This window comes from Nelumbo nucifera, chromosome 7 (genome assembly GCF_055504915.1).
Source record: "Nelumbo nucifera cultivar China Antique chromosome 7, China Antique-T2T, whole genome shotgun sequence".
Taxonomy (NCBI): domain Eukaryota; kingdom Viridiplantae; phylum Streptophyta; class Magnoliopsida; order Proteales; family Nelumbonaceae; genus Nelumbo; species Nelumbo nucifera.
Genome location: NC_142655.1, coordinates 34,329,467 through 34,458,574, shown reverse-complemented (window position 1 = coordinate 34,458,574; position 129,108 = coordinate 34,329,467). Strand labels below are relative to the sequence as shown.

The following is a 129,108-nucleotide window of genomic DNA, read 5'->3' as shown; positions in this document are numbered from 1 at the left end:
ATTTAATCATGATGGCACGTTCCAAGGACTAAAGCTGAACACGCCATATCAGGCTTGATTGCTCAATCTGAAATGAATGAATAAATAATGCCTATTTATATTACAATTTTGAATATTCCTTATATAAACAATATTAGCATGCTTCTGTTGATACCTTAAATAAATTTAATTAACCATCAATAACCCATTTTGTTATCATTACTCCTTTAATCTAAAACACCAATCCCGTGATATACAACCATTTGAAAGTGCTTTTGTGTTTTCTTCTACACTGACAACCCGATATACAACCATGTTGTTAATATGTGTTGATTCAATTGGAGCCTACTAGGTTTACTACCAACTCAGCTTCCAACATGATTGAATACATATAAATGGTTCAGTATATATCAAACTAAAAGCTTAAATACATATAAATGGTTGAATGCCATCTGAGTCCAATGCTCATCCCTAACATAAATACGCATAGTTCCTAATCATAAATACTAGAGTCTTGGTCAAAATACATTTCTACTGCAACCATAGTTCCCAACTGCTATTTGTTGAACATATACACCACAAGAAACCCAATTATAAAAATAATGAGCAAAACTCGTGTCCTCTTCAATTCTTTAGAAAGTAGCTGCTGATGATCCTTCGATGACTCCATTGATTGCACACACCTATTCAATTCAAATAATAACCTATCGATCTCTTCAGCGTGAGTTACTGCATGTCCTACATTCATTGATGATGTAGCTTCATCGGAAGTGGTTGTAGGAAATGCCCATTCAAAATAATTGCAAAATGCCACATTGACTTTCTTTTCCTAAATACATGTAAAGTCAAGTCAATGCATCTAACAATCTCAAAATGTTATTACAAACACATAAAATACACAATTATAATAGTACTTACCATGATTCCGGGACAACTATAAAAAAACCTTTGTGGGTTCAAATTTGTCTCCGACACGCGGATTACACATTTCTTTCCACAATAACAAATTCTTGATGGATACTTCAATTTCTTATAATATGTGCTCTAAGATGTCGATTGAGAACTCATCTCTGCACTAGTGTCGAAACCCATATTAGGTTTAAGGATCATGAATTGTGGATCAAGACTGGACCATAGCAAAACCAAGTCCACATCACAGGTTGTTATATACAGTTACTCAAAACATGAAAAAATCAAGTTGAATATGTTAATACTTTTAATTTCTCATTTCCAAGTGTCTTTTTCATCTAAATGACCATAACATGCAACTGGTACTTGGAATGTCCAAGCATCCATGGTCTCATCTTTGAATTAGGGTTTACTAGAAATTGTTTACTTTACTAATCTACATCCATTGTAGATGTAAAAACTGGTCTCCTAGATCTATCTATCAATTTTTTCCTTCATTTTATTTGTTGATCAACATATAAAACTAATAAATAGATTATAGGTAAAGAAATAACAAAAAACTAAAATGGAATCACTTTGATGTTTAACAAGATAAGCAACCAGAACTCTTAGCAAGAAATTTGTAGTTCTGTGGAGAAATTGAAACCAAGAGGATTTTCTTTGGTTTCTTATTTTTCTGGTTTCAGGAATTCAGCAGTCTGAAGTCTAGTCTAATAACATGAACTTCTTTTCAAATTGGGAGTGTTAATGATGGGTGATTAGCACTTACTGCACTCAAATCTTATGTTATGTATGGTTGAATGAGATTGACCACAGAAGTTACAACCACTTGGGGTTGGGTCAAGAGCCCCTTTGAGCAGAATAACTACTAAAAGCTTCTATTTAATACAAAGCATTCAAGCTAGTTTTGACAGAAGCGTCTTAAGTATACCAATTGCAATTTTATGATATGCTGAATTCCATGTACAGGTTTCAGAAGGGTGATCTTTACTTGTCATTTTCTATCATACACGCCATGCACAACTCTGTCTTGTGAGTAGTGGGATAAAAATCAGATGTGGCTAGAAAATGATAATCCCTCTTAGATGGACTGGGTTCTAAATATGATAATCAGAAGATGTTGCTTTTGTTGTTCCAAACCAGCATGCATGAATCAGAAATCTCGCATACAACAACTATGAGATCTAACTTCCCTCACACACACAATAAATCGAACACATGGTAGGGCTAAGAGAGCCTTTTTCCTCAATGGCAATACAGCACACAATAGAGTCACGTGCACAATAACAATGAGGTAGCTAGATTTATTGTTAGGGAAGCAAAAGGAAGGAGGTATTACCCAAGATTTATCGTCGGTCGCCCAAGGATCAGTCGCAGATGAAGCCATTCATCACCGGTGGAATATTGCTGCCATCAACACTAAGGGTTAAGCAGCTTTTCATGGGAGAAGACTATGTTTTGAGAAGTAAAGAAGAAGGAAGGTTTACCTACGTTCTGCCGCCGGTCGCCAGTGGAGGAAGGACCGCCGATGATGTCTTTTGTCTTCACTAGTTGGAGAGGAGAGCAGAACATGGGTTCAGTAAACTCGATTTGGGTAGAGAGATGTAGGAAAGAAGGGAAGGTAAAAGGGAACATCATTTTGAATGGAGGGATAGCTAACAGAGTTTGTGCTAAATGTCCATTTACCATCCTCGCACGAGTATAGCATGCACATGCGCTTAGGGATGCGTTGTTCTCTCGTAATGTTCGAACGGTGTTCGAACACAAAAAGCAGTGACTGAAGCCAAACTACACTTACTCAGCCCCTCTTCGATTTCCAATGCACTCTCTATAGAGCGCGCCCCACACTCCATCCCCTGTGCATTGGAACATCACCGTTGGGGCATGGGCTATGGGGCGTGAAATCTGATTTGGTACTGACAAAATTGTCCACACACCATTTGCATGTTTCTAATTTTTATTCATTTTGAGATATTTTTAGGGATAATTTTACCGCACTCCATCTCAGAATTCTGAATTCAACTATAGACCTACAACAATTCAAAATTATAAATATCACCCATGAATTGGCATCAATTCCGAGCTGGCACCTACCCCAACTATACCGTGGAGCTAAGATTTCTGGGAGGAGTCCAGATCTACTCGCAGCCTAGCGCCTCAAAACATCCTCACAAAATGTGAGGATGCCACATGACCCCAAGCCCATGTGAACTCTATACACGAGCGGAGGAGCCTAACAGTCGTTAGGCCTCCATTTCTGTTAGCCCCCTTCCCCCCCCCCCCCCCCCCCCCACCACCCCCAAGCCTTATTCGGCACTTTCTAATTTTCTATTCTATTCCCGCTCAAAGCCCCTGCCTCTCCTCTTTTCTCTTCGGCAACGAAAGAATGAAAACCCTAGCACCCTCCACCGGTTGCAGTGCTCTCCTCGGTAGCCAATGATCTCATTGACCAGAATAGATTTCGACGATAGTACGAGGACTTCCTCCATTGGGTTTTTTTTTTCACATGCAAGCTACGACACCGATGACCATTCCTTCCTCCACTCCCAATCTTTCCAAGCTTCTAGTAGAGATTCCCATTAGTTTTTAAGAATAAGTCAAGATCATAAGTTCTTTTTACGAGTGCTAGATGTCCCCTTAGCACTTACAACCTTCTATGATTTTTCTAATTTAGAGGACTCTTATTTCATATTTGAAGATGAGTTTTTGGTTGATGGATCATGTGATCGTATATCAGAAACTTGATCTGAAGACTTTAGCTATTTTATCATCCATATGGGAAGGTTCTTTTGCATGGTCAACATCCCAAATTCTGAAGGGATGAGAGATCCATCATATGGATGGCCGAACCCTGCAGGAAGGTTGGGAAAATTTTCAAAAATTTCTCTCTTTTCCATGTGGGAATCGCATTCCCTATTTTAGAAAACTGCATTTTCAAGGATCAATCTTGAAACCAAACCGGACCAGATCTGAAACCAAAAGGGAGGAGAGGGATATACCTGATACGGAGTAATGGTAAACCCCCAATGAAGGTGTTCACGCCCAAGGATAAATTCAAAGACTAATTCCACTGAATATGACACGGTGCAGGATGAAGCAGAATCAGTAGGACGGTTCTTCAGCAAGAATGTAATGGAGGGCTGGTGAGTACGACTTCAGATTACCTTTTCTGCCAAAAGGTAATATCAATAACCTTTCTTGATCACTCCCATAGGTGGAGATCGAACTGGGTGGGGTGGAAAGAGCAGAAGATAGGAGCAGTTAAACTACAGACTCTTCTCTCTATCAAATATGCAAGCTGATAATTTTGTAATTGGAGGTTCACCCTGCTCTTCTATTTATAGCCTTTAAAGAGAGCATCTCCTAATCCCATTAGGAGTTTCCTAATCCAAATCTTGTATTTGGAGATGAACTCTCTTTAAGAGATAAGGATAATCTCTTATCTTATCTACAGATAAAGATTAGCCTTCCTAATCAAATTAGGAGTTTCCTGATCCAAATCTTTATTTGGATCTGGACTCTCTGAGTGGATAAGGATAATCCCTTATCCTATCTACTGATCTAAATCCCAGAACCACCCCTATTTAATTAATCTTATTAAGCCAGTTCGAATTGGGCTTTAGGCCCATTAAGTCTATGTGCTCACTTAACCTCCAAACTACTGCCCAGTTGGCTATCCTTCTATGGCGTGGGACCCAAACATTGATCTACACATCAGCCACAGTGTTGATCTAAATTCCAGAACCACCCCTATTTAATTAATCTTATTAAGCCAGTTCGAATTGGGCTTTAGGCCCATTAAGTTTATGTGCTCACTTAACCTCCAAATTGTTGCCCAGTTGGCTATCCTTGTATGGCGTGGGACCCAAATTCAGCCTAGCCTCTATTACAAGGCCTGGCCGAATTCACTGTTAGAAACAGTGAACCCCTGAGTCCATCACCATGGGCTCTTAATGGGCCCAACATTTACACTAAATGGTCCTTGGGTCAAGCCACCTTATAAAAACCCAAGGACTGTGGGCAGATGCAAGATTATCCCATCAGGTATTTCCTTCAATGGTTTTACACTTAACCTCTTAGCCCATAATGATCAAACACTGCCTGATAAGAGAGGACCTCTCCATTGGCTGCAAGGAACAGTGTTGCACTCTCTACTCACAAAGATCCTAGGAATTAAAACCTTTTGCAAACATTTTGAAACCTACAAACAAATTTCAACGGTTGAAATCAACTACCGACCGTTTAGGTTTCCATCAGAGAGAGTGCATCCGCGATCATTCACTTTGTCTGACAAAAGGGGTTGATCCTGTCACTATGATCACCCACTCAGATGAATTCTCAGACTGTCCCAACATACCCAGGTTTTGACCCCCTCTAAGGATCTCACTGATTGGCATATCATAGACAACCCAATCCGACACTAGGTGTATTATCATAATCGAGTCTAGGGTTTAGGTGTAATATTCCAGTTTTGCCCATCTATCTCCAAGGTTCAGAGCAATATTGGAATTTTTGTCCAGTTCAGGGTTTCAAGAAAGCCCACAATGCATGTACCTCAGGTCTCACCCTGACAGTTAAGACAAGCCACCCCAACCAACTTGGCGGCACATCAGTGTTAGCCTTGGTAGGATAAATCTCCCCAGATCTATCCAACAGTGTGAAGATTCTAAACTAACACTAGTCTTATATGTGTCAAGTTTAATGATATTACATAGAAACACACCATAATAACATGAATCAAATATGTACTTTATTCTTTTATAATAAATGTCATAATGTACATGATTCTGATTGGAGCTAAGGGCATACACTGTCTAACAGCTCCCACTTGCATTAGGTCCAATCGGGTATAAGCTGGAGTCCCATACTTTCCACGTGTTTCTCAAACACTTTTTGTGTCAGTGGCTTAGTCAATGGGCCTGCTACATTTTCCGCTGATGTTACCTTCTGAATCAGGATGTCCCCTCCGCTGATGCTACTTTCCACATGGTACTTCCTCTCGATGTGCTTCGACTTCGAGTGGGCTCAGGGCTCCTTAGCCTGAGCAATGGCTCCAGTGTTGTCACACAACAGTGGAATGGGTGATGTGCTAGATGAAACTACTCCCAATTCCCGAATGAACTTCTTCATCCATATGACTTCTTTGGTAGCTTCACTTGCGGCAGTGTATTTGGGTTCGGTTATGGAATCCGCCGTGGACCCCTGTTTGGTGCTTTTCCAACAAACGCACATGATCCTATTGTGAAAACATAACCGGATGTAGACTTTCTATCATCAGGATCTGACTGGAAATCGGAATCAGTATACCCCTGGATCTGTAGTGAACTACCATTGAATACCAGACAAAACTCTTTTGTCCTTCGAAGGTATTTTGGTATGTTTTTCACAGCAGTCTAATGTTCCTGCCCTGTGTTTGATTGGAATCTGCTTACACACTCACTGCCTGAGAGATGTCAGGACAAGTGCACAGCATGGCATACATGATGCTCCCTATGGCTAAGGCATAGGGAATGACTTTCATGCCCTCAATCTCTTCGGGAGTCTTGGGAGACATACCCTTGGAGAGAGTGACTCCATGCCTGAAAGGAACATTTCCTTTCTTAGAGTTCTCCATGTTGTATCTTTTGACTATTTTGTCAATGTAATCAGATTGGGATAATCCTATTATCCTCTTTGATCTATCTCTATAGAGTCGAAGACCCAATATATAGGAGGCTTCTCCAAGATCTTTAATGGAGAATTGTTGTGAAAGTCACACTTTCACCATAGTTAACATTCTTACATAATTCCCAATGAGTAGAATGCCATCTACATACAGAACCAAGAACGTAACCTTATCACCATTGGTTTTCTTGTAAACATAGGGCTCATTCGGATTTTGCTCAAAGTCAAACCTTTTGACGGTAGAGTCAAACCAAATGTTCCAACTTGTAGAAGCTTGCTTAAGTTCATATATGGATCGATTAAGTTTACATACCATGTGTTCCTGATCAACAGTTATGAAACCTTGTGGTTGTTACATATAGATATTTTCAGTAAGATCTCATTAAGGAATGCAGTTTTGACATCCATTTGCCAAATCTTGTGGTCATAGTATGCTGCTACAACTAGCAGGATCCTAATGGATTTAAGCATGGCCACAAGCGAAAAGGTTTCCTCATAATCGATTCCTTCTTTCTGAGTGTACCCTTTCGCCACAAGACGAGCCTTGTAGGTCTCAACCTTACCATCGGGGCCCTTTTTCCTCTTGTAGATCCATTTGCAACCAATTGCCTTTACCCCAGAGGGCGGATCTACCAGAGTCTAGACTCCATTGGTCTCCATTGAGTCCATCTTAGCTCTCATGGCATCTACCCACTTCAAGGAATCTATGTCCAACCTAGCTTCCGTATAAGTTACGGAATCCTCCTCACTAATCAGGCCTTCCACCAAGTAACTTTCTTGGTCATAGCCGAAACGAACTGGAGGCCTGGAAACCCAGGTAGATCTCCTAGGTTGGTTATTTTCTGGAGCTGGTGGGGCATCTCCCACTACCTCTGGGCTCTCTTCATCAATAACAACTTCCTGATGATGATTATCCAGGATGTAATCTTCTTCTAAGAAGTGGGCATTTCGGATGCAAAACACCTTTTGTTCTTTTGGATCATAGAATAAGTAACCCACAGAGCCTTTGGGGTAGCCTATAAATAAGCAACGACTAGTCTTTGATTCCAATTTGTTAGCACTCATTCTTTTAACATGTGTCGGACAACCCCAAATTTCAAGTGTCTTACACTTGGTTTCTTGCCGGTCCAAAGCTCATAGGGAGTCTTCGTAACGGATTTGGTTAGAACCCAGTTCAACACGTATATCGCAGTATCTAATGCGTAACCCCAAAAGGATGTGGGTAATTTTGAATGTACGAGAAGTGATCGGACCATATCCAACAAAGTCCAGTTCCTCCTTTCTAAAACACCGTTTAACTGTGGTGTATCAGGAGGAGCTAATTGTGATACTATCCCATTGTCCGTTAAGTAGTCCCTGAATTCGTTAAAGATACTCGCCACCTCGATCTGATCGAAGGGTCTTAATTTCTCTCCCTAATTGTTTCTCGACCTCTTGTCTGAACTCTTTGAACTTTTCAAAGGATTCAAACTTGTGCCTCATTAGGTACACGTAACATACCGTGAGTAATCATCGGTAAATGTTATGAAAAAAAGGTGCTGGTTACGTATCCTAACATTCATGGGACTATATACATCAGTATGTATAAGATCAAGCATGCCTATCGATCTTTCAGGTTTACCCTTAAATGGCCGTTTCGTCATCTTACCCTGAAGGCAAGGTTCACAGGTTGGAAGATCTTCTACAATTAGAAAATCCAAAGGACCATCCTTTACCAACCTTGTGATGCGATCTATGTTAATGTGGCTAAATCAGTAATGCCACAGGCACGTGGGATTAACTATATCACGGGTTCTTTTCTTGGGGATTATTTCTGATGTAGTTTTGGTTATATTTGTTTCCAAAGAAGGATGGAGAACATAGAGACCGTTCTCAAGTTCTCCGTATGCGAGGAATTTGTTATTCCGTTTAATAGTAATCATATTACTAAATAAGATAGAATAACCATCCATGCACAATTTTGAGATAGAAATCAAATTTCTTCTTAAATTTGGAACGAAAAGACAATCTTTCAGTACAATTGTTCCTTCTCTGAAAACTAATTCTACAGTTCCTATGATTGTAGTTGCAACTGTTGCAGAAGTCCCCAAGTAGAGCGTCACTTCTCTGTCACTCAGTCTTCTGTTTATCTTGAACGCCTTTCTTCTTAGTCTCTATAAATTGAGGACAATTCCTCTTCTAGTGGCCGACCTGTTTGCAGAAGTGACAGGCATTTGATGCCTTATCCTTCTTCTGCTTCTTAGCTTTGCTACTTTTCTTCTGAGCCTTCCCCTTAGCCTTCTGCTTTCTTTTGCCTGATTTTCCACATTCAACAAGCATGGCTATCGACTTTTCCTTCTTGATCAGTTCTTCAGCCCTTTGCAACATATTGTTGGGTTCCTAAAGGCTAACATTTATCTTATTCATGTTATAGTTCATGGTAAACTGATTGAAGGAGGGAGGCAGGGAATTGAGGACAACATCAATTTTGGTGTCATGGTCTAGCCCTGACTCGAGAGCCTCCAGTTCATTAATATAACCCATCATCTTTTGACAATGGTCATGAACCTGTTGGTTCTCGGTCATCTGTGCGGTCATAAACAATTTTATAACCTTCTGACGAGTAGAACGGTTCTGCTCCTCATACATAGTCTTCAGACTATCCAATATGTCCTTGGACACTTCGATCTTATCGAATTGCCTCTGTATCAGATTATCAAAAGAGACTATAATATAACACCGGGCAAGAGAGTTTTTCTCCTCCCATTCTTGATACTCTCTTTGTCTGGCCTTAGAAGCCCTGTCACTCGGACGATCCAGAGCAGGGTTTTTAGCAATTTTGTCCAATTTCTCGGATGTTAGGACCAGCATAAGGTTTTAGAACCAGTCGGCATAGTTTGGGCCCTTAACCTTGTTGTCGTCCAATAGTTTAGCGAATTGACCATTTGCCATTTCTGATAAAGGGCAAAGCAAATATTAGTCCACAACCATATTTGATTCATGTTATCTAAATAGATATGGCTTTTAATCTATGTTCCATTTCCATTTATTCATCTCTGAGATTTCACTCCTATCTCAGTGACGGAGACTGCAAATTATATGTTTCTCAAAATGTGAGAAATCACATAGGGTGCATGGAATCAACTGTTTCAGCTGCATAACCCCACCACCTTTTGTGAAGGATCACATCCACTCATCTTATGAGCTTTCCCTTTGGCCTCTGTCAGACAAGATTCATTGCCATTTTAGGTTAAACATTTCTGTCCAGTGAGTGCTCATCCATCATGTTCGTGAGCGCCAAGGTACCGTGAGAGAGTCTTCCATTTTAGGATAGGCCTCTCCCACATCGGTCTATGACGCCCCTATCATCTCATGAAACATTCCAACAGATCCAACAACAAATGGATAGCCCAATTTTATGGTGTGTTTCCTCATTATTGAAGGACCCATTTTCATGTTAATGATGGAAGGCATTTAGAGAGTTCATCACATGAATCTCCCTATCACATGCACTCATATTTTAGGAGGGAATGAATGATTACGCCCTAGTTTAATTTAGGTCAAAACCAAATTGGCTCCCACTGGCTTTCATAAAGCCAGATTTAGATGGGCCCTAAATGGCTAGGGATCTGCACGGTTTCTCTTGGGGAGGAAACTGGTGTGGGGGCCACCACGAAGGGAGATCATCCAATGATCTTAAGAACACCATGGCAATGATGTGCATTCAGCCATGGTGTGCGTAAGAGCCACTATCGAATCTACACAAGCCAAGTTCTTATGGCCCATGAACGCAGCACATCACACATCCGTACATCACATGCATGAAAACCATAATTGATCCAATCAATTAAATAACTGTAAAACCCATAATTTAAGCCCAGAAATTATCATAATATTACCATTAATATTATTTAGGTATATGGGTTGAACTGCAAAGAGCAGTTTGGCCCTTATAGCTTTAACCATCAAAGCCTCGACCCATATGAAAAGATAGGGCTGAGAACAGCCCCAATCGAACCACAGAATTGGTCCAACTAGTTTGGTCCAATCTGGTTCGAATGGGTCTAGGGTTCGATGTTTAATTTCAAGATTTAATTCAAGAACATGATCTGAAATTAAATTAATAATACAAGACAATCAAGAATCAGTAGGAGGGCTTTCGTAAGTCTGCTACCCTGCAAAACAGAGGTTAGTTCGCAGTATGCAGTTTCCAAAACTATAAATCGCAGATGGTCAGACCCTAATCTGCGAAATTCTCTTCCTTGCGCTTTGTGCTTCGTCTTTGAATGAAATAAAATAGAAAACCAAATTTCAATCAATGTTACATCAAAATTGAATTCCTATACATTCTGTCTAAAATTAAAAAAAAATAATTAATTACAGACCAAGAAGGAATAGAATAGCAAGTGCACAGATTTCTTGCGCCATTAAAGAATTCGATCTCCACCATACGAACAACCCAAAAAACAAGAAAAATATATAGAACCATTCTAAAAATTAATCAGATTAATAAAGATTTAATTTCATATCAATTGCCCAAAAACTAGGAACCAATTCCCAGAAAAAAAACGTTATCTGCGCAAATCGGGTAGAATGCCTTCTGCCCATTTGCGCAGATCCGATTTGGTTTATTTTGGTTCAAGATTTGAACCTGACTCTGATACCATTGAAGGGATGAGAGATCCGTCATATGGATGGCCAAACCCTACAGGAAGGTTGGGCGAAATTTCAAAAATTTCTCTCTCCCATGTGGGAATCACATTCCCTATTTTAGAAAACTACATTTTCAAGGATTAATCTTGAAATCAAACCGGACCAGATCTGAAACCAACAAGGAGAAAAGGGATATACCTGATACGGAGTAATGGTAAACCCCCAATGAAGGTGTTCACGCCCAAGGATAAATCCAAAGACTGCTTCCACCGAATATGACACGGTGTAGGATGAAGCAAAATCAGCAAGACGGTTCTTCAGCAAGAACCAAATCCTTCAACAAGAATGTAATAGAGGGCTGGTGAGCAAGACTTCAGATTACCTTTTCTGCCAAAAGGTAATATCAAGAACCTTTCTTGATCACTCCCACAGGTGGAGATCGAACTGGGTGGGGCGGCAAGAACAGGAAAGGGCAGAATATTGGATCAGTTAAACTACAAACTCTTCTCTCTATCAAATCTGCGAATCGATAATTGTGTAATTGGAGGTTCGCCCTACTCCTCTATTTATAGCCTTTAAAGAGAGCATCTCCTAATCCCATTAGGAGTTTCCTAATCCAAATCTTGTATTTGGATCTGAACTCTCTTTAAGATATAAGGATAATCCCTTATCTTACCTGTAGATAAAGATTAGTCTTCCTAATCAAATTAAGAGTTTCCTGATCCAAATCTTTATTTGTATCTGGACTCTCTTAGTGGATAAGGATAATCCCTTATCCTATCTGTTGATCTAAATTCCAGAACCGCCCCTATTTAATTAATCTTATTAAGCCAGTTCGAATTGGGCTTTAGGCTCATTAAGTTTATGTGCTCACTTAACCTCCAAACTGTTGCCCAGTTGGCTATCCTTGTATGGCATGGGACCCAAATTCAGCCCAGCCTCTATTACAAGGCCTGGCCGAATTCACTATTAGAAACAGTGAACCCCTAAGTCCATCACCATGGGCTCTTATTGGGCCCAACATTTACATTGTGGGCAGATGCAAGATTAGCCCATCAGGTATTGCCCTCGATGGTCTTACACTTAACCTCTCAGCCCATAATGATCAAACACTATCCGACAAGAGAGGACTTCTCCCTCGACTGCAAGGAACAGTGTTGCACTCTCTACTCACATGAATCCCATGAATTAAAACCTTTTGCAAACATTTTGAAAACATAATATATATATATATATATATATATGTATATCTCTATATAAATATATTTTACAAAACAAATTTCAACGGTTGAAATCAACTACCGACAGTTTAGCTTTCCATCAGAGAGAGTGCATCCCCGATCATTCACTTTGTCCGACAAAGGGGCTGATCCTGTCATTATGATCACCCACTCAGATGAATTCTCAGACTATCCCAACATACCCAGGTTTTGACCCTCTCTATGGATCTCACTGATTGACATATCAAAGACAACCCAATCCGACACCTAGTGAAGTATGATAATCGAGTCTAGGGGTCAGGTGTAACATTCCAGTTTTGCCCATCTATCTCCAAGGTCCAGGGCAATACTGGAATTCTGGTCAGGTTCTGGGTTTTAAGAAAACCCACACTGCATGTACCTCAGGTCTCACCCTGGCAGCTGAGACAAGCCACCCCAACCAACTTGGTGGCACATCAGTGTCAGCCTTGGCTGGATAAATCTCCCCAGATCTATCCAACGGCTATGAAGATTCTAAACTAACACGAGTCTCATATGTGTCAAGTTTAAGGGTATTACACAGAAACACATCATAATTACATGAATCAAATATGTACTTTATTCAAATTCAGAGGTAGTCGCTTTGGTTGAAACAACTATTTAGTCTGCTAACATATTACTATTGCACTTAAGCATAGAAGATGGTGGCTACATGGAATCTCCTTGAGTAACAAGTTGAGGATTCACATTTAATTCTTCTAGCTGTTCTATTTACATATGAGAAATACTATCTCAACAAGAATGAAAGTTGTAGTTTGTTGAATTCAGCATAGGCACAGATGCTGAATGGACTAATGTTGTAGTTGTACAGGGATAACAGTTTGGACAAGAAAAGAGAAATAAGCAGAATTTCTGGAATCTCGTTTCATTGATGACTGTAGGGTATTGTCACCGGAATCTATTCTCACCAGTGAGATCGCCAGCCGTTGATGAAAACACTACAATCGGTGGAGGGCATTAGAGTTTCATTCTTTCATTGTCGGAGAGAAAAGAGGAGAGGCAAGGGTTTTAAGTGGGAATTAAACAGAAAATGAGAAAAATGTCAAATAAGACTTGGGTAGGGGGGGAGGGGAACTAACGGAATGGAGGCCTAAAGACTGTTAGGCTCCTCCACTCGTTTATAGAGTTCACATGTGTTTGAGAACGCATGGCATTCTCACATTTTGTGTGGACACTTTGAGGCGCTAAGCTATGAGGAGCAGCACATTCAGACTCTTCTGGGAGTGCACAAAATTTGCCAAGCCACCAACATTTTAGTTGAGTGGCTAAAACTCGTCCACCACAATATTTAGTTGCAGGATGATCGAACTCTATACCAAATTGGTGTTTGTGGGGGTACGCATTTGGATATCGAAGTAAATTTAATTTGAAGAAAACAGAGTTTTAATTAATTTATTTTACAATCCACAATAATATATAATTTGAAACAATCAAAGTTCATTGGAACAGGAGTATTGGATAGGAGGATCTTGCCCACGTACCCGCACCCTGACCCGACCCGGCTCGGTGCACACGTGTGAAAAGAACCCCCAACCCCCCTCACATGCATGCAATATTTATAATGCTCTTCTCCAATGGGTCATTACCCATAAAGAGAGAAAAACTATAGATATACACTACTTCCACTCCTTTACCAAGCAATATGGGACAATGAGTCTTCCCATGCACTCAAGAGTGGGAAGAGGAAAAGACAAAAACAAGAAAGGGAGGAGAGAGATTTTTGAAATTTTGAATCTCCCTCCAACAATCCCCCACAAGATTCAAAATTACAAGAATATCGAATGATCTAAGCATCGCGGTGATTAAAGTATTCATGGTGATGTCTTTTGGACTTCAATCAACACTTACGTATGACAAGCTATGTCACAGAGTATGGGTGGAGTCAGACTCCTTCAACCTTTCCTCTTTATTATAACTAGCTAACCGGCCAACCAACTCAACTCACCAGTTCTTTAGTGGTTCTTTTGTTTTGGAACATTTTGGCCTTGTTCCCCTCTTGGAATCATGAGTTTTTTAGAGAATCATCCCTAGATCTCTCTTAGAAGCGGCCACACTTCACACTCACTTAAGTCAGTTATTAGCGTGCACTGCACACACTATTCTTAACTGACTAAGAGCCTCATGCTCTACCTCCTCAAACTGCAATGAGTACTATCTTACTTACCTCAGCATTTGAAATGGGACACAAACGATATTGCTTTCCCAAGTCATCTAGCGACTCGTTTTTACCCATTCAACCTAATTCCAGGGATCTCCTTTCACATAGGTTGGGTGTCCATCACTAATGACTTTGTAACAGGCTTCATCCCCATTTCTACCAATGCCTCATAAACCACTTTAGAAGTTTGTTGTTTGGTTAATGAACCTAAAAGGTTTTTTTCAAACCTTACAAAGTCCAGAGCGATTGTACCTTCATTGAGGTATTGTCTTACCAGGTTATGCCTTAAGTGGATGTGCCTTCTTTTACCATTGTACGTCTAGTTCTTAGCTCTAGCTATTGTTGCTTGGCTATCACAATGGATAGATGTTGACGGAACCGGCCATGGCCAAAGTGGTATATCTGTTAGTAAGTTCTTTGGCCACTCTGCCTCGGACCCTACCAATTCTAGTGCAATAAACTCGGCCTCCATTGTTGAACTTGTATTGCATGACTGCTTTACCAATTTCCACGATACTACTCCTCCATCTAGAGTAAACACATATCCACTTGTGGAAGTTCTATCCTTTGAATCTAAAATCCAATTCGCATCAGTAAAGCCCTCTAAAACAAGAGAAAAACCTGAGTAGTGTAAACCAAAATTTGTGGTTCCTTTTAAATATTTTAATAATCTCACTAGAGCTTCCCAATGTTCATTTCCGGGATTATGAGTATGCTGACTTAATTTTCCCACAACTATAGCTATGTCTGGTCTTGTACAGTTCATTAAATAAGACACAAATCCAACTATACTTACATACTCTTTTTGTGAAACAGGTTCTTCTACATGTTTTCTTAAGTGAACACTACAATCAAGAGGTGTTTTAACCGGTTTATAGTCATAGTGTTCAAATTTCCTAAGAATACTCTCGAGATAATGTGATTGGGAGAGAATAAAGTTTCCTTGTTGTTTATGGATTTTAATCCCCATGATTACATTAGCCTCACCCATGTCCTTGGTATCAAATTTGGACATTAGAAATTGTTTTGTTTCTTTTACTATCTCTAGACTTATTCCCATTATTAGCATATCATCAACATATAAAAAGATCATGACTCCTTTATCATTTTCAAATTTGCTATATACGCATCTATCAAAACCATTTCTATTATATCCATTAGTTACTAATACATTATCAAATTTTTCATGCCATTGTTTGGGAGCTTGTTTTAAGCCATACAGAGACTTAATTAGTTTACATACTTTATTTTCTTGTCTTGGCATTATGAAGCCTTCAGGTTGCTTAATATATATTTTTCTTTTAATTCCCCATTTAAGAAAGTTGTTTTCACATCCATTTGATGAACTATCAGTTTGCAAATGGATGCTATAACAAACAAAACTCTAATTATTGTTAACCTTGCAATCGGGGAGTAGGTGTCAAAAAGTCTACATCTTTCTTTTTTCTGAATCCTTTAGCAACCAATTTGGCCTTGAATTTATCTATTGTACCATCTGGCTTTAATTTTTTCTTAAAAATCCATTTACAATCTAGTACCTTAGTTCCAGGTGGGAGATCTATTAGTTCCCAAGTGTGATTAGTGACTAAAGAGTCTATCTCACTTTTTATGGCTTCTTTCCAAAATACTGCATCAGGTGAAGTTACGGCTTCCTAATAGGCTACTAGGTCCTTGTCCATAAGAAATGTGAACATTCCGTCACCCAAGTTTGTTTCTTTCCTTTGTTTTTTACTTCTCCTTAGGTCTGATTCTTGGTTCCTAGAATCAGGGTTGTCTTGACTAAGAGAAGTATTGATTCCTGGAGTACTTAATTGTTCTTGGTTTCTATTTTGGATTTGGGAAGGTTTCCTGTTTACTGTTTCTTTTTCTCCAAGGAAAGATGTGTTCAAAGAACTCTGCATCTTGGGACTCTATTATTGTGTTGTTTTCTACAGCATTATCAATTGTTTTAATCACAAGGAACCGATAAGCTACACTATTTTATGCATATCCAATGAACACACAGTCACAAGTTTCCGGTCCTAATTTCTTTCTTTTAGGTTCAGGTATTCCAACTTTTTCTAGGCATCCCTAAACTTTTAGATAGTTCAAACTAGGATTTCTGTTATGCCAAAGTTCAAAAGGTATTTATCCTTTCTTATTGGGTGGTATTCTATTATATAAGTGATAAGCCGTTAGGATTGCTTCCCCCCACAAATTCAAATGTGCACATGAACTAATTAGCATTGCATTCATCATTTCCTTTAATGTTTTGTTAAGTCTTTCTACAGCTCCAATAGATTCGGGTTGATAGGGAGCTGTGGTTTCATGTATGATTCCATTTTCTTCAAAGAATTTCTAATAGTTTGTCCATCATATTTAGTCCATCTATCTGTTCTAAGTCTTTTTATTTTCTTTCCTAACTGATTTTATACGTCAGTTTTGTAGTTTATAAAAGCTTGATCAGCCTCATCTTTTGATCTAAGTATAACTACTTTTGCATATCTAGAGAAGTCATTTGTAAATGTTATATAGTATCTTTTTCCTCCTCCAACTTCATGACATTTAAGGTCTCCTAGATCATTGTGTATAAATTGTAATAATTCAGTTTTTTTTTTTGTACACTTTTATGAGGTTTCTTAGTGAATTTTGCTTCTACACATACTTTGCATTTTTCATTTATAAAATTAATAGGAACATTCAAGACCCCTAATTTACATAATCGTTTTAAATAAGGAGCACTATGATGTCCTAGTCTAGCATGCCAAATATCAAAAGATTCAACAATATAAGCAAAAGAAAAAGCAGTTTTATTCATAACAATATCATAAATATTTAGTACAAACATTCCTCCAACATTGTATACTTTTCCAATGAAAACATTATTTTTAGTTAACATGGCATTGTATGCTTCAAATGTGAGCTTTAGTCCTACTTTGTTGAGGAATGCTCCCAATACCAAGTTTCGTCAGGTCTCTAGCACATGCAACACATCATTTAGCATTAGAATTTTTCTTGAAGTCTGTTTCAGGAGCACCTTTCCTTTGTCGATGACCTTCAAAGTTTGTGAGTTTCCCATGAAGACTTGCTCTCCTTTAGACTGAGTTGTATACTCATAGAAGGAATTGCGGTCCCCACATATGTGCTTGGTAGCACCAGTGTCCAGTACCCATTCCTTCGACTTATCAACTAAGTTTACTTCAGTTATCATGGCTACGATAACATACTCAGTCAAATTGACTTTTAGTTTCCTAGAGTCATTCTTTCGATATCGGCAGTCCTTCTTGTAATATCTAAGTTTGCCACATACATAGCAATTTTCTTTCTTTTGTTACTTCTTGAATTTCTGATCATTTTTCACATTCAAGTTCTTTTTGAATTTTTCAGTTTTTTCCTCAACCAGATTGGTTTTGGAAAACTGGTCCTTATCTTTCTTTTTGTTCTTTTCTTCTATCTTAATTTGGACCACTACTTGGTCCGAAATAGTGTCCTTCCTCTTATGCACCATACTAGTCTTGAAATCATTCCACATATGTGGCAATTTCCCTATGAGAGAACCGACAATGAATTCATCTAGCAGTATCATGTCTTCTTTTTCTAGTTCCCCCACAAGAACCTAGAACTCATCTATTTGGGCAAACACGTCCATGTCTTCTTTCATGGTGAAGTACAGGAAGTTGGCAATTACATATTTCTTATTTTCAGCATTTTCTAGAGCCTACTTATTGTCCAAATCATTCCAAATTTCATAGGCATAATTGTAGGAAGAGTAGACATTGTAAAGCTCATTGGACAGACAGTTAAGGATATGGTTGGTGTAGAGGTGGTCGGCTATAGCCCAGTGTTCTACAACAACAGAACAGGCTGGTTCCTCCATGTTTAGTGGGTTCGGTTCGGTTAGAGCAAATGCTACCCCTAACTGCTCTAAGGCAAATAGCAGGCGTTGTCTCCAACGCTTGTAGTTGGTTCCATTGAAAGGTTCAATTTTAGAGAAATCGGGAACTATTGACAGTATCTGGTTCCTCATGAAGGGGTTAGCGGAGATAGGTTCCATAAATGCAGTTTTAAGAATGTTGTAAAATAATAAAGAAGTCAGAATGGAACTTATCAATAATCGATATCCAAATCGGAACTTGCAAGAGTTTGTTGCAGAATCTCAAAACTGGGAATTGCAGAGAGAAGGAGGGCTGAGTCGTGCCACTTGGTCACTCTCCTTAAAACCGCATTTTCCCCCTACGGTGCAGCCGGGTGATCACAAATCGGTCGCCAAGATAAAACAGTCCATAGGCTATTGGTAGGTGTGCACTCACTTACCAGACCTCCACGAACCACAAAAGGATGATGCTCAGATTTTATAGAGAAGACAGAGAAGAAGAATGTCGAAAATTGATGTGTGTAAACTCGGTCGATCAACATCCTTTTTATAGATTGGTCTCAGACCCGAAGTGTCCATTCGAACGGAGCCTCTTCAGAACAGTGCACCTGTTTGAAGAGGCACAGAGAGAATGAGACACAAAATAAAGAAAGAGAACATTTTAAAAACTAAATTCGAAATTCGAACAGACACCTGCTTGAGTAGACACAAAACATTTAATTAGAAATTCAAATTTGGTTAAAAAGTATAAGCGATTCAGTGTATCGCGCTTATGTACACGTACATGTAGCTGCACCCGTGCCCACGCCACGCCCCGGCTTGGTGCACGCGTGTGAAAGGCACCCCCACCCCCCTTTACATGCATGAAATATCTATAATGCTCTCCTCCTATGGGTCCCTACCCATAGAGAGAGCAAAACTATAGATATACTCTACTTCCACTCCTTTCCCAAGCAATGTGGCACAAGGAGTCTTCCCATGCACTCAAGAGTGGGAAGAGGAAAAGACAAAAACAAGAGTGGAAGGAGAGAGATTCTTGAAATTTTGAATCTCCCTCCAACAGAAAAAAAAAATCAAAATTGAGGGAGAGAGAGAGAAAAAGAGATGGGTGGAACTAGAAAGCGAAAAGCAATTGCCCTAGACTACCATTCCCACTCGAGCAATGGAGAACAAAATGTATCCACCTCGAACTATTGGAAGAAGGGGAATTAGCCAACCGCCTTTCTAGTTTCCATTCAATGATTCTCTTATCTTCAATGATCTAGATTTAGAAATTAAAATCAGATGGAGATGGAATATGGTTCAACTTCATTCATTTTCAGATGGAAGATGCATCGGAGAACACATGGATTTCGAGCTCAGATTGGATGGAGGAGAGTGAATAATAAACAAGGGTCAGGGGGCATGTGTGTGGAAGGACATGCCATGGATTTCTATTGTGTGGGATGCTTTTGGGGTGCCAAGCAGTGGAGTGCAGATCCAAATTCAATTGGGATCTACTTCTCACAAAGCGCTCCTTAGACCAGCCTCACAGCTACATCCCACTATGTATTGGGAACATCTCCTATGAATAATAAGATACAAGTATGGGAGATGTTTCCAATATGCAACATGTTGTGAGGAGCAGATCCGGACTCATAAGGGACTGTGAAGACAACATGAGGACAGTCTTTTGAGGACCAAAGCCGATTTCATGGGGCACGCTCTGATGGAAACCTAAAACCGTTGATAGTGGATTTCAATGTACTTTGAAATTAATTTGCAAAATGTATTTATATTTATAAAAAAATTATTTTATGAAAAGAAGATCCATACGAGTAGAGGGTGTGAAACTACATTTTGCAGTCAAGGAAGAAGTCCTTCTTGTAAGTAGTATTTAGATATTATGGGTTGAGAGGTTAAGAACAAAAGTCCATAGCTGAAGCATAACAGGCTTACTTCTCATATTAATTAATTGGATTTGGGCTTCATAGGGTGATTAAAACCAAAGTCCACTTATGTTTAAGTGATGGGCTTATTCTAAGCCAATTAAATTGGGTCTGAGGTTCAGTAGGTTATCTAGTGAATTCAGCCCATGTGATTCTCTACATGGATCAAATCCATATGGATTACAAGATTAGTGTAAGAACTCAGTAATGTTATGGGTTGAAAGGTTAAGAACAAAAGTCCATGACTGAAACATAATGGGCTTATTTCTCATATTAATTCATTAGATTTGGGCTTCATAGGGTGATTGAAACCAAAGTCCACTTATGTTTAAGTGCTAGGCTTATTCTAAGCCCAATTAAATTGGGTCTGAGGTTCACTAAGTTATCTAGTGAACTCAACCCATGTGGTTCTCTACATGGGTCGAACCCTTATGAATTAGTGTGAGAACTTAGTAGTGTTATGGGCTGAGAGGTCAAGAACAAAAGTCCATGGTTGAAACTTAATGGGCTTATTTCTCATATTAATTCATTGGCTTTGGGCTTCATAGGGTGACTGAAACCGAAGTCCACTTATATTTAAGTGTTGGGCTTATTCTAAGCCCAATTAAATTGGGTGGGAGGTTCACTAGGTTTATCTAGTGAATTTGGCCCATGTGGTTCTGTACATGGGCTAAATCCATATGGATTTGTGTGAGAACTTAATAGTATAATGGGCTAAGAGATTAAGAACAAAAGTCTATGGGTTGAAACCTGATGGGCTTATTTCTCATATTAATTCATTGGCTGAAGCCAAAGTCTACATGGGTTTAAGTATTGGGCTTGTTCTAATGCCAATTAGATTAGGTGAGAGGTTCACTAGGTTTATCTAGTGAATTCGACTCATGTGGTTCTCTACATGGGATGAATCCATATGGATTAATGTGACAACTTAGTGGGTTCCGCGCCATACAATATTCAGGTCAAATGTGCTAGTTAATTATGTGAATTAAAATGACATGAGTAATTGGCCTAATTCACATTAAAGACTAGTGTATGACTATTTTCACTAGATGACAGGATAGTTGGGCTATATGGGTGAAATTGAATATAGGCTTGGATATTTCTTACTTCTAATATGATTTGGAGATTCAAATTAGAGAACTTCTAATTAAGATAGAGTGGGAGAAGATTTTGAGAGAGATTGCAATACATTCTCATACCTCCAAACCCTAGTTCGACACTTCGACCAAGGCTTAAAGGGAAGACTTTTCTCTCTTTTCACTTTCGAATTTTCCAATAAAAACCAAGAATATATAAGTCATCAACAACTACATATAAAGGAGAATCTTAGAGTGCACATTGATTCATAGAGTTGCTAGGTCAAGTTCTTGAATGGGGTTGTCCCACCATCAGCTTTGGACTTGATTTGGACCTAAGTTTTGGGTGTGAACTACTATTTGTGAGCTACGATTTGTGGTATCTATATCAAGTATGAATCCCAATTTAATTTGGACATCAAATTCGATCATCTAACCCTAGATCAATCATATGAAAAAAATGTTTTTCCATGTGAATTTCAAATTCTCTATTCTTGGGCTGATAAAAGATTTAACTTTTGTACCTGCAAACCTAGTAAGTTTCAACCTTTTGGGCTTAAATCAGTCCTTTCAACATTAAAAATATCAACTTTTTAATAGAAATAGCCATCAATGCAAAGATAAAAATAATAATATGTTCAAAAAGAAACATCTATTACGACTGATTGTTGTGGAATGGAGGTTAGGTCAAAGGATACGGAAGTAGAGTGACGAGATTGAGCTATTAAGGGATATGAAATGAGATAAAAAAAACAAAAGTGAAAAAAGAAAAATAGAAAATGTAAAAGTTAAAATCCTAAGTCCCAAACCTCATAAATTGGTCTACATTAGATAAGGATATAGGTGTCATTCTTGTAAAATTTTCTTTATTTATTACCTATTCACCTCTATGTAAAAAGAACCTCATTTAAAAAGCCAAATTTTATTTGTCCAATTAACTCCCTACCATTTTATTTATGTAGGGGCAATTGTGAAAATTTTAAATTTCTTCATAAGTTTCATAACTATGCAAAACGTCTTTCAAATATCAATGATGGCAATTACCTACACCAACTTCTACATAGATCCATCATTTGATGACAATTTACAACCTAACTATCAGCACTTGATTTTTGCTTGGTCACCTCTCCAACCCACTTTTCACACTCTGAATGTCCGATTAAACCTCACCAATCTTTTTATAATGTGCCAAAACCCTAGGAAATCAAATCTCAACTCAAACCCACCATTAAATTTATAAGATTCCCTTCTAATGGTTATAATTATGCCATGTTACCATACCTGTCCCCCAATCAGACTCCATTACATGAAACAAAAACCTTTGAACATCCAATCACACCAAATTTCATCCCTAAATTCCGTGATTCCACTGTTCATTCAACAAAGATTCTATTTCGACGTGTCTAACACTACGACACTTCTCAAGGCTAAAACCAATGATCCACATGACCCTGACACGATCAAACCTTCCCAATAGAAAATTGCCTTGTAATTCACCTCCTTGCCACTCTACAAAGTTTCAACCTAAAATCCCCTCATTTACCTATCCATTAAGCCAAGATTCCATTATAAGCCCCCCATTAGTCGAAATCCTTGTAACCCAGATTCCCATTACCCAGCACCACTAAAGCCAACAGACATTTTCATTAGACTCCAAAGATCCTAAGATACCCATTCATTGAATTTCAGACCCAAAAATACCGATTTTTCCCTTTGTATAAAAATATTTTAAATCGACTACTCTTGTTGTTCACTACTCTCAAAACCTTATATCTCGATCACGACACCTCTCCTAAGACACCCAAACCTTTCCTAAACATTCATCAACCTCATGATTTACTAACCATCAAATTTTAGACCCCAAAACACCTATTTTTCCCTTCATACAAAAAGATTTCAAATCGACCACTCTCGTTGTCTTGTTGTTCATGACTCTCAAAATCATAGATCTCCATCATCACACTTCTCCTAAGGCCACTCAATCCTACCAAAACCTTCTCAACCTCCCAATCAACCATCCAGTCAATTTCAAACACTAAAATTTCCATTTTACCCTTTACTTGAAAAGATTCCAAATGGACCATCATCATCGCCTAATACTCTCCAATTCAAGATATCTGTCATCACACATCTTATGACACCTCCAAACCCCACCAAAACCTCTTGATTAACAATCCATCAAATTTTAGACCCTAAAATCCCCATTTTACCCTTAACTTAAAAAGATTCTAAATGGACAATAACCATCACCCAATACTCTTCAAATTCAACATATTCATTGACATGCATCATCCAACACCTCCAAACCCCATCGAAATCTCTTCATTGACAATCCATAAAATTTCAAACCCTCAAATGACTATTTTACCCTTCACTTAAAAGATTCTAAATGAACCACCCTCGTCACTTAATACTTTCCAAATTCAAGATATCCATTGCCACATATTATCTAACACCTCCAAACATCACCAAAACCTACCAATTGATAATTTGTCAAATTTTTAAACCCTAACTAGGCCATCTGAAGTTCAGTTCTAACCCAACCAAAGGCCCCTAACCAAACCTAAACCAATCCAAATCGAACATGTCCTAATCCCTCCATTCGGTTCAAAGAGAAACCAACAAAATAAAAAGGAAAGAAAAAGTAAAAAGAAAAACCCAAAACCGAACCAACCCTAGGATAATAGTCATTCTCATAAAACATCCAACAACACTCATTCACATCTCTATCATCACCGAACCTTAACCCCATCTCCTTCCTCCTCTCCTCTCACAACCCTAAGATTGAACCAAACCTTAGCCTCTCAAGTCATAATCCTCTTCCTCCTCTCTCATCCTCTCCATCTTCCTTTTCCATTAACAAACCAGCATCTTCCTCTAACTTCCTCTTTCATCTTCAGCACCGAATCATCATCTCCATCCACCTTTTTCCTCCAAGCAACACACGCAAAAAAGAAAGAAGAAGACTCTTAGAGGAACCAACTAAGAAAGTAAGAAAAAGAGAAAAAGAGCAAGGAAGAAGAAGTAGAGAGAAGAGGGAAAAGGGAAGAAAGAAGAGAAATATTGATCTCTCCACCACTATTTTCTAGGTAAACTAAACCCAAGGCTCTCCCTCTCATATTTCCATCCTTACTCCATCTCTCATCTTCCCCTCACATAACCACGAAACCACCAAACATCTTATCTTCTTCCTCCTTTTTCAACCGAACTTCCATCTCCACTAACATCCCTCCCTCCTCCTTCCCCTCACCCTACATGCATCTTAGAACTTCAACATCAAAACCAAAATCATCCTCTACCTTCTCCTATCAACACAACCATTGAACCACCACTCTCCATCTCCACTAAGGAAATAAAAAAAGGGAAGAAAAAGCCTATAACAGCTTTGGTAGTTCATCCAAGTGAAGAAGTAGGATAAGGGTGGAGGGAATTCGAGACACCCTCTCCATTTAGTCAGTTCAAGCAAGACATCAACTGAATTTGACTATCAACGATGTCAGCACCATCCTCTATAACACATTCAATCAAAGGTCACAAGAGGGTGAGACTACTCACCTCACTTTTTTTATCTTTTACTTTTTAGTTTTATTATTTTCAACATTTTCATCTCTTGAATTTTAGTGATATCCTAGGTGGTTCTCTATTTTTTAGCATTGTTTATCTTCTTGATAGATGACTATTATGCCTTTGTTTTAGTTAGTTCCATAATGATTAAATGCAGGAATCATTAAAGAAGCTTATTAGTCAATTTGAATGATTATCCCATGTTCTTTTTGTTGAATGGGTTAGAAATTAGATTAAACATGGTCGAATCAAGTTTAGTGGCTGGCTGAATTTTTAAAATTTTTCTAACTCTACTTAGGATCTGATTTCTTGGTAATTTTGAAATCTAAAAATTTGGGATTGATCTTACACTAAATCAGACCAGATCTAAAACCAAATTAAAAACTGATTATACTTGATACAGAGTCTACAATATACAAATCCTAGAATGGTAGTTCATGCCTAATATGAGTCCCAAAATCAACCTCCAATTGAAGATGGTGTAGTTTGTATGTGAAGCCAATTCAACAACACTATTTCAGCAAAACCAATCTTCAATTTGCTTGAATCAAAATGGGTATGTGAACCTGATAGGCTGATACCCTTTGATGTTTTTCTTACAAAAACACAATGGAGAACTGATGGAAATTAGTTCCTATTATAGTTGGGTTGAATTAGGATTTCTAGGAGACAAAGGGAGAAGAGAAGAGAGCAAGAGAGTGGAGAGAATTTGCTAATTTGCCCCTCCCCTCTTAGTCCCTTATATAGAGCACTTTCCTAACCTAATTAGGAGTTGATCCAAATCAAATTTGGATTAAGACTTTATCTTTAATAGATAAGAAATCTCTTCTTAATAGAATGGGTGCTCCATACTCAGATCCATGCCCATTTTCTTTCTAGATCAGTAATGGGCCTTAAGCCCATTTTCTCTAATGGTTCATGTCCCAAGGTGTTGCATGCCCAATTTGGGCTGAATATTGTATGGCATGGGACTCACAAAGATCTCACACAAGTCCTGAAGGGTTCAACCCCACCTCTAGTAGATGTTTGGTTGAATTCACTGGTTAGGGGTAGTGAACCCCTGACCCAATCAGCTTAGGCTCAATTTGGGCCCAACATTTACACATAAATAGTCCTTAGATTCAACCACCCTATGAAGACTCAAGGACAACAAACTTATATAAGATGAAGCATATCAAAACACTACCCATAAGGAAAGATCTCTTCCTTGACTGGGAAATGTAGTGTCACAATCTTTGCATTTATCTTTATGGCTTTTCAATTCAGTTTTGGGTAGAATAAGTGAAACATTGTATGCTAAAATTATTTATTCAAATTCTATAATATATGTTAATGGTATTATTACTTCTGTTTTAATCATGATTCAAATCAGATTTCTTCTTTGTTTGTTAGCTTTTTTTTTTTATTTTTGCTTCTATGTTGTTTTTCTTATATCTTAGGTTGGAATCACCTTAAGAGAGGTAACTCATGGGGATTGAGTCCCTTGTATTTTAACCTCACTCATTTGCATAGTAGGAGTGAGAAGAACCTTGGATAAAGAGGGAGGATACATATAGTTGCCTACTCCTTTGCTCCTCTGATGGTTCCTCACACCCAAATGGGGAATGAAAGGATTGAATCATTTGGGAGACAAGTCCACCAAGATTAGCATTTTCTTTGATAGCTAAGGTTAATAGCATTCTTATAGGTTTATTTCTATCTAGCTTTTTCTTTTCTTTCTTTTTACTTAATTTGGGGAATGGTACTACATGCCAAATATGGAAGAGGGGTGCCTAATACCTTCCCTTTTTCCTCTAAAAAATACCTAAGATAGCTTATCTTAGGGCACATGAGTCATGTCTTGTTTTCTTGAACATGGGAGGCCTATCATTCTCATGCTTCCTTCTTAAATGGGTGGCGGCTCCATACCATTTCAGCCATGGAGTGAACCCCCAAACCATTTGGAATGTTCACAAAATGGCGACTCCAATGGGGAAGAAATGATATGTATGCATCATTCCCCGACCATTGAGTGGAAAAATGATTTCAACCCACCTCTATTTGCTTGCAAAGTTGTCTAATCTTTTTTTCCTTCTTTTTGTAATTTCTTTTGGTTGTCTTTAGTTTTTTTTCTTCTCTTTAATCTATGTTTTCAGATTTGAAGTGATGTATATAATTGCTTGTTTAGGTCCCAAACCAAGTGGTTTAGGTTGTTATATTAATAGTTTCTTGAAACTTGCTTGTTTTGGATGTTGAAAATGCTTCATATGTGATATTTCTTGTTATTTCTTAGTGCTGTCATCAAGGGGATGAATCGAATTTCCCCCTCTTTCCTCGTTCTTTTTTTTTTCTTGTGTTGACTAAAGACCTAAGCATTAGGCATGTGTTGGTGTTCTCCCACCTTTGAACATGTTAAATTGACTTGTACATGGCTGAATTGTATTATCATTTAGTGAATTTCAGCATGTTATTATTATTTTATTTTTTTTTGTTTCTCCATTGCCACACCTTTTGTTTCTTTGGTGATGCTTTTAGATTGATGATTAGCACAAGGAGGAGAGGCAAGTTCTCTTGTTCTCTTTATCTTTTTGATTCCCATAGCTTGTCAAATAGTGGAGAACTCTTACATGTTTATGTAATGAAAATTCAACATGAATTTGGTTTTAATTTGCGGTTCTTGAAAGAATACAATGATAGGTTAGCATTAGAATATGGTCTTATGTTGCTTTAGGATCAATTACCAAGTTAGAAGTATGTTGTTTCAAGTAGATTGTGGGCCTAATAAATGATGGAAATGCTAGTTTAAGGTTTAATGTCAATGCTGAAATTCATTCTTTCATCTTACTATGTGATCGATGCCATGTTGTAGAACCAATCACCATGCTAAAATCTTACTTTCCTTGTGCATTCTTAGGTACAAGAGGAAAGGAATGTCATGATTTAGGATTGATTCTAAGGCTGAAATGTGGAATATGTCTGTAAAACATAGGATGATTTGCATCAGTGCCCATACTCTTAAATTGTGCATATTTTGTGTTTCCAAGATGGAATGTGCAAGTAGAAAATTGTTTAGAGATGAGTTTTTTTTTTTTTTTTTTTGTGCTGAAATATAATTTACATGCTTATGTTTGAAACTTGGCATGCTTTATGATTAACCTCCATTACTGAAATGTGTTAGGTTTGAGTGTCTTTTATGACATTGATAATCAAATTCACCTAACCCAAATATGAAAATTGTCACTTTAGGATTCACATAATCAAGAAAGTAAATTTTGAAAAAAAAAATCAATAAATCTTTCTTAGGCTGGCAAGTAGGTCTTGTAAATAGGTTATCATGGTGGGATTTTAATTAGGTTCAAGAACTAGGGGTAGCATAGTTCTAGGTGTAGCTATGTTAATTTTAGGGTCTCTTGAAGATGAATAATTTTCTTAGGACAAGAAACTAGAGTTTCCCTTTATTCCTTAAAAACGTTAAAAAATGAAAATACAAAAATATAAAAAGAATTCAGTTTAGGTAGGCTTAGACCCTCTTGAGTTTGATCTAATCCTTTGGAACTAGAATGTTAGAGAAGATTGGGGAGATTTTTTTCAGATATATCATTTTGAAAGATTAATAAGATATTGTTTCTTAAGTAGGAGAAATGTCAAGCTTCCTAAAAGATGGATTTAATGGGCTAAACTTGAAGGGACTCAAGGGTAAATGTTGATCAAAATGTAGGCCCATTTGGAGTATAGGATGAGATCTCCTTAGCTGAAATTAACTCTAGTTCTAACAAGGATTCAAAGGGGGGGGTGGGGGGGGGGGGGGGTGGGGGGAGGAAAAGAAAAAAAAATAAAAAATGGAAAATAATGAAATAATAATAATAATAATAATAATAATAATAATAATAATAATAATAATAATAATAATAATAATAGCAATAATAATGCAATAATAATAATAAAGTGATTAGCATAGTTTGCCTAGGATAGGACTTATTATGATTTGAAATAATTACCAACCTTATGAAGTTAAAACAAAAACAACAAAAAAAAAAAGAAAAAGTGAAGAGAAGTAAATAAGAAGGATGAGTTCAAGCCCAAGCCCAAGCCCATTTCCCATCCAAGCCCAATTTGGCCAAGGGCAAGAAGGCTTTGGCCCAAAGTCCATTTCAGCTTATAGCTCTACTAAGGCCAATGCCAAATAGGCCTAGGCCAAGACCACTTCAATTTAGGGCCCATTTCCATCCCAAGCCCATAGCCACCTAGAAGCCTAGCTTAGGTTAAAGCTAAATAGGCGTAAGCCCAAGCCCATTCTCTCCCAGTATCCAACAAAGCCTAGGATCAAATCCATTGCAACCTAGAAGGTTACCTTAGGCCCAAACCAATTCCAACTTAAAATCAAGCCGCAACTTAGTTCAGTCCATGGCCTAGCCTGGGTCATAGCCCAGGCTGCCCAAGCCATAGTCCAGCCGTAGCCCAGGCCTCCTAGGCCACAGCCTAGCCAGCTCAGGCCGCCCAGGCCATAGTCCAGCCATAGCCTAGGCCTCTTGGGCCATAGTCCAGTAAATAAACTAAGCCATGCTTCCATAGCCACACCCCAAGCCATAGTCTAGCATCACCCAGTCCTTGACTTTGACCCGGACCATGACCTTGACCTGAACCATGACCCTAACCCAGTCCATAACTTTGACGAATGATCCATGACCTATGACCCATATCACTGACCCATGATCCATGACCTATGAACCATGACTCATGACCCATACCCTTGATCTATGATCCATAACCCATATCCATTACCCACGACCTATATACATGACCTATGACCTTGATCCAAATTTGAACAATGCCCAAACCAGCCTACCTAGGCCCACCTCAACCCAACCCTTCTACCTCTAATAATAAACATTAAGGTGTTTGATATTTATAGGACATGTTGATTGTTTTTTCTATGATTTGACATGATTATGTTTGTATTTTTTCCCTTTATTGCTTTGTTGCACATCTACATTCATTGCACATCATCTTAGAATTCTAGGAACCTATTGTCCTATAAGCGAGGGCCGGTACACAAAGGATATTAGGACCTTACACCCAATGATTCTTGTGAAGAGCTTCCAAACAGTCACCAAACTAAGAGGCCCATTGGTCCAATGGGTAGAGGTTTGAAGACTGCCAACCTTGTTGCAACCTTCAGTTTATGTGTCAAACCTAACCTTCATGCATTGTATATTGTGTATCGGTTTAAGTCTAGAGAGTCATCCATCTTTGTTTTGTTGATTGTTCCTTTGCATTTTTTATTTTTATTTTTTTATTTTTTAGAAAGGCCCAAATTAAAATAAAAGTTCAAAATTAAACAAAAAGAAAGGAAGAAAAGAAAGTAAAATAAATTCCCATCTTCCAAGTCTTGCATTCACTCAACCCTAGTTGGCCTTAGGAACCACAATCAATCCATGATGAAGAGCCAAACCTAGATCTAATTCAAACCTAGACCCAAACCCAGATATAAACCCAAATCTAGATCTAAACCCATATTCAGATCCTACATCCACATCCACATCCACATCCAGATCCAGATCCTAAATTCATGACCCAAGCTTAGTTCTATATCCAGTTCCATACCTAGACCCAGATTAAAATCCAAATCTAGATCCAAACCTAAACCTTAATCCTAAATCCAAACCGAGATTTAGATCTTGGCCCATGGACTAGATTTAGATCCATATTCAACTCCAAGTCCAAACCAAGATATTGGTCTTAGATCCAAGCCTAGATTTGAATTCTAACTTATCATCTAGATCCTATGCCCATATCCTAAATCCAAGACTCAGATGTAAACCTAGATCCAAATGCCAACCCGGGTTAAATCTTAGATCCAAACCTAGATCCATATCCCAGATGCCTATACTCCAAATCCAAACCTAGATCCAGATCCAAACCCAGACCCAAATCCAAGCCTAAATCCATATCTCAGATGCCTATATAGATCCAAACCCAAACTTGGATCCAAATCCATACCCATAACTAGACCTAGATCCAAGATCCATGACCTAAAATCTTAAATCCAGAACCTAAGCCAAATCTATGACCCTCATATAGACTCAGTACCAAACCATGATCCAAACCTAAACCACCAAGTCCAAACCTAGACCCAGATCCAACCTATGATACAAACCTAGACCCAAACCTAGTCTATAACCCATCATGACCAAGCTATCCCCTTTTTCGAAGTCCAAATAGCTCAACCCTTAACCTAATCCTCTCCAATAGCTCACCTAGCCCATATCCCTCCAAGTCCTGAATTAACCTTTGCAAAGCCCACAAGGACCAACCTCAATCAAGCATCCCACATCATAGGGAACCAAATCCTATCCATATAACCCATCAGTAACATCAATAAACTTAACCTCGATTAGCACATCATAATCCTCTAGAACCTACCCAACACACTTAGTACCAGTGGAGCCTGAACCAATTTAACAATTTGCACATCATTGAAACCTAACCTACTCAACCCTATTAAGTCCATTAGAATTCAATTGAGTCAACCCAATAAAACCAACTATAGCCCGAAACCAAGGCCATCCAATCTACCTGAACCCTTTAAGATAAATCAAATTGACCCAAGCCGAGCCTATTTAACCCACTTGAACCTGACTTAACGTACTTTCTCAACAACCACCAATTCAGGTTCATCATTCTAAATGAAACCTAGTATTCGTAAGTTAGTTAGAACTCACTCCACCTAAGTTCAGCCCACTTAAATGGGTTCACTTCATCTAGACTTCATACAACATAGAGCCAACCTCAAACAACCCTATTCACCCTTAACCTAAAACCTACCTTTTAGACACTTCCTTACACCTAGACCCGGGGTGCATGCAAGACCCTTTAAAAAAAATATATGAATAAAAACAAAAAAAAGAGAAATAATAAAAATAATATAAAATAAATAAAAATGGGCAAGAGAAAGGGATCAAATAACAAAAAGCAGTAAGTAAAAGAGAGAAAAAAGAAATGAGCCTTTATTTACATTCTTAATCCTCAACATCTTCAAAGGTGGAAAAGTCTCTAAAAGAATCAATCAAAAGTAGTTGCCAATTATTCGCAATTATAGAAATGCTTAGAATTACTACTGTCTGATCCCCCTCAAAGGGGTACATAGGCAACCTAAGTAGTGGAACTTATGTCTAACTTGGATTAGAAAAAAAGAAAAGAAAAAAGAGTTCATCATTTCTATGATTGTTCCTTCATTTGGCGTCTCTTCTCTCTTGGCTTCGATACTTACTCATAACAAGGTGGTAGGTTTAATTAGGCTATGTTGACCCTAGAGAAACAAGAGTGTCTATCTCCTTTCATGATGGTTGTACAATTAAAGCCCTAACTAGACCATGGACTTGTGATAAGTCCTAGGGGTATGTCTTTAAAAAAGGTTTGTCGTATCATGGATTTACATGCAAAAATTTTTCAATATGAAGGGGGTAACCTTGTTATGTTGAAATTGTCATTGAAAGCATCAAACCTCTACCAAGATCACCCCAAATAACACAAACTAAGGTATCCACAAATCTAAGTCTATTGAAAGAAAATCCATTCTAAGCTAGCTTAGAGTGAGGCATTGTTAAACTTGGTACCATGTCAATCGATCAAAGAAAGGACTAGAGGCCACCCTTGGCTATTAAATCTCTCAATTATCCCTATTATCTTCATTCTTATCCTTAATTAGTCCATTGAGATAATCAATTAGACATTTCCTTTGGTAAACTAGCCTAAATTCCTTAAGATGCACTCTCCAATGGCCAAAAAAATAATTCAAAAATAAAAAAGGGAGAGAGAGAGAGAAGCTCTTAAAGTCAATCTACCACCAAGCAAGTACGTGGCAAGGCATGCTCAACATGAATTTCTTTTATATGGATCGTTCAATCGGTAATGAAATGAAGAGGTGCCATCCTTGGCCGTTTTCCTCGCCTAATAACTCCACTCCAAAACTTGCAAAGTATTTCCACTAGCTCCCTTTTTGAGCCTTCCATGTTACCCTTCTTTTACCAAGCAACTTTAAGCAAGTGGGTGTCGAAAACTGGGGTACCCATCCAGTTGAAATAGAAAAATAGAAAAAAAAGAAGAAAATTTTGGAAAATATCCTTTTGGAAAGTTGGGATTAATCAAAGGAACTAGAGTATAGCCCACAGAAGCAAAGGGATTAATCAAAGAGGATTTAAAAGAAAAAGCAGTTAAAAAAAATAGAAAAAACAACTGGGGTAGCTATGATGGTCTCACAAGCCCTCATTAGTAGCATCAATTCATTGGCTTCAACTTCCTTACCCTCATATACATTTTGTCTTAATTCAATGTCCTCCCTGATCAATAAGAAAGTGTGACACATATCGATGAAAGACACGGAGAACATATTCCACGACTAAGGCTACATAAAGGAGATAAAAAAGAAAAGAGAAAGAAATAGTGCGTCTTCCCACAATATCCTAGCTATCAATTCAATCATAGGATACTTATGTAGATTATTTACCCTCCATTTCTGAACCTCATCCTAAGACACGTTTCGTTCCATTCAATAAGTCCTTGATTATTAAGAAATCGACATTTAGTACAGGACAAACCTTTTTGGTGAACAATGAATGAACCCAATTGGAAAAGTGTATCAAAAACTTTGATTCCCCTACTTAGGTTTAACATGCGACCATTTTCCATTAACCATGTTAGTTTACCAACCCAAATTGGGGTATCCCTTCATCAAAGTATCACTTCCATTAGCTACGCCCATTTCCCTTCCGATGGTCATGATTGTGCTACGCCACCATACTTGTCTCCCAATTAGACTTCATCACATGAAACAAAACCTTTGAACATCCAATCACACCAAATTTTGGACCTAAATTCCTTGATTATGCCGTTCATCCATCAAAGATTCTATATCGATGCATCTAATAGTATGACATTTCTCGAACCTAAAACCTAGGATCCACATGTCCCTGACATAATCAAACCTTCCCAATAGGCAATAGCTTTGTAATTCAACTCCCTACTTCTTTACCAAAATCCCCCTATTTACCTATCTATCAAGCCAAGACTTTATTCTAAGCCTTCTCATTGGCCAAAATACCGGTAACCTAGATTCCTATTATTGTAGCACTTCTAGAGCCATTAGATACTTCCATTAGACTTGGGATTGAGATCATCTTAATAGAAAATGATATAGAGTGTGAGGAGGTTCCTGAAGCCTTTGGTATTTCAAAATTGGATGATTGGTTGCATGGCTTATATAGTTGACTGACTAGCTACGTATATATATAATTGATTATTATTGTTCTAGGTAGTCGAGTAACTGATTTTAGTAGTCAACCACATGAGATAGTTTACTGACCGTCTTTTATAGTAGACAAAGGGATTTGATTTGTTTTGGGCTTAAATAGTGCAATGACTTCCATTCTAATTATTGATTTGAAGATTAACATCTAGTCACTAATGGATGGGCTTCATAGTCCACAACATAATCTAATGGGTTTATGATAGGTTAGGGATTACATTGGCATTAGTCTTCCTAACATTTTCTTAAAATTAAACCAACCCAATTGACTATAAACATGTTTAAGCTTCTTTGAATTTATCTAATAGGTTCCTTTGTGGACTTCTTATCTTAATGGGCTCTACTATATATCATGGTTTTCAAAACCAGACCGGACTGGACCAGACGGTCGAATCAGAAAAACCAGGAGACCGGTTCCGTTTCCCCCCAAAACCGGATTTTCTAAAAGAAAAACGTTGATTTTGGTCAGAAAATCGATGAATCAAGAGGTTAACCGTTCAAACCGTTTGAACGGTTTTGACCTTTTTTTAATTTTTTATTTTTTTTATCAGAACAGGCTCAAACGGTCGGACCATTCGACCCGATAACCGGACCCCTGACTGGTTTGGTCTCCGGATCAGTTTTAAAAACCATGCTATATATTGTTATTCTTAACATTTTCCTATGCTTTATTTTCTAAAAGCAAACTTAATCAAAGAGGCAGGTTTTAGGGTAACCTTATTGTGAGCACTTTCCCTTGCTAGTGGGGGCCATTGCTTGTTGAATCGTTGGTTGATGCAGTCTCGTACTCTTCTTTCAGCATGCCCTTACTTATAGCTCTGTCGATCATTTACAATGAATTCTTTTACATATACTTTCTCTTTTCGTTGAGTTTCAGGGTAGAAAGGATTAGTTTCCTTCGGTCAAATTTTTGAAATTGGGCCATCACAATGATCATCATATAATTTTGTAATGGAGGCCTCTTCCTTATTTTCCTTATGCTAGTTGTGTGTGGAACATCAATGAGTGAATCCTGATTGGTTTGATCCTCTTTCATACATACAAACTCAGCAACCATTTCATATGAAATCCCTTCATGCAAGAACTTTAATCTTTGCTAAATTTCATAGGTTGAAGTTTGTGAAGTGATGTTACCAATCTCTTCTTAGCACAAACCTCTCTTTAGGAGGCTTATGTCTTTACTATTTGCCTTTTCTCCAATAGATAGCCCTTTTTCTATAGCTTTTCCTAGAGATTGTGGTCTAGGGAAATGAGGCAGATTCTAATCCTACCTTTCCAGTGGATAAAATTAGTACCATTAAACACAGGAGGTAGGAAAGTAAAGTATCCCTAGACAAATGGAGCACTAACTTGGGTAGGCATTATTCACCAAGCTACTAAGCTTATGTATAGGTGAACCTAATCTGATACCACTTGCTAAATTTGGACCGGTGGCCTTACCCAATAGGTGAGTTAATTGGGTAAAGCTTTAAAATTTTCAATTCAAATATGAATTCTTTAACTCTTACCAAGTCAAGCTCAAAACCCTTCCCCTAAAATTGAATCTAAGCCTTCATAACAATATGAATCAAGACGCAATGGATATAGGGCTTAATGATTTTAGTTTAACAGTTAAATAAGATGTTACTCATTGATTAACACAATTGTTGAATAAGAGTTGTAATTACAAAACAAATGATCAATATGATAGCAGGAGCTGTAGGGGTTAGAAATCAACAAATATAAACAATAATAACAAGGACTACTAACAAGATAATATCAACAAAAAAATAAATAGAACATTTGAAGTCTGTAAACTGCTATCAAGTTAATCATTCTATAGTTATCAAATATATATAACATTAAAAGTAAATAATTATAGAAAGTAAATGGGCAATGTAAATAAACAACAAAAGTAAATGGCAGCTGCACCTAGTGGTGTGTGCCTGAAAAATAGCTGGAGAGAGAGGACTAGCCACAAATAGTAGTGGAGAGAAGGACTTGCTACAATATGATAGTTGAGACAAAGACTAGTTATCCCAATATAATCAACTTGAGATTCAAGCACTTGGTAGCTGCTATCCAAATCTCAAGGATAGATATAATTGAATAATGAATAAACAATAAACAATAAATAAAATCAATTGTAAAATGGTTAGCAGTTGGTAGATGTTAGAAAATGAAGCCCAGATTGTTGAACTAGAGAGCTAGTGTAGTCAATAAAGTTAGTAGCCCAATAACTGAACCAAAAATTTCGGTTTCAGTGTTTTTTCGGTTCAGTTATTTCAGTTTTTGGCTAATTCATTTTGGTTATTTTGGTTTTGGAATATTTCAGTTTTGGTTTTGGTTTTGGCTTTTAGAATTAAAATTTCAGTTAACTGAAAAAACCAAATTATTTGAACCTTTCTATATGACATGTAAGGATCAAAATTTTGTTACGTATTGGCCGATATGTATCATATCGGAGCCTTCCCAATACGCCCCTATAGGGGGTGTTTCAGGTTGGCGAGTGGTTTAGAGGGTAGACCGGCCTTAAACTGGCCCCTCTAAACCAATTTCAAAAATAAAAAATAAAAAATATTATTGATACACCAATAGGGCATATCGGCCTGTATCAATATTTTGAACCTCGATGATATGTAATATATAATATATAACATATAGTATTTAGTATATAATATAATGAAAATTGATTTCATAATATATATTCTTGAAATCCAGTTTTAACCAAAAACCAAACCAAAAATTTTGGTTTTGATTATTTTGGTTATTCTATAAGTCAGTATCGGTTTGGTTTTCATTTTTTTAATTTAGTTTTTAAAATTTTGGTTTATTTGGTATAGTTTTTAACAAGATAAACCGAATGCTCAACCCTACATAGTAGTATGGTTCATCCCTTGTTGACAACCTCAGACTTGGTATTGCGGTATGTAAAAGACCTATAAGACAAATGCGTCGACTATTCTTCACCTTTCCTACACCAAGAAAAACATTGCTTTGTTCAAGGATTTTAGTCAAGGGGGATGTCCTCTCCTAGCCTCTGTTGGAGTTTCTAACCCCAAGCAGTCTCTCAGAAATGTTCTTATAACTGTAGAAAAAGATAAATGAGGGCACAACCAAAATTGTGATGGCAGGAATGATGGTTACTCTCTTCCAATTTCTAGTGACCTTGTGCAACTATTGTAGGATCTAAGTAGTAGTCATGCATCCATCATGACACAAGCTTCCATAGAAAGGGAACGGTGTCACTATCTTCATTAGTGGCTTGCCGTAGAAGCATGAACTTGAGTGCGAGGACAACCTTTTTGAAACAACCAAGCGAACTACACTGCATTATATGGAATTTAGCCAATTTGCACCGAGAGTGGTCACTTGGGTTGAAGATGTAATGAAAGGATGATTTTTCAAGGGAAGTCGAGGCAAAGGAGGGCTCCACCCACTGAAATGGAAGGGGAAAAGAACACAGATCTATAAAAATAGAAGGTGAGTAGAGGTGGATTTCAAGTGATAAGGTGAGATGGGTCAAATTTGAAATAATAAAAGCAGAACAAGATTTTTTAGAATGGTTCGAATGGTGCCTTTGCCAGAACCATGATCAATATTTATAGTTGAGTCAGAAGACTCCAAGTACAACACTAACTAGTATGGATTACAACAGGAGAGATTGGAGGATAATGATTATCTAACTAGTTTATCTAGAGAAGAGAGTAATCCTAGATAAACTATAACTGAGATTAACCAGTTTGAGTGGAGTCTTGATATCTATCTGATGATGTGGTAACTTCTGGTGACATGTCACCATTATCCTTAATACGCCCCCTCAAGCTAATGGGCATAGGAAGCACATGCAGCTTGTCTACTATCGATGTGAACTGTGGAGATGATAGAGGCTTGGTGACAATGTTAGTGAGGTGGTCAAGAGAAGGAATATGTTATATTTGAAGTGAATGCATAAGAAGAAGATCTCAAAGAAAGTGGAAGTTGACTTCAATATGGCGGGTGTGAGCATGAAAAATTAGATGAACAGCAAGATATGAAGCACCCACATTAACACAATGAAGGGTTGGAGCTAAAGACAATCGAACTCCTAGATCTGTCAAGAGAGGCTACAACCAAAGTAATTCGGTGGTGGTATTGGCAAGAGAACGGAATTCAGCCTCCATACTAGAACATGCAATTGTTTGTTGTTTCTTAGCACTCCAACTGACAAGATGAGAGCCAAGAAAGATACAATAACCCCCAGTGGATCGTCGATCATCTAGACAACTGGCCCACTCAGCATCAGAGAATGCAATAAGGTGAACATATGACTTTGAGGAGAAGAATAACGCATGATCCAGGGTATGTTTGAGGTACTAAAGAATGCGTTTAACTGTCATCCAGTGTTCATCAGTGGATTTATGCAAAAACTGACAAGCCTTGTTAATTGCAAAACTAATATCAGGCCAAGTGAGAGTGAGATACTACAGGCCTCTAACAACACTAATACTGAGAAGGGTTAGAGAGAGGGGAGCCATGGAGCATCGAAAGCTTAGTAGAGGATGCCATCAGAGTGGAAAGTGGCTTAATACCATCTAGATCAGCACTGTGAAAAAGATCAATAATATACCAGCGCTGGCTGAGATAAAGGCCATGTATATTCCTGTGAGCTACAATCCCCAGAAAATAATGTAAAGAACCAAGATCCTTGAGTTTGAAGGTATGGGCCAAGCTATGAACAAGATACTGAATGAGAGATGGGGAAGTCCCAATGAGCAGCATGTCATCCACATATAATAACAAATAAACATGATGATCTCGTCTAGAGTAAATAAACAATGATGGATCGCAACAAGAAGCATGCAAACCCAACTCAGTAAGTTTAGTGCTAAGCTGAGAGAACCATGCTCGTGGAGCCTGTCGAAGCCCATAAAGAGCTTTGGATAATTTGCAAACATGAGAGAGACGATCAGCATCCTCAAAACCCTTCAACTGTTGCATGCAAATATTCTCAATGACAAGCCCATTGATAAAGGCATTGTCAAAATCCAGTTGGCGAATATCCCACTATTGAGAGATCGCAAGGGACAAGATAGTGCATATGGTGGCCGGTTTAACAACAGGGTTGAAAGTGTCAAAAAAATCAACCCCTGGTATCTAGGTGAAACCTTGAGCTACCAAGCGGGCTTTACTGTGATCCATAGATCCATTTGATTTTTGTTTAATTTTATATTCCCACTTAGAACCAACAACATTCATGGAGGGTTGATGCGGTATAAGCTTCCATGTCCCATTTTCTACTAGAGTACCAAACTCTGTTGCCATGGCATCACGCCAATGTTTATATTTGGAGGCTTGTAGTAAGAAGTGGGTTCAAATTCAGTAGTCGCCACTATAGAGTTAAAACAAAGAGGTACATGATACCGAGTAGCAACAGAAGCAAATGGAGAAGAAGTTGAGCTCATGGAACGAGTCACTATAGAATGGGTGTGAGCTAGAGGAACAGGAACCGGCTGAGTGGTATCCAAGATCTCTTGAACCAGTCGAGTGCGCTGGCGAACTCAAGGTGAAGAGCCCGAGCTAACCGGGCTGGGATCAAAAGCCATAGAAGCAAACCCAAAAGCAGATAAAGTAGGTGACGTCAAATGTGAGGGAGAGTGCGAGATTGCAACTGGTGGAGTTGTTGGACTCTGTACCAAAACTGTATAAATTGGAAGAAGTGAAACTCCGTCGGTGCTAGATATTGGATATGATGTCGGCGATGGTACACCTGGAAAGTATTGCTTGTCGAAGACAACATGGCGACTGATATACATGCAACTAGTTTTCACATCATAGCAGTGATAACCTTTGTGTGAGGAACTATAACCCAAGAAGATGCAAAGAGAGGATCTGAATTCCATATTGTAACGATTTTATGGTCATAGAAAAGGATAGCAAGTGCAGCCAAAAGTGCAAAGTAGAGAGTAATCTGGTGGCTGGTCAAAGAGAGTTTCATATGGAGACTTGCCGTTGAGTGTTGGTGTGGGGAGGTTATTGATCAGAAATACTGTAGTTTCAGTAGCACTGGACCAAAAAATCTGAGGGAGAGAGGAGGATGCCAATAGGGTGAGGGTGGACTCTATCACGTGTTGATGCTTGCGTCAACAATACCATTCTATTCATGAGTGTATGGGCAGGCGAGCCGATGTCTAATGCCTTGTGAGTCGAGATATTGTGCGAGCTGTCGGTATTCTCTTCCCTAGTCAGATTGAAAAAGTTTAATTTTTACATCAAATAAATTTTCAACATGCCTTTTAAACTTAAGAAAAATGTCAAATACATCAGATTTTTTATGCATGGGAAAAATCCAAGAAAATTTTGAAAAGGCATCTACAAATAAAACATAATATCTAAAGCCACTACTAGAACTAGAAGCAATTGGGGCAAGTCATACATCAAAATAAACTAACTCTAATGGATGACTATAAGAAGTAGAAGATACTAAAAGTGAAAAATGATGACTTTTGCCTAACTAACATGCACTGCACTTGTGAACTAAAAAAACCACTGTACGGAAGACCAAACCGTGAAAGAACATTTTGAACAATTCTGGTAGAAACATGCCCAAGTCGATGATGCCAAACTTGAACTGAGGCTTTTTCTCCAACAAACGCAATAGCACTACTAGGTGAAGAAGATGGATCAATTGTTGCTGAAGTAGGAAACTGAAAGAGTCCACATTTATTGGGTCCTTAAAGTAGTACTATCCCCGTATGGTCCTTCAAGAGAAAATAAGATGGATGAAATTCAAAAATAACATTGTTATCATTAGCAAATTTGTTGACTGATAGAAGATTTTTTTTGTATTTGATGGAACATCATAAATATCTTGCAAATGAAATTGGTGGTCACCATGAAAAATAATAGAAGAACCAATATTTTTAATTTGTAAACATGTGCCATTACCAATTTTCACCTAATCAAACCCACCATAGTTTGATCGAATCTAAAGGTTATCGAGTTTGTGGGTAGGAGATCTAAACTCTAAGATTTTACCAAGTGTTAGCATGGAAATGAAGCAAAAATGTATCATTTCAAAATTTCTCCATCATTGACATCAATATTTGATTATGGGGTTGCAAGAAAGTGGTTGCACCAGATGCAAACTAATATTCATAGCTACAATTTATTTTTGCAGATGAAATTGGTGGTGAGAAATAACAGAACCAATATTTTTAATTTGCAAGCCTACGCCATTACCAATTTTCACATGATCAGACCCACCATAGTTTGATCGAATCTGAAGGTTATCGAGTTTGTGGGTAGGAGATCCAAACTTTGAAATTTTACCAAGTGTTAGCATGGAAATGAAGCAAAAATGTATCATTTCAAAATTTCTCCATCATTGGCATCAATATTTTATTACGGGGTTGCAAGAAAGTGGTCACACTAGATGCAAACTAATATTCATAGCTACAATTTATTTTTGCTAGCTAAGAAAGATAATTTCTTTAGAGAGGCAATGGCATTTCATGCTAGAAACCCAATATAGGCATTTTGACATGAAACTTGTTTGAAACATACTTAGCTAACTACACTAAAACAAGTATTTTGAGCAGTATTATATTTGGTATTAGCATTGCCCCATCATTAAGACTTTGAGAGCCAAAAAAATTGGTGCAAAAATGTGGGCCTCATCATTAAATGCCTTGAATTTTCAATCAAATAGACAAAAGAGTACAAATTTGTATCCAAAAAATTGGTATATTCTTCTCACGATACAAATATGTCAGAAAAAAAAACATTTTTGACATCTTAATTATTATGTTTTTTGTATGATAACCAAATGATCGCAAAGAGCGAACCGAGATACAAGTTAGCTTTTGTATCGCAAACAAACTCAGCCTAAAGTGAAAAACCAAGAGGCCCTTAGGCTATGTTTGGTTTGAAGGAAAAGGTAGGGAAAGGTAGGGAAACCTATAAAAGGTTTGTAAAGGTTTCCCTATCTTTCTCTTCCTTTCCCTACTTTTTCCTTCAAACCAAACATAGAGATTAAAACACAAAATCTGCCCTTATTTTTCTCAAAAGTCTCCTCCCTTCTTGCCACAACATGAGAGAATCAGGTTGAAAGCATGATAGTTATATTTTTTGAAAATCCCTAATATACCCTTGTATGGTTGAAAGTGTCCTTTTCGGTTTGGGTAGATCAGACATAGACTGGTCCCCGTACTTTTGTTGGTAATCTACGGCGGAGGGAGGTTACTACCATGGTTCGCACTTGCATCGAGTGGAGAAGATGAAGTGATTTTGGCAAGGGGGTTTCTGTTTATATCTTATATCTATCTGAGGTATCTCTTAGATCTCAGAGGGTTTTTGCATCTCTTAGATAAGGAACTCAGATCTGAGGGTTTGGTCTCTAGTGCAGAGGCAAACCCTCTATTCCTCCTCCATCGTCGCCCAAGGCCCTTTATTCCTCTTCTTCTCTTTCTTCTTCTTCCTTTTCTCTTTTTTTTTTGTCGAGAATTCATTGTTTACCATCATCTTGCTCAAAACAGAGGAGGAGGTGGCGATGATCTCCTCACCCCCCCTCTGATCTCTCTCTCCCTCTCTCTCTTTCTTCTTCTTCTTCTTCCCCCATTTTTCTCTCTCCCTTTGTTTCATCACCACCGATGCAAGTTGCAGCAGCGGTAGATCTGAACCCAGACCTCTCTCACTCTCTTTCTCCCTCTCATTCTTTTTTTTTTCTTCTTCCTCTTTTGCTTCTTCTCATTCCAATCTGGTTTTGGGAATTGTTCATCTCGTCCTTGAAACCGAAACCAGGCGACAACGATGACAAACCTCCCAGATCACGATCTCTCTCTCCCTACCCTTCTTTGTTCCATTTTTCTTTATACTGTTCACTATCTTCTCGGTTGAGCAGCGGTGGTCCTTAGTTGATCTGTCTCTTCTCCTCTCTTCGACAACAGTGGCGGCAGTAGCGACAGTGACAACTCTTTCACCTCCAGCATCTCTTCTCCTCTCTATCTCTCTCTGTCTCTTTTCTTCTTCGATCTTCTTCTCCCCTGCATTCTACCCGCCACTGCAAATCGAACCAACAGCGACGGGTTCAGCGAATTGCACGAGTTTAAGGGTAGTTTAGGCATTTTGTATGGGTTTTAACAGACTCTAACAATAAAACTAGAGCTAGTCAATTGTTAGAAGCAGCAAGGATAGTGTCAGTCAATTTTCAAACAGTAAGGAGGGTACACTTACTTAGGGGTGGCAACGAGCTTGAGTTTCGAGCTCGAGGCCAATTCATTGGCTCGATTAATAAACGAGCCGAGCTCGAGCTTACTAGAACTCGGCTCGTAAGGTTTGCGAGTCGGCTTGAATATATATAATAATAATATATATATAATAAAATTATAGAAAATAACATATAATAAAAATAGTATAATTATTAATTATTATAATTCTTAATTTTTAAATATAAAATAAATTTTTTATATATATTTTTATTTTTATAATAAAATATATAATAGATATTTTTATAAAATATAAAACGAGCCGAGCCGAACCGAGCTCGAGCTTATGAACTTTTGACTCGAGCTGAGCTCGAGCTCAAGGTTCTGGGGTCGAACCAAGCTCGAGCTCGAGTCTGGTACTATTCGGCTCATCTCGGCTCGAATCCACCCCTACACTTAGTCAATTAGCTAAACGGTAGTTTAAGAAATTTATCCAAAAAAAATTACAATTAACTTATCATCAACCAAAAGAATGAATGACAGATAATTAAATAATCCAGTATCCACCAATGCTAAGAACGAATCCCTTCTCAGTTCTCGCAGATTTCATTGTCACTGCAGGGAAACGAGGTTAGCTTGGGGCACTCAAACTTGTACAGGTATTTGAGTTCCGCAAACACTTGCAGCAATTCGACCTTCTCCATCTGGAACTTCTCTAGAAACTTTAGATGCAAAACTTGGACCTTCCATGTGAGACGCTGGGTATTGCCATGAGTCACCAGCCGTTCAAGCTTTCCTCCTCTGATGTACAGCTTCTTCAGGTTACTCAGTTCGCTGGGACCGAGCCAATCTGGTGGATTTTCCTCTGGTAGGCATCGAACGTCGAGTTTTTCAAGGTTCGAGGGAAATGAAAAAGACGGAATTGTTTTCGAAGCTCCCCATGTTATTGTTAGCGAACGAAGAGCTTCCAACCCGTTCAACTTAAATTCTCCTGTTTCAGTAGTTGCTCTGTTTTCTATGTTGATGTTCAGGCTCAGCTTCTTTAGTTTTTTCAATGTAACTAAATCGCTCAGTCTGCATACATCTTTGGTCTTGGAGTTACAGATTATAAATCCCTTCAGCACCTGCAACTCAGAGAGCGAGCCAAGACTCCTGGGGATGTACTCTAGCAAGAAACAATCAGACAGGTCCAAGTGAGTTAGGTTCTTCAGAGATGCTATCCCGGCCGGCAGTTCCTCCAGATTTTGACATGCTCGGAGATCCAGAATTTTGATATTGATGAGCCTGCCAATTGAAACTGGAAGCTTCGTTATTCCGTATATGCCCTGAAGACTCAGATAACTCAAATGCTTCATAGATCCCAAATCTTTCAGAAAAATTTCGTCCTCCACCTCAATGTGATGCTTCGGCCATCTCTGCCATTTACCCAGTTGAAGAACAACCAACTTCCTCATCATCGATAACCCATCACTCTTGCCATCCTTTTTGAAATCAAGATACTGCGCATTCACATTAAACAGTGTCTGCAGGTCCTCGTGATAGAAATTTCGTAGATCTGGAGATTCTCTATTGGTTGTCACCAAGCATGCTCGGCGAGAGAATTCATCTGCGCCATTTTCAGATCGGGAAAATTCAGCGGGAGATATGGGATTGCCGCTCGAATCGAAGTTAAAGAATCTCAATTCTTTAGCGACAGAAATCACCATACGTCGAATCCAAGGATGCATTCTGCAGCACTTTGCGGCTTTAGATCCTCTTTCGTAGACGGGCTCGATCAAGCCAACACTCATCAGCTTACGAAAGCATTGATTGCCCATCTCCTCGGCGGTATGGTTTGCGGTGGGAGTTACGAATCCCTCACCGATCCACCAGTATATCAAGGGCCTCTTCTTTATTACATAATTTTCTGGGAAGATGGAGAAGCAAAGCAAACAGAGCTTCTCTGCGAGTTCGAGATTGTCGTAACTCAGCTTAAGCTCGGTCATGCCTTGGCTCTTTAGAATCTCCTCTTCCATACGGAGATCTTTCCATTTTTGTGACGTTTCTCGAACAACAACGTCGGGATCTTCCTCCGGCTGCGACGGAGAAGAGGACGGGGAATTGTTGGAATCTATGTTATCTACGAGAGATGATACTCGCGCTTTCATCCTGGCGATGCAATTGATGATATGTTGCAGGTTGGAAGGGATGCCATTAATTTGGTTAGCATCTTGATGGAAGAATCTTGATAAAGCATTCAAGTCTTCTAGGATGAGTTGCTCCCAGTTTTTGATTCCGAGTCTGGCGTAGTCTTGCATGGATTGCAGTTCTTTCTTCGCGAGGTTGAACAACCATTCCTGCATCTGAGATGAATTATTTGTTCTGCGACGCTTTAATTCCTCCAGTTGCCTCAGCAAATCCGGCAGAATATCTTCGGAGATTCTTCCGGTCACCGCGACTGAAGAAGAATCGGGAAGATTAGACATGTCAAAAACTTCCTATTGGAGAGGTGAAAAGTTGCGGTCTGTGCTCTTGATTTTCTTCTTGGAAGGACTCATGAGAAAAAAACTCCGCAAATTACAGTTGATGGTAGTGGACAGTTCGGACAAGAAAAATGGAGACTTCAAATAAGACTTTGGATTGGACAATCCAATTCATTCAAACTTTTAATACTTTACATTCGGTATGACCAAGAAGGAAAAGTTAATTTGACTACAAAAGATCTACCCAAAAAAAAATCTTGACTACAAAGAGCCCTTGAACTTTCATTTGCCACAAACACTCCCTCAACTTTTACTTTGTAACAGAATTATGCATATAATTGTGGTGGTAAGGTGATATAAGATGGTCTTCTTACAGGACTTAGCGCAAGTTTTTTTGGAGAAGAGTCCAGAAAAGGGGAAGAGGATTTTCGGATAGTGGATTCCTAAAGTTCTCTCTCTGTCCTTTGTAGTGGCAGTCGCGAGGTTATATGGAGAAGAGCCCAAAAGAGGACTTTTCTTATTGAGGAAAGAAATCTTTGTCCATGCGTCAACCATATTGAGGTTTTGCCACATGTCTAGTGAGATATGGATTCTCACATAGCACGTCCTATTTACATCCATCTATGGGTTCTCTCCCGGCCTCATCATAACTTGCTGTGACTGGAAGGAGCATAAGTCGCTTGTGAACAAGTATCACCGGTTTTAGGCTTTATCTATCGTTCATCACAGCATACTGCTATTTTATGCTCATCGTAGGGTACTGGTAGTGTATTAAGTCAAGTCCAGACTTGCAATATTGTTTTATGTCTATCACAGGTCTCAGGTGTACTCTTTGCTCATCACAGGTCCCCGAAGAAATGCCCATTGCAAGTTTTAGATGGTCTTCTATGCTCATCACAAGTGCGTGAGCTTTACATTACTTTGACAAAGCACCATTGTGCGATTACTTTGACAGAGGTTAATCAGTTGCTTTGGAAATTTATGTAGTCTTTGTTTAAGGCTTCCATTGTAATTCTAGTAATAACAAGCTACGTCTACTTACAATGCGAGTTAATTTGGAAAAATAATCACATTCAATTGTTTAAATGTTTTAAATCCCCAAATTATCCTTTTCTTATTTATTTAAGCGATTTATATTTCAATTAGTTTTCTAAATGTAACATTGAAGTCCTTTCGATTGCTCCAATAGATCCTTGCAAATTTCTGGGTAGACTCAATGTTCAAATGAAATGGTTAAGGTTTCTTTTGGAGAAAGGAGTGAATTTTTCGGGTGAATTACAAAGACCCCCCTTGTATTATGGGGTTAGGGACAAAGTCCCCCTATACTTTTTTGTGACAAACACCCCCCTAAACTTTAGCCACAAAGACCCCCTTCCATTAGTGTTCCATCAGTTAATTTTAAAAAATATATTCTCATCCAACTATGTATAGTTTTCTAAATGTTGAAACTACCCTTTTTGTATTATTCATTGTCTTCTCCATTGAAGTTAATTGAAATGACTACCATAAAGATAGTGGTTTTGAGACATTAAAGAAAAATACACCTGGTCTATACTTGCCTTTTAAGAAGTTGGTAGATGATCTGCTTGCGTTTTATGATGAAGAAGATGGAAAAAAAAAAAAAGATGAATCAGAAGACTTAACTAAAGACAACATCAAGGCCATTATCATGGTATGTGAAGTGAAACTCAAAAAGAAGGAAAACGATTATTGATCCACCAGTAGGTCATAATTTTATAAAAAATTATTAATTTTCTTTACATAATAGGATGTGATGTTTGGTGGCGCCAAGATTGTTGCATTGGAAATCGAGTGGGGGGCATGGCTGAGATGATGAGAAGTCTAGAGGACCTAGAGAGAGTTTAACAAGAACTGTTGGATGCCGTGGGTTTGGAATGAAGAGTTCAGGATTCGATCTTGACATGCTAACTTTCCTTGGGTGTGTAATAAAAGAGAAACTCCGACTCCACCTGCCCATCCCACTCCTCCTCCATGAGACGACAAAGGATGCTGAAGTCGCTGGCTACCTCATCTTGAAGCAAGCTTGGGTAGTGATTAACTCTTTGGCGATCGACCATATTAGGAGTAAGGTTGCTGCACCATAAAAGGTTGCCACATCATCAGATAATAACCAAGACTCCACTGGAGCCAGATAATCTCACTTCTAGTCGATCTAGGATAACCTCTCTCTAGATCGATTATTTTTATCCTCTCTATCTCTTTATTTCTTCTTGTTGTAATCTATACAAGATAGTCTTGTACTTGGACTCTGCTTCTTAATGTTATATATTGAACAAGGTTCTGGTGATCAACACCACCGAACCATTCTTCAATTCATTCTTCTTTATTACTTTATTTCAAACTTGGGATCAAAGCCAATACCACCATGTCCTTGATCAATAGGTTAGCCAAAAGAGGAGCCAACAGTCATGGATTGTTAATCTTTGTTGCGACTCCACGAGCTGCACTGTCGATGCCAAACATTAAACACTACTTACCTATCAAGTTAAACCACAACAATTATTTCTTGTGGCTTGCGTAGTTTCTTCCTATTCTTAGAATCCACAAATTGATGGGAATGGTTGAAGGAAAAACTCTAACTCCTCCCGAAGAGATCAATGACCCAAAAGATCCATCAAGGAAGATCTTCAACCTAGCATATAATCACTAGTATCAGTTGGATCAATTAGTACTAAACTAGAAAGTTTCATCACTCGTTGAAGGTGTTCTCAGCTAGGTCATAGGCATGTCTTCCTTAGTTGCAGTTTGGAGTGCATTAGAAGATCTAGAGTTCTCCAACTATGAAAACAATTTCAAAGTCTCAAGAAAGGTGCACTTTCTATTTTTGAGTATGTTTAAAATGCCAAAAGTATTGTCGATAATCTCTCGATTGTTGGTGAACCTATTTCAAAACAAGATCTTGTTTTGTATATTTTAATTGGACTTGGACTTAAAGTATGAATCAATTATTACTGCTATTACTAATTGATTTGATCTTGATAAGCTAAGAATTTTTTATACCATTGGTCAACTACTCAATCATGAGTCTTGGCTTTGAGAAAACAATCAACACTCTAAAACTAATGACCATGCCTCTGCTAATATTGCTTCCTTTGGCAACAAGAACAACTCACAACAGCCACACAACATTTCATAGCATGGAATAGGCTGAGGTGGTCGTGGTGGTTATACTAATGGTCTGGGTTGTAGTAGAAGACATAACACCATTGTCTGTCAACTGTGCAACATCCCTGGCCATGGCATATGGAAGAGTAATCGTCGATTTGATCTCTCATTCCCTAGTGGTGATTGCCAAAATGCTACGAATCCTACCACTCCTAAACCAACTACATTCCACATCGAAAACTCTTCACAGTTTGATCCAGCATGGTGTCCTGACTCAAGAGCGACATATCACATCACATTCGAGCTTGACAATCTCCATTGTCAGTTAGTAAATTTTCCAAAGATAACAATTATTTTTGAGTTTCATTCCTCATTTTCCCTCTTGAAGGACCATACAAGGAGAGTTTTGCTCTGAGAACCCAGTAAAGTTAGACTTTATCAGTTTCCATCTTTAATAGGGATTGATCTGTCTTCATAGTCGTCTACTAGTAATGCAGTTACATTCACTGGAGAGAAAGCCACAGTTCAAATCTGACATTCTACCAAAATTGTTTAACATGCTATTTCACATTTTGGTCTTCAATACAATGATTCATTTGATTCAATAGTGTGTGGATCATGTCAACTTGGCAAAAGTCGTCGTTTACATCTTCTACTTATTATAATCATCCATTAGAGTTAGTTTGTTCTAATGTATGGGGAGCTGCCCCAGTATCTTCTAATGGTGGATTTAAGTATTATGTTTTATTTATAGATACTTTTTTCAAGTTGGCTTGGATTTTTTCTTGAGCCAAAAATATGATGTATTTAATATTTTTCTCAAATTTAAACATGTTAAAAATTTATTTGATGTAAAAATTAAGCTATTTCAGTCAAATTGGGGAAGAGAATTCAAATTGGATCATATCTATTGGATTTATACTAAATTCGAATCGAATTTAAATTGCAGTCAGATATTGAATAGTGTTAATGAGTTAAACAAAAAATTATCAAAATATCATATATTACTAGGAACGGCAATGGGGCAGGGATTATATTCCCCATCCCCGACCTTGACCCCCAAATCACCCCCCATCCCCATCCCCGATCCCTGTCGGGGAAAGGAATCCTCCTCCATCTCCGACCCCGATGGGGATGAATTCTCCATCGGAGACCCAAATCCCCAAGGGTCACTGCACTTTATTTATTTGTATTTGTCAAGGATCAAAATTTCATCATATATTGGCCCATATCAGGGCCTTCCCGATATACCCCTACAAGAAATGTGTCAAGTCAGGCCATGGTTCAGAGGGCAACTAAGACTTAAACCGACCCCTCTGAACCAGTTTAAAAAATAAATAAAACACAAAAAAGAGCATCAATACAGGTCAATACATAACGATATTTAGAACCTTGGTATTTATAATCTTTCCACGCATATCCAATATCCAGTGTATCATGATGCGTATTCATTTCCAAGCTTAATGACAGACTTTACAATAACGATATTTTGAACCTTGCTATTTGCTAGTATATTAATCAAATTCAAACGGGTTTTGATTGTCGAAACTCTACCAGTCATACCTTTTGGGTACCATAGATATTGCCTTTATTCTTTCAATGCATTGAAAGTGAAAAAAGTCCAAAGAGTGAAACTTGATAATAAATTTTCAGAATTTGTTTTCGAAACAGAAAAACGAAAATTCTTTATTTTCATTATAAGAAAAGATCAAAGAAAACAGCAAGAAGGAAAACAAGCTTCCTATAAATGTGAGCAATACATTACTTTATGTACATTGGTTGGAAATGCAAACCAACCTTGGAAAAAATGCAGGTCAACACTAACCCTATATATAAATGTAATCTGGATCTCATGGATTAAAGAGCTTTCGGAAAGGCCCGTCCTTCCGATCTTTTGCAGCTTCTGTTAGGGCAAGGAATCTTTTAAATCCAGTAGTGGCAGCCCCCCTTCCAAGTGCAGCTGCACGAGTGAGTACATCTTCTCGGGAGGCAATTACTCCAGCTGAAGCCGAATTTGCAGCAACAGGAGCAGTCGGTGCAACTGGGACAGCTGGAACAACAGACTGGACAGCTGGGGGTTGTGTGATCCCTGATCCATGCTTGTTGAAATCATCGAGTATACTTTGCTGGTCGGCTTTCTTCAGGCCCTGCATATCTCTCACATTAGTGAATCTAGTGTGTAAACAAATCTAAACAAGATACATGGAACATGATTTTCTGAAACTTGGTTCCTGATTAGTGGCCAAGTTTTTACCAGGCCAACCAGCCATAAGATGAAAAGTTATTGCACATCAACAGCCTCACTGAAGCCAATTCCATCTGTTCACAATTAACCTTAACCTTATTTCAAGCAGTGCATGGTAGCAGCTAGCAAGTTAGCAACAGTCATGTACTACTGCTGATATGTACAGGATGTCATCTCTGAAAAAAACTGTGGCATCCACCATTCAGAATCATCTAAGACTAAAGCTGATGGCTCACAACTATTTCAGCATTCTTTATCCCCAACAGTTACATAAAAGAGTAAATATTTGAAAATTCATTGTGAGGCTCAGCACCTCAATCCTTTGGTATAAGTTTCTTGATCTTTCTGTTTCGTCATTCAAATAAAAGGTGCATTACTCTTTAAAATGCTGATTTGTATTTTCACTCTGGCACCAGGTTTCTAAGACAAAATGTTCAATGGAGTAAAACCATTTCTTTTCATTGTGTATCCTACAAATCATTTACTTCCATAATTTAATTCTACAAACCTGCAACAACAAATCCTATGCCAACATAGACATGGTTAAATATCAGACAAAATTTGCCTTTCTTACTTGAGGGTGAGGATCAGGGCCTTTGCCGAAGAGGTTTACAATGTTTAATGGGAGTAGTAACAGAGGTACACTATTTACACTGATATAACAGTGAAGAAAATCTGTTATGCCAGTGGATTTTTTTTTTTTTTTTTTGATGAATATGCCAGTGGATTCATTTATAGATAATATACATATAATGTTATTGAAAATACTATATTTTATATACTAAATTAGATAAGGCAATAAAAGCACATTATAATGATCATAATGGAGACTTGCTTAATAATAGTAGTTATATTAGGGCATTATCTACATACATAACGTGCAATAGAGTATCAGTCAAGAGATGAAAACCTGAGTGAGTAGACTGTTTCCTAAGACAAGTCACCATAGATCATCTTCTCTCAATTCTCAAACAAATATCATCTTGGTATTAACTTTAAAGTGACTTTGGCTGGGACCAACCCAGCTCAATGTCAATTTATTGCTTAACAGTTGCCAAATTGTTCTTTGCCAGATAAGGTGCAAATGTGGCCAGAAGCTTTTTATATTCAATAGAAGCTATAAATGATACTGCAATACAAGGTGTAGAAGTGATGCAGCAAACCTTGAGCTCAAGAATCCTCTGAAACTCCAAAGGTGTTCCCTCAGGAAGAAGTGCTCGGTATGTATCCCCCACAGAATCTATTGGAGATAAAATGACCTGAAGAGTGAAAATAAGTATTACATATATTAGCTCATAATTACACCTGAAAGGGAATGCCCAACCCTTGTGTCTCAAGCATTTGGGAGTTTTTATTTTTTCTAGGATGCAGGTGGTCTCTGGCCTGATCGTCATCTACTAGAAGCAAAGCTACATATCATTGTCTCCCCCATCTTTGGATGACCATATAAATCAAAATTTGATGACTTTAGGTAACACAGGGGATTCAGGTATTGGAGTACTTAGGGATCATCATGGTACACTATCATTGATATTTAATCAGAACCTATTGGTCAACAGATTCGACTAGAACTGAGTTACTGGAATTTTTCCAAGGGCATTGGGTATATCCCTAAAATACAGAGATATTATAGTGGAAGGTATTCAAGAGTAATAGTTGATTGGCCCCAAAACAAGTAGAAACATATTGAGAGAAATAAATCCAGCTTTGGAACTGAGGGCGTTAGCTAGGAAGGGAGTGAACAGAAATCAGTTGTACTGATGGGTTGTTAACTCGGGGAGTTGAATCACATGAATATAAAAATTGGAACCATTGGGTAAGGCAGAAGAACTGACATATATCTTGAAGGTGCTAGGTACACTTCCCTTTGTAATCAAAGTCATTCTTTTTCTTAATAAACATGAATATTAGCAACCAAAAACAGGTATCCCTGCTTAAATCCCCACCTTCAAGAGTGCTTCAGCTTTGCTCATTTCACGGCTGACAAATTTTGAGTAGCTGGCTGCACCTGATGTCTGAGAGAGAGAGAGTTATCAACTGAAGATGATAAATGAAGATTTCAACTAAAATTTGAAGGCAATGAAGTACAATTGCATATTCTGAGTTCCAAGAAGTCAAAACACGCAAATGCATGGACAAATATATCAAAGATATCTCATCTAACCACAGCTAACACATCGATTCATGTTCACAATCCAACCAACTCAAGTACATTTCTCCTGATCCTCATAGTATAATTTTTATTTGCAACAGCCATTGAGAAAATCACAACAATGGGATGGAGAGGGCATCTGGTAAATGGATCTATTTGGACTTGTCTCAAAAATATACGGTAATAAACTTTTTCCATGATTTTCATACAGAAGTGAAAGATTTTTATTTTTCAGAATCAAAATTCCCTGAATGAAGTTAAAATACCTTCTAGGTTTCTACGTTGCTGAAGCATACCAATAAAGTTCAATCAAAATATCATTAAGACCATTAAAAGATATATTAATGGGCTAGGCAAAGGATTTTCTGTATCAAGGATGAGGAGTCAAGTAATTCCTCTATACCCTTATGCTCATCTTTTGTATCTTTACTCTGATTTTTGCTATTATTGGTTAATGATAAAATAAAGGAGGGTGATAATGATAAAAATATAATGATGATTCAGACAGGTCACATGGATAGATTGTATTTATATATAACAAAATTGGAAGCCAAAGCCATTCATTTCTAACATTTTATTTGACAAGGACTCTGTCTGTATTAATTCACCAACTCATTATGGATTTATCTCTATAGTTTCCATAATTATATGAAAACTGTGTGTGTGTGTCCGTATATTGTGTATATATATGTATATGCATGTATACACATTGTTTCATATTGGACAAAAACCTTTATAACATAGAATAATGGTCGTGCAGATTTTCAGGTATAGTTTATTCAAGTATTGCTGCTTACTATATGAAACTGAGGATTGAACAATATGTGCCAATGGTACATAATAGCAAGAATATTTGCTGCTTGCACAGCATCTGTACGAAATGCATGTTCTTTTTTCTATATCCAGCCACAGAAAATGTTTGCTTTAAAATATATATCAGTCAAAAAAGCAGCAAACAAAGCTTGTATCAGAGGAAGATAGAGCCTATTAAATTTAATATACAACTATGTTTCAACAATTTACCTGCTTTCCAAGGGCAGGAATGTCTAGAAGAATTGTTTTTACAGCCTGAGTATCCAACAACATCTGCAATTGCATCGAAACAACAAATCAAACTCATTACAAAAATACAGGGCAACCCAGTCTTCTAGACTGTTGGGGATTAATAAAAAGTGTTTTCATATTACCTATAAATAAACAAACAAATTAATAAAAGGTATTTTTATGGCTAGAACTTTAGAGGATGTTTGGCACATCTTTTCTGCACATTTTTTTGCCTGCAGGAAGCTCGAAAAACCAAAAAAAATGGTCTTTCTCCGTTAGGAAGTTTGAAAGACCAAAAAATGGTCTTTCTCCGTTTGGTATCCGGTAGATTGGAAGACCAGAAGACAAGTACACAAAGACCCAAAAAGCTGAAAATTAGGAAGCTTCAAATGAAGCATTTGGTCTTTCGACACTTGAAAATAGCCTTCCGATCTGTTTTTAACATCCCAGTCGACCAAGATGCTTACCAGACAGTCTTGGTCTTTAAAGACAAGACCCCAAAAGTTGAGTACATCTTCTGGTTTGCTGGGTTGTCGGAAGATCTACATAGAAAAGACTCACGAAACAGCACCTAATTCTATATCGATGATGAATGACCCTAATCTTCTAGACTTCTAAAATGGGCATAAGGTTATACATGGCTGACATATGTTCAGGAGTAGTTCTTAGCAAGGTACGAGGTTTGGGTCAAACAGGTTCTCAATCCCAGATTAAACAATAAAAGCAGCACACATCAAAAAATGCTTCCCTTAATCTGCCTAGTTTATAGATATGGTCATTGGGATGCAAGTTGGGACCTGATTTGAAGAATTGACACTGGGCAGAGGGCCCAATCAAATTTTAACAAATCCCCAACCTTAGTCCACCCAAGTTGCACCCTCATATGGTGAGCCCTCCAATTTATTGAATACAAATGCTGTCTCGGGATTTTATGGATTTCCTACACCTTTAAAACCCCTGCCCATTTTTTTCTTTTCAATATGAAATGACAAACCTCTAAAGAGCACAACTGTGATATAATGGTAAGTCTCTAAATATAATTTATGGCTCTATAAAATGCCAAGGATATCTTGTTCTTCCATTGCTCTCTTGCCAAGTATCTTCAGCTTAACAGACTAATTATGAGTGAACCAGATCACCTATTTATGCCAAATGGGTAAAAGCTGTGGTCAATCCTGACCATCCTTTATATGTACAAGAAACATTTAATGTTACAGTTAGTGTCATGGGACAGTCCAATAGAAATACATGGAGCAACAGGATCTTTAAAATATATACTTTATTTTTTTTCTTTTTCTAGCCTCTATTCTCGATGTTAAGACTGAAAATACGATCAGAAATGGTAATGCTCATCTAGTAATTAATTTTCTATCAGCTAGTCCTGCACCCCTGCATGTATCACACAACAGTTCATTGGTGCAATTTTGATATTGATGGACATTTCACCCTGTAGAGATCAGAAAATTTCCAGGATATTTAACTAATTTCATTAAGATATTTGAAAAATCTAAAAAACAGGAAAATTTTCCAGTAACATGGAATTAGTTGATAAACTTTCAAGAAACCATTAGAAGCATAATTGCACATTTAAGGCTCAAAGAACAAATGTATAAATCAATTAAGACAATATTAGTAGACTTATATGTATCTTTCTCTTTGTCTCCCCTTTAGTCTTTTGGCCATCTCTTCATTACATATCACTTTCCATTTTGAGTGTGTGAGAACGTGGGTTCTAGTCTGAGAGTGGACACTTTGTGCAAAAAAAAAAAGAAAAAATAAAAGAAAAATTAGAAAAAAAAAGAAAAAAAACAACATTGAGAATCCTCTTCGTAGTTGATTTTTCTGTTTCTTTTAAATTATAGTGACTTAGTAAATGAATCATATCTAGTAAGCAAATCATCCAATCACTGATTTTCCATTGGTTCCTTTTAGGAAAAGATATTTTAAAAAATCATGATGTTTTCAAATAAATATCATGAAAAGTTTTAATAATATTCTAAAATTTTAAGGCATATATGTATAGTCTATCAATGATATCCGAAAATTGCTAACATATCAACAATCTATCAAAAATATTAGGAAAAATATATTATCCGAAAATTTCATATTGTCACCTAGAAAAATAAGGATATTTCAGAGAAATTTTGCCAAATCCCACCAATATTACTAACCATGATTCTGATCAGATAAAGATATCTATTTTATAGTAAATTAGACAGAAAAATTTTGCCAATGTGAATGATTTTGTTTTCAACAACAAAAACAACTTCCATGTCAAAAAAAGAAACACATTTTTGCTGATGTGACAGTTATTTTTGTTTTAGAAAACAAAACCATATACATTGGTCAACACCACCTTAGAATATGTAAAATTCTAGCCAAAGATTAAAATGTTTAGTATTTTAATTCTCCCCCTTTGGCACCATCTATTCTCTGGATTGCAGGACAACGAAGAAACACATTGACAGTGATCCCTACCTGTTGGGCTCCAGTTTCTGATATGTGCTTGCATTTGTAAATGTTGAGGTAGAAGCGAGGACCAAGCGATGCAGCAAGCTGCAATCCAGAAATGATAAAGTAAGGTAATAAATTATTTAAAATGAAAAAACAAGAAAACATCTGAAAGAAGGAAATTTCCAAATTCAACTTCTTTATCATAGAAAATTGCTCCTTATTGATGCAACCCATATTGGAATTCTTATAATGATATTCAAGTGTTAGACATACTTTTCAAGGTGCTAAGACTACAAGGTGACAGGACATGCCTTGTCACCTAGTCACCTAGGTGTAGGGGTGTCAACAGTATTCAAAAATCCGATTTTGAATTCGAGATTCAACATAATTGGATCGAATTTGGATAATTCGAATATCTAATTGGTTGAATTTGGATATCCTATTCATAACAAATAGCTAATCGGATTCAGATTCTGATATGACCTGATTTGATTTGATAAATATCTGAATTCGGCCGATTATTTAATTCTTATATATAATATATAAAATATTTAAATGTTTTATATCATTTATATATATTAATTAAATTATATAAATAATTTATATGTTTATATACCTTGTGTAAATAAAATATTTATTTTATATATTTATTAATTACCTAAAATAATTAATTGATCCAATACAAACCAAATTGAATTCGAATTCGAATATTAATTTTCAACATCCGTTGGATATCGAACTGAACTCGGATATTGTCTGATTCGATTCAAATTAGTAGAGATGATGGGCCGAATGGCCCATAGCCCACAACTTATGCTTTAATTTTATGCTTATGTTTTGTTCTGTTAATGGGCCTTTCTCTTTATGGGCCTATTACCATTAGTTTATGTTTATGTTTAATTAGCTTGCCGCCCAACTAAGGGCTTGCTTGTAAATTCTAATAGAGTGATTATCTCTAATGAAAAGGATTAGGGAAAAGAAGAGCTGAACAAACAATTCTTCTCTTTAACCCTTTCTTCTCAATCTTTCTCTTCTCTTATTCTCTTCTTGTTGTCTCCTTCTGTTCTTCCTTCTTTTAATCAGTTTTCTTAATTCTTTTGGGACTGTTTTTCATCTTGGTATCAGTGCGGGCCCCTTCTCCTTTTCCCTTTTTTTCCTTTTTTTCCCCATACACAATGTATATGGAGAGCTAAATCAATGAATGTTTAAAGAAGACATTCAGCCCAGTTGGTAGTGGTTTCTTGGAGAAAAGAAGATATCATGTTCATCATTTAAACAGTTTTTGGATTTTTTGCCCAAAACCCTAATTAACTAGAGAGTTCTGATTGCGGGTCTCATAGGAAGCTTCACCTTGGCGCTCAGTGATTGAAGGAGTTCCTTTTGATTATCTTGAAGATCGAACCGAGCATAGCTTAGTTCTATGAAGCCTATAGGGAGCGGCTACTATTTCTCTATTTCTACTGGTTACCAAGTAAGACGTAGCTTTTCTATTTCTGTCTTCACCATTTGTCATCTGGAAATTTGTTTTGGAGTTTTTGAGGAAGATGGATATTTCTAGAGTTGAAAATAAGTTTGGCTCAAAGTCCGAACAGGTTCCGAGAATACCTGTAGGCTCTTTATTGGTTGTGACTACAGTCAAGCTTGATAGGACTAACTATCTAGCATGGTTGCAATCAATAAAGATACATGTTTGTAGTAGAGGCAAGTGGGGATATATTATCAGCAGCAAGAAAGCACCAAAGGAAGATGACCCGTCTTATGAGAAATGGTAGCAAGAGAATTACACTGTTATAGGGTGGTTAGTGAATTCAATGCAACTGCAATTTCATCAGCACTATTTGTGGGTGAATTCTACTAAGGAAATATGAGACAGTGTTGCGGAAACCTATTCACAAAACTGAACGTGGCCAGGGCATATAAGTTAAAAAGTGATGTGAACAATCTAAGGTAGGGGGAGAGACCTTTAGCAATCTACTTCTCAATGCTGAAATCCTTGTGGCAAGAGATAGATCTCATGAAAATTGTTGTCTAGGAAGGTACAAATGATGCAGAAACATATAGAAAATTAATTGAGAGGAATAGAGTCTTTTGAATTCCTGACAGGTTTGAATCCAGAATTTGACATTACCAGGCAGAATATCCTAGCTAAAGACAATGTATCTTTGTCTTAGGCTTATGCCATGGTAAGCAGTTAGGAGAGTAGGAGGCTAGTTCAGGTTCAAGGGACTATTCCAATTGACCATTTTGCCGATATGGGGGGGAAACCTAAGGTGGTTATAGGGAAGAAGGAGGTTGTATGTGAATATTGCAAGAAACCAAAGGATAAATGTAAGAAGCTACATCTAGACCTCATTCCACCCCGTTTTCACAAGAAGGCCGAAGTTGGGAAGATTGGCAATGCCAATGCAGCCACAATTTCAAATAATGACAAGAGTGCCACTGATGAGAAAGCTACTAGTGAGCAGTTAGCTGTTATGAAGGCAGAGTATGAGAAATATGGGAGGACAATCAGCCATCTTGAGAGTACAGCCACCTCCTCCAACTCTTCAGGCAATCCAACTATGTCTGCATTTGCCCATTCAGGTATACATGCTACTGCCAATCATGCAGCTATTTCAGGTAATCGTAAGATCCCTTGGATTATAGATTCTGGTTCTTTTGATCATATGACCAACATTTCTACTCTATTTAGCTCTTATAACTTACTTTCTGGTTGTGACAAGATTACCCTAGTTGATGGCTCTCTTGCTCCTATCTCTGACAAGGGAGTCATCATGGCCACTAACTCCCTTTCCCTTACTTTTGTCCTTCATGTCCCTAAGCCTCATACTAATTTGATATTAGTGAATAGCCTAACTAAATCCTTAAACTCCAACGTAACATTTTTCCTTCTTACTATGTTTTTCAAGACCTTAAGTCTCAGAAAGTGATTGGGAGTGGCCATGAGGCGAATGGAATATATCTACTAGATACTCTTGGACAAAGCCAAGGACAACCTAAGAGAGTTGTTTTTGGGTCTACTTCTTCAGAGTCTTTTAGTTAGCTCATGTTATGTCATTTTCGTTTGGGTCATTTATCCTTTTCCACTTTGAGTCATTTATTCCTAGAGTTGTTTAAGGGAATTAACTTGTCTAGTCTTCATTGTGAGTCATGTGAGCTATCAAAACATTGTAGAAGCACTTATCATTTGAGTAATAAAAGATCCACTTTTCCTTTCCATATTGTGCACTTTGATGTATGGGGGCCATATCACTTGCCTTTTGTAGGTGGCTATTGATATTTTATCCTGTCCATTGATGATTTTTCTCGGTATACTTGGTTATTTTTTATGAGATCTTGTGACAAAGTTCCCAAACTTGTGAGATAATTCCATGAATTTGTTCTTACCCAATTTGATACAAGAATAAAGATATTTCGGTCTGATAATGCAAAAGAATACTTTGAGAAAAATCTAACCTCTTATCTCACTGACTTTGGGGTCATCCTCCAAAGCTCTTGTGTTCGTACTCCGGTACAAAATGGAATAGTTGAGAGGAAGAATCGTTACATAGTTGAAGTTGCAAGGAGCATTTTGTTTGTTTCACATGTTCCTACAAAGTTCTAGGGGGATGTTGTTCTCACTGCAACATACCTAATTAATCGTATGCCATCCGGAGTTTTGGGTTTTAAGTCTCCTTTTAATCTTCTTTGTCCAAATAAGGAACTTTTTTCTCTTCCCCTTTGTGTCTAAGGAGACAACAAGTACTGAGGTCACACCCTTGTAGCCTCCCTCCCCAGACTTTGATGTCCCTATTTCCATAAGAAAATGTAAACAGAAGTGTACTGCACATTGCATTTCTAAACATCTTTCTTATGGCTTTATTTCTCCTTCATACTATTCCTTCCTTTCCTCTATTTCTTTTAACCCTATACACAAGCCTGTATCAAAAGCACTTTCTACCCCATAATGGAGGGATGCTATAAGAACTGAGATAGAGGCTCTGCACAAGAATGACACATGGGAAGTGGTTGATTTGCCTGAAGGGAAGGAGCTAGTGGGTTGTAAGTGGGTGTATGCCATCAAATATCATGTTGATGGCTCTATTGAGAGGTACAAAGCCCGATTGGTTGCAAAAGGCTATACACAGACGTATGGATTGACTACTTTGAGACTTTTGCTCCTGTTGCAAAGATGACCTCTACGAGGGTCCTACTATCTTTGGCAACTCATTCAAACAGGCCCCTCTATCAGCTAGATGTGGAAAATGCCTTCTTGAAAGGAGATTTACATGAGGAGGTGTATATGTCTCTTCCACCAGGGATGTATGGTTCAGACATGGAGGGTAAGGTGTGCAAGCTGAAGAAGTCTCTCTATGAGCTCAAACAATCACCTAGAGCCTGGTTTGAGAGCTTTAGGGCTGCTCTTGTTAAGTTTGGTTACACACAGACTCAATCTGATCATACCCTCTTTGTGAAGAGGAGAGGATCATTGGTGGCATATCTTATAATCTATGTAGATGACATTGTAGTGACTGGCACTGATGTGATAGGGATTAATGACCTTAAAGCCTTTCTCCAAGCAGAGTTTGAGATCAAGGACCTAAGGGAACTGAGGTATTTCTTAGGGATTGAAGTGGCTCGGTCTAAAGATGGAATCTTCATATCTCAACACAAGTATGTGCTAGACTTGCTCACAAAAACAGGTAAAATGGGTGCAAGACCGGTGGCTACCCCTATTGATACGAGTCACAAGCTTTTTGCCTCAGATGGGGGAGTGTTTCAAAGGTTGCTAAGGAAATTGCTATATCTATGTATGACTCGCCTGACATTGCATATGTTGTTAGTTGCATTAGCCAGTTCATGAATGCTCCCAGAGATACACATATGGCAGCGGCAGAGAGAAATTTATGTTACTTGAAGAGTACTCTAGGGAAAGATATTCTTTTTGCTAAGCATGGGCATATGAAACTGGAGGCCTGTACAAATGTTGACTAGGCAGGTAACACTGATGATAGGAGGTCAACTTCGGTTCGGGATACTGTAGTATAGTTGCAGGTAATATTGTTGTGGTTGCTAGATCTTCCACTAAGGAAAAATACAGACTATGGCTCATGGAGCTTTTGAGTTGCTTTGGATTCAAAATGGAGGAATTGGGTGTTGAGTATGATAGACCATTGATGTTGTACTGTGGCAATCAGACCGCCATTAACATTGCTCACAATCTCGTACAACACGATAGAACGAAACACATTGAAGTTGACATGCATTTCATTAGAGAAAGAGTGGCTTCTAGAGAAGTTTGTCTACCTTTCATTGCATCTGAAGAACAGTTGGCTGACATTCTTACCAAAAGAGTCTCCAAGGCCAAGCTACAACATGATACAGGCAATCTGCGCATGATTGACATCTATGCTCAGCTTGAAGAGTGTAGAGAAGATGGGCCAAATGGCCCATAGCCCACAACTTATGTTTTAATTTTATGTTTATGTTTTGTTCTGTTAATGGGCCTTTTTCTTTATGGACCTGTTAACATTAGTTTATGTTTATGTTTAATTAGCTTGCCACCCAGCTAAGGGCTTACTTGTAAATTCTAATAGTTAGTGCTTAATCTCTAATGAAAAGGATTAGGAAAAATAGGAGCTAAACGAACAACTCTTCTCTTTAACCTTTTCTTCTCAATCTTTCTCTTCCCTTCTTCTCTTCTTGTTGTCTCCTTCTGCTCTTCCTTCTTTTAATCAGTTTTGCTAATTCTTTTGGGATTGTTTTTCATCTGAATTCAATCCGTTTACACCCCTACCTAGGTGTTGGATGTCTTTTTTTCATTTTTATAAAATAAAAACCATGAATTCTAGGATAATTCCCTAGGTTCCATGGCAAGCAAAAACCATCTTCCACTAGTAGTTATATTTAATCTTCATAAAAAAGTACAATTCATATTAAAAGATAGAAAATCAACGTATTCATGAGAAGAAAGAAGAAGAAGAAATTTTAAGTTCTTAATTCGCACTTACTTATCAGTTCAGGTTTTGAAGTCTTCATGGATTCAAGAAAGCACCAACCAAAATGTATGTTGATTGGATCAAAACAAATAAGAAATAATAAAACATGGTAGATAAATCCAGTAAAAGAATGTTTTAGTTTAATAAAATAGACATTTTTCTTGTGTGGCTGGCTGGAAGAGGAAGGATTCAGATCATGGAGGCTTAGCAAGAAGGGGAATGAAGTTGAATAACATCTGCTGTCTATGTGGTTGGAGCCAGAATCTGCTAATCACCTACTGCTCCATTGCTCTTTTACCTATCAGATTTGATGCCACTTTTTTAGGCTGTTTTGGGTCCAGTGGATTCTTCCTCTCTCAGTGGCTAATATATTATCTTCTTGGAGTTTGGGAATCTTTTCATCCAAAGGGAAGTTTCTGTAGAACTGCTTGCCTTCACCAATCCGTTGGGCAGTGTGGAAGTAGCAAAATTGCAGAATCTTTGAAGCCAAATCTGCTCCTTTAGCGATCATCTCTAAGGTGGAATGAACAATGAAAAGATGCACCATTGTTTCAAGTATTTTTTAGGGAACTCCAGCTATTCAATTCACCAATAATTATCTCTCTCTCATATTTTGATCTTTCCGTATAGGATCTGAATGTATATTTTCTGTGCAAACATACAGATGCTTTTTGTATATGCTTGAGGGTTTCTTTTTTCTATTCTGGTAATAAATAAAAAGTAATTTTATTAAGAAAAAGAAAAAGGTACATTAGAGGTGATAAGATATCACCCACTACAAGAGACAAAGCAACCAAGAAAAGTACAAGCTCCGGTGCCCAAAAAAAGAAATAACAACTTTTAACTTTTAACCCACAACTTGCTTCCGAATCAGGTCATCCTCATCAAACAAAACAAAAATACCCAACCAGCAGAACATCTCCCTAAACAAATATGCTTGAGGGTTTCTCACCATCCTATAGTTATTTCTGATACAATCATCTTTACCACTTATCAAAAAAAAAAGTCTATTATAATCTCAAAAAATAAGGAATATAAAAATATTTCATAGCACCATGTAAAAATTTGCTAAGTATTCAAGTGAAGCAAACCTCCATGGGTGCCTTGTCACATTGACACCTATGGTGTTCGTTTTAACAAATAAGAGTTATTGGAACATGGGGTATTACCACATAAAACATATAAAAACACAAATTAATATTACACTCCATAAACTTTTCCTGATACCAGATATGGAGTTACAGACACTAAATCCTAATTCAAGGAACTAAATATATCCCACACTGATGCCATCTATGCTTTAGCTGTTGTGCAAATGAATATTTGACTACTTCAACCAGAGAAAAGAGAATGTAACAATTCAAGGTTAACAGCCTTTTCTTTATGAATACCTTGTCTAAGAAAAATTGGAAATAGATGAGAGATAGAAGGCTTCCAAACACAGGAATACTGCTTGTAAGGATTGAATTTATGCCATTGACGTACCTGGGCATGGAATTAGTTCTCACAATCACTTTCAGGTAATTGAAGCCTGTAACAATAGGACAATACTATTGAATATAAAACAAACTCAATTATCGGAATCATACTCTGATTGATCACCAACACTCTCAAGTGTACCCCATGGAACACGTGTCATTGCAGCCATTTCAGTATCAAATTTTGTCTCCAAACCATGCACTAATGTCATTAATGCTTTTGTTATTACTGCAGAGAATTCATCCTGCACACGCAAACCTCACACATGTGAACTGAGAAACTGTTACAAACCTTTTCCTCTCCTCCCCCCATGGAAAAAAAAAACAAAAGGAAAAAAAAAAAAAAAGAAAACTATTCAGATATGAAACATCCAAATTACCTGGACATCTGACATATCAACCTTGTCTGAGAATTGAGAATCAATCATTTTTGATACATTTTCAGCCAGTTCACCTGACTGTCATTAGAATAAAGTACAACAGTTATTCAATATTACATGTTAATCTTCCTTAATTACCTCTGAAATGAATGTTTTCCAAGAAAAATGAAAACCTTTCAAACTCAATTTAATCAAATGTTAATTTGCTTGGTGGAATGAAATTATTCAGCAACTTCATATTTGGGACTGCCAAACAAACCCAATTTAATCTGGCGAATCACAAGTATTACCATTAATATATTAAAGCCTGAATTTAAATTATTCTCATTTGTATATCATATTATGGCTACAGAAATAAAGATAAGCATTAACAAGGGAACTGAAGGAACATCTACACTAGGAGTATGTCATCCACTTAGTCAGAAGTCAACCAAATAGAAAATGCAGGCTCATAGTAATGGTTGTTCACCATTAACTTTGACTTTTTCGTCATCACATATTGGAGTCTACTTCTGTAGTCGTATGAGACTACTGACAGCCCAAGCTGTGGTGTATAATCAATGGGAAATTAAGAGGATGAGAGGAAAGAATGGGAGAAGAAAGAGAAAAGAAGAGAAGAAGATTTCGAATGAAGGATTTCAGAAAAGAAGAGGATGCTTAATCTGCCGCTCCCCTCTTTCTATTTATATTAATTCTGAAGTAAGGATAAGACTGCTTACATGGAAAAATTAAAATCCTAATAAAAGACAATTAAAGTCCTAATAAAAGACTAACAACTAATTGTGGACTGACACTTAAATAACTAGTAGTTGTATATGAGTACAATAAAAAGAGGTGGGGACCACATAGTAGTTGTATATGAGTACAATAGAAAGAGGTGGGGACCACATCAGTGGTTTCTACACTCCCCCTCAAGTTGAGAATAGATGTTTGTCATTCCCAACTTGCATAGATCTGCTTCTAACTTCTTTGAAACTGCCATGGTGAGAAGATCAGCAAGCTGCATGTTGGAGCTGATATATGGAAGGTACACTTCTTGAAATGCAACCCTTTCCCTAATAAAATGTCAATCGACTTCAATGTGCTTGGTTCTGTCATGTTGTACCGGGTTATGAGCTATATTAATAGCAGCCTGATTATCACAGTACAACATTAGAGGTTTCTCATAGGTAATACCCAATTCATCAAACAGTGATTTCAACCATAGTATTTCAGCCACACCATTTGCCATTGACCAATATTCAGCTTTAGCACTGGAACGAGAAACAACATTTTGTTTCTTACTCCTCCAAGAAACAAGGTTACCTCCTACAAAGGCGCAACCTCCAGAGGTAAACCTTCTATCATCAACACAACCAACCCAATCTGCATCTGTGTACATTTCTATCTTCATGTGATTATTATCCTTAAATAGTACACCTATGCCTGGACACCTCTTTAAATATGCCAGTATCCTCTCAACAGCAAGTAAGTGGATAGTTTTGGGAGAGTGCATATACTGACTAACAACACTGACTGTATAGCTAATGTCTGCTCGTGTAAGACAAAGTACTTTACCAACTAATCTTTGGAACATAGCTTTATCATCAAAAGGCTCTCCACCTTCTGTACTAATCTTGTGATTCTGTTCAATAGGTGTATCAGCTGGCTTAACACCTAATTTTCCTGTTTCTTCTAACAAATCAAGGGCATACTTCCTTTGAGAAACAAAGATTCCATGCTTGGACCGAGCTACTTCAATACCCAAGAAATATCGTAGCTCTCCCAGGTCCTTTACCACAAATTCTTTATGGAGAAGTTTCTTAAGAGACTCAATTTCATTGTTATCACTCCCTGTTACTACAATGTCATCCACATATACAACAAGTAGAGTCAAGTTGGTATCAACTTTCATAATAAACAAAGTGTGATCTGATTGAGCCTGCACATAGCCAAACTTTTCAAGGGATTGTCTGAATCTATCAAACCAAGCTCTAGGGGACTGTTTTAGTCCATACAAAGCTTTATTCAACCGACAAACCTTCTTACCTGTCTCTGTACTTTAAAAACATGAGGTAATTGCATGTACACTTCTTCTTGCAAGTCTCCATTGAGGAAGGCATTTTTAACATCCATTTGGAACAAGGGCCAAGAGTAACTGGCTGCAAGAGATAATAACACTCTGATAGTGGTCATTTTTTCTACTGGTGCAAAAGTCTCCAAGTAATCTATACCATAAGTCTGAGTAAATCCCTTTGCAACTTACCGGGCCTTATATCTTTCAATGGAACCATCAGCATTATGTTTCACAGTAAACATCCATCTACATCCAACTGTATTCCATGGCTTAACAAACCAGAAACTGATTTTTTTTCTACTTTTCTACGAGAAAATCTCAAAATAAAATGTTAATCTTAACCATTCAAGTATGGAACTTATATGAAAAAACTCCAAAATTTGAGAGTAATCTAATGGTATAAACCTTCTGAAGTTTACTTATATGGTACAACTGCTAACACACCCATATGGACCGATGATGTCATCATGTCACCAGCAGTGATGAACTTCTCCATTTGCATAAGTGCTCTGATACCAGCCTAATTTATTCTATGATCTTATTTTCACATTTCCATGTTTTGAATAATTAAGAGACAGTAGAAGAGAAGACAATAAAGAAAGATGAAATCATATGCAGGTCATATGTCTCATATCACTGCAAACTCCTTATTTATTAGATCTGAGACAATGAGGGGAAAAGTCATAAATATCCCAATATGCCCCAATACAAGTAGAACAAGTAGCTCAATAAACAGAAATCATATAAAAGAACACATATCCCAGTCCTATATCATACTTGTCCTACATTGAATGACAATGAACCGTCCTACATCAATTTAGTAAATAAGCTGCCATACATCACTTCAGTATTAGAACCCGCAGTTAATCAATATGCTTTCAAAAATTGACTGATCCCATAGCCCAAGGGTCTCCAGTTAATTTGTATTGGAAATTTGTGGAAGAATCCAAATCTTGATCATGTTGACAAAATGGTGGCTACCCGATATAACTAGATCAATTGGCTGAATAAGCAAACTCGACATATTAGAAGTAGAAAGTTCAACATGGATGTATATCTCGGTAGCCACAAATTTATTATTATCTATTTCTTCACTATCTTTGAATCTATCCAATATTATGCAACTCTCCTAACAATCTTTACCATAAAATGTCAATACTTACTTTGGCTTCAAGTGCAGACCACCATGCAAAAATTTTGGTACATTTATTTTCTTCTTCCCTACTCATACACCCTCCTTGTTCATTTTCCTCTCCCCCACTCTACGCATCTCTTCACTCAACCAGTTAAAAATAGAGAATCTTCTAATAACTAAGGAATGTAAAAGTTAAAACTATTTCTTTTTTATTTAAGAAAATGTAATGAGGATCATCTTTAACAAATTCAAAAATCAAAAATATGTGGCCATTCTGGAAAAATCAGCCCAAATTTTATATAAGAATCAATATATTACCACATGCACTTTAATCAAATTAAGCAATATTCTAATAAGTGGAATATTAAAGAATACAGAATACAACTAACCGTTTTATGGCAATATTCAGCTGTATTAACGATGTAGCAAATCACCTTCTCATCCCTATCAGATGTCTGCAAGGTGTTGTCACAGAACAGGTAAAAAAGAATAGATTGTTTTCCTCAGTGAGACATGTAAGACATGCATATGCTTACCTTGATCTGTCCATCTGTACCCGTGGCAGCTGCAACAATCCCTGTACCAGCCTTAGGTAATTTTCCAAAAAGCTTTGTGGCATATGTTCTTAGAATTTTTTGAAATACCTAAAAATGGACATAAAGGTAGTAATATTCTTCGTGAGATAAATAAAACCATCTTAAGAAACACTAAAAATATGGACAAAGAAAGATCGCTAACACAAAGTCTTGATAACATGAATAATAGCATGCTGAAGATACTAAGAACCTTGCCTTTTTTTTTTTTTTGACTGATAATACAAGAACCTCACTTAAGTCATCTAATTTCACAGTGGGATGATAAAAATCATAACCTAAAGTAAGGACAAAAAAAGGAAATTCATTGAGCAAGAAGAATGCTGACACAGATGACAAATTCAGGACACATACAATATATACATATACAATATATAGTTGTCTAGGCAACGCCTAGGTGACAAGGTGCCCTTGGAGGCTCGCCTTGCCTAATCGCCAAGCAGTTTTCTATAGTGTGTTAGACAAAACTTCTATATTCTTAATTTTTTGAGGTTATAATTTTAAAATAGACATTTTTAAACTAAAATATTCATTTTGTGTGTTTATATACTAACTTCTTTTTTATTATTTTCTTATTTGTTAGGGTTTAATCAACACAAAACATTGCTAAATGCTGTATTGAACCCTGAAAGACTTCAAAACCTGAACCAACAAGTAAGGAAGAACTTAAAATGTTGTCTAACCAACACATTTACTTCTTTTTCTTCACTAATTTAGTGTGTCTATACTATATACCAATTTTTCTTCTTCCACCTTTTCTTTTCTTCTTTTCCTACAACAGAAATCGCGGTTCAGCCCTTATATTTTTTGAAATTTCTTTTCTTTGTTCTTTTTTTCTCATGAATATGTTGGAATATGTTGATTTTCTATACTTTAACATGAAGTTTGTACTTTTCTCATGAAAATTATGGATAATTATTAAGGAAATATGATTATGGAACCTAGGGAACTACCCTAGGATACATATTTTTACTTGAAAAAATCCACCGCCTAGGCTTGCCTTGGCGCCTTGAAAACTATGATACAATATAAAGAATGAGAAATGAAAAAGAAGTATGATCATGAAAAGAAAAAGAATCTAGTATATCATGCAATTCGAAAGATATGGCACTGAACAGAACGGAATGGCAAATCAGGATTCATGTAGCTGAAGCCATATAGATGGGTCTTGAGCCATGGTGATGAGTGATGACGACAGCTAGTGTCTAAGAAAGAAAAACCCATTTGGACAAAATATGTAGCAGATGAATTCATCAAGCAAGGCCACAATGAAAAGCACATAATTGAGAAATATAAGGCATGTGATTTAGATGATCTGGATTTTGCAAACAAGGTTTCCACCATTGGATAGCTTAGTGATCAATCCAACACTTAAAGCTGTACCATGCGACTTATTCTTGGTATTTACTAGATGTATACCTCATATGTGTGAATGGAGTCATGCTTTAATAAAAAATGCCTTCCATATTTTAGAGTGAAAGCTGTAACATAAAACCACTCTCAATACCTTCAAAAACGATGCAAATCAAGAATTTACCTTGAACATATTAAATAAGGTTTGGCTCTTTGTCAAAGCACTGCATCTCTTCAAGGATCTCCTGATTACCAAAAATAGCTGCATAAGACAAGGACAAGTTAAAGAAGCATACATAAACTTTATTTCGTGATGCTAAACCAGAAAAAAAAATGCATAATATTTGGATCAATGCAAATTGCCCCTAAACTTGTACTTGCCTTCTGCTTTCCTCACTACTCACCATGGAATTAGCCTAAGAGAGGGTTACATCATTTTTTGCCAATATGTTCTGTCTAGTAATGTCATATTCCAGATTCAACCCTGTAAGGAATTCTTTTTTTTTAGAAAAATTTAACTAGGATTCATTAAAGGAAGAAGAGGTACATGAGAAGATGTACAAAGCAGGGGAAGAACCCCTACAAATTACAAAGGAGGAAGCTTGTCGCTATACAAATGCTCCAAATGCACACCACATTTGGCTAAGCCATCTACTGTATGATTGTGTTCCCTAGGAATTCAAACTAATTTTACATTTAAACAGTCCAAATAGTCCCTAGCCTCTGCCAAATAGTGACTCAATCCCCAATGTTCCCCCTCTGTCTATTAATCATTTTATAGTATTTGCTGAATCACCTGCAATGATTAAATTCTGGATTCCCAAATTTTATATTATTATGATTCCTGTGAGAACAGCCATCACTTCAGTCTTTGAGGAATCAGCCAAACCAATTGGACCGCTGAAAGTCCAATAAACGTTGCCCCTTTCATCCCTTACTGTGCCTCCAATACCAGATAAGCCAGGATTACCTAAGGCACTTCCATCGAAGTTTAGGGTCATCTCACTCCTTCACTGATGGGGTCGGGATGTCTCAAGGATGTTTGATGGAGGTGAGGAGAAACAAAAAGGGGTAAGCGTCTCTATTGAGATCATTGACTGAGAGTCCTTGGAAGTGATCTGAGTTCACCGTCCAGAGGTTGCGAAGGTAAGTAATGTCTGAAATTAACTCCTCCAGGGGCCTGAATTTGTTGCCAAAGAGGCGTTTGTTTCTTTCATCCCAAACTCCCCACAAGACTGCATGTAGCACTGATTGCCAATAAACTTTACCCCTTTTACTTAAACTTGTTACGTGCCATTGATGCAGAAAGTTCATAATGTGCTCTGATACAACCCAGCTGTAACCTGCCATTTTCAAGAAATGGAAACAAATCTTTTGGGTCAACTTGCAGTGAAGAAAAATGTGATCTGCTGATTCACTTTCACTGAAGCATAAAATGCAAACATGAGGAGAGATGGAAAGTCTTCCCAAAAACTTTTTCTGCAAGAGATCACAAGTATTTAATTTATGGAGACAAGCTTCCCAGACAAAGAAACAAACTCTTGAAGGGATGTGGCTACACAAGATCTTCTTAAAAGGAAAGGAGGAATGTTGTTCATCAGGAATCAAAACCTTGAACATAGACTTAGAAGAGAACTCGCCAGCAAGGTGAAGGGTCCAGATTCGGGTGTCAGAATAGGAGGGGGGATGTAGGCTCCTTTAAGGGTCTGAATTAAGTCTATTAATTCAGGAATCTCTGAATCCCTTAGAGGTCTTCTGTGTCGAAGGTTTAGGGTGTTCTCTAACAGTTTGGTCTGTAAGGCAGGAAGAAATAGTGGCTTTTGTTCAAACACCCTATTTCTTTCCACAAGTCTTCTATATGTTTCAACATCCTTTTTACTGTCCCAAACATTTACCTCCATCAAACATCATTTTTCAGCTTATATGCTCTAGCCCCATTCAATTTCTAGGAGTATGTCTTTGCAACACTATCCCAAATCCCCTTCTCAGAATTTACCCACAAGTAATGTTGGCTAATATGAGGCTGCATTAAGTTCACCAACCAACCAATACCAGTATAATTTTCTTGTATCCACTTCCTGTAGGAGGAATCATCTTCCTTAGGTTTCTTCTTACTAGCGGAGATATATCCCTCTTTCCTCTACTACAAACATATATTCTCACTGACCATGACCAAGACAAATAATTGGTTCCATCAAGCTTCATTGTAGTCACAACCAGTAGAGGATCAACGGAAGCTCCTAAAACATGTTTGAACTTTGAGCTCTGCTTGATCTCTACTTCAAAGTGCTCCATTACTTCTAAAACTTCAAGGAACAATCTTCAAATAGTAAATAAGAATGACTGAAAAAGATAACTGCTACTGACCTCAACAGGATCCCCGAACTGTGAGTTCACCATACCAGGCAACCCGGGAGAAAACAGAAAAACCAAGCTGCCCCTTATAGGACTTCCAGAATTCAATTCTAATTGGATTGATCTGTATAGGGATCAGAAAGAAACCCTTCAAGCCTTGAGCAGTGGGTTGGAACCCCCTCTGGGATCCTTAATTCTAAAATCTCCAGTTAGCTAGGGTTTTAGACAAGAACTCCAAGAACTGTCTTCGGCACTAGTCTGAACACTTCTTTTCTCTTAAAATCCTCTACCAACTAGGTTGATTATCTTCTCTAATCAATCAACCATTCAATTCTCCATACACATTGTGGATGTGTATGGGATTAAAAAGAAAAGAAAAATGGTAGTTGTATTGCTTTGATACCAAGAAGAAAACTAACCAACAATTAATTCTTTTGTTTAATCAGAAAATACAGCAAAGAAAAAGTATGAGAGCAAGAGAGCAAGAGAATAGAAGAGAGGAGAAGGAGAAGGAGAAGAGTCAACATACTCTCTCTCCAACCTGCTTCTAAAGAAAACAGGTTAACAGGCCCATTAACTCAAAAAACAATAAACATAGAGCTGATCTAAATTATGGTCCATCCAGCCCAACATTTCTACAATGTTAAATGGTTTATACTTTTCACATACAAATAGACTTCCATTCACTAGATAGAAGTTTGCAATCTATTTTTATTTTATTTTCTTGTTTCTTTTTCTGATATTTATGTAAAGTATAGTCAATAATCTTATATATATATTAAAGGGAAAGGGGTGGTCTCCCCTTTCGCCAAATGGCAGTATTTCCCTTTATATATATAAGATTCTTCATTGAAACATAAGGTTCGACCGTCCGGTTCAAACGGACGGCCCATTCTGACAACCGATGGTTTGACCATCCAATTCGAACGGACGGTCCATTCTGACAACAAAAATTACAAGCAAAAAATTATGTAACCATTCTAGCCACCGGTTTTCGGTTTGACGGTTCAATCGTCCAGTTTGAACGGATGGACCGTTCTGACAACAAAAATTACAGGCAAAAAATTCAGTGAGGTCCATTGAGTAGTATCATACGTGTTATGTCATTCGAGCGTGTGACTCATACGACCGAAAGTGGAACCGATTTAGCCACTGGTTTTTGGGTCGACGATTCAACTATCCGGTTGGAACGCACAACCTGTTCTAACAACAAAAATTAAAAAAAATTAAAAACATCCAAAAACCATTGAATGGGTCAACGAGTTGACGGTTCAACCACTCGGGTCAATGGGTCATTGACCAATTCAACGGTTTTTGGCCATGGACCGAGATTGGGGAAAACCATAATCATTTGCCTAGATGGTTTCCAATTAAAATAAATAAATAAAAAACGGACGGGCCCGTTCTGACAACAAAAATTATAGGCAAAAAATTGAGTGTGTGAGGTCCATTAAGCAGTATCATACGTGTTATGTCATTCGAGCGTGTGACTCATATGACCAAAAACGGAATCGTTCTGGCCACCGGTTTTCGGGTTAACATTTCGACCATCCGGTTCGAATGGACAGCCCGTTCTAACAACAAAAATTAAAAAAAAAAAACAAAAAGCGACCAAAAACCATTGAACGGATCAACGGGTCGATAGTTCGATCGCTCGGGTCAATGGGTCGTTGACTGATTCAACGGTTTTTGGCCAGGAACCGGGATTGGAATAAAACGGAACCGGTTGCCTAGATGGTTCCCAATTAAAAATATAAAAAAAAACGGCCAAAAACCATTGAACGGGTCAACGGTTAGACCGCCTGGGTCAATGATTTGTTAACCGATTCAATGGTTATTGGCCAGGGACCAGGATTGGAGTAAAACGGAACCGGTTGCCTAGATGGTTCCCAAGCCAAAATGTCCATCCATCCGGGTCAACGGTGGTTCAAAAACCATGGTTTTTATGCTTTTGGATTTTCACTATTCAAAGGTTTCTTCTACTGTGGGCTTTATTCAAGCATGTGTGGTATGTTCCTTTTTCTTCATTTTCTACTTTTGTTTTGTTTTGCTTTTTTGTGTTTGGTCTTCTTCAAAATCCTCCAAAACAGTCTAGGGTTCACCACCATTTTATTTTTTCCCTTTTGTTTTTTCTTTGGGTTTTCTTGTGCAGTGTTTTTTTTAATTTTCTTACAAGGCAGTCTACTTTGTCTCTTTCTTTGATTGCATGTATCTTTAGCTCCGTCTCAAAGCAGAACTTTGGACTCCATTTTCTGAAAGGAGTTCTCAATGTGAAACAAAGGACAGCTATGAAGTAGAACTCAGAACTATCATTGAATGATCGTGTTATTTTACATGAGATGCTTTGCTGAAGCAATATTTAAAAAACAAGCACATGATGATCTCTTTTAAGTCTTTATATGAGTTTCAAGACTTGAGTACTTATAATTGCAAGTTTCTTATTAAGAAACCATTATCTTTTTTAATGAAGCAAATAGCAATGTTACAATTCCATGCAGGGGCCCTCCGCTAGTATCATAATTGTTTGCAAAATGTGTTATTGTTTGTCAAAATACTATGCAAATAATCTGTTTATATGTATATGTGCATATAAAATTCTTTCTGTATGTATAAATTAACTGATAATATATGTATAAAAATTTGATTATGTATCTACTTACATAATTATATTGTGCTTATATATTCATTTTATATATTTTACAAATTTCTGTTCATATTCTATTTATTTTTTGAATTTAAAAATATTTGTCTTTTTATAAGTAAAGAAAAGTTCTATTAAATAATCATAACAGTAACTTATACAATGAGGCTTCCCACAGAGAGATGCGAGATGCAGCCTCATGCACCCCTTGCTAAGCTAAGTCATGTTAATATTATAGAATATTTGTTATCATTTATTGTTTTCAACTTATTCATTATGTTATTGAAATTATATATCTATAAGCAATAGTTATGATGTTCAGTGGCATTAAGTTAATAACATCATGAAATACAGAACAGATTCAATCAAGGGGAAAATTGTAAACAGACATTTCTCTGAAGCAAGGTTTAAAATGTCGGTATCAGTCATCTAAATATAAGAAACATGTTGGAAATATCATATGGGAATATTGTAAAAATTATAGACATGGTGAAAATATTGTTAAATATGTAAAAATATAGAATGATATGTTATGAAACGATAAAAGAAGCATAGACACACCATTTTAAATTATTATCTTGTAAATCACTAAACAAAGCTAAGAAACTAAAGTCATAGACAAAAGAATACATTTTGAAGTTGCCCTTCTAACCTTTAAGATGCAGAACTTCACGATAGAATGAGTTAAAAAAAATAACTCATAGAAAATGTAAATGGTTGTAATAGATCAACTAAATAATCTATTACACAAACAAAACTAATATTTAACTCAAAGTTAGGTGAGCAATAACATTGTTTTTTTTTTTTTGACCAGCAAAAAACTGAGAATTTTATTAAAAAGAACTAAAATTTGATACTACAATAAGTCCAAACAATCCCCACAAGGAACAAATGTTACAAATGGTGGGCAATAACATTGTTACTCCACATACCTACAATATTGTCACAAACCTATGTTATAGTACTACCTCTTGTACTCCACATTGTGCGGGTAGTGTTCACTGGGGAATATGTCAATTTCATTAAAACTTCATGTTGCTACCCACGAAAGTGGAAATGGAAATATGTCGTGGAAACTATCTCTTGTACTCCACATAGTGCTTGTAGTGTTCATTGAGGAATATGTTGATTCCAGTAAAATTTCACATTGCTACCCATGGAAATGGAAATATTAGGGATATTAGGGACATTTTAAACCATTCTCAGAAATCACGGCATTCAGATTACCTAACAACTTCATTACATTCAGCGAGCGGCAAAAGCAAAAAGCAAATTATACATGGTTTGAGCTCAATCTTTTCTAGAGTTCTCCAAATTTTCCATGGTTTGAGCTCAAAGCTTTTTGTTTTTTTTTTTTTATTTCCAAAAGGTCAGAACACAGATTTACTGAACACCACCTAAGTTCTCCAAGTCATAAATAGTTCTTGAATGTATCACCAACCATTTTGTATTAATATAGAATTATAGGTAAAAAAATCAAACAAAGAGGTTGGTGTTGCAAATGGGTAGAGGTGGACATTCTGAGCAATCAGTATCAGGTGCCATGTCCCAAGAAACCTTTATGCCCACTACTTTTTCAGCATTGTCCATACAAAAAATCTTTCATCAAGAAAGAAAAGTGGGAGGGGATGGAGGGGGAAGACTGCAGAAAGTAAAAAACCACAATTAAGAGCAATTTTACATTACCTGCATGCTACTTGATAAAATATTAGTCTGACTTCCCTCCTCAATGTCCCAGCTTTCCTCCTGTTAAAACTAGGCTAGTAAGTTTCAGTCTGTGGAAACCATGAAACCAAGCAATGCATTTATTGCTGCAGTTATCCACAAATACCAATATACCTGAACAAGTTTCTCCATATGCTCCATAAGACTTTTCTCCTCTAATTCTACATACACTGTCATGTGAGGTTCAAAGCATGATGAAATAATGCCCCGGAAGTTGAACTGTCAAATAAATGAAAACAGATACTTCTGAGGAGATATAACTTCAAAAATAGGACTAAAATTAAAGAAGAAAATCACAGATGCCTCCAAAAGAAGCATAAAAGAAACCAAGAAAAAACAAAAACATATAATAAAAATGACAATCTCTAGATGTGGGGGGCATGTGCCACCCTCTGGTGGATCTCATCTTGGAGGCCCATGTGACAGATGATAATATGAGCATAGAATCCCATCAACCAACACACATGGATGACAGCCTCCATCCCCCTTCTTCTCTTTTGGATGTCCAAACAGAGCATGAAAGATCAAACATGTATGACAACCTAATAGGATCAATTTGGCTCATACGTGCTGGATATATCAAACAGAATGATTGTTCCCAATACACATGTAAAATATGTAATTTTGCATTGGCTAATCATCCATGTGATCTATCTGGAAGTGCAATAGATGCTTGTAAAAGGTATAAAAAAATAGACAAAACAAACTCAGAATTGGAAAAAATACCCCAGCACCAGGCACTGACAGATCTCTATGTCCATCTTTTCCCTGCCATTACAGTATGTAAAATAAGCATTTAAATCCAAGGAAAACTTGATTCCCACAAATGAACCAAAGAAAAATATAATACATACTTCAGTTTCGGTTCCTTGGTGTGCTGCAAGCTTTTTTTCATATTTTCTACGAATATCCAATACAGTTGGATTCTCATTCTCGCCCTTATCCATTTCCTCAGTGTTGCTCCCTGTTTCTTTATTCCGGGTTCCTCCACTGAACTTCTCTGCCAACTCCTCCTCAAATTCAAGAGTCCTTTGTAATGCCTAGAATGGTCAACAAACAAAGATCACCAATATGAAACAAATTTGATCCATAATGGCATAATTGTAAGATGGATGTACATAATGATCTGTTAAGGAAACTGCTTTTATACAAATTTTACCAGACTCAAAAACTATTTACAAATAAATAAAAAGAGAAAACTCAACCAATTATATTTGAAATATGATGTTTAAAATAGCATGCTTCCAGGACAGAAAGGACCTTGCATGTAACATAGGTGCCACATCCTTTACATAGTAATTCTTTTCTACAGTAATGGTCTTTATGGCAATTTTAGTTTATCTACCAACCAAGCAGAAGATATCCCCTCATTATTGAAAAGGTGTCACTAAGAGAATTAAGTATCCTACAGAGGCTTGGGCATTGCACACTTTGGCATTTCAAGAAGTTTAAAGTATGTGCCTCTGCCATATCCTATATTATAAATTATATACATACAAATAGTAAGGAAAATCTAAAATAGGCTTAAAAAGATAAATGTTCTAATAAGTTTAAGTCTTTATGAAATGGTTTTCAAACAATTTCACAACATTTTCAAACCTAAAGGTGAGGGGACCCATTGTAAGTTCCTCTAGTTGCAAAAATTAAGAGCCAAATCATTCGAAGTTGTTCTAGCCAGTGCTTTGAATAACAACAAACAAAATTAATCCTTCCACTCTACTTTCACCAAAAATCTATCCAATTTTGAGCACACAGGATTTGCTTGCAAGCTAAACCACGTAAATTTTGCATTGTATAGATCATTATAATTAGTGAAATATTCATTAAAAAAGAAGAAATAATAAAGAAAATATTTTTTTCCTATTTAGAACAAAGCTACTTTAGATATAACCATTTTCAGCCTTTCTGTTTCTCAAGAACATGTGGAACTACAAATACAGAAAATATTGCTAATAGGCTTTTACATGACAGTTGTTTCAAATGCCCAAACATACCATCAATAATGTCCCGACATCTGGCTTTTCTTTAAGATTATCAAGGATCTCCTCAAGTTGGGCCCTGAAAATTCAGAAGCAATAAATTTGTTCATTTTAATCACTTGGAAAAATAATTAAATCTTAGGAATGAATACATTGTATAGTAAACCTTTACAACAAAAATCCTATAGACCTGCATGATAACATCACCAAAAGCTCCTCCTACTCAACCCATTCAATCATATTATTTCATAAAAGGAGAAGCACTTCCTTAGAACCTTTATTTATCAATAAAGAAAAACTTTTTATTAATAACGAGGGTAATATACTAGAAGCAAGACCTGATACTAGCAATAGGAGGCCAGAGGCAACCCAACCCATAAAACATCCCTACACAAGTTTACATACAAAATTACAATCTCCCAAGGTAAAGCTAGCCCCAAAATAACTTAGCTCTTCACTATACAAATGTGAAGAATACATTTCACTATACAAATGTGTAGAATACATTTTCATTTGTATAACAAAAATGGTTTCGACAAATACAAGTGAAAATGATGTTACACATCAAACAGAGACATACAAGAAAAAAAAACAATGAGCAGACACTCCAGAGCTGTAGTTGCAGACCAAACAACCTATCTTAAGTTCTTTTTAATGACAAACTTAACTAGAACTTTGTAAAAATAAATGAGCAATTGACAATCTGGAACAAGTTGAGACCCAATGCAACTACCTCCTCCTCATAGGTCAATGACACCTGGCCTTCCAACTTAAAAGAGAGGGAATACCAATAGAACGCTTCATTTAATTAAATGGGCTTTAGTTAGCCCACTATTCTTGTTGCTTCTTTAATGGAAATTTTGGTATTTGAGATACTATTCGCAAACACCATTCGCAATATCAACAATATTTGGCAATATATCCCCATTTTCTATGTGGTGACACAAAATCTTCAAGAATTTTTTTTCCAATATCCCCGATATTTTGCCCACATGCCAGCAATATTTTAGATTTCATTGATAAACTATACATTTTAAATTTTAAATTGTAAAACAATTAAAATCTTTTCAGTATTTCATTATGTAGAGAAGATGGGCCAAATGGCCCATAGGCTGTTTATCCTTTTTTATCTTTTATGTTCTTTGTTGTAATGGGCTTTAATCTGGGCTTTATTCTTTCTTATGTTATGTCTTTTTAATTTTCTGCCCAACTAGGGGCTTCTCTGTAAATTACTAAAGTTTAACTTAATGAAATAGAATTAAGGGACTAAGAGAAGAGATTATATTCGAAAATCTCTCTCTCTGAACCCAAGTTGCCGTCACCTTCTTCTTCTTCTCTCAACTCTGATTTCTGCTACTTTCTTTTGAACTTTTGCAACTTTCTAAACAGTCATTTCTTCTCAAAAGGCTGTTTTTCTTCATGGTATCAAAGCAAGCTCGTTTTTCCCTTTTTTTCACCATTTTTCCCATACACAGTGTGTATGGAGAACTGAATCGTATGAATAGTTAAAGAAACCTATTTCAGCCCAATTGTTAGTGGTTTCTAGAGAGAAGGGGACTGGTTTTGTCGTCCTCTTGACAGATTCAAGTGTGTTGCCCGAAACCCTAATTTTTTGGAGAAATCTGATTGCAGGCCCCACAGGGAGTTTGACCTGGGCGCTCAGTGACTGAAGGCCTTCTCATTCTTCTTCTTGAAGATCGAATCAAGTGGATTGGTGTTCTGTGAAGTCTACAAGGAGCGACTAAGTTTTCTCTGTTTCTCCTAGCTTCTGGGTGTGACGTAGGTTACTGGTACGGCTATATAGAGGTTGGCTCACAACACAGTTTTTGTCTTGTCTTCATTTGTTGTTATTCGAAGTTGTTTGAAGTCATTTTTTAAGTATTTAAGAAGATGAACTCCTCAGACTTTGAAAACAAGCATATTGCTGAATCCGGACAAGTTCTGGGAGCCTCTATAGACTTTCTACTGGCTGTGACCACAGTCAAGCTAGATGGAACTAATTATCTGGCTTGGTCACAATTAGTAAAAATTCATATTTGTAGTAAAGGCAAATGGGGTTTTATCTCCGGGAGCAAAAAGGCTCCTCCGAAAGATGATCCATCATATGAAAAGTGGATGCAAGAAAATTATACTGTTATTGGATGGCTTGTGAAATCAATGCAACCACAGATTAGTCATCACTATTTGTGGATGAATTCAGCAAAGGAAATTTGGGATAGTGTTGCTGAAACCTATTCCCAAAAATTAAATGTGGCCAGGGTTTACAAGTTGAGAAGTGATGTGAAGAATTTGATACAGGGGGAGAAACCATTAGCTATATACTTCTCAACACTGAAGTCTTTATGGCAAGAAATAGATTTGATAGAAACTATAGCTTGGGACACCACTAATGGTGTTGAGACCTATAGAAAACTGGTTGAGAGAAACAGGGTGTTTGAGTTCTTGACAGGGCTAAAACCGGAGTATGACATTACAAAGCAAAATATTTTATCCAAGGATAGTGTCTCACTATCTCAAGCATATGCCTTGGTAAGTAGTGAAGAAAGTAGAAGACTTGTCCAGGTCCAAGGGGGCTGGTCTAAATGATCACTTTGCTAATATGGGAGTGAAACCCAAGGGGGTTGCAGGGACTCCAAGTAGCTCAGGGAAGAAAGAGATTATCTGTGAGTACTGTAAAAAGCCAAAACACACTAAAGACAAGTGTTGGAAATTGCATCCTGAGCTCCTACCACTTCGGTTTCAAAAGAAGTCTGATAACATAAAGGCAGGGAGTGTTAATGTTGCTACTGGTCCAATTAGTGACAGATACCAAACTAAAGAAATGACGGCTAGTGAGCAGTTCGTAGCTATGAAGGCAGAATATGAGAAGTTTGGGAGGATGATCAGTCACCTAGAGGGTGTGACCTTTTCTTCCAACCCTCCAGGAAATTCAACCTATTATGCATTTGCTCATTTAGGTATACGGGCTTCTGCCAATCATGCAACCATTTTCAGGTAATCCGTAGGATCCCTTAGATTATTGATTCCGGTGCTTCTGATCATATGACCAGCCTTTCTACTTTGTTTGTTTCATATGATTTACTTCCTGGACGTGAAAAAATCACCCTAGCCGATGACTCTCTTGCCCTTATCTCTGGTAAGGGAACCATCAAGGCTACAGACTCCTTGGTTCTCCCTTCTACTCTTCATGTACCCAGACTAAATACAAACTTATTATCTGTAAGTAGCCTAGCTAAGTCATTAAATTGTTGTGTAACCTTCTTCCCTTCCTACTGTGTTTTTCAGGATCTGGAGTCTCTGAAGGTGATTGGGAGTGGCCGTGAAGCAAATGGAATATATCTGCTGGATACTCCTGGATAGTGCCATGAACAACCTGGAAAAACTGCTTTTGGGTCTACATCTACAGAGTCTATCAGTCGAGTCATGTTATGTCATTTTCGTTTGGGTCATCTTTCTTTTTCTGCATTAAGTCATTTATTCTCAGAACTGTTTAAGGGAATTAGTTTGTCCAGTCTTCATTGTGAGTCTTGTGAACTGTCAAAACATTGTAGAAACAGTTATCCTCTAAGTAATAAAAGATCTTCTCCTTTTAATATTGTACACTTTGATGTGTGGGGGCCTAACCACTTACCTTCTATGGGTGGCTACAAATATTTTATCTTGTTCATTGATGACTTTTCTCGGTTCACTTGGATATTTTTTATGAAGTCCCATGATGAGGTTCCTAGACTTGTGAGGCAATTCCATGAATTTGTCCTAACCTAATTTGATACCAGAATTAAAATTTTCACATCCGACAATGCAAAAGAATATTTTGAGAAAAACCTGACCTGCTATCTCACTGATTTAGGGGTTATTCACCAAAGATCCTGTGTTAGGACCCCAAAACAGAATGGAATTGCTGAAAGAAAAAATAGACATATTGTTGAAGTTGCAAGAAGTATTCTATTTGCCTCACATGTCCCTACAAAATTTTGGGGTGATGTTGTTCTCACTTCTACCTACCTTATAAACCGTATGCCACCCAGGGTTTTAGGGTTTAAGTCTTCCTTCAGTCTTCTTCATCCGGACAAGGATCTTTTTCCTATTCCTCTTTGTGTCTTTGGCTGCACTTGTTATGTACATATCCCAAGTGTCCAGAGACATAAATTTGAACCAAAAGCCCACAAGTGTATCTTCCTTGGTTATTCCCCCACACAGAAGGGTTACTGTTGTTTTGATCCGAAGACTGGCACTTGGTATGTCTCAATGGATGTCACCTTTGATGAGCTTTCTTCCTTTTATGGTTCTTCTCTGGAGAGACATTGTCCAAAGGGGGAGGATTTGTCATAGGTGTTTGCTCTTCCTCTTCCTCTCCCAGTTGAGTCTCTTCCTCCTTCAAATGAGTCAAGGGAGGATCAGTCACTTCACTCTCATTCCAGTGTTCCTATTCCTCCTCCTTTACCTCATCGCCCTCTTTTTAATCCCTGGTTGTACCAACGGCAGAGAACCAGAAATGAGCAGATTGTTTCCCCTACAACACATGAGCCTCATGCACTTCCAGTTACAAATGAGACAACAAGTACTGTTACAGCCCCTTTGGAGCCATCATTCCCAGACCTTGATATCCCCATTGCTATTAGGAAAGGAAAAAGGAAGTGTACTGCACATTGCATTTCCAAACACCTTTCTTATAGTTTGTTCTCTCCTTCATATTTTGCCTTTCTTCAGTTGCTTCTAACCCAATTCCCAGGTCTGTGTCAGAAGTTCTTAATATTCCAGAATGGAGGGATGCTATGAGAACAAAAATTGATGCCCTACACAAGAATGACACCTGGGAAGTGGTTGATTTGCCTTAAGGGAAGGATCCAGTAGGTTGTAAGTGGGTTTTTACTATCAAATATCATGCTGATGGCACCATTGAAAGGTACAAGGCTAGGCTGGATGCAAAAGGCTATACACAGACATATGGGATTGATTATCTAGAGACCTTTGCCCCTATTGCCAAGATTACTTCTGTGAGAGTTCTGCTATCTTTGGATGCACACTCAGACTGGCCACTTTACCCATTGGATGTAAAGAATGCATTTCTGAATGGAGAGTTACATGAGGAGGTCTATATGTCTCTTCCTCTAGGGATGTATGAAACAGATATGAAAGGAAAGGTCTGCAGGCTGAAGAAATCTCTTTATGGACTCAAACAGTCCCCTAGAGCATGGTTTGAAAGGTTTAGGGCTGCCCTTGTTAGCTTTGGCTATGTACAGACACAGTCTGATCATACCCTCTTTGTGAAGAGGAGAGGATCCTTGACCGCTTACCTGATTGTGTATGTTGATGATATTGTTGTGACTGGTAATGATGTCTCAGGGATTAATGATCTCAAATCTTTCTTTCATACAGAGTTTGAGATCAAAGATCTAGAGCAATTGAGATACTTTCTTGGCATAGAAGTTGCTAGATCCAAGGATGGGTTTCTTATCTCTCAGAGAAAGTATGTTCTTGATTTGCTCTCTGAAACAGGGAAGATGGGTGCTAGACTAGTTGCTACTCCTATCGATATGAGCCATAAACTCTCTGCTTTAGATGGAATATTGTTAGAAGATAAGGGAGTCTTCCAAAAACTACTTGGAAAACTTCTTTATCTATGCATGACTCGGCCAGACATTGCATATGTTGTCAATTGCATCAGTCAGTTCATGCATGCTCCCAGGGATACTCACATGGCAGCAGCAGAGCAGATTCTGTGTTATTTGAAGGGCTCCCCTGGAAAGGGAATTCTATTTGCTAAACATGGCCATATGAAACTTGAAGCCTACACAGATATTGACTGGGCTAGAAACATTGATGACAGAAGATCTACCTCTAGGTACTGTAGCTTGGTGGCAAGTAATATTGTCTCTTGGAGAAGCAAGAAACAATCAGTTGTTGCTCGATCTTCAGCCGAAGCAGAATACAAAGCCATGGCTCATGGAGTTTCTGAACTATTGTGGCTTAGATCCTTAATGGAGGAACTGGGTGTTGAGCATGATAAGCCAATGATGTTATACTGTGATAATCAGGCCGCCATCAACATTGCTCACAACCCAGTGTAACATGATAGAACTAAGCATATTGAAGTTGATAGACACTTCATTCGAGAAAGAGTGACTTCTGGAGAAGTGTGTCTACCTTTCATCACTTCTGAATGACAGTTAGCTGATTTCCTCACCAAGGGCATTCCCAAGGATAAACTTCAGCGTGATACTAGCAAGCTTGGCATGATTAACATCTATGCTCAGCTTGAGAGGGAGTGTAGAGAAAATGGGCCGAATGGCCCATAGGCTATTTATCCTTTTTTATCTTTTATGTTCTTTGTTGTAATGGGCCTTAATCTGGGCTTTATTCTTTCTTATATTATGTCTTTTTAATTTTCTACCCAACTAGAGGCTTCTCTGTAAATTACTAAAGTTTAACTTAATGAAATAGAATTAAAAGAGTAAGAGAAGAGACTATGTTCGAAAATCTCTTTCTCTGAACCCAAGTTGTCGCCACCTTCTTCTTCTTCGCTCCTCTTAAACTCTGATTTCTGCTACTTTCTTTTGAAATTTTGCAACTTTCTAAACAGTCCTTTCTTCTCAAAAGGCTGTTTTTCTTCTCATTAAAATCATCATAATTTTTTTAAAATATTTTCCTACAAGAACCAGTAGGGAATTGGTGATTGGATAATTGGCTTACTACTTTGATATGATTTACTTACTGCGTCACTAATTCAAAAGAAAAAGAAAAATGTATATAACTACAAAAGAGTATTCTCAATCTAATCAAAACATATAGAAACAATAAAGCCAAAAGTTAAAATGGCAAATAATTGGCATATATAAAGAAGAGAAGATGGCTAAAGACCAAAAGGGAGAAAGAGAAACAAATCTATTAGTCTCTTAATTTTTCCTATTTGATTTAAATAGTTCTTTGTTACGGTTTTGAGCCTTAAATGTGCAATTATATTTCTTTTAATGATCTCTTGAAGGTTTATTAACTAATTCCATGTCTCTAGAAAAATTTCCTAATTTTTTAGATTTCCCAAATATCTTAGCAAAATATCTCCAAAACTTCTTGAAACTATACATGGTAAAATGTTAATCAATATTGATACAAACCATGTTTGCAAGAATTAACACTTCAGATATTTGTAAAAATTTTGTTTCAATTTATTTTAAAAGTTGATAGACCACTACTAGTGTATGAACAGCAATAAAAGATAATTTAGAGGTTGATAAACCATTACAGTGATGTGAATCCACAAAAAATATAGCGAAAAATGATGCATTTAAAAAATGTGTGCACTCTGAGCTGACACACAAGGTGCAACAGGCACACACCTTTCCAAAGAAGCACATGCCTTGAAATGCACCTAGCCTGTGCACCAAGGTGTGCCTCACCTGGAAGTTCCAATTGCTTATGGTAACAACAAAAGGAAATACCCCTATGGGCTATACCATATGGTGAAGGATGGGCCTTCAGACCACGGCATCATGGCTGAAATGTTTAATATAAAGAAGAAAAGCAATTATTCATCAGATATAAAACTTGAATTTCTGTCATAGATTTGAAACTCTTCACAATTCAAATATAGCTAAGCAGCTCTCTTCAGTTTTCATAGGTAATAAAAGTTTCCTTGTATAACATTCTTCCTCATCAAATATAAGAAGCTTACCCAAACTGATAAATACTTCTTGAACACATTTTGAGGACAAGAATGGCCAGAAAAGATCTTTATTACAGTTTAATAATTTTAGGATTGGTCGTTTAGAAAGAGAAAGAACAGTTAAATAGAAGAAAGAGAAGATTTGAAAAATAAGAGCCACACCCTTCTTGAGTTGTTTTATTAATTAAGTGAATGGAAGAATAAGATTACAATAAATGTCATTGATTAGATACAATGTAATCTGACTGATGCTATTAGTGTAATATATATATATATATATGACAACACTTCCCCTCAAGCTGGTGCATACACATGCCCAGCTTATCAAGAACTTCCGTTAACTAAGTTTCATCAAAAGCTTTGGTATAACACATCAGCTAATTCATCACCAGTCCTCAAAACAGGGTAGACAAATTTCCTCAAAAAGCAACCTTCTCATGAATAAAATTCCCATCCACCTTGATATTCTTTGTTCAAACATATTGAACTAGATTATGCGCTATTCTGAGAGTAGTTTGGCTGTCACAATATTGATTCATGGGACCCAGTAACAGGGCATCCAAACTCTTGTATAAGAGTCTTGAGAACAGTTGTAATCACCTTATACTTAGCATTATCAGAAAAGAATCCTAAAGAGTTTTATTCAAAAGAAAGTTTGCATTATATGACCTGGGGAGAAAGTAGATGCCTTGAACCATATTCTAATTAATTTAGTGAATGTAAAACACCAAAACCATGCTTGTTTATTGTGTATGCTGTCAAACTATATAAATAGGACAATTGCAAAGATGGGTAGATAACATTATAAAGAATATAAAAACATCTTCTTAAATGCATCTAGAAACAGATGAAAATATTTGTGTTTCTCCAACCATGTATGGGCATGCCAAAACAGGACATTTATAACTGGAAAGAGCATTTATGCAGTCAATGACATCCAGGACAGAAAAAATCATTTTAAGAAGTGGTCATGTGTACTTTTTATAACTGGACACCTTTCCTACTAGCAATTCAAATTATTCAACGTCTAGAAGCTTCCATACCATAAATGGTAAATGTTATGACATAGAAAGGTGAGCAAATAACCTTAGAATGATTTTTTTAACAAGAAAAAATGTAAAGCTAAAGAAGACAAACCTTGTTAACTTACAAAACTGGATGCAAAGCAAATATGCAACATGCCATGAAGGAGGGAAGATTTTCCATATCTCCTCATTTGTGCGCAGACGACGCTTAATCCATGCATATCTCCGTTCAGTCTTATCCAATTTTGCCAGTTCTAATAGAAAATAGCACATATCAAGAAACTCCAGAACTAATGATAAAAATGAGTTGCACTGCTAACCCTAGCTCATCCATGAAAAAATGCATGACGAAACCCAAAAAAATAAACCTGCTCCTTCGAAGATCTGCCGATATGATGTAAGCTCCCTGCTGCAAAAATTCCTGACCAACTCTTCCCTAACAGATGGCTCCAAGGCATCAACTACTAAGCATGCATCTGAGAGCTGCTGCAGTAAGTTTGCTTCTTCTGTCTCTTTCCCTGTACCCAGGCTGCCAAAATCATAATATGATGTTATGAAGAGCATGAAAGCTAATACCATTTTAACATTTCAATTAAAAACGAAACAAAGAAACTAGGACAAATGGATGTGGATGCAACAGGAAAATCATTTTAAACAAATGTAAAAGATCTATCAATTTTAATGGACCATTCATCATGTCATTCGAATAATACAAAGTATAGAATCACAGTCAGTTGACCTATACTTCAGTTTTCTTTAGTTGGAAACCTTTCCTATTGAGAATATTTTGAGGAGCTGGAACCACATAGCTTACTCTACTGAAGCAAGAATAGTGACTAATTACTCTTAGCAGCTGCCCCTAATTTAGACAATCTCAAACTAAATTTTGACGCAAGTAGCCTGGAAAGTTCAAGGAATGCAGGCATTGGTGGAGTTATAAGGGCATTCTCAGGCGCAATAGGAAAGGAAAAGGCTTTAAAAGAAGAAATGATGACGTTACTTTATGGATTAAGGTTGGCACCCAATCTCAGCAATTTCTCAGCAGAAAGTGATTCTAGCAGTACAGTAAACAGCCTGCTGAATGCAAAATCAAGGATCATGGAGGTATAGAAGTTCAATAAGAGAGACAAAGACCTTGATAAGGTAATTGAGGGTTCAGACCCAATATATCCCAAGGGAAGGACAGCTTGGCAGACAGGCCAGAAAGTTTGTGGTAAACAAAATAGATATGTATTGGGGGGAAGGGGGTGAGGTGTGCTTGCGGCTACCAGGGATGGGGTGGTTGTTCGTATTTGGCACTTGTTGTACAGCTTATACATTCTTTTACAATGAATAAAGTTTATTGTTACTGATCCAAAAATAGAAAAAGAAAAGAACAAAAAGGGAAATGATAAATTTGACAGTTAAGTTCATATAGTTTCAGTGTTCCAATGGATAAAATTAATGCTAGAATGATGTATAAATTACAATAAAACCTTGGCATGTTTTTAAAATAATGAGGTACCTAAATGGTGGTTGGAGAAAGGGTTATAGATATAGAAGTTTTAAACTAACATACCTTGAGAAATCAGAGAATACATGAGATTTGAGTATTTGCTTGATGTTCTTGAATTTTTCCCTAAGCTCAGTAATCTTTGGAATATCTCTATAAGCTTCAAAATGACCACATAATTGGTTTACAGCCTGGAAATAATTATTATCCTATGTCAGTGAACATAAAATACAAGAGTGATGTCCCTTTCTACAAAAATTATTAAATTAGATCAAAACCTCAAACAAGTAATAGATAAAACATAATAGAAGGAAACAAGATTTTAGTTTGGGACATTATAATCATAACAATATCAAGGAACATAATAGATATGTTACAACACTTACTATCACAGATCCTAATTGTTAGAGTCGGCAGAATAAGGGGTAGTTTCATCTTTTTGTCATTTAATTTAAAGTGAGTTGTCTATTTTATCTGTGTTTAAGTCGTGTGTCCCATACTTAATGAGGGACATAATTGTCTTTTGAATCCTAATGGATAAGTTATAAATACAAGGTGGGTCGGCTGAGAGTAGATGATTTTTCTCTCTGGCCAAACCCTTTCTTTCCCTCATCTCTTATTTCTCTTCTTCTTTCTCTCTTTCTTTCTTGTTTCTAAACTAGGACTGAACTAGTGTCAATCCAACCACAAACACTAATGAAATACTCAAAAATTATGAATGCCTATTTTCCAAGACTTTTTAAGTCTAAGGTTAACCCAGTAAGGTTGATAAATCCTCGAGAGATGGCAGTCTATCAGCATCTGTGACATTAAGGCCTGTCAGAAAAGATGTAACATATCTGGTCTCTTCTAGACTTAATTCATTCTAACTATAAGGAGATAGTGTAAATGTCAAGAAAAGTCTTTGAAGGCATGATGACCAATGAGAGGCTTTATCAACATCAAAGAACTGTTGAGAAGGGTAATGAACAGAAAGCTTCAGCAAAGGAAGATGTTCAAGTGGACAGGGCAAGAAGAATTGTAATTGAAAATAAAAGCAGAGGAGAGAAGGTCCTTGAGAAGGAAATATGCAGAAGATAAGCATTGGTAGGATTTTTTTTTTTTGAAGGATAAAAAGGAAATTTTATTAAATTTAAAAAAGAAGCAGTACATCTCAACATGATGGTTGTCATGTTCACAAGCCAAATACAGATCAGCTCAAACAGACAAAGAATCAAAACTACAAGGATTCAGATCCAAGGTGCCCCAGAAATTTCCTAACAGATCAGATTTGCTCACTTGGTCAAACTCTGGAAGGCTGAGAACCCAAGCTGAAATCAGATTACCCACTCCTGCTATCAAACACTCAATGCTTTTATTCTTGTCCTCGAACACCCTTCTGTTTCTTTCTTTCCAAATGGTCCAGCATACTGCGAATGGGATGCAACTCCATAGGATTTTAGCTTTCTTACTTCCTCTGATTTTCAGTCATTTGGAGAAAATCTCTACTGGAACTGAAGGGAGAAATACATTCTCTCCAAACAGGAGAGAGAAGAATTTCCAGATAAAATCTACCACACTACATGAGAGGAAGGGATGAAGAACTGTTTCTTCCTCTTGATTGCACATATAGCAGCAGTCTTCTAAATGTATGCCTTCGGAATTCAAGTGATCTAATGTAAGGATGCTGTCATGTGCCACCAACCAAGCAAAAGCTTCTACCCTTGGGGGCACTGGGTTTCCCCACACACCCTTGATCTGGTCTGACTCCCTACTATCTCTAATCAAAGCATTGTAGAAAGATTTAACTGAAAATCTTCAATCTCTGCATTCTTTCCACCATAATCCATCTGCTGTAGCTCTGGATATATTTGTATCTTGTAACTTTTCCAGTAGCAGAATACACTCTTCCACTTCTTGGTTCCAAATCACTTGCTCCCCTCTCCACCCATAGCACTGATCAATAGTTACTTGCTGGTCTGTGGTCTGTCAACTTATAAAGCCTGGGACACACCTCACACAGTTTTCCAACCCCAAGCTACTCATCTTCCCAAAACCTTATCCTAACCTCTTCCCCCACTTTAAGTTTAACTAAACTTATGAAGTCCTGATTAAATTTCATAATTCCCTTCCATACACTTATCCCATATGAACCTCACCAACCCATATTTCCCAACCACTACCCTCCATAATTCCTCCCTCTCTCCCTCTTGCCCAAATCTCCACAGCCATTTCCCTAAGAGTTCCTTGTTGAATAATTTTAGTCTTCCCAGCCCCAAACCTCTCGTTTGATAGGTGGCAATTTTAGGGGAGGTTTCATGTTGTACATGATTCAGAAGTTGTTCAAGTTCAAGGTGGCTTAGTGTACCACTCTCTTCAAGTATGAAATTGCAATTATATCTAAAACTTACAGGCCTTTTCTTGAGAGAGAGCAGTAGCGTATCTTTTATTTTTCCCTTATCTATAACCCTTTGCATATGCAACTTGTATTTCTATTTCTCAAACACAGAGATAAAAAAAGGGCAGCCCAGTGCACAAGGCTCCCGCCAATGCAGGGTCTGGGGAAAGATAGATGTACACAGCTTTACCCCTGCAGATACACAGAAAGGCTGTTTCCAAGATTTGAACCCTTGTCATATGTTACCTATTAAAAAACAAGCAAAACAATTCAATACAAACTCAAATGGGAAAGTAGCACTGAAGACGATGACAGAATCTTGTCTCAGATATCTCGAGGATAAGGACAGCAAATCATACTCTCATGAGTAGGATTAGAGATCTACTCTTACCGGTGCATCTCTGAGTCCAGATCTGCTGACCACAACATATTGCTGGCTACGTTCACCCAGACGCATATCAGGAACATCGGTTATTAAATTATTAAGTACAAGAGATGTTCCCAATGTGTGGCTGGGTGAACATGGCCATCAATGTTGTGGTCAGAAGATCCAAACTCTTTACATCTACCCATGTCAAGGGTGCTAGAGGTTTGGCAATAGTATATCTCTAACTCTACTTATGATAATAGGCGTGGTGAGTAGGATTAGCATTCCTCTTTTAAGGATTTTCCATTTCCTCACTTTTCTTTTGTTCACACAAGCTTTTCTTACACTCAGTCCCAAGCCTGGATAGAGAGGATGGTGTCAAGTAAACTTTTGTCAAACTCTTAGAAACATGAATACTGATATGACTATTGTGACTCCATGCTAATTCCACGGAAGCAATGTATGTTATGTAGGGAACTATAGTCAGATGAATTGAAGAATAACAGCCATGAGGATCATGGCGAAGAATGGAGTGATCGCCTCAGTAAAAAAGAAGTGCCAAGACTTGAGGGTCGAAGCAATGATATTCATATTTAAGGAACTTGGCAAAGGAAACAGAAGGAAGTCGATGATATAAGAGATTGGGAAAGGAATGGTAATCCTGGAAGAAAAGAGTTCAGTCCAGTTCAAGGTATTTGTAGATGGAGTCCTCTTCACTAATCTGGATGGTGAGCACTCAAATACAATTAAGTTGATCATCAGGTCATATATTGCAGTCAGAAGACAAAACACCAAATGACAATATATTGTTCCCAGTGGAATATGTTGAGTAAAGCAGAAGGCAAGCAACATGAAATCCAAAGTACAGAAAGATGGCAGGATGGAAATCTTTGGAGGCCTGTTACAAGAACAGATGGCAGGTTTCCAACCACCAGTAAGGATCCTTGAGACAGTCAGCAATCAATGCAAGCACAGGTAGCTAAGAAAATGCTAACCATAGCAGAAGTATCTAGACCTTCCACATGGTAGTTAAAGGTAAAGCACCATGGGAAGATTACAAGGTAACCTCAGCAAAGTACTTGATAGCAGACTGGTGAGCAGGGCAGAATGTGATTGAGAATAAGTTTGGGGAAAGGATTACTCTCAAGCCTTCTCTTGGTGGATCAGGCAGTAATCTCCATTGAGGAGAACCCAGAAGTTGATGCTATGGTGGTGGAATTAGACTGTGGTCAACTCCTAGTATCAAACTGGTATCCAAGCTTGAATAAGCTGCAGCTGCACCATCAGCCTGAGACCATAAATATTGCTGTGTTAGGCTTGCTGTTCAACTTATGGAAGGAGGTCCTTCTGAAGATTGGGGACGCCTGTTGTGGCTCTGTGAAAACAGAGGAGCAAAGTAGAAATTTCAATAATCTTAGTGCTGTGATCATTAAAATTAAAGGAGATAGACCTCATCAAATCCTTCGTGTGGTAAATCAAATGCAAAAGACTTAACCTCAAAGCTTGGATACTTTCAGATATGGAGAAGAAGCTAAGGAGTAGGAGGCTAGAGGTTGAAGGCAACAATGAGCTTGCGAAGATTATAACACATGGCAGGAAAGGAATGGATGATTTCAGAAGATGTTCAGTTTTCACTTAGTCCCATCAAAAAGAAATCCAAAAGTTTAAAAATAGAATATAGGCACTCAAGAACCTATGCTGAAGCAGTGGTAGTGTTAAGTGTAGCATGGCTATTAAAGAAAATGCTGTGGAGAACTGGCCCAGGACTGGTCTGGGTAGCAACAAAACAGAACCAGATAAACAGATCAAATAAGGAGTGGCACATAGGTCTACACTGGCACGCAGGCTCTTAAATGATCACGTGAGCCTCAATAAGAAGGGTAAGGTAATATGCCGAGAATATAGTCGATCTTCTTCCTTGGGTGATTCAAGGCTTTCGAGCAAGCAATGAGAAAATGAGGGTGATTCCAAGCTCTTGACTTGGAAGGCAATACCACTATAGATTTTTGAGAAATACTGAACTGGACAATTTCCTTGCTGTTTCTGGACGACTGGACTTTGTGATTGGTGGAACATTTGGGTTGGGCTCAAGACATTTTCGAGCTTGGACTACCTAAAGGCTAGTCATGGCCTCATGGGCCCATCCAAGAAATGAATAAAATAAAATAACTGGGGTTTTGGACCTAGGCCCAGCCTGAGAATCAAAAATCCAAACCAGGCCATGTAAAATTTTGGACTAGGTCGATCTAGGGTCAGGTTGGGCTCACCCAAGTTGTATATCTATCTACAAAACCAGTAAGAAGAAGTGATCTATTAAATGTTGAAAGGGCCAGAACAGCTAAAGGCAGACCAAAAAGGATAGGGTAGAAGTAGTGAAAAATATTCTACCAAGAAAAAAGTAGTGAGAAATGATTTAAATATCCATAATAGATATGCTACTGAACAAAACAGAATGGTGGAACAGGATTAATGTAGTTAATCCCATATAGGTGGGACAAGGCTTAAATGATGACGATGACCTATTTGCTCCCTTTTCCATGTTGAAAACCATTGGCTTCCATACTCCAAAGCTGGGTTAAGGACAAAAAAGTGGAAAGCTGAGAATAAATTTATGCAATCTTTTTTTTATACTCAAAGTTGAGAAAGATTGTCTGAGTTGGATACGCCATGTGGGATCAATAGAATTCATCAGATTTTAGATGCTTTTCCTCTACCATGTGAAACTATAAGACGTTAATAGATTAGTATAAATAAATTAATACTTTGCTACCTCCAATTGTGCTGCTGCCTCCTTATACTGTCGTTTTGAAGCCATTACTTGGAGCTGTTCAACAGCTGACACTGCAATGCAAAGGAAACAGTCATGCATTAAAAATAGTAGGAGGGACATCTATATTCTGCACTTCCGAACACAAGGATGTTCCATTACAAGATTTTTTTGTTTTTTTTTTTTTGATAAGTGTTCCATTACCAGATATTTTAAGCATGTTTTAATATTATAAGGAGCATGCATAGACCTTTCAAATAATTTCTTTTATCAGAAACTGAATTTTTTGTCTTTCTTTTTTTGTGGTGATTTTCTTTTTTTCTTTCATCAGAAACAGAAATGAGACTGAAGGCATAAATCAGGGATAGCACAATAATTTCTTTTATCAGAAACTGAATTTTTTGTCTTTCTTTTTTGTGGTGATTTTCTTTTTTTCTTTCATCAGAAACAGAAATGAGACTGAAGGCATAAATCAGGGATAGCACATAGACAAAATGAATCAACAAACAGAAGCTAGCAAAAACCATGGACAAACTTAAGATGGAACAGATGATCTCTGATACTCTCTAAAAAGACTATCAGCAAATATGTTGGCTGACCTTGGTTTTCATTTGAATTAAGATGTTCATACTGGATACAAAACATCTACCTTCACAAATATTGTGATGCAGCAACCGTGGCCAATAAGGAGTGTACTTATTTTCTCTCCCATGATCCTCTCTTTCCTTCTATGATCTCCCCCTTCTATCTTCTGTTCACTCTTCTCCCCTGTATCTCTTCTTGTTGTCTTGCTGATTTGCATGTTGAATCACACAAAAACATGGTTTCTGAGAAGTAGATCTGATCAACCTACTAGCCTTTTCCTCTACTCTTGATGTTCTTTTTCAGTTGTAACTTTGCACTATATCCTAAAAAATATTTACATGAATATTACAGCATATTAGGGTATATTATTGCTACCCAAACCCTTCCCATAGGGAGATTCTCATATGTATTACAAAGTAACTACCCAGTGAAAATTTTCACTGTTTGCTGCCCTAATGTGTCCATGAATATTCCACTCCCAACTCTCTTACTAGAGTTGTAGCATGACTTAGAGTGTTTCAATGTTGCCATCTTCCTTTAGAACTGTTTCTCAACCAGCCGATCACTATCATAGAGTCTCTTTCCACCTCTAAATTTTGCAGGTTAAGGTTCTTGCATATTTTTAGGACTTCAAAGACAGCTTGCAGTTATGTTCTTATGGAGTCTCCTTCACTTATTTGGCCAGAGTAGAGAGCAACAAAGGTAACTCCCCCATCCCCAAAGGGCCAGGGTTACCCACTCCTAAACTCTCTACCTCCTTGCTTTTACAAACTAGTTCCCAACTAATAAGATGATATTTCCTTTCTTCTCCAGGTTCCCACAAAAAATCCCTCATCACTTTATCCTATTAGATATAGATGCTAGTATTCTAAACAGATAAAAGAAATACAATAGGAGACTAAACAGATATAATTCTCCCCCCAAAACAAAAGGTAAAAATGCTTCCATGAGGCTAACTTCCTAGAAAATTTCCCAACCACTGCATCCCAAAGGTAGCTAGCCTTTTCCCCAAGTGGTGTAGAGAATCTACAGGCTGATCTATTACTCAGAGCACTTTTTTATCAAGTATCTTATATTCTTATGTACCATTTTTTTTTTTGAAGAGTGAATGAAAATTCATTAATCAAAAAAGGAATTACAATCCAAAGTATCTTATGTACCATATACTTATTCTTTTTATTCTTTCTTTCTACTGATCAAAAAAACAATATTCTTTCTTTCTTGTTCTCCCTTCCAGAACTTGTCTTTGACATGGTACCAAAGCAGGTTCACATTCCTCTCATCTGATCAAACTTCAGAACCAGCTTTTAAAAGGGTATTTCAAGAGCACTCAGATCTGCTGTTGGACACCTGTTTGGATCTCTTTGGAAGGTTGCTTTGATCAATACAAAGTTCATCTGTTTTCTCAAGAAAGACACCATGCAGGTTGGGATTTCTTTCATTTCTCTCAATCGGCTGAACCAAAGACATGGGCCTCTAGATCCTATGGCTCCCTGGGGTCTTTTATCTTCCCATCCGTGGTTTAAAATGTCCCTAATTTCCCTAATATTTCCACGACATATTTCCATTTCCATGGGTAGAAACACAAAATTTTACTGGAATCGACATTTCCCCAATGAACACTACCGAACATAGGTGGAGTACAAGAAATAATATCCACAACATATTTCCATTTTCACTTCCATGGGTAGCAACATGAAATTTGACTAGAATTGACATATTCCCTAGTGAACACTACCAGTACTATGTGAAGTACAAGAGATAGTATTATAACATAAGTTGATGACAATATTGTAGATATGTGAACTTGTGAAGTAACAAATTATTGTCGACCTAACTTACATGATTACAACCATTAACATTTTCTATGAGTTTAAATTTTGCTTTAACTAATTCTATCATGAAGTTCTAAAGCTTAAGGTTTACAGGGCAACTTCAGAACATATTCTTTTGTCTACAACATTAGTTTCATAGTTTTGTTTAATAATTTGGAACAAGACAATAATTTAAAAAGGTGTGCCTATGCTTCTTTTGTCATTTCATAAAACATCATTCTATATTTTGCATATTTTACAATGTTTCCACCATGTCTATAGATTTTACATTATTTCCATATGGTATTTCCGATATTTCTGACATGTTTCTTAATTTGGATGACCGACATTTCCATCGACATCGACATTTTAAACCTTGTTCACATCTAATTTATTTGGAGTCTGGAATGTTTCAAGAAGGGTTTCAATCCCTACGACTTGAAGGTGGCGATGGAGAGACAGTGGAGAAGCAAGATGACGATTGAGAAGATCTTTGTTTTAGAAGAAAGTAAAAGTTGAAACCATTCAATATTAACAATCAGGGAAGAAGGGAGAGCCACTATTTCTCTAATAGGAGAAGCAGCACAGTGGCTGAAAGGTTTCACGGATGGGTCTCTGTTCGCTGTTAAGATTGACAAGTGGAAAAGCTATCTGGATATGCCAAGTAGAAGGTATCAAGTGACTCTAAAAAATAACCGAAAAGGGTGGTTTTTGGAGTTTATAGGATTCTTTGGAAGAAATAGATGACAGTGCGTCTGTATCCCAGAAGGAAAAAGGAGTTGGGGTTGGAGATTGGTGTCACAGAAGCTTCAAAATTTTCTGATGCCGAAGGCAGGTGATGTGGCCATTTACAGATTCCCGGCCTTGAATGAAGGAGAACCCTAAGAGCTCTATTCCGGTAATTGTCGGTTTGAAAGAGAATCTGAGCACTGTGAACCTGAGGAAGAGCAGTTATACTCGGTGGCAAATAAACAAGAGGAAATGCTGCAACATTTTTCGGTGGTGAGTTTAGGAAAGTTTCACAGTTTAGTTCCGGAAAATGATAGTAGAGTTTGGGAAAGGAGATTGATTTTAAAGGCTGAGAAGAAGGTTCCTGACTGGAGAAACTATGAGTATCCTCTAGAGTTTCAATATTCCCTTTGAGGACAGAAGAGCTATTTTGGATACAGGGCCGATAACGGTGATTTTTTTGAAGGATAAAGAGAAATTTGATTAAAATGAAAAAAGCAGTATATCTCAAAATGCTAGTTGTCTAGTTAATAAACCAACTACACATAGACTAGAAATCACTGATTGCAGATTTAGTTGAATTCCTTGTGAAGGGAAAGAAGAGGAAGATGAAGATTTCAGCAGTAGAGAAAAAAAGAGGAGGAGAAAAGAGTAGGAAGTCAACCAGGATTCTTAAATTAACCCTAGCCACCAACCCCTCATTATAATTTATACTTAACTTAAAGGATGAGATATTACAAGGATGCCCTTAGTAGGGCGGCTACCAATGTAGCTAAACAGTCATAACTTAAAAACATAAACGAATGGGCCTAAAGCCCAATAACTTCCTAACTAAATAACTTAAAATAAGAATAAAAACAACTAGGCCCAACTCAACACTCCCCATCAAGTTGGGAGTAAATGTCACACATTCCCAACTTGCGTAGATCATGCTCCAGCTTGTTCTTTGCAACACCTTTTGTGAGAACATCAGCAAGCTGTAGATCAGAAGCAATGTATGGAAGACAAACTTCTCCAGAAGTCACTCTTTCTCTGATAAAATGTCTATCCACTTCAATGTGCTTAGTTCGATCATGCTGGACTAGGATATGGGCAATGTTAATTGTTGCCTGGTTATCACAGTGCAACATCATAGGTTCTTCTGCCTGTACACCAATTTCTTCTAATAGGGAACGGATTCAGAGAAGTTCTGAAACTCCATGTGCCATGGCCTTATATTCATCTTCAGCACTTGATCTTGCCACCACTGTTTGTTTCTTACTCTTCCACGAGACAAGGTTACCCCCAACAAGGGTGCACACTCCTGAAGTTGATCTCCTGTCATCAAGGCATCCTGCCCAATCTACATCTGTATAAGCCTCTAGTTTCAACTGTCCATGATCAGTAAACAATATGCCTCTGCCCGGGTGTCCCTTCAAATAAGCAAGAATCCTATCAACTGCCTCCCAATGCTAGACTCGTGGACCATGCATGTATTGACTTACCACACTTACTGCATAGGAAATGTCTGGTCTTGTCATACACAAGTATAGCAGCCAACCCACAAGTCTCTGATATCTCCCAATGTCCTTTACTGGCTCACCTTCTGATGCATTGATTTTATGGTTCTGATCAATAAGGGTACTGATTGCCTTTGTTCCAAGCTTCCTTATCTCTTGAAGAAGATCCAAGACATACTTCCTTTGAGAGATAAAAACTCCATATTTTGATCTTGCAACTTCAATGCCTAAGAAGTATCTCAGTTCTCCAAGATCCTTAATTTCAAATTCTTTATTTAGATACCTCTTCAGACAATCAATCTCACTTAGGTCATTCCCCGTGACAACAATATCATCCACATAAACAATTAGGACTGACACCAAAGATCCCCTCCGCTTCACAAACAAGGTATGATCGGATTGAGTCTAAGTGTGGCCAAAAGCAATCAATGCCTTTTTGAATCTGTCAAACCATGCTCTGAGAGATTGTTTCAAGCCATAAAGTGACTTCTTAAGCCTACATGCCTTTCCCTTTTCAGCATCACTATAGAAGCCAGTAGGAAGATCCATATACACTTCCTCTTGCAGATCCCCATTTAGGAAAGCATTCTTCACATCAAGTTGAAACAAGGGCCAAGAGTATGAGGTAGCAAGAGAAAGAAGTATCCGGACAGAGGTCATCTATGCAACTGGTGCAAAGGTCTCTAAGTAATCAACGCCATAGGTCTATGTGTACCCTTTTGCAACAAATCTCGCCTTGTACCTTTCTATACTTCCATATGCGTTATATTTTACTGTGTAAACCCATCTGCATCCAATTATCTCCTTGCCCTCTGGTAGATCCACAATGTCCCATGTCTGATTCTAAATCAAAGCTTCCATCTCTTCCTGCATAGTTGTCTTCCACTCAGGTTTGGAGAGAGCCTCACTAACACCCTTGGGTATAGACACAAAGTCAAGGGAGGAAGGAAAAGCATGGTAGGAAGGAGAAAGTCCATTGTAGGATAAGTACTGTGAAATACAATGAGCAGTACACTTTCTCTTCCCTTTCTAAGAGCAATAGGAAGGTCGAGGTTATCTATAACAGGGTTAGTAGAATCAATGGGAACTAAAACAGTAGTGGGACCAAGAGGAATACCTGAGTCCATGTCAGCTGAATCTAGAGTCTCCAAGGAACCAACAGGAAGTGATGTGAGTTTTGTTGTAGTGGAATCAACCTCCTTGTAGAGTCTCTGTCATAAGTAATGCTGAGAAGTAGGACGCAAAGGAGGTGGTAAGGTAGGTGACACAGGAGGGTCAAGCACAGGAGTAAATACAGGGATTGGAACTGGGAGAGGAATAGACTGTTGTCTCACTTCCCCAAAACACTCCCCCTAACAAGGATTCTTTGAGAAGAAGTATGTGGGTTCAAAAAAGGTGACATCCATGGTAACATACCGGCTCCTAGAGACTGGATCATAGCAGCAATACCCTTTCTAATTTTCTGCATATCCAAGGAAGGCACACTTCTTTGCCTTGGGATTAAGCTTCGAGCGGTGAGGACCAAGAATATGTGCAAAGCAGACACACCCAAACACCCTGAGAGGAATATGAAACATCTCCCCATCAGGAAAAAGGAGACTGAATGGGGTGCTGAATCCAAGTATACAAGAGGGCACCCTGTTAATCAGATATACTACTGTGAGAACTGCACCACCCCAAAACCGAATTGGAACTGTAGATGTGATCATCATGCTTCTTGCAATCTCAACAATGTGTTTGTTCTTCCTTTCTGCAACACCATTCTGTCGTGGACTGTAGGGACAACTGCTCTGATGGACAACACCATATTCTAACAGATATGAGGCACGGTGTTTTTCAAAATATTCCCTGGCATTGTCTGATCTGAACACCTTTATTCTTGTTCCAAACTGTGTTAGCACCATCTGATGAAATTGCCTCACCAAGGATGGTACTTCATCGCGAGATCTCATCAGGTAAATCCAAGAGTATCGTGAGAAATCATCCACAAATAAGAGAAAATATCGATAAACTCCCATAGAAGGAACATGGTAAGGTCCCCACACATTAGAATGAATAACATCAAAAGAAGAACACCTTTTATTACTAGGTTTAAATGAATGTCTACAATGCTTTCCAAGCTGACAACCTTCACACTCCAGACTTGACAAACAAACAGACTCAAAAAGTTTTGAAAACAAAAGACTCAAAGAAGAGAGGTAAATGGCCCAAACGATTATGCCAAAGCATAATTTGACCCACAGACCCTGACTCACTATCCCTGCTGACATGATGACTCTGATGAGGAGGAAGCACATCTAGGAAGTAGATCTAGGAAGTAGATCTCATTCACTTCACGACCACTCCCAATCGTCCTCTTTGAATACAGATCCTGCAAAATACAATGACTAGGAGAAAAAATTACTGAGCAGTTCAGGTTTTTAATCAAACTACTAACAAATAACAAATTAGTGCTCAATCTAGGAACATGAAGGACAGAGAGAAGAGAAATAGAATCACTAATCTTGACAGATCCCTTCCTAGCAATGGGAACATGGGATCCATCAGCTGTGGAGACACTATCTCTACCAAAACAGAGCTGGTAAGAGGAAAAAATAGTAGAGATATGGGTCATGTGCTCTGAGGCTCCAGAATCTATAATCCAAGGAGGTCCCTCTTTACCTGAAGTAGAAACATAATTTGCAATGACATGTGAACTATCTGTGTGAACAAAGAAAGTAGAGTGGACTCCACCATTACCACCTGGACCTTGATGTCCGCTTGCTACTGAACTGGAACTGGTTGTATCCCACTGGTTCAGAAGTTGCCCATACCTCTCAAGTTCGACCCTTACTACAGCAGCTGCAACAGACTCCAGAGAAGTTGTAGTAGGAGGGGCCGAAATGTCACCAGTAACTGCCATGTGAGCATTTCCCTTCTTGTTTTTCAGTCTAGTCAGCACAAGATGTGGGTGAAACTTCCAACAAGTATCTCTTGTGTGTTTAGGCTTCTTACAGTAGTCACAGATCAAATCTCTTTTATCTTCCTTCTTGATTACACTACCACCCTGATCTCCACTTTGTTTAGGTTTCACAGTACTCACCATGGCAAACTGATCAAAAACAGGATTGTTCATCATGACATCTCTCCTGCTCTCCTCCCCTGACACAAAGGCATATGCTTGGGAGAGGGTAACACTGTCCCTGGAAAGAAGATGTTGTCTTGTAATATCATACTCAGGATTAAGTCCAACAAGAAATTCAAACACCCTATACTTCTCTAAATGTTTTTGATAGGTAGTTGCATCCTTAGTGGCTTCCCAAGCAAATGTCTCTAGATGGTCAATCTCCTGCCACAGGGTTTTAAGGGCTGAAAAATAGGATGCAACAGGTCTATCTCCCTGCCTTGTAGAAATAATATGATTTCTCAACTGATAAGCCCTAGCAACATTCTCCCTCTGTGAATAGGTTTCTGCAATCCCATCCCATATTTCCTTAGTTGTATTTGCCCATAAAAAATTTTTACTTATATGGGGCAACATGGAATTACACAACCAAGTCATAACCATATAATTCTCCCGTACCCACCAGGAGTTGCTAGTTTCGGGTTTCACTTCTTCACCAGTGATATACCCTAATTTCCCACGAGCACCAATGGCCATCTTTGCAAATTGTGACCATTCTAAGTAATTTGCACCATCCAACCTAACTGTAGTAATGGTCTCAGTCCCGAAAAGGTCTCCAGCACCTCCTCCCACTGGTCCCATTTCACTCTCGGGCTTATTTTCAACTCCGTGACCCTCCATGCTTCTCAAAAAGTGTAAAGAAAATAACTGAAATATGCAAGATCAAACAAAACACTTCTGGAACCAACAACACCTTTCTAGTGTCCTAGACTGTCTTCCCACAAAAGATTCCTTTTCTGCGGGACGGGAGAAGAGAGAGAAGAGGCAACCACTCTCTCTAGAAGCCTCCAAATCAGGCAGGACTTGAACCACCCCTTACAGGAAACTCCAAGGAACCCTAAAAAATTAGGGCGCCACTTCCTAGGTCAAATTGAAGAGTCCAACAGAAACAGGACTCTTCCCCTTTCTCCAGTTTTTCCTAATTTTGATGAGAAACCCTAGAACAGCTACAAGGCAAACAAATCCACCAAAAAATCCAAAAAGTAGGCTTACCTGAGATCTTCGATCAGCCTCTTAAATCACCATGCAGGCAATCGATATAGGGCTGCATGAGAAAACAACTCAAGGAACCTTGGGCCTGCTCTGATACCAAGTAGAAATCACTGATTGCAGATTTAGTTGAATTCCTTGTGAAGGGAAGGAAGAGGAAGATGAAGATTTCAGCAGTAGAGAAGAAAAGAGAAGGAGAAAAGAGTAGGTAGTCAACCAAGATTCTTAGATTAACCCTAGCCGCCAACCCCTCATTATAATTTATACTTAAAGGATGAGATATTACAAGGATGCCCTTAGTAGGGCGGCTACTAATGTAGCTGAACAGTCACAACTTAAAAACATAAACTAATGGGCCTAAAGCCCAACAACTTCCTAACTAAATAACTTAAAACAAGAATAAAAACAACTAGGACCAACTCAACACATAGTTGTCAAGGCGGCACCTAGGCGACTAGGCAATTTTTAGAAGTCGCCTCGCCCAACACCTAGGTGTTTTTGTATAGGCGCTCACACACATATATGCTATACTATTTTTTTGAATGTGCATATGTATTATATCATTTTTATTGGTTTGTTTTATCTCATTACAATACACCCTATTGTATATTATCTTTTTTTATTAAAGTAATTCTCTTTTACTTTAATAAAAGAGAAGAGAAAACGAGAGTTGAGACCGAGAGCTGAGAAGAGAAAACGATGACGGGAAGACCTCCTATTACGTTCGTCTTCTTCTTTTGGGATGAAACAGGGGCTCCTCCTCCTCCTCCTCCTCCTTCTTCTTCTTTTGGGATGAAACAGGGGCTCCACCTCTTGCTCCTTCTTCTTCTTCTTCTTTTGGGATGAAATAGGGGCTCCGCCTCCTCCTTCTTCTTCTTCTTAACAATCCTCCTCTATTTTTTTAGCCTGAAACAGGGTCTCCACCCCCTTAAACACAATCCACATCGTCCTCTTGGACAACTTATGTTGCGAACAAAACAGGGGCTCCACCCCCTTATTTTGCATTCTTTTCTTATCTGCAATCCCCCATTTTTTTGGCCTGGATGCTAGCTATGGCATTTTATGTTTTATTCGAATGGTTTCATTGCTAATAGCTGGCATACAGGTATGCTTGTTAGTTTAAAAACCAATAACATAGCTTAAGAGGAGTAGGGATATATATTTTATACTTTAAAATTCCACTGCCTAGGCGACTGAGCGCCCTGTGGTCGCCTAGGCGCCTTGACAACTATGCAACCACATAACAGAATTACACTGTAAAAGGGTCAAAATTACAAGGATTCAGTTCCAAAGTGCTTCAAATACCCCTGAAAACCATAAAATTACAGCTCCCCCTGACATCCCAGAAGCTTTAAGCTCCACCCAATCTCCTCCCTCTTAACCCATACTTCGAAGCCTAATCCTCACCATCTCCCTCTTCCATCCCTCATATCCCTAACATTCCAACTGAGAATCTTCAACTTCCTCCCCTTCTCCCTGTCTTCCCCCTCCCCCCAATTCACTCAATCTCGTCCAACCCCTCCTCTTCTCCTCCTTCCTCGTCCCACCCCTTCATTTTTTCTAGATATTCTTCCCTCTTCTTTTTCTCTTCTCTTTTCTTTTTTCCGAACTTCTCAAATGCTATCTTCGCAAAGCCTTCCCCTCCCCAAAAAACTAGCCCAAGAGACTTTCCCACCTCCACCTCCCTCTCCACCAGTTTATTAATATTCAGCTTCCCATTTTGAACTATTTCCTTGACTTCTTGATATTTTTGTGTCTGCTCTGCTCTTTCTCTCTCCATCCCTATCCCCAGTCTCAAGATCTTTACTTTCTTCCCCTTGTTTCTCTTCTTCTGGACTGAGAAATGTTTATGAGTCTCCTTTTTCCTTGACTCCTTGATCTTTTTGTGTCTGCTCTGCTCTTTTTCTCTCTCTATCCCTATCCCCAGTCTCAAGACCTTTACTTTCTTCCCCTTGTTTCTCTTCTTCTGGACTGAGAAATGCATACAAGTCTTTTTCTATTTTAAACACTATTTCGTGTTTCACACCCTCCCTTTTTCTCTCTAGGTTTTCTTTTTTCTGTTGTTTCTGTTGTAAATTTCAGGACTATGGAGACTGACTTAGGAGTGGTGGAAATAGAATATTGGACTTTCTCTTGCAATAAGGTGGAGGTAGTGGCCAGAGAATTTGAGATAATGATGTTCGGCCTACCTTTCAATTTATCAAAAAAAACCATGCTCGAAAGAATCACTCATGCTCTAGGGGTTTCTCTTCTAGAGGTTTATGCTACTGATTTACGAGCAATGATGTTGAAGGTTAGTGGAATTATGCCGGAGGATGACCCTCAGACAATTGACATTCTCACCAACGGTCTCTGCACCAAAGTATTGTTGGTGACAGAATATGAATCGACGCTTTGGAAGAATGGGCTGGAGATTGAAGACAAAGATGATCTGGCAATTAAGAGTACATGTGGCGAAAGAGGTAAGGAAGGAGATAAAGAGTTAAGTGGCATGTGTTTTTTGGAAGGAGAGTAGCCGAAAGCTGGGGTCCAAACCGAGGTAGGCCTCAAAAACGAAAGTGCTGTAATTGTTTTTTTTTTTTTTTATCAGCATCAACATCAAATTTTATTACTTAGATAAGGAGAAATGTACAAATCAAAGGAAGCCTCGGCTCCCACCAAGAAAATACAAAGACAATTTAATATTCAGTCTTACAACTGAGCCCAGAGACACACCGCCCTGTTTAACCCTTGCTTTGCTAGTTGGTCAGCTAGACCATTTGTTTCTGGTGGTAAACTCAATTCAACGAGCGAAATTCCCTACATCAATCTAACCTGATGCTAGGGAGCATTTGGAGAGCAATTAATTTGACTACAGTGGATATTGTGCCAATCCAGAAAGCAGGCCCAGATAATGAGTGTGAAAAAATGGGTTTACATGAGATATTACAAAGGCATGTGGCTCATATTATGGATGTTAGTTCTAGTCTATCATCATCCCATTTCACCCAGTCAACTCATTCAAGGACTCCTTGCTCAGAAAAAGGTTCAAGCGAAGGTTAGACCTCAAGTACCAGTTGCAGTGATGATAGGGAGATCAGCAGTTTTGGAAGAGGTTAAGTGGACAAGAGATCGAAATCCAGAATTTAGTGGAAAGAGAGGTAACGATAGGTAAAAGCCTGGGTTTATTTTTTTGGAGTGGTGAGGAATTTGCTAGAAGGGCCTTCGAGGAATTTGAGAGAAAAAGAAGGGATGAGAAGTTCAATAAAAAAGCTCAATTGGAAGGAGGCAAGGTTTGGGATGAAGATGATTCAGGGCAAGAAGATGCTCTAGTGGATGAAGATTGAGGTTGTGCTCTTTTCGCTAGTAGAGGCTCAAGCAACTCAGGTATCTGGCTGGTGGTGCTCCCAGTCCAAGGGGTCTCCATTTTCTTAATGGAATTTTTAGGTGCTCTCCGGTAGAGTTTGGCCTCTGCCTGTTTGTGTGGCTTTGGGTTGGTTTGGGATTGTTGCTGTCTCTGTAAGGGTCTTTTAGTTGTGCATCTCTTTCAGGTGATACCTTATCACCTTTCTATTTTATTCATTTTTCCTTTAATGAAATATTTTCCTTATTCATCAAAAAAAAAAAAACTCTTTATTGTTGTTGGCTTGGTTATAAAATCCTTATTGCAATGGCTTTGGACAAAGGAAAATAGATAATGCTAAGATAGTTCTTGGATTCTTGAATCGGTTGAAACTGATATTGCCATAAAAATAAGAGGCCTAAAGATTGCAAATGAGATGCTTGATTATATGAAAAAGGTCTACAACAATCTAATATTTCCAGACAGTATTAGATTGAAACTGAGATCTTCTCCGATTCCCAAGGGGAGGAGAAAATTTGGGAGTATTATGCTAGCTTCATAAGTCTGTGGACCAGTTGGTTGGCGCCAATATACTGGTTGGTAAGGTCTCCTGCTGGTCGTAGCGAGACTTGGGATCGAATCCCGCCTGCAGCTGAATTGGGGGGGAGTGTGCAGCTCTTCAAGAGAAATAAAAAATAATAATAAATCTGTGGACCAAGTATGAACTTGTGCATATGGGTGAATCCTTGAAAGCTTGTTGCATTAAAACCATGAAGAGTCACTTTGATAGAAGAAAGATCATACATTTTTTAATGAATTTGCAACATGAATATCAAGTAATTAGGTCTGATATTATGAGTAAAGATACCACTCCAAGCCTGGATGTTATCCTGGGAGAACTTTTGAGAGAAGAGATAAGACTTATGACCCAGTCAGCTCTCAATGAGATGCAGGATTTGGGGCCAGAGACTGTTTTCCTAGCAAATGGATCAGCCATAGATTCTCTACAAGTGGAAGGCCAAGATATCTAATGTACAAATCTGATGGATCAGCCTAAAATCACTGCTATTATCTCAAGCTCCTGATAGTTTATGTTAATGCCTACTTTTTTGATAATAAATAAAGAAATCTGTTGAAGAAGAAAGAGCATTAAAGGGAAGGTGATTTGATTGAGATTTTCAAGGAATTTGCAGAGAGGCATAGAATTAGCCTGGGGGTAAATGCAACATTTTTAGCTCTTATACAAAAGAGAGCTGATGCTAGTCATCCAAAGGATTTCAGACCAATCAGCTTAGTAACCAGCTTTTATAAGATCTTAGCCAAGGTCCTTTCATTGAAATTAAAATTAGCTCTCCCAGCTGTAATCACTCAAAATCAAGGGGCTTTCATTCAGGGGATGCAGATAGCTGATCAAATCCTAGTTGCTAACGAATGTGTGGAGGATTTGAAAAGATCAAGGAGGAAAGGCTTTGTTTGTAACTTGGACTTGGAGAAAGCCTATGACATGGTGGAATAGACCTTCCTTATTGAGGTGATGAAAAATTGTGGGTTTGGGGAGAGAAGGTGCAAATGGATCTTTGGTTGTGTTAAATCCTGCCATTACTCCATTTTGGTTAATGGGATTGTCAGAGATTTCTTTCCAGCTCGTCGGGGCTTGAGGCAAGGTGATCCTCTCTCACCCTTTTTATTCACCCTAGTAGCGGATGTGTTTAGTAAAATGATCTTAAAGGCTGATAGGGAGACCTTAATAAAAGGGTGGAAGGTTGGAAGATATAAGGTCCCAATTACACACTTGCAGTTTGCTGATGATATTATAATCTTCTATGAGGGTGGAGAGCAAATTTTGATAAGAAATCTGAAGGAGCTGGTGAAGAATTTTGAGCTCATCTCTAATCTGAAAGTCAACCTTTTTTTTTTTGAGAAAATTTAACCAAGATTTATTGAGAATAAAAAGGGGGTGGGGGGAACAAGAGGAGAGATACAAAACAGGGGGGGAACCCCTGCAAGTTACAAAGGAGGAAGCTTGTCGCTATACAGATGCTCCAAATACACACCAAATTTAGCTAGGCCATCTGCAGTATGATTGTATTCCCTAGAAATCCAAACTAAGTTAACATTCAATCCATCCAAAGAATCCCAAGCTTCAGTCAGATAGTGATAAAATCTCCAAGGGCCCCCTTTTTTATCTCTTAACCATTTTATTGTATTTGCTGAATCACCTGCAATGATCAAATTCGGAATACCCAAATTCTTAATTATCCTGATTCCAGTGAGAGCAGCCATCACTTCAGCCTTTGTGAGGTCGGCTCAACCGATCGGGCCACTAAAAGTCCAGCAGATATTGCCCCTTTTGTCCCTTACTGTACCACCAATACCTGCAAAGCCCGGATTGCCTAAGGCACAACCATCAAAATTAAGGGTTATCACACCTTCACTGATGGAAACGGGATAAGAGTTGCATAGCAGGAATTAGCTTAGAGGAAGAGGAACTGAACTTTGTTGCAAATATTTTGGAGTGTTCTACTGCTAGTTGGCCCTTGACCTACCTAGGACTTCCTCTAGGTGCAAACCCCAAGAAAAGTAGAATCTGGAACCCCATAGTGGAGAGATGTGCAATGAAACTGGCAGCTTGGAAGAGGAATTATGTATCTTTGGGAGGAAGTATTACCCTGATCAAATCAACACTTGCTAACCTGTCAATCTATTTCCTATCAGTGTTTGGAATTCCCCAAAAAGAAGCCAAGAGAACTGAGAAGATTATGAGAGACTTCTTGTGGGAGTCAGGTGATGGAAGGAAGGATCATTTGATTAAATGGGGAGGTGGTTTGTAGAAATCTTCAACAAGGAGGATTGGGTATTGGTAGTGTAGATAAAAAGAATAAGGCATTGTTAGGGAAATGGCTTTGGAGGTGGATGGTGGAAAGGGATAGACTGTGACATGATGTAATAGCCAGCATACATGAAAGGTTGGGATGCAGGTGTATCCAACAAAGCTACTCTGGCCTCGCCTTGGAAAGCTATTCACAATATCCTACCTCACTTTCTCCGCTTTGTCAAGTATGATGTTTGTTCTGGGATTTCGGTTAAATTTTGGGATGATATTTGGCTTGGTTCTTGTCCGTTAATGGAACTTATACTAGGTTTCTTTGCACAAAAATGAGTCTATGTCAAGGTTTGTTGTTTCCCCTTCAAATCCAGTGGACCTCAGCTAGGACTTTGGATTCCATAGAGGTCTTAGGGATAATGAAATTTTGGCTTGTTCAGACCTTCTACAACTCCTTCAAAATATTTCTTGGAACCTAGTAAACCTAATAAGCGGATTTGGGCCCCTGACCCTAAGGGCTTGTTCTCTTGTGCTTCTTTGTTCAAGACCTTTTGTGATTCTTCAGTTTCTTCCTTTCCCATCAAAGAATTTTGGTGTAGACCCATTCCAGCCAAGGTAAGAGCCTTCTGTTAGGAAATAGTTCATGGGAAGATAAATACTATGGACTTGCTTCAGAAGAGAAGACCTAAATCTTGTCTCTCCCCGAAATGGTCTGTCTTATGAAAATCCAATAACGAAAGTTGTTGCCACTTACTGATTTCCTGCCCCTTTGTTGCAGATTTTTGGCTTTGGTTTTCTTCGTTATTAGGGTGCAGGTGGACGTTACCTATGGAGGTTACTATGTTATTTGATCCCTCCTGTTTTAATTGGCCAAAGAAGAGAGGGAGGATAATGTGGAGATGTGTTAGAGCAGCCTTGATTTGGACCATTTGGGAAGAAAGAAATGCAAGAATCTTCTTAGAGAAGGAGAGAAGCAAGGAAAAAATCAGGTTTTATGTGATGGTTAGAGTCATCCACTGGATAAAGACTTTGGAGTTGTTCTCCCAGTTCACCTTCGACAACATTTGGAGGAATTGGGAGATAGTTGCTAAAAACTCCAAGGGGAAAGATAGAATGGAGGTGGCCTGGACACCACAGATTGAAGGTTTTGCTAAACTGAATTTTGATGGGAGTTGCCGAGGTAATCCAGGCCTTTGTGGAATTGGAGGGGTGGTGAGAGATGGAGAAGGTAAACTTATAGCACTGTTTTCTGATCCTGTGGGTATGAGGGACTCTCTCAAAGCTGAACTGCTTGCTGAAATTCAAGGGGTGCAGATAGTTAGTGAGCTAAACTTGACAAATGCGGTGATAGAAGGGGATTCGAAACTTGGCTAACTAGGAATATGAATTTAAGGATACAATGGATGAAAAGATCAGCAAATGGGATGGTGGATGCTTTGGATAAACAAGGGGTGAACAGGTCTAGTTTATTCAGGGAAAAGTAGTAATATGTTTTTTTTTTTCTTTGTATGAGAGGTAGCAGCTCATGCCTCTCTATGGGATGATTGTAAAGTCTTTACTTTAAGAATTTTAATAAAATTCTAATTATTCATCAAAAAAAGAAGAAATCACCCAAAACCAAAAAAAGAAAGACCCAATACAAGCTCCAACCACCTCTTCCTAAAAGCCTAAGAATACATAATAAAGAAGAAAAAACCAACCCTATCTAAAACAAACCAAAACTCCTGTTATCCATAAGGCAACCCTCCACCCTAAAAACATTTTACCCTTCAACCCAAAGAGACAACACCCTGCTATAACATACTCAGCCCTTCTAATAAAGTAAAAAGCACTAAAACCCTATTACCAATTTACTCCAATAGCATGGACCAAAGCCTCTTTGCTTTTCTTAATGATCTTTGATTTCTTTACATTCTTAAGGAGACTCATCCCAAATACCCCCCCCCCTCAATCTTGCAAAAACATTTGAAACCAGGATTGTTCCCTAAATTTTCTGATTTTTGAATCTTCTAACTGCGTTAGGTATCATCTCCATGTCTTTCATATCCCTTCCCTCAGCATTTATCCTTTCAAATTCTAGGACCACATTTTTCTCAAAATCGGTCTGCCTTTACATCATCATTTCCACTACCACCTACACCCTTATACAAATTCTGTCTCCTTTGCTGCACAAAATCTTGCTTCACAAGAATCCATAATATTATCCCCTCTATCCTACGACAACATGCAAGATTTTTCTTCCAATTTCCTAAAGGTTTTTCTTGCAAATTGCTCTCCAATAAAAAGACAAACCCAAAATTTTACTTCTACTTCTTTGTTGACCACTGTCTCCAAACCAGTAGACCTCCAACGTTTAGAAAACCAGATCAGACCAGCCAGTCGGACCAGTTGAACCATGACCCGAGGCCCCAGCCAGATCGATCGTACCCCTAAAACCAGAAGTAACAAAAAAGAAAATGGGTAAGCGGACACTTAGCAAAACAGGGGGCAAATAGATCTACCTTGTACTGGGCAGAAATGCTTTGTAGTGTTTGCAGATTGGGTTAATGCTTTCTGCAACCTATATCCATTGTATTTCAATATTTCTCTGTTATTAATAAATTTTTTTTGCTGATCAAAAAAAAAAAACAAAAAAGCACCCAAAACCATTTACTAAACCGGTCCAACAGAAAAACTGGTTAACCAATCCCCATTTTAGGAAACTGGTCAGTTTTTTGAAATTTTTTTCAAACAGAGGCAAACTTGCAGAGGCCATAACTTTGTGCTCAGATGTCTAATTGGGGTGATCTTTTTTTCTTTTTTGGGTAACTTTTTGAGACCTACATGTTTCCAAGGAGTTGAAGGTACACTGGCCCACTATTTTTTCCTAGAATGCTTTTTTTGCCCTCATCTTAATTCTTAACATAAAAGTTGAAACTAAAATAAAAAATTATAATTATCTATTTTGAATATATGTATATATCATACAATTGTGCGTATAATATACACACACACAAGGCATTGATAATAGCATTTTCCTCATCTGATTCACTTGCAAGATTATCCTCATATTCAGCCCTGGTGGCTGCAGGTTGTTCCCCTACTGATTTCTCATCACATTGCCCCATTTCACCCTCTAAGGAGGAGGTTACATTAGCATCGTCACCTTCCCCTTTTCACCCTCTAGGATGTAGGAGCTCTGAATGCAACTTCCAGCAGGTATCCTTCAAGTGTTTCAGCTTCTTGTAGTATTCACACACAACCTCCTTCTCAATAATCACATAGTTGTCAAGGCGACGCCTAGGCGCCCTTTGCCCAAATGCCAAGCAGTTTTGTGCATTGGGTTATAAAAAATACTTTTATATTTTTAATTTTTTGACATTATAATTATAAAATAGACATTATTAAACTAGGCTATTCATTTTATGTGTTTATATACTAATTTTTTTCAGCAAATAAGACTTTTATTAAGATCAAAAATATATTGAATTACATGAGTTTGGTTTCAGCATTGCAATGACCCAAGCTACAAACACATACAAACAGTTACGGTTCTGCCCAGAACAAGGTAGATCTATTTGCCCCCTGTTTTGCTAGGGTATCCGCCAAACCATTTGTAGTCCTTTTTACCCAACCAAATTGAGAATTGAACCTCCTTGCAAGTATGTCAATTTCCCTATAGATAAATTTGAGCTTCCAAGGTGCTGATGTGATTTGTTTAGCCCAAGAAATTACTAGTAGTGAGTCTCCTTCAATTTCTAAATCTGTTGCTCCAATCTGCTCAGCCAGCTTTAATCCTTGTAGGAGAGCCAGAGATTCAGCCTGAATTGAGTCACCAATACCTATTGGTCCTGAGAAAAGTGCCACAACTTCTCCTTGATGATTTCTAAGCACACCCCCTATACCTGCCCTTCCCGGGTTGCCAAAGGAACTCCCATCAAGGTTTAGTTTTAGTTTATTTAGGGCAGGTGGCTTCCACTCCACTCACAATTTCTTTGGGTACATCTGTTTGTGTCACTTCAGTCCAGCTCCTTAGAATGTCATTTGTGGAGAGGTTTTTGAATAGTTCCATGGTCATCACCCAATGTGCAGTTCTGATTTTTATGGCTTCAATGACTTCCTCTTTTGATTTGCTTTTTTCAAAGAAGATTCTTTGGTTTCTTTCCTCCCATATAGTCCATACACAGCAGCTCTTGCTGCCTTCCATAAGCACTTTCCTCTTTTCTTCTGTTGCCTCAGGGACAGGGGCTGAATAGACTTACTACATCCTGTGGGGGAGCCCATCTGCATCTAAAGAGAGAACAAACAATTTCCCAAATACAAGAAACAAGAGAGCAAGATAAGAGTAAATGGGGTAGGGTTTCAACACAAGCCTTACAAAGGATACACACATGAGGAGAGAGGCATTTGTTTGGCCTTCTTTTCTGTAGCACATCACAAGTGTTTACCTTCCCTAGGAATACTTCCCAAGAGAAGGCTTGTACTTTAAGAGGGATCAGTTTGCACCAGATTTCTCTCGCCAGGAAATTCACCTCCAAAAATTCAGAATGAGTGAGCAAACTAAAGAAAAAGGCACAAGAGAATAAATCGTCAAGGGTTGGGGACCAGATTCTGCTATCAGCTACATTTTGGTCTAAGTGGACCATCTCTAAGGTTGAGATCAAGAGCAATAAGGAAGCACATTCATTTTCCCTCAGACCCCTTCGGAAGCCAAAGTCCCAAGAGAGCCCCGAGTTTGAAAACACACCAACCCTAGCAACAGGTTTGTTTTTAAGGTCTGACAAGGAGTAAAGGTCAGGGAATTTAACATTGAAGGGCAAATCCCCTACCCACAGGTCTTCCTAGAATAACACTTTATTGCCACACCCAACACTAAAGAGGATAAAGTGAAGAAAGGTTTGCAATCCAATCGTTTTCTGCTTCACCATGAATGCTTTTAATGACCCTATGCCACAACCTATCTTCTTCACAAGAAAATCTCCACAGCCATTTCCCTAGGAGGGCTGCATTTTTCTTTAAGATGTTCCGTATACCTAGGCCACCTTGCTCCTTAGGTTTGTAGACTTGTTCCCACTTCACTAAATTATCTCTCTTTTCATCACCAGGTTCCCACAAAAAATCCCTCATTATCTTTTCTAAGTTCCTGGCTATTTTCGCTAGGATCCTAAAGGTGGAGAGGAAATAAGCGGGCTTATTTGCTAGGGTGGATTTTATCAAGGTTATTCTTCCCCCCAAGGAAATATAACTTCTCTTCCACATTGCCAACTTCTTACTGAATCTCTCTAAAACTGATTTCCAGAAGCTTTCAGCTTTCAGGTTCCCCCCAAGGGCATACATAAGTATTCTAGAGGCCTGCTTTTCACTTCACAGCCTAGTAAATCTGCCATGGTTTGGATGTCACCCTCTTCTAAGTTTAATCTAGCTATACAACTTTTTCCCCATTTCACTTTTAGTTTTGAGGCCTGCTGAAACTTATCCACCAAATTTTTCAGATTCCTCAAACTAGGTTCATCAAAGTTCTCACATAAAATGATAGTATCATCTGCAAATTGCAGGTGAGACACCACCACCTCTGATCTGCCAATCCTCCAACCTTTAAACTGATTTTCTTGGTCAGCCTTGATGATTTGTCTACTCGAAACTTCAACAACAAAGGTAAACAAGAAGGGGGATAAGGGGTCACCTTGTCTCAGTCCTCTTTTGGCCGGGAAGAAGTCCTTTGCTACCCCATTTAAAAGGACAAAGAAATGTGCTAAGCTAATACATCCTTTAATCCATGGTCTCCATCTTTCACCTTAACCCATCTTTTCCATGAGACTCATCACTCATCAAGAAAGACCAATCCACCATATCATAGGCTTTCTCTAGGTCCAATTTACAAATCAAGCCTTTGCCACCCTTTTTTTCTTCGCTGCCACACATTCATTTGCCACTAAGATTTGATCCATTATTTGTCTCCCCTCTATAAAAGCTCCTTGGTTCTAAAAAACAATAAAGGGAAAGACAATCTTCAGCCAACCAGCCAGATCTTTTGCAATGATCTTATTTGTGCACCTTATCACATCAATGGAGAAAAGGAACCTCTCAAACTTTGAGCACACTTGACTTTCCTCAAGATTTGACCAGGTGAAAGAGGCTTGTAACAAGGTGGGTTCTCTTAGTTCTAGGGACTCAATCAAGGAGTTGAAGTGTCTCATACTAGTTGTTATGGAATGGTTGGGGTTATTTGTCTCATTTATGTACCTTCTCACATTAAAGTCCCCTCCCAAACACCATGGTCCCTCCCAAAGGCCCCTAACTGCGGCTAGATCTTCCCAGAAGATATCATTTTCTCTATATGAGTTAGGGCCATACACATTGTTTAGCACCCATTCCCTTCCCCATTCTTCCAAATTGTAAGGATACCACCCGAGGCTCCCCAAGATGGGGTCAAGGCCAACTTAGACCCCTACTACTCCAGATACTTCTTATCCATCTTCCATCCAAATCTGAAAGTTTCGTTTCCTGAAGCATGACTATTACTGGTCTCTCTATTTTTATCACATCCTGACGATTCTCCTCTTCTTTGCACTCCCTAACCCTCTTACATTCCAACAAAGAATCTTCATTCCACTCTTTCGTTTCCTGAAAGTTTTGTTTCCCGAAGCATGACTATTACATGCCATTGACAACCACATCTTTGAACAACTCCTTTAAATTTATCAAACCAAGCTCAAAGACAAACCTACTTAGGATTACCTTTACACAATCAACATGGTCACCAACTCACCCTTCCTCTTAACAAAGAGAGTGTGATCAGCATGCCATTGACAACCACATCTTTGAACAGCTCCTTTAAACCTATCAAACCAAGCTCAAGGAGAAACCTACTTAGGATTACCTTTTGGAGAGAATCCTAGGTCCCTTAACTTTTGGAACCCCGTGGTGGCAGGTTCAATAAGAAACTAGCCTCTTAAAAAAGAAACTTCCAGTATGCTTTCTTTCAGTCTTCAAAATAGCTATGCAAGTGGCAAAAAGATTGGAGAAGATGATGAGAGATTTCAGTGGGAATCGGGTGAACATAGAAGATGCCATCTTCTTAAGTTGTAAATTGTGTGCAGGAAAAAAGGATGGGGATTTAGATTTGGTGAAAACTGTCAAAAGGAATAGGTTAGTATTGAAGAAATGGTTGTGGAGATTCCCTCTAGAAGCAAATAAATTGTGGCACTCTATCACCAAAAACATATGCCTCAGGGCATTTTGGGGCACCTCACCTGGACCACTCTTTTTAAAAAACTGATTTATAATATATGAGTCTGGATCATAGTTTCTAAATATATTCTGTATACTTTTTGTTAACATCAATACAGCAAGAATACAATATCAATCATTTCTAGTAACTTATCAGCACAAAAAGAAAACAAAAGCAAAAGAAGAAGGAAGAAGAAAACTAACCTAGCATGGTTAGACGATGAAGAGCAGTTATTGTAGTTGTTATATGCTTCTTTGCAAAATCCAACTTTTTAATGTCACGGCAGATTTCCTGAACCATTGTCTCACTTTGCTCTGCCTTTGTTTTTATCTCTCGGATTTTGTACATGAGTTCCTGAATAGAAAAAAAAAAGTATAACTACCAAATACAATTAAGAAAAATCATAATACTCGATCGAGCATTTAGAAGACTAGGATTTTAATGGGTTCCCATCACTGATTAATAAAACCAAAAAATGAATACTGAAATGATGCCTTCAAAACTAGATTTCATTTGCAATTAGATATTTATATTTGATGATCAATAAAAAATTTTTAGTCATAATTTTGTGCATAAAGAATAAACCTGAACAGCACGTGTTGCTGCAGCAAGATCTTCCTTAGCCTTGGTTCCTGAATTACTCTGAAATGATAAATGATTTACACATCAACTAACTTGAATGACCCAAAAAGAAAAGGAGGGTAATGTCACGATCAGTCACAGGACAAAAATTGTGTTTAAATTTAAAAGCTGGCCAGCTTGTATTGACAGGAAGCTTTTGAAGAAAACAGAAATGGTAAAAGGAAAAAAGAAATGAAACTGAAATAAAGGTCAACTATATTGCAGGTTTCACATATATTTTCTGCATAAAAAGAAAAAAATCCATCAAACCTTTTTCAAAAGAGAAACACTGATATAGAGAATCTTCTTCATGAGAAAGTAGAGCAGAAGTTTGTGTCTCCTCATATTGTGAGGGCCTTTTGATGGAGATTATTAACGAGAGAGAGAGAGAGAGAGAGAGAGAGAGAGAGAGAGAGAGAAACTACATGCACCATGACAAAGAAAAAGGAGGAATTGGAAAGCTATCACTTTAAGTCATGTAGTATATGCATAGAAATGAGAATAAACAGTTCTTATGCATTGCCAATTTGTAGACAAATATGCTTTTACTGCATTCAAGCTTTGCAATACAATGGGTGACTCTAGAGATATGTTAGACATTATGTCAAGATGGTATTCTGTGCCTTATGATATGAAAGGTGAATTGCCGTAAAGATATGTCTTTCTAGCTATAATATAGGCATCTGAAAGAAGAGGATTGCAAGGATTTTTCAGAATCAATCTTAGGCCAAAATGATTTGATTTCTATCAGGGTGGATTGCTGTTTTTTCCTTTCTTTTTTGGTAAAAGGGTAGATTGCTTACTTCACTGCTGATGTTTTCCAAGAGTATAGGAGCATAATTATGAAGTTAATGCCTAGGAAACAAGGTGTTTTCTAGAGGTGTCTCTATACAATGCCATATGTTGCATACATGTTATGTTAGCCACCCTCTTAGGAAGCAAATCAAGGAGGTTTAGGACCAGTATAAAGAAAAGATACTGCAGCAGGAAGCAGAGAAGGGGGGGAAAAGCAAAGTCGCAGTTAGTGACACACAGGTTAACTAATAGCTTGAACTGGAATAATTCTTATGTGGTCTCAGTCAAGGAAAAACCCAACTGGGAGTAGGTGTTGCCGGTTATAGTTTATAAGTTTCATCGATTCTCAGGAGCTACTATCAGAGGTTTCTTCTCTAATCAAGCGATTATCTGACTGATCAAAGAGGTCACCGAGATTACAGCAGCAGTGTTTCCCTCTCAGTGGTGTCTTATGCCATCTCTAACTGGAAACCAATATCCAATGTTTTTTTTATCAGCAAAAAGATTGTTTCATTAATTAAAATATGTGGAGTTAATTACAGACTGATGACCCAATAGTCATCCCCAAGGATTATAACCCAAGTTACAACGAGGCCCAATATAGTTGCTGCTTGCAGCCCCTTGTTTGGCTAAAGTATCTGCTAACCCATTTGCACTCCTCCTGATCCACCTGAAATCAGCATTTATATCCTTTGCTAATCTCTCCCCTTCTCTGAAGATATGCTTGAGGGTCCACGGGACATGTCTATTACATTTTGCCCAAGAGATTACAACTTTTTTGAGTCCCCCCTCCACTTCCACCTGACAAAAACCCAATTGCTTTGCCAATCAGAGGCCCTGTAATAATGCCAATAACTCAGCCTTTGTTGAGTTTGTAATACCAATTGGCCCTGAATATAGAGCCAATATCTTGCATTTTTCATTTCTGATTGCTCCCCCAATTCCTGCCACTCCCGGGTTGCCCATAGAGCTTCCATCAAAATTCAGTTTCACTTTGTTTACCTATGGTGGTTTCCACTCAACTCTTATAGCTTCCTTGCCCCTAGAGGACTGTGCTATTTCTTTCTGTAGAGAACACTGATGTGGGCCCCACGGCTGTGGTCCCCACTGTGTTCGTATGACAGCTTGTTATTTCAGTTTGTTATTTATTTCAGTCTTTTATTTGTTTTATTTGCCATGTAAGTATTAAGGGCAGTTCTGTCCTTTCCTACATGAAGTGAACATAACCTATAAATATTAAGAGAGTGGCGGCGGCAGACTTATTCAATCTGTCCCTCCTTTCAAAACCCTTGTGCACTTCTGCTTCTTCTCCTTTCTTCTTCCTCTTCCTTCTATTTTTCTCAATCCAAAATCAGTTGGGATTCAAGACTGATTGTAGTCTTGATCGACTACTCTTTCCATGCCCTTTGGAGTTTGGATGTCAGTTATAGAGAAAACATGAAAACTATCCAAGGTTTTTATCCACAATGTAACCCTCAGTTTTATGTTGTCAATGACCTCTTCCAAAGTTCTAGATTTTCCAGCGAAGATTATGTTATTTCTTTCCTCCCATACTCCCCAAGCCATAGTCGCTTTGGTAAATTTCCACATAATTCTCCCTCTCTTCTTTGGTTGCCTCAAGAAGTTAGGATTGAAAATGTCTGTCACCTCTTGGGGAAGGTCCCATCTGCAACCAAAGAGAGAATAGAAAATTTTCCAAATACGATGTACAAATGGACAGGAGATCAATAAGTGGGAGAGGGACTCTCCACTATTCCTACAAAGAAAACACATATGAGGAGAGAGGCTAGTGGAAGGCCTCCTTTTCTGCAGCAAGTCGCAAGTATTTACCTTAGCAAGGAAAAGGGTCCAGCAGAAAGCTTGGACTTTTGGTGGGGTTGGTTTGCTCCAAATTTCTTTCACTAGGGGAGCCACCCCTTGGGGCCTAGCAGAAGCAAGATGACTAAAAAAAGAGGAGCAAGAGAAGAGCCCATCTGGGGGGATTACCCAGAATCTAGAATCCTCCAAATTGGGGTCTAAGTAAACTGATTGCAAGGTTCCAATATCCAATGTTATCACAAACCATTTGAAGAAGATGAAGGTTGACCTGGAAATTTGGGATTTGCCATTCAATCTCTGGACACCAGAGGTCTTTTATCAAACAAGCAAGTGTTGTGGCGGCCTTATAGAAATCCATGAACTCACAAAGACATTGACTGGTCTTCGGTGGGAGAGGATTAAAATTGAAGGGAAGTCAGCAGATGCAATCCCTCGAGCACTTCATATCCATTACAAAGGTGATACCTACAAGCATAGTTTTCAAGGCACCTAGGCGATGCTGGGCGACAGTGGGGCACCTAGGCATCGCCTAGGCGATAAAAATTTTATAATATAAAAATCTAACTTTTGGCTAGTTCCCTAGTTTTATATTCCATTCAGCATGTATATTAATTGAAAAAATAGCAATTCTCTTTGTTAAGAACATTAAATTTCCTCTAAAAATGTGGAAAATCATCACATCTAAACGATAAAAATCTTTTACATATATTAATTTAATTATTTTTAAAAATAATACTGCTATAATAAGGATTTAATAGAGAATTTTATGTCAACTAGCAGCTAAAGAAGGTCAACTTTATATGATAAATATTCAATATGGAAAGTAAAATAGAAAAAAACAAGGATGGGGTTTCTGTTTTATTTAATTAGAGAGAGAATAGAAAAAAACAGAACCTCTTTATAATTCTATTCTTTCTTTCCTCTTTCTTTCTTTCTTTCTTTATTTTTCTCTCCTCAAAAACCTTTGATCTTTTAAATTTCAATAGTAAAACATTAAAACAAAGTATATTGATATATAGCATATAATAAAATGTAGTAACACATACATTAGTAAGTAAGATACAACAATATAAATGATATTATAAAAGGCGTCCGCCTTGTCATTTTTGTCGCCTAGGCGGGTGCTTAGTTGCCTAGGCGGGCGCTTAGTCGCCTAGAAGGGCGCCTAGTTGCTAAAAGTCAAGGCATTTGGGTGAGGCACCCAGCCAAGGGTGCCTAGGCGACCTTGACAACTATGCCTACAAGGTTTGGATCACATCTCCAATGGAGGTGAGCTTGTACAGAGGAGACTTCAATGTAAGGGATGATAAGGTGGCAGATGGTTCAACATGCGGACAAGGAAGATTTGCGGGTAAACAACAGATGGAATGTTACACAAAGAAGGAAAGAGAGGACTTGTTGACCAGGAAAGGCACCACAAGCATTTCCTCTTTTTTGGAGTTAAACCAGCCGAAAGATTTTGATCTTACGGCTAAATTTGAATCAAGGTGTCAGAAGGGTAAAGAAAAGCTGGGGGAGAATTTTTGGAATGTTCTTGAAATTCAGTTGCTGTAATTTGGATCAGTTTTTGTTCTTAATTAGAGTTTGTTTTGATGTGTTTGGCGAGGTTCCATCTTGTCACCTATTGGGTTGTAACTCGCTTTTTTTTATTAATGAATTTTCACTTTACTCTTCAAAAAAAATAGAGAGAATCAAAGCTAGTCATAAAAATCAGGACTTCGAGCACTTCTGTAATGCAGTTAAACACTTCATAAATCGGAACTATCACCACCCTGTTCAAGTCTCGAAAGTGTTTGCTAGATTGAAAGGGGGTTTATTTGGGGTTGGGACAGTCAAGAAGGTGAAGATAGTTAAGAAAGTTAGTACGAGGTTCAAAGGAGTTCAGACTGATCATGTTGACGGTGTGAAGTAACCATGGAGGATTCAGTTTCATCCTGCTGGTGGAGTGAACTAATCAAGCATTGCCTAGTGTGATCTTTATTTGAGTTTTCGTTTGTTTTCAGTTGTTCAACACTTCAGCTTTGTGGGGGCTTAGTTGTCTGCCACCTTTGGTCTGTTGTTGTGATTGTTGAAGGTGTGTTAGATGTATGGGTTTGGGTTGTATTTTGAGTCTGGAGTATGTTCTATTTTACAGGATCTAAATCATGTATATGTTAAATGAAGGTAGCCAGGCCTAGCAGAGCTAATGCAGAAATTACAAGATGCCTAGGCCTGAGCAAAAAGATGCAAGAATCTGGGTGAAAACCTTCCAAAAGCATTGCAGTAAGGTCCCTATCAGGAGGATTAATAACCTCTGTATTATAGCAAAATACAATTGCAATAGGAACAGGAAGGAAATACAAGCGAATGCATTTTAGTTCCCAATAATCCTGAGCATCAGAATGTACCAATAAAATCCTGAAAACTAGAGTTGTATAAAGATCTGAAAGGGGGAAGAAAGTCAACTTTTTCTTATGGATAACAAGTAAAAAAGAAAAAGAATTACCTGTTGGCGAACAGCTGCTAATATCCCTGCATCCACACGGCGAATCTCGCTGTGTATTTTTTGCATAAGGGGTTCCACACCAGATAAAGATGCCTCTGGATATTGACGATTCTCCACAATGTCAATATATAAGAAAGTGATAGTTCAGAGAAACAAGAGGAAAAAGATGTGATTGCATAAGTTACTGCTTCATACATATATTTAACCCAAATTATTAAAGAGGAATATTTTTGAATTTGAAACATTATTTGTCCTTTCAATTATATGAGATTGAAAAGAGGATAATTTTGTATACCAATCAAAAAATAGAGATAATTTTGAATTTGCAGCAAGGCAAATCTGCACCTATGAATTTCAAACTAGCTAGCCTTTCTTTTTGATAAATCACTAGCTAGCCTTAAATAAATTAAAAGTTTAAGTTCACGTGTATTTAGGCCCCTTACAAGCTTAATATGGACATGCTTCAGACTAAGGTATTCATTTCACATGCATAGCATGAGCAGTAAACTGATGAACCATCTCTTTGGGCATTAGGACACCAACTGCATAGTTTGGTGCATATTCTATAAATGGATCTGGCATTGTTTATATACTTGTCTGCTTGTACATTTGACATGATTGACCATTTTCTTCAGTTCAAACCTTTTTGGAGGAGCAAAATTGTTTAGGGGTCATTCCACTGTCCCAGAAATGGTAACCTTGTATTTGCATGGCCAATGAAACAGGAGAATATTTGTGAGAAAGGGAATCCACCATGCAAGCTATTTAAATTACATTATTACAACCATTTTAATTCCACAGAATCTTGCCCCTAAAGTTTAAATAAGTCCCTCAGATGGTTGGAGAGGCATTCATTCATTCATTTACATGGACTTCTAATGGCTGCCGCATCCACCCTGGCCAGTGAGGTGTCCTCCTTTGGGTGATGCCATCATTAAATTAAACTTCAATTGGTGCTCCTTAGGTAACCCAAGGCCCTCAAGCTCCAGTCTCATGTTACTAGGCTCACATGGAAGAATTACTTTTATTGGTGATGTCATTAAATTAAAAGTTCATGAGGTGCTCCTTATGTAACCCAAGGCTGTTTCTCTCTCAAGACCTGATCAAATTGGGATTTATATGGTTTGACATAGACCAGATCCTCCCTCTCCACCCCCCCCCCCCCCTCTTAAAACCAGATCAGATTTTTTTTATCAGCAGCAACAAAGAGAAGAATTCATTAAAAATTAAAAATTAAGTGAGTTACAACAAGATGTTGTGAAAACAAAAAACAAAAAAAACAAAAAAAGAGCATAGACACTACAGTCTTTCCCCACCACCCTTTTAAATTTGAGCCCAAAACATTTGCTGTCTATTAACCCTTTGCTTAGCCAAACAGTTTGCAGATCTTCGAACCCATCTAACTTGTATCTGCATGTCTCTTGAGAACCATTTGTACCATCTTAATTCATTTCTGAAATTCCACACCACATTCTTTTCATTCATTAACCTGCCAACTACCACCTTTGAATCACCTTCAATCATCAACCTCTCCACCCTTATTTCTTTAGCTTTTTGCACACCAAATACTACTGCCAATGCTTCTACCCTTACTGAATCGCCTTCTCCTATTGGACCTAAATACATAGCACATATGGTTCTGTTCTCATCCCTTACCACCAACACCCATATTCAAAAAGGCCCTAGATTACCCATACTGCTACCATCAAAGTTTAGCTTCGACCATCCTTTGGAGGTGCCCAATTGTCCAACCCTCTTTTTCTTTTCCTTTAGGTTTTTTAGAAGAGGACATACTACTGCTCCCCAATTTCTAAAAGTGATGACGGATAATTTCAATTACAGTGAGATCTGAGAATAGCTCCAAAGTCTTCACCCAATGTGCCACTCTTAAAGTGATGGTTTCAATTAATACCTCCCTACTTCTGTCTTTCTCCTTGGAAATCCTTGCATTCCTTTCTTCCCAAATTGTCCAGATCAAAAGCTGCCCTTGTGAATTTCCACATGATTCTACCCCTTCTTTTTGAGCATCACAAACATGGCAAACGATCTATCCAGTCCAGGAGAATAAGAGGTGGTAAGCAGTCTCACAATTCAATTTGAACATGATACACCAGCCAGGGGACAATAACCAGTAGGGTTTCTTCCCCCACAAAACCATATTCTCCACCCATCTCTTCAGATACAAGCCCTCAATCACGAGTCTCAAGTCATATTCTCCACCCATCTCAAGTCATATGTCTCTTGAGATACAAGCCCTCAACAAGGAAGGCACTAGATGGATTCCATCCACTTGAACCAGGATACATGTGAAAACTAACTTCCTCCAGGAGCTTGTTCTTGGATCAACAAATCTGGACCTGCCATAGGCTTCACCCACAGCTTCAAAAGTTTGGAAAGACCACGCATGGAAAGGAATGCCGTAAACATTAATCCACACCAGGATTGTTGGTCCAACATCTCTCATAGCGCCAACCAACAGATTCCATCTTCCAATCCTCAGATCAGGAGGCCAGCACTGTTTATTTTCTCAAAGCAAAATGTTCTCTGCCTCCTCATTTTTGAAAATGAACAAAAAGAAACCAGCATTCAGTTTCCTCGCTTGGAAAAAACCATTTGGTTTCCACACAGCAACCGCCCACTCCTTCACATTTTCCTCATCTGGATCCAAATTAAATCGTCCCACCTTACTCCTCTTGAGCAAACTCAGTTGGCCATGGTCATACTCACATACACCTCCATATTACCAGCCTCTACGCAAGCTCCATGCATATCTTTAGCCCTCACTAACTTAGGCACCGCCTGATTTAGCACCAAAAAGACAATTTTATGACTTAGGCAAATGGCTTGGCATACAAGCTTGACAAATTAGGTAAAGCAGTACTTTCTATATTGAGACTTCCTTGTCATTGTAAAGTATTAGTTTCATGGTGTAGCCTCCTCTTTGCATGACTCATAATTTCTTCCTAATACAAAATTCAGTATTAAGGAAAAGGGAGAGCAAGTCAAAATGCACAACCAAGTAATTTGCAGTCTGTGATAATAGAATGGCAAAAATGTAGGAAACAGTCTCATGATGAAGAGAAGATAGATCAATTCTCTGCTCATACATAAGGACAAAAATGAAGAGCAACGGATCTAAAGTCTTTTTTTCTTTTTTTTCTTTTCGAATCCTAAAGTCTTCAGTCCTTTGCGGAAGCATGTAGTACATGTTGATACTATGATGAGACACTTCCACCATAAAGACCACTATTAAAGAGACAAAAGAACTCCATATATTGTACGGGAAAAATGAGTTATAGGCAGAAGATGATAAACTTTGAAAAAGGATCTAGAGAATCCTAAACTCCTTCTCAGCCATTTAGAAAGTGTTATAATAAGCTCATGTTCTTGTAACAGCTTATTGTACAAACCAATTTAGTTCAAATAATCAACTGATTGCCAGATTAGTCTTTATTTTTGGGCAAACTGATTGGTCTTCATTATCTATTTGAATTCAAGCAAACTAGCAAGTACACTATGGTTCATTCAGTTATGAGATTTTGTTTGAGCTTCATTTTTTTTCTAGTTTCAGAGTTTTCAATGACAAATGTTTTAAGCACTCATAAGTTAACATGACAGTATTAATAACTCAATAACCCAATTAAGTGGTTGAGAGAGAGAGGGACCTGTTGGGAACATCTGGTTGATGTATTCGAGAGCACTGGACTTGTCCATTGCGATTAGAACTGAAGATCTAGTTTCAATTATTATACCTGCAAGAAAACGAATGAATGAGAGCTTTATCTGGACCCAGTCAAATTTTTACATTTCTTAGTGATCTAGAACTAACAACTAAAACGTAGTTATTGCGACGCAATAATTGCAGATCAAGAAAAGAATAAAAAAAAAATTGTATTAAAACCGTATAGTTAAAAATAAATAGAAAAACAAAATAGAGTCTGAGGTTTCCTGAGATACCAAGAAGAAAGCAGATTCAAATTGAAACGGGACTAATAATGAAGATCTGAGAATGCTTTTCTGCACATCGAATTCAAGAACTTTGATTATAAAATTTACGAACTTAGGAATGAATCATAAACTAAAATTGCGGCCTCTCTCTTTCCTTCTATGAATCCGACTATGGGCGTTGAGAGTGACGACTACGTAAAAGCGCTAACACCCGAGTCGGAAATCAGGACTCAGAATTATTGATAACCAAAATGCATTCTCTTGGGAGCCCAGATCCTCCGAAATCACTCCGGTAGCAGTTTTGCTAGTTTGAGCACCGCCTTGAAGCTCTAATTTGACCGCCTAATTATTGTATGCCATATAGAAGAGATGAAGGGACGTTCTGGATACAACTATAATGAAAGAAAACAAATAATTAGGAGAAAGGAAAAACAGTAAGAAAATGAGTCCAGAAAACAACGAAAAACAAAAGGAATAAGTGAAAAAAAAAATTAAAAAGAAAAAACAGATCCCACTTTCTTCCCCTATCTCTTCTCTTCAACGAACATAAAGCAGGTGCCCTCTTCCTTCTCTCTTTGCAGAAAGTAATAGATTCCGCCCCCTTCACTAATAGGATCCACCTCCTCTCTCTCTATCTGTAGAATTCTGGGATTTTTTAAGTTTTTGATTTCCGAATGGTGAATGCCCACATTGAAAATTGCAGATTTGTGCTGAAGAGAACTCCTAAATTGATAATTTTAACCGGATGAAGCGTAGTAAGCTGGATTTTCCGGTGTCTGCAAGGAAAGCAGGGACTTTAGAAAGGGTAGGGATCTGCTACCAAGTAGATGCTCCCAATACTGCCAATAAAACGTTGTAGCCGTACATTGGGAACATCTGATTCAAGGCAGATGTTCCCATGCGAGTGCGATGGCTGCTTGGGATTGTTGGGAGCGTCAAGTTGGTAGCAGATCTGAACTGGCTAGTGTGCATGAAAAAATAAGGATAAAATACAAACTACCCTATGTTTTATCAAATAAACTAAAACTTACCCTATTCTTTCAATAATAATTTGGAGTATTCTTAACTTTTCGAATAATTGACAAAACCCTCCCTTGCCGTTAATACAACATTACAATCCGTTTTCTCCGGCAAAACGACAGGGTTCACAAGCACGATCGATCTCTTCCTCGAAGAAGAAAACCAAACCGCTGGTTCACCATATCGAGAGAAAGATGAAGGTTTAACTCCAATCCTAACCTGTTCAAGTGCACAAGATTCAGTTAAGACACTGTTAACGGATATATATTGGGTCAGGTCTGAATCGGTTCAGGATTAGGTGGAATTGATTCCGAATCAATAATAATTATGACCCGGAACTGATCCATTGGTTTCAGTCTCCATAACCATAACTGGCTCGATTAGTTTGGGTCCATCGGGTTGGACCCAATTCGTTGACAGCCCTAAATTCAGCCACTACAGAAGCAAACGACCCGTTTAGGATTTAGCCACCACATTGCATATACGACACATAGAACACCTCTCTTGTGGATGCTTTTTGGTTTTTAAAAAGGGATTATTACCATTGGTTTTTGACTTATTTCTGTATGGATCATCATCAAGGCCTTACTATAGGTTCCTATTTATGGGAAGATCTACTGCTCTTCAACCCAATGTTTTCGAAAGCATACCATATTGGAAAAATTAGGAATTTGACCAGTTCCATTTCATCTCAAAACCGTCTTTTGGCCAAAAACCATAGATTTGGTCAGTAAATCATTGATCCGGGCAGTCGAATTGTTTGAAGTGATGATCTAGATAACGATTTTTGGCCTTTTTTATTTTTTTATTTTTTTGTTAGAATGGGTTGTCTGTTCGGTTCGAACAATCTGACTGTTCGACATGAAAACCAGGCCCCTGACTGGTTTGTTGTCCGATTCAGTTTTTAAAAACGTTGCTTCAATCACAAAACGACTTTTAAAAATCAAAATCAGGATTCCATGGGGATGGATTACAAATCTTACCACTTAATTAGAAAATTAGCATAGCAACTATTAGTGTGACATGTTTGGATGCAAACAATTGCCCAGGTTCCATAACCATTCTCTTTAGACCAAATAGTATGGCAATTCTACACAGGGGATTTCCCGATTTAGCAAGGAAATGGGGAGCATGGCTGCCCCATCCATACTCTTATCTTCAATACCACTTATTGCAATGTTTGGTTTACTGGAACTCATTGCATCCTGGTATAGTAGGGAAGGGGGGAAAGGGGGAAAAAGGAAAGAGGAAGTTGAAGAAGAATGAGAGAGAGAGAGAGAGAGACCTCTGGTTTGGATCTAGAGGAAGAAGATGATAAATGGTGCTCCTCTTGACATTATGACTGGGAATATTTGAAAGGGTAGTATTGGGAATCTAATAAAACTATTTATTTTGAACGGTAGGTCACTCATATGGGGCTCCTTGGAGATTTTGAAAAGTCATGGCAAATTTAAGAGAAATATACAAAAGTCATGGTGAGTTTTAGATAATTTCCCAAAAAAATTACAAGGCGCAAGGGTGAAACAAGTGAAGCTTTATTCTATCATCCAAGCATTACAAAAAGCAGCTTATTTTTGCATAAGTATGGATACATATTTAAATAGACTTTGTCGGTCATATCTAATATACAAGCAAAAGGCAAGGAAGAATAACTAGGAAAATAGGAAAAGAGGCATGCGTTGTTGGCAACAATACAAATATATTGGTATCTAAACTGCATTAAGTGCTAAAACAAAAGTTTATTCTAAAGAATGTTCGCAAAGGCTCAGATTGGAAAGAGTACAAATACAAATATGTACAATGTAAATACATACAAAATAGTACAAAATATAAGGTTTTGCACTCTACAAATATGTATTTGTACTCCTTCCAAACTGAGCCAAAACAAATCACAAGTTTCAAAGATGGTCTCGTAGCAATCATATCAAAGTAATTAAGTAAACCTTTCTACTCTCTATTATACACAAAT

The 129,108-nt window shown here is 37.9% G+C and overlaps 2 protein-coding genes and 1 long non-coding RNA gene across 3 annotated transcripts; all 3 read right to left on the bottom strand.

Moving 5' to 3' along the window:
• Positions 1-395: 395 nt before the first annotated feature.
• On the bottom strand, positions 396-2,735 carry LOC104598317 (uncharacterized). Its single transcript, XR_735350.3, has 4 exons — positions 2,376-2,735; positions 2,228-2,295; positions 898-1,049; positions 396-808 (listed from the first exon to the last, which is right to left on the bottom strand). It is a non-coding gene; the product is annotated as an uncharacterized LOC104598317 (long non-coding RNA).
• A 41,324-nt stretch (positions 2,736-44,059) lies between these two features.
• LOC104598316 (disease resistance RPP13-like protein 4) lies at positions 44,060-45,934 on the bottom strand. The gene has a single exon (XM_010260331.2). The coding sequence runs from the start codon at positions 45,932-45,934 to the stop codon at positions 44,060-44,062; it is 1,875 nt and encodes a 624-aa protein (XP_010258633.1).
• Positions 45,935-50,712: 4,778 nt separating this feature from the next.
• Positions 50,713-126,926, bottom strand: HIT1 (Membrane trafficking VPS53 family protein). Its single transcript, XM_010260330.3, has 26 exons — positions 126,635-126,926; positions 126,129-126,511; positions 125,837-125,923; positions 122,172-122,266; positions 117,038-117,094; positions 116,656-116,806; positions 94,320-94,390; positions 88,872-88,996; positions 87,682-87,842; positions 87,426-87,567; positions 78,641-78,704; positions 77,501-77,686; positions 77,373-77,414; positions 76,761-76,865; positions 76,608-76,667; positions 70,110-70,187; positions 68,516-68,623; positions 68,369-68,434; positions 64,789-64,866; positions 64,520-64,653; positions 64,322-64,415; positions 56,977-57,054; positions 54,478-54,540; positions 53,249-53,317; positions 52,466-52,561; positions 50,713-51,204 (listed from the first exon to the last, which is right to left on the bottom strand). The coding sequence occupies exons 3-26, from the start codon at positions 125,883-125,885 to the stop codon at positions 50,908-50,910; spliced, it is 2,469 nt and encodes an 822-aa protein (XP_010258632.1). The 5' UTR covers positions 125,886-125,923; positions 126,129-126,511; positions 126,635-126,926; the 3' UTR covers positions 50,713-50,907.
• Between the last annotated feature and the right edge of the window lie 2,182 nt (positions 126,927-129,108).

Bases quoted from the DNA above. Each gene is read 5' to 3' on its own strand.
- LOC104598316 (XM_010260331.2), bottom strand. From the start codon at position 45,934: ATGTCTAATCTTCCCGATTCTTCTTCAGTCGCGGTGACCGGAAGAATC.
- HIT1 (XM_010260330.3), bottom strand. From the start codon at position 125,885: ATGGACAAGTCCAGTGCTCTCGAATACATCAACCAGATGTTCCCAACA. The intron at 122,267-125,836 runs GTCCCTCTCTCT...GTCAATATCCAG, and splicing joins CAACCAGATGTTCCCAACAG to AGGCATCTTTATCTGGTGTG. The intron at 51,205-52,465 runs GTTTGCTGCATC...AGAGATATGCAG, and splicing joins AGAGGATTCTTGAGCTCAAG to GGCCTGAAGAAAGCCGACCA.